We start from the raw sequence: 132,425 nt of genomic DNA, 5'->3' as shown, positions 1-132,425 counted from the left end.
GGTACAAGGGAAGAACTGCACCTTGGGATCTCTCATCATGATGTTGATGCCTCAACTTGAGCTTCAAGGATTGAAGACTGGAAAGTTGTGCTTCTTCATTGTCCTGTTTCTCTCATGCGTTTTTCATGTTCACTATGGGCAGAAGGGCAAGAATGGACCGTAGGAGATTGAAAAGAATCGGTTTCTCAAATCCACAAAATGGTCATCATCTCTTCCAAAGCATAGTAAAGAAGACATTTTTTGAGAGAGCGAGAGAGTGAGAATGGGGAAGGGGCAAAGGGAGAGGGAGAGAGAGAATCTTAAGCAGGCTCCAGGCCCAGTGCGGACCTGGACACGGGGATCGATCTCACGCCCCTGAGATCACGACCTGAGCCAAAATCAAGAGTCGGTCGCTTAACCAACTGAGCTTCCCAGGTGCCCCACCCCCAATAGTAAGAGGAGTCTTAAGTGATGAAATATTTTGACGTACGATGAAAGACCCAGATGGGTCCAGCCCATGCAGTATTTTTTCAGGGCTGGGAGGTAGCGGTGGTCAGGTGGTAGCATTTAGTTTCTGTGTAGAGATGTGACACAGTTTATGCTCAGAACATATACAATTATAAACAAAAGAGTGCTCCATTTTTGGAGTGAGCTGTGATCTTTGCCACCTTCCCTTTAGTGGTCTCTACAGGCAAGGCTTAATTTTGCTTGTCTGTGTGGGGTTCTGTCAGTTAAAGTTTCCAATGGCACGAGGTCCATGAATAAACTGCTTTTGGTATTTCAGTTTGATAGTTGCAATATCTTCATTAATAAATTATGTGCAGGCCTCTTTTGGGAGATAACATGATTTTCATCATGATGGTCGTGTTTCTAATCAGACTGCAAAATCATTTCTACTCTGCAATTGCCATAATACAAATGCATCTTTTTTTTTTTTTTTTTTTTAAAGATTTTATTTATTTATTTGAGAGAGAGAGAATGAGAGAGAGCACATGAGAGGGGGGAGGGTCAGAGGGAGAAACAGACTCCCCGCTGAGCAGGGAGCCCGATGCGGGACTCGATCCAGGGACTCCAGGATCATGACCTGAGCTGAAGGCAGTCGCTTAACCAACTGAGCCACCCAGGTGCCCCTACAAATGCATCTTATTAGTGCCTCTGTACAGGCTTTTCTGACAGGTACTAACTTTCAAAGCCACTAAAAATTTAATATATATGCACCCTTGTTGGTAACCTTGAGACTTACAGAGTTAATTTAAAATTTCTTTGAAAAATTTTGTTCACCTTCAGGATTTTAATTTCCCCAGCCAAGTAACACCACCAAAATATTAGGTGTGTGCTGAATAGACTAGCACAAATTAAAATAACAGCAAATTTGGATTCTCTTCACAGATATGTGAGTATTTACTGTGTCACATATAGAGTGTAATCTGATTCGGTTCCATATGTTGCACTGAGCATTTGGGGGTGGGGTGGGACAAATCCGTGGCTTTCCACATCTGTTCTGTATTAAGAAGGCAAATACAAAAATTACAATCGCTGAGTAAATACCACTACTTATTGCCTTCTGTAAGAAATTACTTGCTATTATTTTTTCAACAAGTAAAATGACAAGTATTTCAAGATTGGTGTTTATTCAGACTGTAAGCTTTAATATTTAAAAAATATAAGCATTCAAGAAGATGGTAAAAATGAGATAGAGCAGAGATTTCTAATACTGTTCCGGAAATCCAACTGATAGAATTTTTTAATATGGTTCCCAGCTGTATTAATAAGAAAAAATGATATAGTCAGACCTTTCTTTAGTTATCTCTTCGGGTGATAATATCTAACGGTGGCTAGAGCTTTATAGAAAACACCTGTATTGTATTACCTCATGTAATCCTTGAAAGTCTGTGAAGTAAGGATTATTTCCATTTTACAAATGCAGAAATCAAGGCCTTAGAGTTTTGTAAGTAGCAGAGCTGGGCCTCAGACTCTCTTATTTTTATTTCCCAAGTTATATGTTTTCCACTATTGCAAATGCTGATAAAAAGATCAATGCATCCTGACATTGTAAAAAAGCATAGGGTCAGGCATGGAGTAGGCTACTAATGTTTTTTCTTAAACTGAGGTCTCCCGACTGCATGCCAGAAATCATATATAATATAGTTCCAATTCTGATCCCAAGTACTGTCGTTTTTGCTTTTCAGTTTTCCTTGCCTACAAAATTAAAGTTTCAATGGAATGATTCTTATAGAGGATGAGCAGGTAAATGAACAATTAAAGTGATTCTTTTGGTATTAATAGTTTGGTTTGTTTTGGCATTAATAGTTTAGAGATACGTGATTCTCAGTAGAAAAAAAATGGTATTTTCCCTCTAAGTTTCCATTTTCCCTTGAATTTGGAGAGAAGTGTGGAGTTAATAGTATTTAACAAGGTCAGGAAGAAAGTTGAAATTCAAAGTTGATTGTTGACTGGTTACCACAAATAAAACCAGATTGGCTACTTCCCACTGGAAAGTCTTGTTTCTCATTCTCAGATCTTCCTACCACCAGCGTCTTCCACAGCCAAGAAAGAAAACCTAATTCTTCCTGTTTTTCTTTCATTAAACATTTTTATTATGACAGGGATTCAACAGTTGAAAGACAACTAAAGCTGGTTTTTTTGGGGGGGTGGATAAAGTGCAACTGTTATTTGTTGTTTCTACTTTGAATGGCGGGTGTTGAGAACACGAGGAGCTATAAAGAAGGAAAAGACATGCTCAGGGAAGCTTGTCCAGTCCAAAAGGAAAGGATATGTGGACTGTGGAGGCTAAATCATAAATGAAAGCAAATGTAGAAAAGAACTTCCCACTAATCTCAAGCTGTGGAGGGGAATGACAGCTCTTGGTAGCATAGCGGTGCTGGGGCTGCCCTTCCAAACAGCACCCCTCCGCACACACTTAACATCATGAAATGGGATTGAATGGGCTTGTAGTGTTAGGTCTTAGGAAAATTTGGGGCATCAGCAAGGGTAGGTTGGGGTGACACATGAAGCTTAGGATAGCTCTGAGATGGTAAATAGTCTGTGAAACAGAGAACAAAGTATTTCTTGTCTATACTGGATGGCAAATAAATCTAATAACGTTGATGTGGTTCACTCTAATTTTATTTCTACATTATTTTGGTGACTCTGGTGTTGGGGGAATCAGGGCTTCTCTGAGATAGGATCCCTATATAGTATTAAGAAGAGAATTTGAGGTAAATACTTATGACTTAACTGGACAAAAGAATAGATGGATATAAACAAAATCTCTACTGCAGAACTCTTTCCCTGTGACTTATAATTCAAGTATATATCACAGCTTTAAAAAGAAGCATGGAGCTCAGAAATATTATACCCACAGAGATTGCATTGTTCTGTCTGTGCACATTTATCTCTTTCCTCTTGTTCATTCTCCCCTATTCTGCTTCTCGAATTGCTCTGCTCATTAAATGAAATACAGGCCTGTAGGAAGTATATGCAGAATTGCTAGAAAATCAAGCATGAAATAAACAGAAAAGATTGACATTCTTTAAGCCCATTGATCAATATCCATGAAGCTCATCTGAATTTCTTTCAAGTTACTAGTTCAGGCAGTCTTTAGCTTCTCTTATATACCCAATACCAATGGTCTGAAACTAGAGGTGCCAGCACTCCTTCCTTAGAAACATTCGATCATTCAAAATGGCCCCCTTATCACACCTTGAAAAGAGCTTTGAAGTTAGGGCACCTGGATCCAAATTCTTGCTTTGCAACTTACTGGCTATTTAGCCTGCTCTCCAAGTTCTAAGATCAGGTGAGTGGAGCTGGGCAGAGCCTGTTGAGCAGTGCCTGGAGGATGGTAAGTGTTTAATAAATATCAGAATTATTCCACATTTTACTCTTGAATTCTCTCTGTAAGGTCCACAGTTCTCAAACAGGGCTCTACTGAGTGCTTAACCAGCTGAGAAGAAAAAGTGGCTTCCAAGAGATCTTACACCCTGCCCTGCTCTCGCTCCACCATCTTTAAGATGCCAAACTCAAAAAATTCCCTTCATTCATTCGCAAATTGAAGAATGAAATCCTCTTTCTTTTCTTCTTCTTCCTAAGCAGATGTGCTTAGACAGTAGCATGGTCAGGAGACAAGATGAACACTCATTCAATTAAGAAAGATATGATTCTGGAAAAACCACATAATACTCAATTCTACAAATACTTCTATAACTGATAAATATTTGTTTTCTTCCAAATATGATTTATTTTGGAAATAAAAAAACCAAGATGCTTCTCTAATCACTTTTAAATACAGAGGATGGTAAACTAATGGGAAGCTTAACATCTTTATGTTGGTTATCTCTATGGAGATGCCAACTTCCAGATTGATTCACTTAATCTTCCAGCTTTGGAAGTTGGTTTTTATGCTTTACTGTTATTCATTGTAAATAATAGATTATTTCACATAGAGGAACAAAACAAGTAAACCAATGTTTTTCTTAATGTTATTGGTAAAATCTTGGTCCCCAAGAACGGTTATTGTTCATTGTTTAGGTGAGCAAGAAGACATCTCTTGCAAAGATATGTGTTCTCAATGTGAGCTGAATTTTGTCAGAGGAGCTTCTTGGTGTTTTTCATTTCCTAGAGAGTTCCAGAAGTACTAAAATTATATCGAGACGAAGTGTTTATGTTTCAAAAGAGCAGGTTCTGCATTCCAGGCTACACACTGAGGGTTCTCAAAACAGAGGTGGCTTTAACTGAAATTTGGGAAATAAGGATAACTCCTAAGGACTTGGACCAGTACATATTGGAAAAATAGAAGAGAACCTATCAGCCAGCTGAAAAAGGAAACAACCTGATTCCGGGGATTGGCACGCCTTTCTGTACAGGGTTGCATGGTAAATACTTAAGGCTTTGTGGGCCATAGAGCCTCTGCTGCAAGCTCTGCCCTTGAGGCTTACCAGCAGGCGTTGACAAGACATACATGAATGAACATGGCGGTGTTCCAATAAAACTTTATTTACAAAAACAGGAGGTAGGCTGGATTTGGTCTTTGGGCTGTAGTTTGCCTACTTTGTGGGTCATCTAATCAAATGTTCACTAACTAGTTTGAAAGATTTTATCATTTTTTAGACTTAATGAAATAGTTTTGGTGGCATAGAGAATTAACTACTGAGAAAGGTTAGGCTTGTGCTTAAATAGGACTTTGCCTAGCATTTTGCCATTAGAGCATGAATCTATCGGGTAGAACATTGTTCTCTTCAGGAATAAAATGCAAGGGCTTGGGAAATATATCAAATATATCAATTACATAACTACGGCTGAAAGAGGCCTTAGAAGTTGCAGGAGAATACGTGGTACCTGGCCTAGGGAATAAGGGAGTGAAAGAAGCCAGGAAAGGGAGATGTAAGTTGCCCCCTTTAAGCAATTATTCACAGGACTCATTTGACCACCCAGTAATATTTTGTTGTTTTCCTGCAAAGGCGCATTCTTTAGGACGATCCAGCAGGGAAAATCCATACATAATACAAGATGGTAGAACCTACAAAAGAAATAAGAACAAAAGTAATTCTTTTAAAAGTCCCTCAAACTGCTGGTCTCATTTCTCTCTCACCTCCCCTCCCATTCATTCTAGTTTGGTGTATTGAAATGTGTTCCGACTGCTAATTATCCCCTCTTTTTAAAGCTGGCATGCCTATAGTAATGAAAAACTATAAATATGGTTTGTAGTTGTCATTTTAAAAAATGTTATTTACTCTTTGCTGTTTCCTTAACATTTCCATTTAAGTTGCTAAAAATAAAAAAAGAAAGAAAGAAAGGAAAGGAAAGGAAAGGAAAGGAAAAAGAAAAAAAAAAAGATACTAGGAAGTGTTGCCCATGCATTAAAAACTCTGTTGTGTATTTAACCCATTCACCATAAGCTTGATTTACAACTGCTTTCCCTGCCTGATGAATCCCACATGCCCCATAATTTAAACATCTTAATGTGCCTCTCACTGGAGTCCCTTTTTATTTGAACGTAAATTGATTCTGAAACTGCTCCCAGTCAGAAGTTTGTGTTTGAAACACTGTAGCTTAGAGTCGAATATGGTCATACTAAGGTTCAATCTGCAAGGTATAGGAATGAGGTTCAATTGCCGGCATAATTAACCTACCTCGGGTTAATTTAACCATAAAATATACACTCCAGCTGACTGTTGAACCTGCCATAAATAAATAAATGACAGAGATCCTGAGCCATTCAACAAATGGACTGCTGTTTGTTCGTATAAATACAAAAGAACCTTGAATTCCTTTCTGGATTTGTGCAGTTTATTCTTTCTTTCTTTTTTTTTTTTTTTTTTTGAGGACTTTTAGGGATTTTCAGTGGAAGGCAGACATGATTCTTGTAGCATTCTAGACCTGAGAGCAAGCCCACTAATTCTTATCTAGTCCAGGTAAAACCCAAATATAATCTATGTAAGACAGTGGCTTATCTATCATCTATCTCATTCAAAAAGAGTATTCTGGAAGACATTTAATGATCTCCTTTTGTAGATAATTCTGGAATTTAATAATAATTCCTGCTATTGGCAAGTTCCACCACAGGTTTTAGCACAAGAAAATGTCAAATTACATGAAATATTTAGTGACAATTATAAATGTTATACTTTTTTAAAAGTACTTGTTCAATACCTTACATTTACATAGCCAGATCTGTAAGTATTTTGGACTTAGACTGGATATTCTCTTAATAAGTCTTAGTAACATTTCAAGTCCCACTGTTCTCCTTCAAGCTCAGGAAGGAATGTGTTCGCTTCAAATATGCCTGGGTTCAGCTGTTAGCCGTCTTTGGAGACAAACCACAGACCCTTGACCTGATCCCCTTCTCAGAGCCATAGCCTGGAGAGTGGGAAAACGTCTTGTGTGATGAGGCCACCAACTAAACAACAACAACAACAACAACAAAACACGGATAAATGAGGCAGTGGGCGCACAAATGTATCCAAAGATAGGCTTGAGCCTAGAAAATGTCTGGAGTTCCACCGAGAAGGCTAATACCTGGCCCTAGTCTAGTGTCAAACAGTCAGAAGCCGTGTTGAAGCAGAGATCTGCCTCCAAAACACAGAGGATGGTGATTTTGACCCAGGGAACCAACCTCTTGGACAACTGCTTTTTTTTTTGTCTCAGGAAATTAGGTTGTGGTCTTAAAAATTCCTGAGGCTTGGAGCAGATAGAAGGGACATAACAATTGTTTTCTCTGCACCAGGAATTGTGCTATACTGTAAACTTCTTCTTTCCTTAGAAAGGGAAGGAAAACAAGCCTGCTTTAATAACATGCAAACTTAAGTTGTAAAAGAGCTCTTTACATTGATCTGGCGTTGTTTATCTTAAAGGACACTTGGACACTTCCTCATTCAAGGGCAAGTTTTTACTGAGTGCTACTGTGGCAGACGCTGCGTTCTTGCATGGTGCCTGCCCTGCTTACAGTGTGATGCGGGAAGCAGACAAGGCAAGTGACATACTGTGAGAAGTGCTAAGAAGGATAAATAAGATGCAATGATATTGGGGGTGGAGGTAGAGAGGGAGGTGGCAGGGAGCAGGTGACTACCTGCTGAACAAGGGGAGTCATCGAAGTAGAATCTCCGTGAAGCTGATGAGACTAAGCTTTGGTGTCCTTCACTTGTCCTGGCCTCTTCCAAGTTCCTGAGGCATCCCATGATCATGTGTTTTGTGATGTTTGCAAATTTAAGATTTTAAAAAATTATTTTTCCATAAAAAAGATTCCCCCAAATTGTGTAAATTTTAGGGCTCAAAAAGTCTGAGTTCAGGCTTGGTGGTTGGGGAAGATTTCTCTGTGGAAGAAATATTTTAATTGATTCCAACAGGATAAGAAGGACCCTGCCATGATTGATGTGGGGATAGTGGTCCAGGTAGGTTGCAGGACCATTTGAAAATTCTGAAGCTGGAAATTGTCTTGCCAGCTGGAGGACCTGTGGAAGGAGTAGAATGGGGAATGGAGAGAGGTGGGAGATAAGGGTGGAGATGTTAGCAGGGGCAAACATGGAGGGCCATATTATGTAGTTTGGTTTATGTCAATGTGATATGTAAAACCACTAGCATGTTTGAAGCAGGAGAATAACATTATCAGATTTATGTTTTTTAAAAAGATGATTCAGGGGCACCTGGGTGGCTAAGTCGGTTAAACTCCAACTCTTGGTTTCAGCTCAGGTCATGATCTCAGGGTCGTGAGATCGAGCCCTGTGTGGGGCTCTGTGCATAGCACAGAGTCTGCTTGAGATTCTTTCTCCTCCTCTCCCCCTGCCCCTGCTATCCTTCTGCTCCTTCCCCTGCTCGCACACATGCTCTCGCTCTGTCTAAAATAAATAAATAAACAAATAAATTCTTTTTTTTTTTAAGATTTTATTTATTTATTTGAGAGAGAGAGAATGAGAGACAGAGAGCATGAGAGGGAGGAGGGTCAGAGGGAGAAGCAGACCCTGCAGGGAGCCTGATGCGGGACTCGATCCCAGGACTCCAGGATCATGACCTGAGCCGAAGGCAGTCTCTTATCCAACTGAGCCACCCAGGCGCCCCAACAAACAAATAAAATCTTCAAAGATGACTCAGATTTTATAAGAACGTTTGATGTGAGGTTGGAGACATGCTTAGAGAAAGGAGGCTGTTGCAATATTCCAGGTGAAAGATATGGTGGTTTGGATTAGGGTGGTTATGGAGGGAAGTAGACAGGCTTAAGATACACATCAGATTTTGGAGTCATAGGACTACCTGATGGGTTGGACGTACAGAGCTGGAAAGAGACAAGAGTGAAAGGTGACAATCCACGAGCGGATTCTGACTTGAGCCACTGGGTGGATGGTAGTGTTACTTACTAGGATGAGGAGGGCCTAGGAAGAGGGAAAAATTGGGTGGATGGGTCGTGGGGAAATAAGAGTTCTGATTTGGTTGCATTAAGTTTGAGATACTTATTACTCAACAGGAAGATACTGAATAGGTGGTAAGATACATAGTCTGGAACTTAGAAGAAAGCTATAGGTACAAATTTAGGCGTCACCAACATATATATGATAAATAGCATATTTCCAAACTATGTAAGTTTCCTATTTCTGCTCTTTTTAGCGGTTTTTCATTCCATAATTTAATTAAATGAGGCAGGACAGTTTCTAAACAAGATTAAGTAGAAATGCTCAGTTGAAGAGTTACTTTATGTGGAACTACAGGATTCTTATAAAAAGATGGAGTCTGGAGTACAGCTAGAAGGTTGCAATAATCACAAGAAGTTGTATTAGGAATATCTCGAAAGGCATTTATTATTATTATAATGGGTATGGATTTGTAAGTGTAAATATGTCAATGTTGACATCTCTTTGAAGGTGATATACAAGCAGGATTATGGAGTTAGACGTGATTTGGCGTTATTTAATCCCACTCGAGTGTGCAGGAATGAATTGGGTATGTGAAATATGTACACCGTCTTAATAAATCAGACTTTAACTTTGTTATCAGAGTAAGTTTACATTTCTTAGTGGCCTGTGAGAAACAATTATGTGACTACCAGTGAATCATTCCGATCAATGAACAGACCAGGCTTTTAAAGCACACGTGGATTGTGGCCAACATTGTGTTTGCCTGGGGATTAGGACCTTGACTTTGGGAGGTTTCAGTTAGGCGATGTTTTCCCAGAGTTAAATACACATTTTTGCAAATAAGCAAGGAATAGGAATATTGGCCAATCTGGCTGAGAAGTTCCAAATGTCAAGTATAATTAAACACAACGTGAGGGTTTAGGATCCTGACAAAACCATATTTGTACATGGTGTCAGTAACATTAGAGACAATTTCAAAGAGCTGTGAGACAGAGATACTGTACTAGAAGGGCAAAGTAATTAGTTAGGCTGGTCTTTAAAAATTCTTACCTTTTCCTTATGGAATATAGATTAGTATACATAATCAGTACTTGCAAATGCAATGAAAGTTGTGTTATTCTTAAATAATTTCATTCTTTCATTTGTTCAGCTTTCAAAAAATACACAGGTATTGAGGTAACTTTGGAATTCAGGAAGGAGATTATTAGGCTACAAAGTAAGATTTGTAGGGATGACCTCTGTTAACTATGAAATGTGAAGAATGCCAGAGTCAACTCAACATTCGACTCCATAAGAAATTTTCCACGAGCGGATTCTGTATGAATGAGTTTCTATCTTATTACAGACCCCTTTCTTGAGATTCTTCTCTGTTTTTGATGAGAGTTGGGGACCTAGAAGTTTTTGTATCATATCTTTGTAGGATTTCTGTCCTCTACTACCCTCATACATTTAATTCCTGAAATACTTATTTTGAAGCTTAGGAGTATTTGAATGAAAATCTAGTCTAGAAAAAATATAGGCGTGAGGAAGGTAGCAGAAAGGAATAAGCACAAGAGACAAGCCGACACGAGTGCTTTCAAGGAGAAAATCATACTTTTTCGGTTGCTTGACATTAGAGTGTTAAACCCTAAAGAAGGACACATTAATGATAAGATAAAAACATTTTAGAGAAAAGTAGGCTAAGAGGCAAAGACTGTGCTAGGATTATAATGGAACAATTGAAGAGACCTTGCTGATAGCGCTGGAAAGAAGAGCAATGCAGTTGCAAATTCTGCTCCTTGTAAACTTTTTGGTAGGTAAAGGAAACAGGGCAGGTCGAACAGTCACCCTAAGCTGTTTGCTTGTGAAATCTGCCTCCAACGCAAACTTTCTGGAGTCATCAGCTAATAGCGATGTCCAAAGTCAAACCTAAATCGTTAAGAAGTGTTAACACGTGGGAGGTGCACGGTGCCGAGCGTGACCTCCACAAAGTGACCCCTCCCTCCTTCCGGCGGGGACACGCCAAGGGGCTGCTCAACAGACCCATCCATGCCGCTGTGGCGCATCTCCCGGCCCAGCTCCTGGAGACGTCCCGGTGACCTCTGAGCTCGAGCAGGCGACTCGGGGAACTGGTGCCGTTAGACGGCTCCAGGGAAGGACTGTGCCAGTGGGACGCGGAGCTTCTGCGCGGGCACTGCCCCTGGATCCTTCTTACAGAGCCAGAGTTCCCCCCCCTCCGCCCCCCCCAGGAGCTCCTCACACTCTGCCTTCCGAGCCCCATCAGCTTACCTGTGCATCGCTGTTCACACGGACCGGATTATCTCTTACCAGTTACATTTGAACGACCATGAGCCGCTAAACAAGGCGGTGTGCTGAGGCCACCCAAATACCAGTGTTGACTGCATCACCGCTAAAATACCCTTATTCCATACTTAACTTTGTTTGCCTGCCTTTGGTTAAAAAAAGATCACTTTTGAAGGAGAAGAAAACCTTGAATGAATATGAGGTCTTTATTATATTGTTGCCAAGCATGGCTTTTGTTAAAGCTTGAAGAGTTGAGAAAATGGATAACTTTTCATCAGCTACTAATGGAAAAAAAAATAGCTTACACATGTGACTTTCCCGACGATTAACTTAAATTTGGGAAAACTGGCTAGACTCTCCCCATCGTGTTCTGCAGTAAGTCCACGAGACAAATGCGTCGCAGCTAAGTTTGCCCTTGTTTTGTATACTGAGAAAATGAGTTGCGTGTGCAGTTTGGGTGACCCTGCCTCCGACAGCCTGGAGCTCCTTTGGCATGCTAGTTGAATTGTCGACAATAAACACAGGAAAGGAGGCCCTTTAAGCTACCATTTACACAAAAACTTCACTTAAAGGCTGCCCGCTGTTTCCTCCAACTACGCATGAAAAGCAATTAAGCAAAGTCTTGTATAACTGTAGTCGGCTAAATGAAGGCTAAGCTGTACGCTGGAACTAACAAAAGACACACAAAATGCTTACAAATCTTCTCAGAACCAAACTGTGTGCAGCGGTGCTTGTAAGAATGTGTGGCCCAATTAATGGCAAAACACTTAACTAAAAGTTAAATTGCCCCGTTGCCTTTTGCCCTATAAATTGGTGTCTAGCCTTAAGCACGAGAACCCTAGCTGCATGCTTATTTTACCAAGGCGGAAACACAATGAACCAAGATATGAACCAGTCTAATAACTTCACCAGTCCTGGGCCAACGATTAATGCTAAGAATTTTCACTGAATGAATACATACCTCTTTGTTATTTCTAATTGTGGCGGTGCAAAGGTTACTAAGTTCCCACATGGGATGGTACAAAAGACACTGTACCAACACAGCAACTCTATTCCACGCCGTGGAAGGAAGGGACTGCAGGCCTGGAAGCGGAGTTAAAAAAATAAAATAGAAAAAAGGTGGCATTTGCAGGCAAGTGGTTGTGACACTAAGTTACCAGTTTTTAAATCTGTGTGAAGTTATTCTCTTGTTACTAATAGCTTACGATTTTGACATATAGTGTACCACTAAAAATGACTCATAAATTTTTTAAGCTCCCAATGACATCTCAGCTTGAAGTATTATTAAAATCATCCCTGGGATAAAATACCTATAAGATTCTTTTAGCCCTAAAGCCATTCTCTGGTGGTATAGTGTGTGTAAAAGTGTGTGATGTCCACTTTAATCCGGGAGAGGCCCCCCCAAAAATGGGCCCATAGAATCTGGAGGCATATTTAAAGCCATTGGTCAACATTTTGTTAAAAGTAAGATTTTGAAAATAAAGTAAAAGCTCAAAGGCTGCTAATATAAAATAGTTCACCTTACAATATTGTTCCACATGAAAACAGACATTGTAAGCCTACATTTTAAAATGGAAAGTAAAAATTAATGGTGGAAATATATACAAACTTTAAAAATCCTGATTTATCAAAGTTTTAAAATTAACATTAGAGCAGGCACGAGTTTGTGGGAAGTATATATGAATGTGTATGTGTGTGTGTTCATATATGTATATGGCTATTGGAAGTGAAAATATTTTCATCAGCTGATTCCAATTGGCCCTTAATTATGTTTTTAAGTTAGGGTATGACATACTGTAGTAATTTAATTGTTAAGGATTATTTTTGTTATTTCAAGTGTGGACAGTAAGTGCCTTTACTGTAGACAGCAACATCCTTTGTTCTGTCAAGTAAAAAGCAGCTGTAATAAGACTGGGTTCTTTGCTTCTCTCTCTATTTTTAGTGAATCAAGGATATGTCCTAGAAAATATTTCCTCTGATCATTTTTCCCCCTTTTCCTGACAGTGCCCAATGGAAACTAATCATCTTTAGAAAATTAAAGTCTATATCATACAACATGTTGATTCAAAATCTGTGGATTATGAGGCTAGCATGGATTTGACATTTCTAATAACAAAACTATTGCAACTAAGGGTGCAGAATGGATAAACATGATACTAATAATGCTGCATCACACTCACACTCACTCGTGGAACTTTACCTAAGTTCACTTAGGTAAAATACAGTGACTCTCAGGAAGAGGTTGTAAACCTAAGAGGTAGGAAAAGTTTTTCTTTCTCTTTTGGCTCCTCTCATTTTTCTTTCATTCTTGTTTATAAGAATCTTGTGGCAAGAATTACTGGTATTCAAAACATCTACTCTGACATGACTGTCCTTGCTTATCGATTTGAAGCAGTGCAAAACCTGAGGGGATCAAATGAGTTTCCAATTTCCATAGGCATTTAGAAATGCCTGTGATATATCCCACATGATCAGGATTGTTTTGCATTCTTGGAACAAAGCTTGTTGGGTTCCTGGGTTCTCCTTGAGCCTCAGTGAAGGCTTTGCAATTCCTGTGTGTGCTTTTGAAAATATTCGGATACCAAAGGAAAAGTTAGCAAAGAAGAGAAAGTTAGTCGTCACAAGACGTTGCCCCTAAATGTTTGCAGTCAATTAAAGCCACGTTCAAGGTTAGGCTGGCGTTCCTCCAGCTGTGGTGTTCCCTGTAAAATAAAATATTGCCAGGTGTGGTCAATTATTTGATTTCCCTCTGAAACTCGAGAAACATGTAATCACTGTTAATATGGTAAAAATTGATCAAGTGTGACATGCCATATAGCTCACTGATTGCAATAGCCTTGTAGGTACCAACTCTGAGAGCAGTACCCACTGATTAGTTTCTAGATCTCTAGAGCTGAAGCAAGAGTTGGATTAACCTTTAGATTTCAAATTTAGCTTTAGTCACATGATGGAGAATTGGTTAAAAGACCTATGGCTTATCTACCTGAGAGAACAGAATCAACTATTAAATGTTTTTTCGTGTTTAATAATGTAAGAAATGTTTATGATAATCTGAATGAATAAAGCAGGACTCAAAGTTGTATATATAATGATTACAGTTGCATAAAAAAAATCTGGGGTTAAAAAAGTCTAGAACATCAAAACAGCTTTTTTTCTGGTTTCCCTTTCTACTGGGAAAAACATTTTGATTCAAAAAGTACAATTGGCAGTCTGCATATGATTTGGGGGAAATGCAGAGGCAAAAATAAAGGAACAAATAAAGCACTAAAAGCACCAAAATTGTAAAGAACCCAAACAAACAAAAAAAACCCAAAAACAAAAAAGTGAAAAATAGAGGAATCTGAGGGCCCAGACATACAGTTTCACCACTTGTGCCGAGAAGTTAAGTCCCATACTTCGTGTGCTTTGGTGATAAATTCTTGGAGGTCTTAATATGCTGATTATCTTTGGAGGAGGTAATAATGATGAGGTCGTATAATTCTGTATAATTATACATAGAGGCTGTATAAGAGGGTGAGTTCAGGAGCTAGTCGTAAATTCAGCATCAAGTCTGCCAGATTTCAGCCTTCTCACCTACAGTGGGGGACCAGTAGGGTTACCTACCCCGAAGGACTACTAGTCAACCAAGTAAGATGATGCACAGAAAACATTTAACGTGCTGCCTGGTCACTAGTAAAAGTTCAGTAAGTGTTACCTATTTTTATGAGTTTCAAAATGTCCTCATTTGTATTTTTCAACTTATAAACTATAATCTGTAGGTTTTTTTCTTAGAAGATTTTATTTATTTATGAGAGAGAGAACACGAGCAGGGGGGAGGGGTAGAGGGAGAAACAGGCTCCCCACTGAGCAGGAGCCCAACGTGGGGCTCGATCCCAGGACCTCAGGATCACAACCTGAGTCGAAGGCAGACGCTTAACTGACTAAGCCAGCCAGACGCCCTGCAGGTTTTTTGGTTTTTTTTTGGGGGGGGGCGGGGACACAATATGTAATCAGCATTAAAAAATATTTTCATGGGCACAAAATACTTTTAAATCTCTCTGATGAATGGGACACCTGGGTGGATCAGTCGGTTAAGCGCTGACTCTTGATTTCAGCTCAGGTCATCATCTCAGGGTCGTGGGATCAAGCCCCACGTTGGGCTCCGTGCTCAGCATGGAGTCTGCTGGTTCCTCTCCCTCTACTCCTCCCCCTGTTCGCGAGCTCTCTCTCTAAAATAAATAAATAAAATCTTAAAAAATCTCTCTAATGGAGATTCAAGGGTATTGTCTTTTGCTGCCTCTCTGGGTCTAAGCAATCCTGTCCTTTGTTAACTTGACTAGTTTACACACATCTTTCGGGATTCACTCCAGCATTGCCTTCTCTGTGTTCTACTTTTGGCCCTTAAATTCTACCAAAATTTATAAAATCACTTTTTGTATTCAACAATCATGTAATTTTGGAGCAGAAAAAGTCCAGTTTTAACTTTGGCTCAATATAGCCGACTAATCAGCAGACGAGTGAGACAATGGCCGAGGACTAGAGCCGAAGTTCATGTTTCATCTTCTGGGGGTCACAGTGTCATCTAACTTGAGAAAGGCTCTTGAAAGCCCCTCCCTTTTATTTTATGGTATTATGTTTTATTTACTGAGGTGGAATTGACATGCAATATCAGAGGAGTTTCAGGTGTTCTGCATAAAGATACACTGAGAAGTGATCATTACAAGAAGTCTAGTGACCATCTGTCACCTTATGAAGTTAATTCAGTGTTGTTGACTATATTTTCCAGGCTCTACATGACCTGTTTATTCTATAATTAGAAGCGTGTATTCCTTAATCCCTTTCACTTGTACTCCCCCACCCCCTGTGGGAACCACCAATCTGCTGCTGTATCTCTGAGTCTGAAGCCCATCATATTTTAAATTCCAATTTTGACTATTTTGTAGCTCCTTAGAGTTATGATTTTATTAGTAATAATGACTCAAAAGGGGAGTAGGGAGCACAAAGTGTTTGAGTTTCCTGTGTGCATTGGTCCATTTAAAGAAAACAAATGAAACATCTCCCTCACAGTTCACAGGCCCTTTGGTCATGCCTCAGAAGAGTGGCTAGGGCAAACTGGCCAGCTGTGGTAGCTTTTACCTGTCTAAGGAAGGTCCCCACCTTGGTGCTACCTCAACCAAGAGGGCTCCTCACGAAGGTTATATCTCTGGGTCAAGTCAAGGACTGGAACCGACCACCACCATGGCCTAGAAACTTTCTCTCCCTTTGATGACTGGGCTAGGTGCAGTGGCCATGCTCCTCATCTGGTCTCTCTACTACCACAGGGTGTGTTTTATTTCCTACCCCTGGGCCTTTGGTCAAGTCCTCCCGGGTCCTCTGACAGGTGTCACTCACCAGCAAACTCAGGAGGGTTTGGAATCACTGTGTGCAAATGTGTCTACTTCTTGCCCGACTGCTTTCAGGCTCTGCACATCAATAGTTTGTGGGGTAGGTTCAAGGTGAGCACTCCAGGACATGTCTAAAAACACTGAGAACTTAGTGTACTCTTAAAGGCATATAATAATATGCGTCTGACATGGACCAGTGTTCAAATTGCCTCTATGGTGTTTCCTTCCACTTTTGTTTTCCCTGAGTTTTGCAGATAACTTCAAAAACGAGATTCAAGATTTTATGGAATTCTCAGCAGGTAGTTTTCGCAATGAGTATCCATTCCCAGCACTGTTAAGAATATCACAAACAAAGGAACAGATGTGTTTTCACTACTTCTGACTACATGCTTTATGATTACCTAAGTTAAAAGTTAAAAGAAAACCCCCAAATCAAATCAGCGGATGGTAATGGAGGCAGAGTAAGTCAGAAAAGGCATGAATGTTGCAGTACCCTGGCAAAACAGTAAAATTGCCTAGAAACTCTGGGCCCCATCAGAGCCCAACTGAAACTGATTTCTAGGGGTAGGTCCCAGGAGTCTCTACATCGTAAATGTTCCCCAGGTGATTCTGATATAAAGGAGGGCTCAGTGAGAACCACGTGGCAGTGCTTACTATTATTTGTGATAGAGATTTGTGTGATTGTGTTATTTTATCTAAACATAAACTTTACTGGTGAACCCCCAAAGCAGTGTCTCATTTCCATTGGGAACATTGCAACTGGTGTTTTTTCCATTGTCTATTTTGGTCCTTATGAAAAGAAAGTGGAAAATGGCCTGATGAGGTGGCATAATGCTTAAATCCACACCCGCTCTCTAACTTTTCTCCCCACAGGGTTCAGTCTACAAAATCTCCAACACTTGCTGCTATTAATAAAAACTGAATAAAATGATGCCTTTGTCTGAAGACATTAGCAGAATTGCAGTCATGTTCCAAAGTACTGGGGGCTGAGAGGAGGGTGTGAGGAGGCCAGTTGCCCAGGGCGCAAACCTAAAGGGCTGCTCTATTTGTTAAGGGGAAAGGCACCCAGCCAGCCAGCCATGAACCACAAGGGCTCCGTCGCCAACCTAGGTGTCCATGCTGCTTGAACAGTTCTGCTTGCTTTAAGCAGTTCTACCACATGTGCTCAGGGATTCTAAAGACCATTTATATATTTTATTGAAACAAGTTTTAAAAAGCTGGACAAGCAGTATTGCTCTCTGCTCATGTTAACAACTATTTTAGAGTTAAGGTTATAAAGATTAAACATTAGGAAACTAGCACCATATCCTCCCTCCCCACAACACCCCAACTCCCAAACCCTCCACAATAGAGGAGGTGAGTGTCCCAAGCACAGGTGGGCTTCCCCTGGGTAGTTGTCAGAGTTGATACAGGGCTGGGACAAGATACATCAGGGCCGAGAGGTTCTGGGCAGTGGGGCGTGCAGAAGAGGCATGTGATTTGGTCAATGGAGACGGAGCATGGATGCTGGTAGAGTGGCCCACGGTACCCACCACAAAACTCTTAATTGCTCATGACAGGAATCTACACATGAAATAAAAACCAGCCACACAATCCCAATAAACCATTTGTTTCAAAGTTCTATCTAGATTTACTAACTCTGCAAATTCAACAGACCAAGGTAGGCTTCGCCTTTGTTTATAGTGCCCATTTTCACTACAGGAAGGATTAATGAGCAATATAAAATGACCCAAAAGCAAAATTGGAACATGGGCTCTGGTTATCAATTAACAGGTTCACTGATTTCTGAATTAGTGAAAGTGGGTGCTGTTGGGATGGGAAAGAAGTGGAATTTGAAATTTACTTTAGAAGAATCACATGGAATTCATTATACCTTGGTATCACAGTTAATTTTTTAGCCACAAATAATAGCAAATACTTTTGGCACCCCACGGTTAGTAGGAAACCAACCAGTTTAGCAGTCAGAAAACCTGAGATCTAGTCTGAATTTTGTTGATTTTTCTAGTCTTCTTACAGAATGATGTTCTTTAAGGGCAGTCCTGACAAAGTATCCTATGAAACAGAGGTGAAGAATCTGATGTTATGTCCTAGTTAGGCACCTAGTTTTTCAAGCATGAGCTAAATTTGTCCTCCTTGCCTGTCTTCAACTCAGATTCAAATTAGAGAAAACTCAGATTTGTTGTTTCCTTGGGTTAGGGGGTGAGGCCAAAATAAGGTTTAAGAGAGCACAAAGAAATCAGTAGAGCCTTGTCCTCCAGGTAGGAATGTACAGGACAAATGTTATGACAGTTCAATTTTGGTAAACAAGAAATTTGGCTACGTTAACACAACACTGCAGTAGAGTTTAGTAACTTCAGTTTCTTTGTCTTTTCTGGAGGTGGAGGGGAGTTTATATCCCTCAAAGGACATTGACTAAAATAGATGAGACTTAGACTGGAATCTTTTTTTTATAACAAACAGCAGACTTTCTTTCTTTGTTTCTTCTGTCGCCCTCTATTGGTTCTGATACTGGAAGAGCAAAACAACAAAAAAACCTCTTGAGATTCAGCCATTTATTTTATGTGAAAATTAAATACATTTGTTCCTTATTCTTGGTCCTATTTCTACCTTACCTTCAAAGGTAACGTGTCTTATAGCTACAGTAGAAAGTTTTTTCTAAAAAATTAAAATTCTAATGGAACAAGTACAAACTCTAACTGGGTTATTAAGGATTTAATCAAGAATTTAAAATCTGATATTAATATTAGCTATTTCATGTAATTGCATTATTAAACCAATAAGAAAATGAGAATTTATTATTAAATAATTAAAAATCATCCTTTACAGGTCATTTGTGGCTTATCAGTGACATTCTGCAGTCCTACTGAAACTTAATTTTCATTGGATTATTAATATAAAATTTATCCTTCCACTAGTTCCTGGTCCCACCTCCCATCTTCTCGCAGAGCTTTCTCATTCTATTTTGCTTTCTCTTTCCTGTGTCTTAAAAATTTCCCTATGGGTTATTTTATTATTATTATTGTTATTAATTTTTTTTGGAGAGGGAGAGTGAGAATGTGAGGGGTGGGGGAGGGGCAGAGGGGGGGAGAGAGAGAGAGAGAGAGAATCCCAAGCAGGTTCCACACTGAGCCCTGAGCTTGATCTCGATCTCATGACCCTGAAATCATGACCTGAGCCAAAATCAAGAGTCTGACGTGTGACTGAGCCACCCAGGTGCCCCCCCATGGGTTATTTTTGCCTCCACACATAAATATACTTACTTGTCTTGCTTTCTCTGTTCTTTTTTCCCTTCCGGTCTCCATTTCTCTCTTCTCCATAGCTCCCCTTCCTGTCCTCCTCCTCCTTCCTTCTCCTCCCACAACCTCTCCCTTTCATTCACTCATTGGAGAAGTACTACTGAGGGTGGGGGTGCCAACGATGTGTCTAACACTGTGGTGAGTTCTGGAAAACAGGAATGTACTGGAAAGACTGGGATGTGCCCTCATGGGGACTAATATTTGGCAAAGAAGACAAACGTGTGATAAACAAGTAATGGAGTAGCCTCGCCTTCACTTCTTACCTCAAATCTATTGCAACTGGGCTTGATGCTCCAGCCCAGGCTGTCAATGACCTCTCAGTTCCAAAAGCAATGAACCCTTTTTGTTCTACTTAAACCTTTAATTTCTTATCAGAGCTTATCACATTATTCTTCTGGAAACTTCTTTCTCATTTGCTTTGTGTCCCCATTCTTCACTGGCTTTCTCATTCTTTCTTGTCCCCTAGGCCTTTATGGTAACTTTTCCTATGCTCATTAATGAAATGGCTGACATTTCATAGTGCTCTATGATTAGTCCTTTAATAATTTTTCTTCTCTGATTTCCTGAGGCAAACCTATTGTCATGCATTCTGTTGCAACCGATGCACTGGGAACTACATAGTCAATCATCTCTCTTTCCCAAGGATGAGTTCCATCTATTTAACTGCTTGGTAGCAGCCTATCTCAAACGCAACAGGTTCTAAGTTGAACTCATTGTCTTTAAAACTGTGCTTCCTGTCTTATTTTAGAGAATCCCCATACAATCACCTAAACTAGGTGGTAGTAAAGAGCAGCAAGATTTTCAAGAACTGGCTTTTTTTTTTTTTTTAAAGATTTTATTTATTATTTATTTATTTATTTGACAGAGAGAGAGCGAGAGCAGGAACACGAGCAGGGGTTGTGGGAGAGGGAGAAGCAGGCTCCCCACTGAGCAGGGAGCCCGATGTGGGGCTCAATCCCAGGACTCTGGGACCATGACCCGAGCTGAAGGCAGACACTTAACGACTGAGCCACCCAGGCGCCCCAAGAACTGGCTTTTATATGTAAGATTCAGACTGAGATTTAAATGACAAGGAGGAGTCAATTACATAACTACCTGGGAGACAACGTATTCTAGGCAGAGGAAGCAAAGGCCCAGAGGTAGAGAATGATTCTGAGGAGTTCACAGGACAGAAAAAAGACCAGTGTGACTGGAGGGTAGTGTGAAAAAGGAAGGCTAGTATCAGATGAGCTTGGGAAATTGGCAGAGATTACATCAAAGTTGTAGGTCACCGAAAAGGTTTAATTTTATTCTACATAAAATAGGATGCCATTGAGGGATTCTTCAGCCAGAGAATCACATTTGATTATACTTTATAAAGATAACTTCTACCACTCAATAAATAACAAATTGTGAGAAAGTAAGAGTACAAACATGGTGTTCAGCTAGGAGGCTCTTCAGGAACACAGGCAAGAGATGCTGAATGTTGGAAGGAGTAGTACCAGGGGAGCTGGAAGGAGGAGAAGGCAGGATATATTTTGGAAGTAGCATCAGTAAGACTTGCTGACAAATTAGGTAATAGAAGGTGAGGTGAAGAAAGACATCAAAGATTACTCCTAGGTTTTTGGTATGAGCAGCTGTGGAGCTATTTTACCAAGATGCAAAGAACATGGGAGGAAGTGGAATTTTGAAGAGGGGGAAGCAGATAGAAAGTTTTGTTTTGATTATGTAAAGTATGAAATACCTTTAAGATCTCCAAAAGGAAATGTCAAGTAGGCAGTTGGATGAATGAATCTGGAGCCTGGCGCAGAGATGTCAGAGCTGAGACTTAAATGTGGGAGCCATTGATAAATAGATGGTATTTGAAGTCATGGGAATGAATATGATCATCCAACAAGTGAATGTAGGCAGAGCAGAGGACAGGAGGGCTGAGGATGGAGTCCTGGATTACACTAATATTTAGAGGTCAGGTAGGACAGAAGTGGGCGGACTAGTCACAGTGAGGAAGCAGAGACCAGGAGAATGTAGTGTCCCTGAAGCCCAGAGAAGAGTTGGCTTTACTAGAGAGTCATCAGTGCTACTGAGAGGTTAAGCAAATGGAGGGCAGAAAAGGAATCCTAGGATAGTTTGTCAATGACCTTGACAAGAGCAGTTTTGGATTAAAAGTAGTCCTGTCTTTGAAAGTGAGTGCTTCAAATTTTCCTGATATACTTTACTTGTATTATTCTTTAAGTTTACAAATGGCTGTATTAACACTGCTATAGTCCTTTATAATAGTTAATAACAGTCACTGTTAATGAAAGCTTCTTAGAATAGTGTGTGCAAAAGCATAGATATCTAGAAAATGGTATGACCTTTTAGAAGCTGGGATTAGTTGAATATGGCTGGAGTTTACAGTATGTGGGGGGGGAGAGAGTGAAAGTGAAGTTGGGACAGGTAGACAGGACAGATTAAAAACAGTAATGTTTTATAGTTTTGTAGTTTTTTGGAGTTTTGTCATTTTCCTCATATAGATCTTAACATATTTTGTTAGATTTATACCCAAGTATTTCATCTTTGGGGGTGTTAATATAAATGATATTGTGCTTTATTTCAAAGTCCCCTTGTTCATTGCTGGTATATAGAAAAGTGATTGACTTTTGAACAGTAACCTTGTATTCTGCAACCTTGTTATAATTTCTTCTATGAATTTTCTATAAGGAGGTTTGATTTGTCGATTCTTTAGGATTTTTCTACACAGATGGTCATGTCATCTGCAAATGAAGGCAGTTTTATTTCTCCCTTCCCAATCTGTATGCCTTAATTTCATTTTCTCATTGCATTACCAAGACTTCCATTACAATGTTGGAAAGCAGTGGTGAGAGGGGAAATCTTTGCCTTGTTCCTGATCTTAGTAGAAAAGCTTACAGTTTCTCACCATTAAGTATAATGTTATCCATAAGTTTTTTGTTTAATTTTTAAAAATGAAGTTGAGGAGGTTTCCCTCTATTCCTAGCTTACCAAGGGTTTTTATCATGGATGGGTGATAGTTTGTTTAAAATGTTTTTTTCTGGGGCGCTGGGTGGCTCAGTCAGTTAAGCCTCCTACTCTTGATTTCGGCTCAGTTCATGACCTCAGGGTCCTGAGATTGAACCCTGTGTCTGGCTCTGCTCTGGACGGAATCTGTTTGAGATTCTCTCTCTCCCTCTTCCTCTGCCCCCAAACCCCTACCCCGGTGTGCACATGTACGCTCTCTCTCTCAAATAAATAAAAAATCTTAAAAATTTTTTTTTCTGCATCTGTAGATAAGGTCCTGTGATTTTTCTTTTTTCACCTATTGATGTGATGGATCACATTTACTTCTTTAACTTTTAATGTTCACCCTTAACGTGATTTTTGAATGTTGAACCTACCTGGGATAAATCACACTTAGTTACGGTGTATAATTCTTTCTTATATGTTGTTGGATTTCATTTATTAATATTTTGTTGAGGATTTTTACATCTACATTCATGAGAAATACTGGTCTGTAATTTTCTTATAATGTCTTTGGTTTTATGGTATTATGGTAATGCTGGCCTCATAGAATGGGTTAGAAAGCATTTTCTCTGCTTCTATCTTCTGAAAGAGATTGTAGAGAATCGGCATAATTTTTCCTTATGCGTTTAGCAGAATTCACCAGTGAACCTATCTGGGCCTGGTGCTTTCTGTTTTGTAAGGTTTTCAATTATTTCTTGAATAGATACAGGCAAAGTCAGCTTGTTTATTTCCTCTTGTGTGAGTTTTGGTGGATTGTGTCTTTCAAGGAATGGTCCACTTCTAGGCTAACAAATTTGGGGGCATAGAGTTGTTGATAGCATTCTTTTATTATCCTTTTAATCTCCATAGGATCCTAGTGATGTCCCCTCTTTTATTTCTGATATTAATTTGTGTTTTCTTTTTATCTTAGCCAGGCCTAGAAGTTTATCAACTTTATTAGTTTTTTAAAAAATGGCTTTTGGGTTTTTAAATTTTCTTTAGTTCCTGTGTTCAATGATTTCTGCTTGAATTATTTCTTCTGCTTACTTTGGAATTAATTTTCTCTTCTTTTTGTAGTTTTCTAAGGCAGAAGCTTAGAGGATTGATTTTTAGATCTTCTTTTCTAATGTATACATTCAATGCTATAAAGTTCCAAGTATGGCTTTTGCTGCATCACACACATCTTATTAAGTTGGGTTTGCATTTTCATTTAGTTCAAAATATTTAAAAATTTCTCTTGAGATTCCTTCTTCCAACCATGTGTTGTTTAGAAGTGTGTTGTTTAATTTTCATATATTTCAGGACTTTTCAGTTATCTTTGTTACTGATTTCTAGTTTAATTCCACTGTGGTATGAGAGCAGACATTGTGTGATTTCTATTGTTTTAAATTTGTTAAGGTATGTATTATGGCCTACAATATGTTCTATCTTGGTGAATGTTCCATGTCAACTTGAAGAATGTGTATTCTGCTATTTGATGAAATAGTCTGTGTTTATTATCTTCAGTTGATTGATGTTGCGTTCAGCTATTTTTTATTTTTCTCCCTGCTGGTTCTGTCCATTTCCAATAGGGAGATATTAAAGTCTCCAACTATAATAATAAACTCACCTTGCCATTCTATCAGTTTTTGCCACATGTATTTTGATGCTTTGTTGTTAGGCACATACGTGTGAAAAATTATTACATTTTCTTAGAGAACTGACCTCTTTGTCATTATGTAATGCCCTCTTTATCCCTGGTAACTTTCCTTGCTCTGAAGTCTGCTCTGTCTGAAATTAATATAGCTACTCCTGCTTTCTTTTGGTGTTAGCATGGTATATTTTTCTTCATCCCTTTACTTTTAATCTATATAGAACTTTAAAGTGCATTTCTTGTGTGCTTGGCTGCCTGCCAGTAGAGCATGTGACTCTTGATCTCAGGGTTGTAAGTTTGAGCCCCATGTTGGGTGAAGAGATTACTTAAAAATAAAATCTTTGAAGTGGGTTTCTTGTAAGTCAAATCACTATGCTGTACATATTAAATTTCTACAGTGCAATATAGCAATTATATTCCAATAAAACAAAGAAAAAAACCCCAAAGATAACAAGTGTTGAGGATAAGGAGAAAAGGGAACCCTTGTACAGTGTTGGTCAGAATGTAAATTCTGGGGTGCCTGGGTAGCTCAGTGGGTTAAGCAGTTGACTTGAATTTGGCTGAGGACATGATCTTGGGGTTATGGGGTCAAGCCCTGAGTTAGGCTCCACACACAGCATGGAGTCTGCTTGTCCCTCTCCCTCTGCTCCTCCTCCCCCCAACCCCCATCATGCACTTGCTCTGAGATAAATAAATAAATAGAATGTAAATTGGTACAGCCGCTGTGGAAAAACTGTGTGGAGGTTTCTACAAAAATTAAAAATAAAACTACCTTATGACCCAGCAGTCCCATATATGGGTATATATCCAAAGGAACAAAAATCACTATCTCAAAGAGGGGGGTAAATAATAAAGTGAATTTCTTGTATACAACCTATAGAATATTTAATTATTGCTATAACTTTGTCTTTAACAAATTTAAGTCTTATTTGGTATTAAAGCATGTAGTAGGTGCTTAATAAGTATTTGAGTTAATGAATGGTATTTAATTGTCATTGACATTTTTGAATGTCATTTTTAATGAGTGTCATTACTGAATGAGAATTATTAATGAATGACAAATGTCATTTAAAAATACTGTTTTTTTTTGTTGCTAACTAAAAAAATTAGTATTGTGGTTTATGTTAATAAAAAGGAATCCTTACATGAAATACATGTCAAAATATAGTTGATTCATTATTTGTGGATTCATATTTATGAATTTGCCTACTCACTAAAATGTATTTGGAACCCTAACATCAATACTCATGATGGTTCCATGGTCATTCCAGACATGTGCAGAGCAGCATAAAATTTCAGTGGCCTGATGCACACATTTACAGCTTTGGTTGAGCAATGTGGCTCTCTGCCTTCTACTCTTAGTTCTCATACCATAAAGAAGTATTCTTATGGTCTACTTAGTGCCATGTTTTTCACATTGGGTGCTTTGTTATTTTGCTATTTTAAAATGGCCTCCAAACATAGTGTTAAGGTGCTGCCTAGTGTTTCTAAGTACAAGGAGGCTGTCATGTACCTTATAGAGAAAACACTCATAAAGTAAGGCTATATATTCACCAGTTGTCAAAAATGTGACCAGAGTCTTACAGGAACCTAATTCTATATTCCCCTAGAAACAGTGGTTCAGTATTTGCTAATACAATGTTTGTGATGAATTTGTAGAAAAAAGAAAAAACTACACAGAAAAGTGAGAATTGACTGTATTAACTGAGGAAGTGATGAAATGACTAGGGGTTGCTTAAAATAATTCAAGAAGTGCAGGAAATTGTGTTGGGGCATAGATGAAACACACAGGCAATGGACACATGAGGGCTCATTAGACTATTTTCTCTCTTTTGGTATATGTTTGGCATTTTCAATGATAAAAAGTTATCTTTAGGGGCGCCTGGGTGGCTCAGTCATTAAGCGTCTGCCTTCAGGTCAGGTCATGATCCCGGGGTCCTGGGATCGAGCCCCATATCGGGCTCCCTGCTCCGGGGAAGCCTGCTTCTCCCTCTCCCACTCCCCCTGCTTGTGTTTCCTCTCTCGCTGTGTCTCTGTCAAATAAATAAATAAAATCTTAAAAAAAAAGTTATCTTTAAATCCTATTATAAGTATTTGAAGACTTGAATTACAAATATTTTCATGAACGTTTGATACTTCCAATCAATTTCAGTACTTGACTCAAAATTTTCATAATTCTTTTAATCTTCTGTTTCCTCCAGCTCTACCCCTTTCTACTGTTGTAAGGGAAAATGAAAGGAAGTTAGAATACAATCTGAGGGCTTTGAAAATAGTTTAATTAAATTGCACAGACCCAGAACAATTATGTCTTGTGGGGTTCTGTCTGGCTCTCTAGAATAGCCAACACATTAAACAAGTAAGGTGCTGCCAGGGCTTTTATTTACATAGCTCTCTCACCTACCTCAAGGACTCCGTGACATCCTGTGCTCTTTTGCTTTTCTGAGAATAAAGATTCTCTAAGGGAGCCCTCCTAGCAAGTATTAACCCTTACACACTGGGTCCAGCAGTGATTGACTGAGAGAGTTTGTTTCCCTTAAACTACAGAACATTTTCTTCTTAGTTTCGTGTTGATCTTGACCCTAAAGTATAGAGGACAATCTCCGGACCGCCCTTGATAGATGAAGAATTTATAAACTGACCTGTGAGGTTGGCTCACAGAGAGGGAGGGATAGGCCACCAGGTCTGTTTATTTGTTTGTCTTAATAATTAAGAAAAAAAAAACCCAGAAATGAAAGAAACAGGAAAGAAATACAGGGGGGAAAAAACATAATTGTACCTTGTGCTTTCCTAATGTTTCTTGCCTGTGGGGCTCAAAATATTCTCTAAACATTAACTCAGACATCAGTAGCTCCAAGGTACAGACAGGGCAAACATTATTACCTTCCTCTGAAAGACGAGGTTAAACAGGGCAGGGAATTGACAGAGCCAAGATTAGGACTCAGAATTTGAATGCTGTTCAGCAACCAGCTAAGTTAACTCCAGGACCCCTACTCTCCCTTCACTGGGTGGTTCTTCGTTCCTCTCCTGAGTTATAATTCCACCCCTCACCACAGGCCTCTTGTGATCTCTCTTCTCTTCTCAGTGAGGCCTTCCCCAACCACCCTATCGAAGTAGTATTCCTCCATTCCTCATGGCCTCATCACTCTCTCCCCTTCTCTAGCTTTATGATTTCTTTTTGCCCTTATCATCTGGCACCTGTTTACTTCTGGTTTCCCTTCATTAGCATGCTCCATGAGGGAATATGCATTGGTCTATCTCCAATGCCTGCTGACCCCAAAGTAGGGGCTGAGTAAATATTTATTAACTCCCTTCTTTTAGTAAAACCTGCTTTTAGTTAAAATCCAATAGTTACCTCAAGGTGCTTGAGACGGCTTAATATAAGACATCTTCCGGGGCTTGCTTTCATTGTAATAGGAGAAAGCTTGCTGTGAGTTACCCAAAGGAACAAGCTCTAATTTGTAGCAACTAATAGTTTCAAGAAAGTATTTTTGCACAGAAAGGGATCCTTTTGATGATTTCTGAGCTAAGCCCAAGGCTCGCCTTCCCAAGAGCTATCATCAGAGACAGAATGAGAGAAAAAAAGTGGATGAGAAATAGACTTTGCATAATGCACATCAGTAGTGCTGAGAAATCAGAGGGAGGCTCCTTTTAGAGCCCAGACCCTCACTAATCATGGATAAAGCAGAGAAATCCCTTTCCTACTGACCTGTCTGCTGATGAAGAGTTTCATGCAGTTTCCTAGTGCCAGTCTTTGAACAGTTAGGTGATATAAAGGGTGAGCCTTTTCTTACAGAAACTCATCAGGACAAATTGTAATTAGGAGCAAATCAGAACATGCATACTTCTAGTAGCTTCTGAAAGGTGCAAGTACCAGGGTAAAGTCTATTTAGATAATAATCCATATTATGGTTGTTGTGTAAGTTTACTATTTATTTTTAGAGAGTGTGGGCACATACACGTGTGAGTGGCAGGGGGGAGGGGCATAGGGAGAGGTAGAGAGAGAGAATCTTAAGCAGACTCCACACCCAGTCAGAGCCCAACATGGGGCTGTATATCATGAGCCTGAGATCACGACCTGAGCTGAAATCAAGAGTTGGATGCTTAGGGCACCTGGGTGGCTCTGTCAGTTAAGCGTCTGCCTTCAGTTCAGGTCATGATCCCAGGGTCCTGGGATCGGGTCCCCAGTCAGGCTCCCTGCTCAGCAGGGCATCTGCTTCTTCCTCTGCCCTTCCCCCCTGCTTGTGCTCTCACTCTCAAAAATAAATAAATAAAATCTTTGGAAAAGAAAAAAGAGTTGGATGCTTAACCAGTTGAGCCACCCAGGTATTCCTGTGTAAGTTTACTTTTAAAAAGTTAATATTTTCACATTGATAACTTCTAATTGATTCTTAATTGCTGCATATATTTTGGCATTTTTTTGTGTTCATTTGCTTTTGTTTACACCCAGTTTTGTTCAAGGAAGCATTTAAGAAAGCTTACATACAATAAAAATTAAAAATTGGTGAAAGGAAATCAATATAAAGGAAAAGTGAATAGGATATGTGAGACAAGAATAATAATGCCTAAATATTGCCCATGAGCTGAATGGGGGGTACTTTTCTGAGCACTTTGCATATGTGAATTCACTTAATCCTGACAACAACCCCACAAGATTGGTACTATTATTCTCTCCATTTTACAGATGAAGTAACCGAGGCACTGAGAAGTGATGGAGACTATAAGTAATAAGTGGTAGAGCTCTGGAGCTCAAACTTGGGCATTCTGGCTCCATAATGCTTTACTGATTTAACAATGAAGCTGCAAATAGGATAATGCACAAAGTAGAAATTGTAAGATCCTGCAGTCATGCTAGAGACCGACCACAAATTTACCTCTAAGATTTTTGGCAGACAAAATCGAGAAGGAAAAACGATCAGTTACATGATTCACAGTGTTTAGGAGATAAAAACAAGTTAGTTGCTCAAGAGCAGCATAATTATTTCTGGTTGGGAGACCAGGAAGAAAATTCTCTTATAAATTCTCACAAAGAAGTCACTATGTAATGAAGTGGACACTATTCTCCAGTAAGGCTGTCAGATTTTCATAGGGCTGTTTCTTACAACATCCTTCACTGTGTCATAATGTATAACTAACGCCAAAGCCAAATTCAGTAAAAAGCAATTCTACAGGGGTGTGGGTTTCAGAAGATGTGGTCAGGTTTGTGGATCTCTGCTGGTCTGGCTTAATTTAGGAAAACATTTTAGGCTATTTAGGGGGAAGAATGGACTGTAGATTCCACAGGCCACTGTCCATAATTATTATTTCTCTCAGTTGAGCTTTTGTAAAATTTTGAGTGGTAGCGAGTTTGAGGTTATTTCCTGACCAGCACCGGGAGTGCAGCTCTTCTATGCTGCTGGTTAAGTCTGGAGCTGTGGCAGCCAACTTAATCGGGCGAGGGAAAGATGTTTTTGTAAAAGCTGAGGAAATGCAAGGATAGGGTTTGAATAAAGGGCCACCCAGTTTGCACAGGACCACATTCAAAGGAATAGAATCTGGGGCTGTGACCACCCCCAAAATACATGGAGCCAAAGTGACTTTGTGGAGATCCAAAAGTTCCTCCTAGAGAATTTCAATCTAGAATTCTTAAAAATATTTTTTTTATTCAAGAATAATTGACATAAATATTGGATTAGTTTTAGGTGTACAACCTAGTGATTTGACACTTACATACCTTACACAGTGGTCACCACAGTAAATCTAGTTACCGTTTGTCATCACATTACAATAATTGTTATATTATTGACTGTATTGCTCACTATATTCCCTTGCTGTGTATTATATCCCCAAGTCTTATTTATTTCATAACTGGAAGATTACATCTCCTAATCCCTTTCACTTATTTTCTCCCTCCGCCACCCCCCTCTCCTCTGGCAACCATCACTTTGTTCTCTGTATCTATGAGTCTGTTTCTGTTTTGTCTTTTTCTGTTTTTCAGACTCTATGTGTAAGTGAAATAGTATGGTATTTGTCTTTCTCTATCTGACTTAACTCACTTAGCATAATACCCTCTAGGTCCATCCATGTTGTCAAAATGACAAATCTCACTCTCTTTTATGGCTGAGTAATATTCTATCATATGTATACACCACATCTTCTTTATCAGTTCATCTGTTGGTGGGCATTTAGGTTGCTTCCATATCTTGGCTATTGTCAATAATGTTGCAACGAACATGGGGGTGCATATACATTTTTGAATTAGTGTTTCCATTTTCTTTGGATAAATACCTAGAAGTAGAATCGCTGGGTCATATGGTAGTTCTTTTTTCCATTTTTAGAGGAACCTCCACACTGTTTTCCACAGTGGCTGCACCAGTTTACATTCCCATCAACAGTGCATGAGGGTTTCCCATTCTCCATGTCCTTGTCAACACTTGTTATTTCTTATCTTTTTGATACTAGCCATTCTGACAGGTATGAGGTGATAACTCATTGTCGTTTTGATTTGCATTCGCCTGATGATTAGTGATGTTGAACACCTTTTCATGTGTCTATTGGCCATCTGTACATCTTTGAAAAAATGTCTGTTGAGTTCCTCTGCCATTTTTTTAGTTAAATTTTTTTTCAATGCTGAGTTTTGGAGTTCTTTATATATTTTGGATGTTAACCCTTCATCAGATATATCATTTGCAGGGGCAGCGCCTGGGTGGCTCAGTCGTTAAGTGTCTGCCTTCGGCTCAGGTCATGATCCCAGAGTCCTGGGATCGAGCCCCGCATTGGGCTCCGTGCTCCACGGGAAGCCTGCTTCTCCCTCTCCCACTCCCCCTGCTTGCGTTCCCTCTCTCTCTCTCTGTCAAATAAATAAATAAAATCTTAAAAAAAAAAAAGATATACCATTTGCAAATATCTTTTCCCATTCAGTAAGTTGCTCTTTGATTTTTTTTTTTTTAAAAGACTTATTTATTTTAGAGAGCGAGAAAGAGAGCGTGTGCATGTGAGCTGGGTGGGAGGGGCAGAGGAAGAGGGAGAGAGAATCCTCAAGCAGACTCCTGGCTGAGTATGGAGCCTGACACGGGGCTCGATCCCAGGACCCTGAGATCATGACCTGAGCCGAAGGCAGATGCTTAACGACTGAGCCACCCTGGTGCCCCTGCCCTTTGATTTTATTGATGGTTTCCTAAAAATTTTTAGTTTAGTGTGGTTTTATTTGCTTAATCTTTAAAAAAATATCACCAAGACCAATGTCAAAGAGCTTACTGCCTCTGTTTTCTTCCAGGAATTTTATGGTTGCAGATAGTAAAGTCTTTAATCCATTTTGAGTTTATTTTTGTGTATGGTGTAAAAAAGTGGTCCAGTTTCATTCTTTTGCATGTTGCTATCCAGCGTTTCCAACACTATGTATTAAAGAGTCTGTCTTTTACCCATTGTATATTCTTGCCTCTTTTGTTGTAGATTAATTGACCATACACATGGATTTATTTCTGGGTTCTCTATTTTTTTCCCATTGATTTATGTGTCTATTTTTGAGCCAGTACCATACTGGTTTTATTATGGTAGCTTTGTAGTATAGTTTGAAATCTGGGAGTATGCTACCTTTAGCTTTGTTCTTTCTCAAGATTGCTTTGGCTCTTCAGGGTCTTTTGTGGTTCCATACAAATTTTAGGATTACTTGTTCTAGTATTGTGAAATATGCCATTGGTATTTTGTTAGGGATTGCAATGAATTTGTAGATTGCTTTGGGTAGTACAGACAGGTTAACAATATTAATTCTAATATATGACAAGGTATTTCATTTATTTGTGTCTTTTCATCAGTCTCACATAGTTTCCATAGTACAGGTCTTTCACTTTCTTGGTTAAATTTATTTCTAGGTATATTTACTCTTTTTGATGCAATTGTAAATGGGATTATTTTCTGAATTTCTCTTGATAGTTTGTTATTAGTATATAGAAATCTGTTCTATACATTGATTTTATATCCTGCAACTTTACAACAATTTTACTGAATTCACCTAATAGTTTCGGGTGGAGGCTTTAGAGTTTCTTATATACAGTATGTTATCTGTGAATGGTGACGCTTTTACTTTTCCAATTTGGATTTTTTTTTGCTATTTCTTGCTTAATTGATATGTCTAGGACTTACAGTACTATGTTCAATAAAAATGGTAAGAATGGGCATCCTTGTCTTATTCCTGATCTTAGAGGAAAAGCTTTCAGCTTTTCACTGTTGAGTGTGTTATCTGTGGGTTTGTCACTCATGGCCTTTACTATGTTGAGGTACATTCTATACTCACTTTGTTGAGAGTTTATCATGAATGGATGTTGTACTTTGTCAAATGCTTTTTGTATGTCTACTGAGATGATCATGTAATTTATATCCTTTGTTTTATTAATGTGGTGTATCACATTAATTGAATTCCACATATTAAACCATCCTTTTATCCCTGGAATAAATCCCATTTGATCATGGTTTATGATTTTTTTTCATGTATTGTTGAGGATTTTTACATCTATGTTAATTAAGTATACTGGACTCTAATTTCCTTTTTTTGTTGGGTTTTTGTCTAGTTTAGGTATCAGGGTAATTCTGGCCTCATAGAATGAATTCAGAAGCATTTGTTCTTCATGTGAAGTAGTTTGATATGGGTAGGTATTAACTATTCTTTAAATGTTTGGTAGAACTGGCCTGTGAAGCCATCTGGTGCTGGAGCCATCTGGTCCTGGACTTCTGTTTCTTGGAAGTATTTTGATTACTGATTCAATTTCATTACTAGTGATTGGTCTGTTTACTTTTTCTATTTCTACTAGATTCATTCTTGGAAGATTGTATGTTTCTAGTAATTTATCCATTTCTTCAAGATTGTTCAATTTGTTGGCATGTAATTGTTTGTAGTAGTCTTTTATGATACTTTGTATTTCTGTGGTTTCATTTGTAACTTCCCCTCCTCAATAGTTGAGTTTATTTATTTGGGGACTTTTTTTTCCCTTGGTGAGTCTTGCTAAAGATTTATCAATTTTATCTTTTGAAAGAATGAGCTTTAATTTCATTGATCTCTATTTCATTTATTTCTACTCTGATCTTTATTATTTTCTTATACTAACTTTGCCCTTTGTTCTTCTTTTCCTATTTCCTTCAGGTGTAAGTTTAGATTGAGATTTTTCTTCCCTTTTGAGGTGGGCCTCTATAGCTAGAAACTTCCCTCTTAGAACTGCTTTTACTGCATCCCATAGATTTTGGAGGATTGTGTTTTCATTTTCATTTGTCTCAAGGTACTTTATTTGTTTCTTCTTTGATTTCTTCATTGACCCAATCGTTGTTTAGTAACATGTTGTTTAGTCTGCATGTGTTCATCTTTTTATTTTCCGGCTTTCTTTTTATAAACTGATTCCTAGTTTCATACTGTTGTGGTTAGAAAATATGCTTGATATGATTTCAATCTTATTAAATTAGTTAATACTTGTTTTGTGCCCTAACATGTGATTTATCCTGGAGAATGTTTCATGTGCACTTGAGAAGAATGTGTATTCTGCTGTTTTCATATGGAATGTTCTATATATATCTTTTAAGTCCATCGGTCTAATGTGTCAATAAGGCCAATGCTTTCTTATTCATTTTCTGCCTGGATAATTTATCCATTGATGTAAGTGGGGTGTTAAAGTCCCCTGTTATTGTATTACTGTCAGTTTCTCCCTTTGCATCTGTTAATATTTGCTTTATGTATTTAGGTGCTCCTATGTTGGGTACATAAATATTTATAAGTTTTATCTTCTTGCTGATCCCTTTATCATTGTGTAATTCTCTTCTTGGTCTCTTGTTATAGTCTTTGTTTTAAAGTCTATTTTGTATGATATAAGCATTACTACCCCAGCTTTCTTTTTGAGTCTATTTTTATGGAGTATCTTTTTCCATCCCTCCACTTTCAGTCTATGTGTATCTTTAGATAAAAGGGGAGTCTCTTGCAGGCAATATAGATGGACCTTTTCTTTTAAAAAAAGATTTATTTATTTGAGAGAGTGCGTGTGGAAGTGGGGGAGGTGCAGAGGGAGAGAAATATCAAGCAGACTACCCACTGAGCATGGAGCCCAACATGTAGCTCATTCCCACAACCCATGAGATTGCGATCTGAGCCAAAATCAAGAGTCAGATGCTCAACCAACTGAGGCACCCAGGCGTCCCATTGTCCACTTTTTAAAATCCATCTCAGCCATTCTCTATATTTTCTTTTGAGAGTTTTGTCCATATACATTTAAGTAATTATTGATAGGTATGTATTTATTGTCATTTTGTTAACTGTATCCTAACTTGGGTAGTTTTTCTCTTTTCTTTTGCTCTCTTCCCTTGTAATTTAATGACTTTCTTTAGTGTTATGTTGGATTCTTTACTTTTTGTTTTTTTTGTGTGTATCTACTACAGGTTTTTGGTTATGGTTACTGTGAAGTTCATATATAATAGCTTACATATATATAAGTGTATTTTAAGTTGGTGGCTATCTAGTTTGGAAGCATTTTAAAAGCACTTTTTTTAACCCTCCTACTACCCTTATAAGGGACATCCATTACTTTTTCAGTATGTTTGCCTTTACTAATGAGATTTTTTTCTTTCATATATTTTCTTATTTTTAGTTGTGATATTTTCTTTCCATTCAAAGAAGTCCCTTTAACATTTTTTGTAAGGCTGGTGATAAACTCGTTTAGCTTTTGCTTGTCTGAGAAACTCTTTATCTCTCCTTTAATTCTTAATAATGACCTCACCAGGTATTATATTCTTAGTTGTAAATTTTTCCTTTCAGCACTTTAAATATATCATGCCACTCTCTTCTGGTCTGCAAAATTTCTCCTGAAAAATCAGCTTATAGTCATATGGGGAAATCTCTTATATGTAACAAATTGCTTTGCTCTTGCAACTTTCAAAATTCTCTATCTCTAATGTTTGACATTTAAATTATAATGTGTCTTGGTTTGGATCTCTTTGGGTGCATCTTGTTTTGGACTTGCTGTGCTTCTTAGAGCTGGAAATTTTTTTTCTTCCCCAGATTAGGGAACTTTTCAGCTATTATTTCTTGAAACAAATTTTCTGCCCCTTTCTCTCGCTTCTCTTTCTGAGATCCTTATAATGTTAATGTAAGTATGCTTGATGTTGTCCCAGAGGTCCCTTATATTAACGTTATTTTAAAAAATTCTTTTTTCTTTTTGCTGTTCTATTTAGGTGATTTCCATTACCCTGTCTCCCAGATTGCTAATCCATTCTTCTATATTATTTAATTCATTGTGTATTCCCTCCAGTGTATTTTTCATTCCTGTTGCTATATTCTTCAGCTCTTGCTGGTACTTTGTTACATTTCCCATCTCTTTGTTAAAGTTCTTTTTCATCCATTCTTCTCCTGAGTTCAGTAAACCTCTTTATGACCATTTCTTTGAATTGCTACCTGTACCTTCCTGTTGTGGCTGGGTGTGAGTGCTGTGGGCATGGTGGTGGTTGGGCTGGCCCCAGCCTGGCTGGCTGCAGGCCCAGCCAGGACTCTTGTGGCATCCTGGTGGGTGGCATTATTGTCCTGCTGGCTGTGAGGGCCAGCCAAGGCACAGGGTTATGTGGACCTTTTAGCAGAGCAGACCCCATAGTGTTAGCCTAAGAGGAGGATTCCAAAATGGTGTTCTTCAGTGCTGGGATCAGGCAGAATGAGAAACAAAAATGGCTGCCACCAGGGTCTCAGTCCCATGGAGAAGCCCAGCTGCCTCCTTCTCCAGCCGGCATTCAAGATTATTGAGTTTCCTTCATCTATGGTCTATGAGCTTTTCAACCTGGTGTTTTTGCACTGGTTTCTGGCTTGTGCACATCCTTTAAGAGTGGGTTTTCCTTTTCCTACAATTCTATAGTTTTCCTGTAACCCTGTTAGTTTTCAAAGCCAGGTGTTTTGGGACTCATTTCCCCTGTAAGGATCTATTGGTTGGAATGCCTGACATCGAGCTCAAATCTCTTGCTCCACAGGAAAATGTCCTTTCCGGACTGTGGAATGCTGCATGTAGGGTGTGATTTTTTTCCTTAGTGAGACTATATCTGTGGCTCTTCTATCTTGGTGCCGTCCCTTGTAGAAGCTCTGCTCTTTGAGTTTCTAGGTCCCCTTCAGAGGGAACTATTCCATATGTAGTTGTAAATTTGTTGTGTCTGTGGGAGAAGGTGAGCTCAGGATCTTCCTATGACACCATCCTGAATGGGAATCCCTCAATCTGGAATTCTTAAAGCAGATGCAATCAAATATTTGCCATGGTGATAAAAAATCTCAACAAAGGACTCTGCCAAAAACTTTTCTAATCTGGGGAAAGAAACAGACCTCCAGATCTTGGAGGCACAGAGAACTCCCATGAAAATCAACAAAAGCAGGCTAACACCCAGACATAAAATTAAACTTGCTAACTATAGCAATAAAGAAAAAAATCCCCAAAGTAGCAAGACAAAAGAAGTCCCTAATTTATAAGGGAATACCCATAAGGCTAGCTGTGGATCTGTCCCAGAAACTTGGCAAGCCAGAAGGGGGTGGCATGATATATTCAATGTGCTGAATGGGAAAAGTCTGCAGCCAAGAATACTCTATCAAGCAAGGCTATCATTCAGAAAAGGAGTGACAAAGAATTTCCCCAGACAAACAAAAACTAAAGGAATTTGTGACCACTAAACCAGCCCTGCAAGAAATATTAAAGGGGGTGGTGTCTTTGAGTGGAAAAGAAGGTCAAAAAGTGACAAAGACAAGAAAGGAACAGAGAAAAATCTCCAGAAACAATGACAAAACAAGTAATAAAATGGCACTAAATACATATCTATGAATAAATACTCTGAATGTAAATGGACTAAATGCTCTACCCAAAAGACATAAGGTGTCAGAATGGATTTAAAAAAACAAGACCCATCTATATGTTGCCTACAAGAGACTCATGTTAGATCAAAAGGCACTTCCAGATTGAGAGTGAGGGGATGGAGAACCATTTACCATGCAAATGGACATCAAAAGAAAGCTGGAGTAGCCATACTTATATCAGACAGACTAGATTTTTAAACCAAAGACTGTAACGAGATGGAGAAGGGCACTATACCTTAATAAAGGGGACTATCCAACAAGAAGATCTAACAATTGTAAATATTTATGCCCCTAACATGGGAGCAGCTTTTGCTTATTATATAAACCAATTATATAAACCAATTAATAACAAACATAAAGGAACTCATTGATAACACAAAAATAGTAGGGGGCTTTAACACCCCACTTAAAGTAATGGACAGATCATCTAAGCAGAAAATCCAAAGGAAAAAATGGCTTTGAATGACACACTGGACCAGATGGACTTAACAGATATATTCAGAATATTTCATCCTAAGGCAGCAGAATATAGATTCTTTTCAATTACACATAGAACATTCTGCAGAACAGATCACACACTAGGTCACAAATCAGGCCTCAACAAGTACAAAAAGATTGAGATCATACCATGTGTATTTTTCTGACCACAACACTATGAAACTTGAAGTCAACCACAAGAAAAAATTTGGAAAGACCACAAATACATGGAGGTTAAATAACATGCTGCTAAAAAATGAATGGGTCAACCAGGAAATCAAAGAAAAAATAAAAAAATACATAGGAACAAATGAAAATGAAAACACAATGGTCCAAAACCTTTGAGATGCAGCAAAAGCAGTCTTAAGAGGGAAGTGTATAGCAATATAGGCCTACCTCAAAAAACAAGAAAAATCTCAAGAAAACAACCTAACCTTATACCTAAACAAGCTAGAAAAAGAACAAAGCCTAAAGTCAGCAGAAGAAGGGAAATAAAGATTAAAGCAGAAATAAATGACATAGAAACAAAGAAACCCCAGTAGAACATATCAATGAAAGCAGGAGCTAGTTCTTTGAAAAAATTAATAAAATTGATAAACCCCTAGCCAGACTTACAAAAAGAAAAGAGAAAGGATCCAAATCACAAATGAGAGAGAAAAAATAACAACTAACACTACAGAAATACAATTATAACAGAATATTATGAAAAGGTATATGCCAACAAATTGTACAACTTGGAAGAAATGGATAAATTCCTAGAAACATAAACTACCAAAACTGAAATAAAAAAATAGAAGATTGAACAGACCAATAACCAGCAAAAAAATTGAATCAGTAATCAAAAATTTCCCAACAAACAAAAGTCCAGGGCCAGATGGCATCATAGGTGAATTCTAGCAAACATTTAAAGAAGAGTTAATACTCACTGTTCTCCAACTATTCCAAAAAATAGAAGTGGAAGGAAAATTTCCACATTCATTCTATGAGGCCAGCATTACCCTGATACCAAAACCAGACATATACTCCACTAAAAAAGAGAACTACAGGTCATTATCTCTGATGAACATGGATGGAAAAAAAAATCTCAAAACACTAGCAAATCAAATCCAACAGTACATTAAAAGAATCATTCACCATGATGCAGTGGGATTTATTCCTGGGCTGTAAGGGGGGTTTAATATTTGCAAAATCAATCAATGTGATATACCACATTAATAAAAGAAAGGGTAAGAATCACATCCTTTTTTTGAAATAAAGAGTTATTTGTTTGAGAGAGAGAGAGAGAAAGAAAGAGAGACAGAAAGCATGAGCAGGGGGTGGGGCAGAGGGAGAGGGAGAAGCAGGCTCCCCACTGAGCAGTGAGCCCAATGCAGGCTCAATTCCAGGACCCTGGGATCATGACTTGAACTGAAGGCAGATGCTTAACCAGCTGAGCCACCCAGGTATCCCCATATGATCCTTTCAATATTTGCAGTAAAAGTACTTGACAAAGTACAACATCCATTCATGATAAAAATCCTAAACAAAGTAGGGCTAGAGGGAACATATCTCAACATCATAAAGGCCATATATGAAAAACGCACAGCTAATATCATCCTTGATGGGGAAAAACTGAGAGCTTTTCCTCTGCAGTCAGGAACAAGACAGGGATGTCCCATCTCACTGCTACTATTTAACACAGTACTGGAAGTCCTAGCCTCAGCAATCAGACAACAAATAGAGATAAAAAGCATCCAAATCAGCAAGGAAGAAGTATCACTTTCACTATTCGCAGATGACATGATACTTTATGTTGAAAACCCAAAAGACCCCACCAAAAAATTGCTAGAACTGATACACAAATTCAGTGAAGTCACAGGATACAAAATCAATGTACAGAAATCTGTTGCATTTCTATACATCAATAATGAAGCAGCAGAAGAAAAAAGCAAAGAATTGATAACATTTATAGTTGTACCCAAAACCCTAAGATACCTAGGAATAAACCTAACCAAAGATGTCAAAGATCTGTACTCTGCTAACTATAAAACACTGATGAAAGAAATGACATAAGGAAATGGAAAAACATCCATGCTCATGGATCGGAAGAACAAATATTGTTAAAATGTCTATGCTACCCAAAGCAATCTACGCATTTAATGCAATCCCTATCAAAATACCACCAGCATTTTTCACAGAGCTAGAATAAACCATACTAAAATTTGGATGGAACCACAAAAGGCCCCCGAATAACCAAAGCAATCTTGAAAAAGAGAAGCAAACCTGGAGGCATCGTGATTCCAGACTTCAAGTTATATTACAAGGCTGTGGTCATCAAGACAGTATGGTACTGGCACAAAATCAGACACATAGATCAATGGAGCAGGATAGAAAACCCAGAAATGAACCCACAACTATATGGTCAATTAATACTCAAGAAAGCAGGAAAGAATATGCAATGGGAAAAAGTCTTTTCAACGAATGGTGCTGGGAAAAATGGACAGCAACATGCAAAAGAAAGAAACTGGGCCCCTTTATTACACCATACACTAAAATAAAAATGGATGAAAGACCTAAATCCAAAACAGGAAACCATCAAAATCCTAGAGAACACAGCCAGTAACCTCTTTGACATCAGCTGTAGCAACTTCTTACTAGATATGTCTATGGAGGCAAGGGAAACAAAAGCAAAAATGAACTATTGGGACTTCATCAAGATAAAAAGCTTCTGCATAGCAAAGGAAATAATCAACAAAAGTAAGACAACCTACAGAGCAGGAGAAGATATTTGCAAATGACATCTCTGATAAAGGATTAGTATCCAAAATCTGTAAAGTACTTATCAAACTCAGCACCCAAAAAACCAAATAATCTGGTTAAAAAAATGGGCAGAAGATAGGAATAGACATTTTTCCAAAGAAGACCTACAGATGGCTAACACGCATGAAAAGATGCTCAACATCACTCATCATCAGGGAAATACAAATCAAAACTACACCGAGATATCACCTCACACCTGTCAGAATGGCTAAAATTAACAAGACAGGAAACAGGTGTTGGTGAGGATCCAGATAAAGGAGAACTCTCTTGCACTGTTGGTGGGAATACAAACTGGTGCAGGCACTCTGGAAAACAGTATGGAGGTTCCTCAAAAAGTTAAGAATAGAACTACCCTATGACCTAGCAATTGTACTACTAGGTATTTGCCCAAAGGATACAAAAATAGTAATTTGAAGGGACACGTGCCTCCTGATGTTTATAGCAGTATTATCAACAATAGCCAAATTGTGGAAAGAAGCCAAATGTCCAACGATGGATGAATGGATAAAAAAGAAGTGGTATATATACATACAATGGACTATTATTCAGCCATAAAAAAGACAATGACTATTATGCTAAGCAAAATAAGTCAGTGAGAGTAAGAAAAATACCATATGACTTCTTATGTGGATTTCAAGAAACAAAACAAATGAACATGGTGGGGGGTGGGAAGAGAGGCAAACCAAGAAACAGACTTCTAACTATAGAGAACAAACTGATGGTTACTGGAGGGGAGGTGGGTGGGGGGATGGGCTAAATGGGTGATGGGGATGAAGGAGGGCACTGGTTGTGATGAGCATCTGGTGGTGTATGGAAGTGTTGCATCACTAAACTGTACACCTGAAACTAATATTACACTGTAGGTTAACTGGAATTTAAATAAAAGCTTAACTAAAAAAATGTATAGCTAAAAGTAAATAACAATCCAATAAGATAACAGGATTGCAAATCCAGAAATTTTCAATGCATGAATCTTCTTCATATAGAAATTTAATAAATTTATAAAATAAAAAAAATAAAAACAAGACCAAAGTAATAACTATATAAGTATTTTAAAAATAAAATTATATAAAGAAGCTTAACCAGAAAAACAGAAATCCTTTCCCCCAGTCCTTTCCTCTCCTGTCTCACTTACCAGGCATGGCCATTTCATTTTTTTTGTTGTTTTTACATTTTCCTCAGATGCATCAATCTTTCATATTTTGCTACATTTTATCATTTTTCTCCCTTTATGTACATATATAGAGATTGAAAAAGATAGACATGAATTTTTGAACTATTTGAGTGTAGTTTGCATACATCCCCTTAAATACTTCAGTGTGTGTATTCTAAATGCAAGTTGAATATCCTTTTACATCATCACAGTACATGTATCCAATTCACTGGTTCGATATTTTAATTTATCGTTTATATTCCAGTTTCATCAATTGTTCCAACAATGTCCCTTAGAGCATTTGGTCTCTTAGTGCAAGATTAAGTTTAGGGTCAAGGATAACTTGAACACTACTCCTACATTTATGAGTTCACATTCTACTGTAAGTAAGAGCCAGCTAGATCGATCTCTCCCTCCCTCTCCCCATCTCCTCCTCCTCCTTTACTTCTCCTTCTCCTCCTCCCCCTCTCCTCCTCCTTTTCTCCGTCTCCTTCTTTCCCTCCCTCCCTCCCTCCCTCCCTCTCTTGTGTGCATGTCCTCCCTCCCTCCCTGGCCTTTCTATCATTAGTTTTGACTCATGGATTTCTAATGTATTCAGTGAATTATAATTCATTACTGTTCTTATATCAATGTCCCATATTTGGACAGAGTGTGACCCTTCATGATACCTTATGTGTCCTTATGAGAGAGGTCTTCATCGTTTTTTGAGAATGTCCTTACTTTCTGTCACAGAAAGGTGTTCTAAGCTCACCTTGTACTTTTCCTATTGCAGCCCTGAAATTAATCATTTTTCTAAGTGGGGAATGATATTTAAAAACTAAGACCTGAACATTATGTGTGTTTATTTTCACTGGAGTATAATTGCTTGTAGGCCTTTTAAACAGATAGAGCTAGGAAACCTATTTCTCTATCATTTATTAGTAAACTGGAAAAGTTTAACAATTCACTGGTGGGGGAGAGACAGGGAGGTGTGGAAAGCCCTGATCTTTAGTATTTGCCAATTTCCAAGGTGTAAGCATTCCCACTGGGGATGGTTTCAAGCTGCCATTATGAAATCCCTGAATGTGTCTCTGGAAAGAAATGTACAATTGGCTCTCATAAGTCAGTAGGCGTGAACTCCAGTACATGGCCCTAGCTAACGAGGCTAATCTATCCATCTGCCTATCTATCCCCATCTACCTAATTTCAATCCAACCCCATAGGGTTTTTTCTTGACTTCACTCATTCCATATTTTAACTTCCCTTCTTCCATAGTGAGAATCCTGTCTCTCAACAACATTAACATGGTAGTTCATTTGCTCATTCCTACAAAATACAAAGAATTGTTTAAGAATGGCTACATCCATATCACTACCCAAAACAAACCAATTAAAAATAGTTCAAGATTTATTTGCATTTGCCTAGACTGCAGGCATATAGTTGAATCAATTTTTAAAAGTTCCTAGGATTTGTCCTCCCTTCTCCTTCAGCTTGGTTATGTAGTTTATTTGAAATATAGTTGGATTCATTTATATTTGTTTACATTATTTTGGGGGGTTTTCATTTCATCTTTGACAATTCTATTTTTTGAATACGTAGAATATTAACATGATTCCAAAAGTACAGAAATGTGTACTTTCAGAAGTTTTCTTCTCTCCTCTATCCCTTCTACCCCGTTCTACCATACCCCATGTAAGTCTCCAATTTCATTAATTTCTCAGTTATCATTCTTGTGTTTCTTTTTGCAAAAATAAATAAACATGTATATTCTTATTTCCTTGTCTTTCTTAGACAAAGGTACCATACTACAGATATTCTTTTGAACTTTGCATTGTTCTCTTTTTAACATATCCTAGAAATCACTCCCATATCAGTTTATACAGATCTTCCTCTTAAAAAAAAAAAAAACTTAAATGATTTTCCCAGCTACCTACTGCTCTATTGAGTATAAACTATAGCTTATAAACTATAGTTTATAAAATCAGTCTGTGATATGTGAGCATTTAGGTTGTTTATAGTATTTTGAAATTACAAATAATGTTGCAGTGAAAAACTTTGTGCATATGTATTTTCATATTGTTGAGGTGTATCTTCAGTGTAGATTTTCTAGAAGGGTTGCCGGGCAGAAGATAAATGCAGAAGTAGTTTTGGTATATGTTGTGACAACCTTTTTTAGTTCTTCCTCAGGGATTTAGCATGCTTATAGTGCTTTAAAATACATTAATTTAGGGGCACCTGGGTGGCTCAGATAGTTAAGCGTCTGCCTTTGGCTCAGGTCATGATCCCAGGGTCCTGGGATCGAGCCCCGCATCGGGTTCCCCGCTCGGCGGGAGACCTGCTTCTCCCTCTCCCTCTCCCACTCTCCCTGCTTGTGTTCCCTCTCTTGCTGTGTCTCTCTCTGTCAAATAAATAAAATCTTTAAAAAAAAATAATAAAATACATTAATTTAGACATTGGCATTTGATTTCCCATCATGATAGGTGAGGATTTAGCACACTTAACACCTTTTCTCTTCCTCCTCTTTTCTCCTGCAATCTTACCACTGCTCTCTAGAGTTGGCAACTGGGAGTGGCTGGGGTAAAAGGAATGTTAGCTTCCATAATTTCCCCTAGACCCCGCCCCCCCGCCCTGCCCTGAAATAAACACAAATAGTATACTTGCAATTCATTGCAGTTTTAAGACAGATCACCTAGCGTGATTTCAGTAGATGGCCCTCCAGTGTCCTAAAGCTGCTGCTGTCGCTGGCTCAGCTTCTCCACTGGTCAAGGAAGTACCTTCAAACACCTGTTTTTGCTTTCTGCTGTAGCAATGTCACAAACTGGAGACCCAGGCTGGATCTGCATTGTTTGACCTTTATAATATTTTTCAAAGTTTTAAAGTACTTGACAACATTTGAAACATTTTTTTTAATGTCTTGAGTTGTTTTATTCATAGTTGCCAAAAAAAAACTGGAAATAGCCCACATGTATTTCAGTTGGTAAATGGATAAACAAATCCATTTACTTGCTTTTCATGAAATACTACTCAACAATAAAAAGGAAAGAACTACTGATGATACACACCAATAGGAATGACTCTCAAATGCATTATTCTCAGTGAAAAAAGCTAGACTCAAAAGGTTACACTTATAATTCCATTTATATGATGTTGAGTATTATATGTATCATACACCAAAACTATATAGGGGTAAGTAAATAGATAAGTGGTTGCCAGGAGCTAGGGCTTGGGGATGGGATACCTATAAGGGGCATCAGGGAATATTGGCAGATGATGAAATGGTTCTGTATTTTGATTGTGGTGGAGGTTATATGGCAGCATGTATTTATCAAAACTCATAGAACTGTATATCAAAAATAATAAATTTTGCTATATTTAAGATATACTACAATTTTAAAATTTAAAAGGAATAAAAAGTAATTTAAATGATAAGGTAATTCAATAAAGAAAAAGACGTGTATGACAAAAATTGCGAAGGTGACACCTAGTGCCAGAAATTGAGAGACTTCACCAAGGCACCAAGGTCCATTTTTCATAAGAATCCAGATTCTGGCCTTACTTGGTAAATTGGAATCTCTGGGTCTCTGTTTCTTCATGACCACAATATTTTGGAGCTGAGAAACTGCTGCCCCATTTAGATAGGGCAGGTGCTAACTGCCCTCATTTATTTTGCATATTTGGCTACCTGACTTTGCAATCCCTGAACTACAAAGTCTCTTCTCTCTCTGAAAGATAAGGATATTAGTGCTCGTACCCTTCTCTTTATCTGGGTCAGTGTATATTTTATATTGTTAAGCTGAAAATCAATGACCGTATTTGTATTTTTATGAGAAATCTGTTTTATAAAGAACATAGCCCACTGAAAAGCCAAGTTGTTGATTGGTCACTCAAAGAGTCTGAATGCATTCTTCAGTTCTATACTCCACATTTGTTTCCTATGTACTCAAGTTTTTCTCAAGCCCAGAGATATAGATGTGCCCCAACACTTCCTCCTTCCTCCTAAGAGACTTCTTTCCCAGGTCTTCTCTTTGTAGTTCCAATCTGACCTGGATCATTTTTAGTCTTCTTGCTTAGCTGTTGTCTTGTGATTTTGCTTCATTGCTCTGTTGGGTTGGAGCCATTGTTTCCTGGATTTTATGTATTTTTTGTTTATGTCTTCATTTAGTGGAGGTATACTGTCCACTAACCACCTAAGAAAAAATATCTTCATTGTCTGCCTGCTATTTGTGCCTGGGAGGTGTGTGTAGAATTTTAGAATTTTATTTTTTCCTCAGAACTTGGAAGGCTTCCTTCCACAGTCTTCCAACATATCCAGAGTTCTTATTACAGTCTGAATCTTGTTCTCCTGTAACTGTGTGTGTGTGTGTGTGTGTGTGTGTGTGTGTGTGTGTTCAGAAAGTTTTAGGATCTTCTGTTTGGTTCTAAAATTTGACAATTTCACTTTGAGTAAAAGTGAAAGTGCTTACAATGATCCACAAAGCCCTCTATGATCTGGCTTCTTATTCTGTTTCTCCTCAACCTCTATCACTCTCCCTCTAGGTTACTCCTCCACTCTGGCCATAGTAGCCTCTACTGTTCCTTGAACTTGTCAAGCATGCATTGGAGCCTCTGCTCTAGCTATCCTCACTATGAATATGTTCTACCAGCAGATATCCTTGTAGGTATGTTTTTCACCTCCATCAACGTCATCTTCTCCAAGAGACCTACCCTGCCTACCCTATTTAATACTGCAACTCTCCTGCTGTTGCCACCGCTCTCTTGATTCCTCCTATCCTAATCTGCTTTTTCCTTTACTCTATAACCTATCTCTTTCTAACATACTGTAACGTTTACTTATGTTAGGAGTTTATTTTCTATCTTTCCCTGCTAGAATCAAATCCTCATGAGGTCAAGAACTCTAATTTACTACCTTAAATGCATAGAACAAAGCCTAGTACCTTTTAAGTGCTCAATGAATTTTTGTTGAACAATAGGGGTTTGTGTTGAACTCATGTGGCTAGATCATATGATTTCTATTCAGGCAGGCCAAAGGGAAGATGACAAAAAGGATCACAGTGTTCCCTTAGTGGAAGAGTTGAACATAACATCTACTCATTTTGAAATTACAGGCATGCAATTTATCAAGAAAGAAACTGGGATGCATTTTAAATGGACCTCTATAAGCCAACAGGTCTATAATTTGTGGGATGCAATGAGTTGTTCTTTAAAAAAATGAGATAGATTGAGACAATAAATCCATTGGATGGGACTTCTTTGAATATTAACTTGAAGGACCAAATAGGAAACTACCAATCAATTCTACCAGGGTTGGTAACAGCTCTAATGAAAAGTTTTTTGGGAAAAAAGATTGAATAGGTCCTTTCCATTATTTTTGGACTTCAAAATGTTATCCTGTTCCACACTCCCGAACTCCCTTACAAAGATAACCAAGCACACTAGTGTAATTTTAGTTAGTTCAGTAAAAAATATACTTCAGTTGGTGCATGTAATTCTAAAGAAAACTATGAAAGATTACAGCAGAATTTAAAGAACAATTTTTCATTGATGATTTATATACATTTGTGAAGATTGCTTATAAATGGACTTCTACATCTATTTTTCTTTTATTCATTTATTCTCCAAATAAATATTGAATGCTGAGCCCATGTGATCAAAAGTGAACAAGATACACTCCTGGGGCAGGGAAATAGACAAACAGGCCTAAACTTACAAGGTAAATGAATCCAATTTTCTGACTCTTTAGAATATCATTTAAGAGTTTAATTTAAAATTCAGATCTTTAACACTTTGCAAGTGCAAAATATAATTTAAAACCACTTTTAAACATTCACTGTTGAAATGCACTTTTGGCTTTTAAAGATCTCTTTTATTCCCATGTTGCAATTAATTAAAATGTGATATTAAAAATTCTAACTAGAAATCTTATTGCATATTATAATTAAATTCCTGTTTTTAAATTGTCCTATATGTATTACACTGGAGTGTCTTGAAACACTGTGTACAGTTTGTATGTCTGTATGCTAATTTATCAAGCAGAAAAGAAATGAGAGGAAGAGCAAAATATAGTTGACTCTTGAACAATGTGGATTTGAATTGCATGGGTCCACTTACATGTGAGTTTTTTTTTTTTCAGTAAATAAAGTACAGCACTGTAAATATATTTTCCTTTTGATTTTCTTAATAACATTTTCTTTTCTCTAGCTTACTTTATTGTAAGAATACAGTATATTAATACACATAATAGACAAAATCTGTTAACTGACTGTTTATCTAATTAACAGTAGGCTATTAGTAATTAAGTTTTGGGGGGAGCCAAAAGTTATTCATAGATTTTTCTGACTGTGGGGTGGGGGTGGTTGGTGTCTGTAGGCCCCTTCATTGTTTAAGAGTCAACTGTAGACATTATTGGTTCCAGGTTTTCCTTGTCAAGAAAAATTTCATTGAGGAGGCCAGCTTGAAGAATGTCTTGAATACAAGACATGGAATTAAAGCAGGTTTGGCCAGTATTCTGCTAACAGGTATGGACATATGGACAAATCTGTTTTCCCCAGCTTAGTATCAGGATACATATTAGCTTCTAGCTGGGCTGAACATTCAGGATGTGCATGTGTTTTTAAAATTTCACTGGATTGCAACCCATTTGATACTAACTTGGTCAAAATAGTATTGAAAAATATTGTGTATAAATGGCCACCTGAACATATTTCTCCCTAAAATTCTATCTCTGGAGGCTGAGTGAGGAGTTTTTATGTTAAGGCTTATTCACACCATGGCATGCCAGCTTTTGTTGCGAAAAAGTTATGATTCAGAAGGACTGAAAACTAGGCTCTGGAGTTTCTTTAATTGGAGAATTACTGCTTGGATTCGGTTTTTATGGCTTGATCCTATAATGGATGAATTGGCCTACTTCTGAGAGAATACATTTCATGTAGTGTAGATCTGTGTGTGGGTATTTATCCACTGGATTTATACAGTGTATATTTTATCCCAAAGAATGCTAAAAATATTTACTTGTTTAAATACTAGAATAATGAACAAAGGTAGAAAGAGGAGGAGAGAAATATGGTTACTTGGAAAAAGTAAGATAGAAAATAAGCAAAGGCAATGTCAAAAAACAAATCATATTAGCAGGCAGTGTAACTGATATATTAAGCAACTAAGGTTATTTGATATTTGGTGCTGGAAAGTGTGATTATTACTGTCTTAATTTAAGAAAAGGGAAAATTGTTTCATTAAATAATGGTTTTACTTTTGGCATTTTATATAGCAGATTTAAGTACATAGAAATATTGCTCAGTTGTATAAGTCCAAAATATTTACTTTGCAAACTTCTCATATTTCACATGCAGAAAGTTACACAAACTAAGTAAATAAGCTACCAAGTATTTAGCACCCTAAGTATTTCAGTGGCTCTTGAAGGTTATAAGTACAAAACAAATTTCTTTTGCTCTTGAAAACCTAGCAATCTACTTTGGAAGACAACGTATAGGAAATTGGAGACCAATACAGGGCTGAATAAAAGCTAATCCTTTCTTATAAACAAAGTTATGTGGTAGTGAGATATTTTTAGAAATTCAGAAATTGATAGGGAATAAAGACATCAGTAAAGGCTTCACAAAGGAAGACGGAGTTTGGATTTAAAGGATGAGGTGAAGGATGAAAAAGGCATCCAAGTGGGACAATACTATGAAGAAGGTGTGAAAATATAAATGAGGCAACTTCCCATAAAATATATTGATATGGAAAAAGTAATAATTAAAAAACTGTAAATGTGCAAATCAAAACTACAGGGTATCACCTCACACTCATTAAGATAGCTACTATGAAACAGAAAATAGCAAGAGTAGGTGAGGATTTACAGAAATTGGAATGCTTGTGGTGGGAATGTAAAATCATGCAGCTACTGTGGAAAACCTTATGGGATTCCTCAAAAAACTAAAAACAGAATTACCATATGATCCAGCAATTCCAACTCTAGGTATATATCCAAAAAAATTGAAATCAGGGTGTCAGAGATATTTGTACAGCCATGTTTATAGCAGCATTATTGACAATAGCCAAAAGGTAGAAGCAATCCGAGTGTCCCTTAATGGATAAAAGGAAAAACAAAATGAGGTATATACACACAATTGAATATTACTTAGCCTTAAAAAGGAAGAAAACTCTGACACATGCTGCAATATGGATGAACCTTGAGGACATCATGTTAAGTAAAATGAGCTAGTCACAAAAACACAAATCCTGTATTATTCCATTTATATGAGACACCTAATGTAGCAAGTTTATAGACACAGAAAGTAACATGGTGGTTGTCAGGGGCTTGGGGCAGGGGAAAATGGGGAGTTGTTATTTAATGGGTATAGAGTTTTGGTTTTGCAAGATGATAAAGTTCTGGAGATTGGTTACACAACCATGTGAATATACTTGACACTACTGATATGTACACTTAAGAATAATCAAGATAGTAAATTTTATGTTATGTGTATTTAGTCACTGTTTTAAAAAACTAAAAGGAATCAAGAGTTCTAAGGAAGACACCTTATAAACTTGAAACCTCCCTCCCTCCTTCCAAGTTAAAACCTAGATACACTTGATATTCTTGCAGAGAATCCAGAGATACTTCTCTAAGTCTGAAATAGTTGACTGTAGTTCTCATCTCTGTGTACAGTGAGAAAAATAATCACTAACTGTAAGAGATCATAAAGCCCCAGAACTTGAAAGCCTTTCAAGACTTCTAAATAGTCTACCACATCTTCTTTATCCATTCTTCTGTTGATGGACATCTTGGCTCTTTCCATAGTTTGGCTATTGTGGACATTGCTGCTATAAACATTGGGGTGCATGTACCCCTTCGGATCACTACATTTGTATCTTTGGGGTAAATACACAGTAGTGCAATTGCTGGGTTGTATGGTAGCTCTATCTTCAACTTTTTGAGGAACCTCCATATTGTTTTCCAGAGTGGCTGCACCAGCTTGCATTCCCAACAACCGTGTAGGAGGGTTCCCCTCTCTCCGCAACCTTGTCAACATTTGTGGTTTCAGCCATCAAAAGGAATGAAATCTGGCCATTTGCAACGACATGGATGGAACTGGAGGGTATTATGCTGAGCGAAATAAGTCAGTCAGAGAAAGACATGTATCATATGACCTAACTCATATGAGGAATTCTTAATCTCAGGAAACAAACTGAGGGTTGCTGGAGTGGTGGGGGGTGGGAGGGATGGGGTGGCTGGGTGATAGACATTGGGGAGGATATATGCTATGGTGAGCACTGTGAATTGTGTAAGACTGTTGAATCACAGACCTGTACCTCTGAAACAAATAATACATTATATGTTAAAAAAAAAAAGAAGAAGAAGATAGCAGGAAGGGAAAAATGAAGGGGGGGAAATTGGAGGGGGAGATGAACCATGAGAGACTATGGACTCTGAGAAACAAACTGAGGGTTCTAGTGGGGAGGGGGGTGGGGGATGGGTTAGCCTGGTGATGGGTATTAAAGAAGGCAGATACTGAATGGAGCATTGGGTGTTATACACAAACAATGAATCATGGAACGCTACATCAAAAACTAATGATGTAATGTATGGTGATTAACATAACATATAAAAAAAATAAAACAATTCATAAGTTTAAAAATAAATAAATAAATAAATAAATAGTCTACCATTCATTGTCCCAGGAAGGAAGTTACCTGGCTTTCCCCTGAGATAAACAGAAGTCCCTGGTGCCTGGGGGCAGCTTGCTGATTTTTGTTCTCCTCTAAAACTAAAGAACACAGATAAGACCAATACTTATGGGAGGACTTATTACTACTATTCATTGCTAACATTTCTCATTCTGAGACAATATTTCAAGTCTCTATCCTTACTTTCTAGGTATTTTTCAACTTTTAATACTTCTTAGTTATCCATTCTTATTTTTAGTTTTCTTTCTTCTCAAATAGTTACTCTTTAAAAAATGTGTTACTTATTTCTGAGATTATATTGAAATTGCATATCTTAGTTTTCTACTAATCATTACTTCAATTTAGAGGCATCTAATTTCCAAAACATTGTTTGCCTATTAAATATATGACTACATCTTTATTCCTATACCTATTTTGACTAAATTAATTTTTTTTCCAGTTGAAGTTGTAACTGCTCATGACTAAGCATGTAAGCCTTCAGTAGTGGTCTTACATAGAAAGGCCTAGGCCTAGTCTATGGCTTTGCTAGCACATTTTTGTCCTGACTCATGGACTGTTCAGTAGTAGTAGTTTACAAGTTTTTCTGAACTTCTTGAACAGCAGAACTTGTACACTATTCAGAAGTCAAACACCATGTAAATTGTAGATAAAGTATGCCTACACTATTTCCTTCCACAATTTCTAGAGCCCTTAAGAAGCAGAGACCCCAGCAACTAGTGGGTGATGGGATCCCTTGCTGAAGCTTGACTTAATATGAAAAGTGGTGGTAACACCCATAACTATGAATCATCCCCTCTAGTGTTCATGTGACCAGTGGGGATGTGACTGATTTAAAAGTAGGATTCCCAGTTGTAGAAATACTGAGGGGTTAGGCTAAGGCTGGTGCTTAGGTGAATATATTCTCTAGCTGGTCACAGCGAATATTTTTTCAATGAATAAGAGATTTTTTTTTTAGATAATTCTCTTTTGACTTGAACTTAACTATGTGCATTGGCTACCATCCCAGTTTATATTTTGTATTGCAAAATGAGACAGGTGATCATTATTAAATAACCACTATTACTAATTCCTCCAAACCACTGATCCCTGTTGCAGAGTGACTACTCATTCTGACCCTTTCATTCCTGACTATTTCCATTGGAGTTCTCATCTCCTGATTTGAGTGGCACTTTCTCTTCATTGTCTCTAAAAATAATTATTCATAGACTTGTGAAATCTGAAAACAATATTACAGCAAACATTTAGGTGTTTGAATCCTTCTCAATTTTCTCCTCATAACAAAGAAATTTCTTCCTTGATAGCTATTAAACTTACTAGGACTGAGTTTGTGCTTCCAACTTGGGACACTGTAGCTTACCTAAGATTGTTTCTGGGCCCAGTGCGTATAGGTGCATCTGTACCTCATGGTGGGGTATGAAAGAAATCTTGAGAGTTGCTCCTCGGTTTCCTGGAGGACTGAATTCAGGTATCAAGAGGAATGATAGGCTCTACTCAATAACACAGTGAGAGGGTAAGGAAGACGGTGCACTCCAAGGACTATGGAAGCACATTTGAAGCCAGAAGAAAGTCTGTTCTCTGCCTTAGAACACAGAAGGAAGGAGTTAAAGGGGCAAGGGGGTGTATATTCCAGACTAGAATCTAATTGAGTCCATTTCACTCATTAATTACCCAACTATATACTGTAGAATCTATAGTGTCTTAGATATACCATGTTTCTTTTTTTTGTCAAATTTTTATTTTTTAAAATTTATTTTTTATTATTAACATAAAATGTATTATTTGTTTCAGGAGTACAGGTCTGTGATTCATCAGTCTTACACAATACACAGTGTTCACCACAACACATACCCTCCCCAATGTCCATCACCCAGCCACCTCATTCCCCCCACCCCCCTCTGCTCCAGCAATCCTCAGTTTGTTTCCTGAGATTAAGAGACTCTTTCGGTTTTTCTCCCTCTCTGGTTTGTCTTCTGATATACCTAATGTTTCTTAACTGAGCAATATTGTTCAAATGAATCATCTGAGATGATGTACAATGCACAAAACTCTCTTAAAGAGCTATTTTAAAGGAAAGTCCCATTTCTTAGGAATACAAGTTTTTAAATAAGAGCAGTACTTCACTAGTAACACTGAACTGATGAGTTGTAGAGATAATCCAGGACAGGAAACCGTGATTTAGGTCAGGAAAAGGTACCCCTAGAAGGAGCAACCACTGATGGTTGACTCTTTGAAGTTGTGGTATATCTATCAAGGACAAGGGCTAGGTGCTGCCAGCCAAAGGAATGTCCTTTGGGAACAGGAGGAAAGGTGGTTTTAGGAAGATGGTGTACCTGCCCTATCAGGCAGATTCAGTTAGATCTCCCTTGCAGAAAATGGTGAACCTCTGTGTATAGTGAGGCTTCAGTTCTGTTAGTCTGGGCTGACCAGACAATCTCTAGTTAATTCTGTTTGAGAATTCAGTCTTATGACCTGAGTAGGAAACAGGATCATAATTTTCAGGCATTCTGATAGTTTGAGCCAATTACATAGGCTCTAAATAGTGAAGTGGCTCTCAGGCTCCAAGTTGGGAGGGAGTAATGAAAGGAAAATGAATTGCACTTACTCTCTTCCAAAGTAGTCCTACTTAGTGCCAACCAATTCCATTTTTATCCTGTAATTTTCCTACCTCTCCTAATACACTGATTTATCTGGCAAACAGATGATTATAAATTTGTCATTTGGAGTTCGGCATGAAATTTCAATAATATTTTAGTTATAAAGACAACACTTTGCCTTTTGAAAAACTAAACTTAGTTATTAAATTTTATTATGGAAATTTTCAAATGGAGAAAATAGAATTGTATAACCAACCTCTATTTATCCATTATTCAGCTCCAGTAAGATACAGTCAATCTCGTTTCATTTAACAACCACCTCCAGCCCCTGGATTATTATATTTTCCCTCCTCTACCCCACCTTCCCCCAACATCCTGGTCAGGGATTATTTTAAAGCAAATTCCAGACATTGCTATTTTGTAAATATTATTAGCACACCTGAACACCATTATTCCCCCTCCCCAAATAATACGTGGTTAATATCAAATATCAGTCCATGTTCTAAATATGCTCAAATATTCAATAAATTTTTTGCAGGGTCTGTTTCTTCAAGTCAAAATCCACATAAAGTCCACACATTGCTTTTGGCTGATATGACTTTAGAACGTCTCTCTTTAATTTTTTTTTTTATTTAAAGATTTTATTTATTTATTTGATAGAGAGATCCACAGCAAGTGAGGGAACACAAGCAGGGGGAGTGGGAGAGGGAGAAGCAGGATTCCCGCTGAGCAGAGAGCCCGATGTGGGGTTCAATCCCAGGACCCTGGGATCATGACCTGAGCTGAAGGCAGACGCTTAACGACTGAGCCACCCAGGCGCCCCTAATTTTTCTTTTAATCTGTAAGTTACCCTTTCCTCTTCTTTATTCTTGCCATATTTTTTCATTAAGAAACCATGTCATTTGTCCTACAAAATCCTCACATTCTTGATTTTTGTTGCTTGCATATGTATGTTTGTCTTAAAAAACACATTATCTCATTTTATCTACAGGACTGCCTGATGAAGTAGATGGAAGAGATGTTTTTGCCATTTAGTATATGAGTTGATCAGGATACAGAGAGATGAAGTAATGGACATTGCTGCTATGAACATTGGGGTGCAGCTACCCCTTCGAATCACTATGTTTGTATCCTTTGGATAAATACCTAGTAGTGCAATTGCTGGGTCATAGGGTAGCTCTATTTTTAACTTTTGGAGGAATCTCCATACTGTTTTTCAGAGTGGCTGTACCAATTTGCATTCCCACCAATAGCGTAAGAGGGTTCCCCTTTCTCCACATCCAGGCTAACACCTGTTGTTTCCTGACTTGTTAATTTTAGCCATTCTGACTTGTGTGAGGTGGTATCTCATTGTGGTTTTGATTTATATTTCCCTGGTGCCAAGTGATGTGGAGCATTTTTTTATGTGTCTGTTGGTATTTGGATGTCTTCTTTGGAGAAATGTCTGTTCATGTCTTCTGCCCATTTCCTGACCAGATTATAATAGTTTTTGAGTGTTGAGATTGATAAATTCTTTATAGATTTTGGATACTAGCCCTTTATCTGGTAAGACATTTGCAAATATCTTTTCCCATTCTGTAGGTTGTCTTTTAGTTTTGTCGACTGTTTCTTTTGCTGTGCAAAAGCTTTTTGTCTTAATGAAGTCCCAATTGTTCATTTTTGCTTTTGTTTCCCTTGCCTTTGGAGACATGTCTAGCAAGAAGTTGCTGCGGCAGAGGTCACAGAGGTTGCTGCCTGTGTTCTCCTTTAGGATTTTGATGGATTCCTGTCTCACATGTAGGTCTTTCATCCATTTTGAGTTTATCTTTGTGTATGGTGTAAAAAAATGGTCCAGTTTCATTCTTCTTCATGTGGCTGTTCAATTTTCCCGACACCATTTGTTGAAGAGACTGTCTTTTTTCCATTGGACATTCTTTCCTGCTTTGTTGAAGATTAGTTGACCATAGAGGTAAGGGTACATTTCTGGGTTCTCTATTCTGTTCCACTGATCTATGTGTCTGTTTTTGTGCCAGTACCATACTGTCTTGATGATTACAGCTTTGTAATACACCTTAAGTCCAGAATTGTGATGCCACCAGCTTTGGTTTTCTTTTTCAACATTCCTTTGACTATTCAGGGTCTTTTCTGGTTCCATACAAATTTTAGGATTATTTGTTCTAGCTCTGTGAAAAAAATTTGATGGTATTTTGATAGGGATTGCATTGAATGTATAGATAGCTTTGGGTAGCATAGACATTTTAACAATATTTGTTCTTCCAATCCATGAGCATGGAATGTTTTTCCATTTCTTTGTGTCTACCTCAATTTCCTTCATAAGTGTTCTATAGTATTCAGAGTATAGATCCTTTACCTCTTTGGTTAGGTTTACTCTTAGGTATCTTATGGTTTTTGGTGCCATTGTAAATGGGATTTCTCTTTCTTCTGTCTTGTGGTTAGTGTATAGCAATGCAACTGACTTCTGTGCATTGATTTTATATCCTGCCATGTTGCTGAATTCCTGTATGAGTTCTACCAATTTTTGGGTGGAGTGTTTTGGGTTTCAACATAGAGTATCATGTTATCCGTGAAGAATGAAAGTTTGACTTCTTTGCTGATTTTGATGCCTTTTATTTCTTTTTGTTGTCTGATTGTTGAGGCTAGGACCTCCAGTACTATGTTGAACGATAGTGGTGAGAGTGGACATCCCTATCATGTTTCTGACTTTAGGGGAGAGGCTCTCAGTTTTTCCCCATCAAGGATGATATTCACTGTGAGTTTTTCACATACGGCTTTTATGATATTAAGGTATCTTCCCTCTATCCCTACACTGTGAAGAGTTTTAATCAAGAAAGGATGCTGTACTTTGTCAAATGCTTTTTCTGCATCTATTGAGAGGATCATATGGTTCTTGTCCTTTCTTTTATTAATGTGGTGTATCACATTGATCGATTTGCAGATGTTGAACCACACTTGCAGCCTAAGAATAAATCCCACTCGGTCATGGTGAATAATCCTTTTAATGTACTGTTGGATCCTATTGGCTAGTATCTTGGTGAGAATTTTGCCATCCATGTTCATCAGGGATATTGGTCTGTAATTCTCCTTTTTTGGTGGGGTCTTTGTCTGGTTTTGGGAACAAGGTAATGCTGGCCTCATAGAATGAGTTTGGAAGTTTTCCTTGCATTTCTATTTTTTGAAACAGCTTCAGAATAATAGGTATTAATTCTTTAAATGTTTGGTAGAATTCCACTGGGAAGCCATCTGGTCCTGGACTCTTGTTTGTTGGGAGATTGATTACTGCTTCAATTCCCTTGCTGGTTATGGGTCTGTACAGGTTTTTCTATTTCTTCCTGTTTCAGTTTTGGTAGTCTACATGTTTCTAGAAATGCATCCATTTCTTTCAGATTGCCTAATTTGCTGGCATCTAGTTGCTTGTAATATGTTCTTATAATTGTTTGTATTTCTTCAGTGTTGGTTGTGATCCCTTCTCTTTCATTTATGATTTTATTTATTTGGGTCCTTTCTCTTTTCTTTTTGATAAGTCTGGCCAGGGGTTTATCAATCTCATTAATTCTTTCAAAGAACGAGCTCCTGGTTTTGTTGATCTGTTCTACTTTTCTTTTGGTTTCTATTTCATTGATTTCTGTTCTAATCTTTATTTCTCTTCTCCTGCTGGATTTAGGCTTTATTTGCTCTTCTGCTCTTCTTTCTCCAGCTCCTTTAAGTGTAAGGTTGTACATTTGAGACTTTTCTTGAGAAAGGCCTGTATTGCTATATATTTCCCTCTTAGGACTGCCTTTGCTGCATCCAAAGGTTCTGACTTGTTATGTTTTCAGTTCTATTTGTTTCCATGAATTTTTTAAATTCTTCTTTAATTTCCTGGTTGACCCATTCATTCTTTAATAGGATGCTCTTTAACCTCCATATATTTGTGTTCCTTTCAAATTTTCCCGTGTGATTGAGTTCAAGTTTTAAAACATTGTGGTCTAAAAATATGCAGGGAAAACCCCAGTCTTTTGGTACCAGTTGAGACCTGATTTGTGGCCCAGTATGTGATCCATTCTGGAGAATGTTCCATGTGCACTCAAGAAGAATGTGTATTCTGTTGCTTTAGGATGAAATGCTCTTAATATATCAGTGAAGTCCACCTGGTCCAGTGTGTCATTCAAAGCTCTTGTTTCCTTGTTGATCTTCTGCTTAGATGATCTGTCCATTGCTGTGAGTGAGGTGTTAAAGTCCCCTACTATTATTGTATTATTATCAATGTGTTTCTTTAATTTTGTTATTAATTGGTTTATATAATTGGCTGCTCCCATGTTAGGGGCACAAATATTTGCAATTGTTAGATCTTCTTGTTGGATAGACCCTTTTATTAGGATATAATGTCCTTCTTCATCTCTTATTACAGTCTTTGGTTTAAAATGTAGTTTGTCTGATATAAGGATTGTTACCCCAGTTTTCTTTTGATGTCTATTAGCATGATAAATGGCTCCCCCCACCCCCACTTTCATTCTGGCGGTGTCTTTGGGTCTAATGAGTCTCTTGCAGATAGCAAGGGTTCTGTTTTTTTTATCCAATCTGATACCCTGTGTCTTTTGATTGGAGTACTTAGTCCATTTACATTCAGAGTAATTATTGAAAGATATTAATTTAATGCCATTGTATTACCTGTAAAGTCACTGTTTCTGTATACTGTCTCTGTTCCTTTCTGATCTTTGTTACTTTTGGGCTCTCTCTTCTCAAAGAATCCCCTTTAATATTTCTTGCAGGGCTGGTTTAGTGATCACCAATTCTTTTAGTTTCTGTTTGTCCTGGAACCTTTTTATTTCTCCTTCTATTCTGAATGACAGCCTTGCTGGATAAAGTATTCTTGGCTACATATTTTTCTCATTTAGCACATTGAATATATCATGCAAGTCCTTTGTAGCCTGCCAGATTTCTGTGGACAGGTCTGCTGTCAGCCTTATGTTTCTACCCTTGTAGGTTAAGGACCTCTTATCCTGAGCTGCTTTCAGGATTTTCTCTTTATCTCTGAGATTTGCAAGTTTCACTATTATATGTCAAGGTGTTGACCTATTTTTATTGATTTTGAGGGGTTTCTCTGAACCTCCTGGACTTGAATGCCTGTTTCCTTTCCCAGATTAGGGAAGTTCTCCACTACAGTTTGTTCAAATATACCTTCTGCCCCCGCCCTTACTCTGGGACCCCTATTATTCTAATATTATTTCACTTTATGGTATCGCTGATTTCTCAGATCCTCCCTTTGTGATCCAGTAGTTGTTTTTCTTTTTCTCAGCTTCCTTATTTTCCATCATTTTGTCTTCTATATCACTGATTCTCTCTTCTGCCTCATTTACCCTAGTAGTTAAAGCCTCCATTTTTGACTGCATCTCAATAATAGCCTTTTTTATTTCAGTCTGATTTGATTTTATTTCTTTTATTTCTACAGTAATGGATTCTCTAGTGTCTCCTATGCTTTTTCCAAGCCCAGCTAGTATCTTTATAATCGTTGTTTTGAATTCTAGTCCCAACATCTTATATCCATAATGATTAAATCCCTGGCAGTGAGTACTGCCTCCTGCTCTTTCTTTTGGGATGAGTTTCTCAGTCTCGTCATTATGTCCAGAAAAGAATAGATGAAAGAGAGAGAAAATACAAAAATAGCAACAACACCAGAAATATACAAACAAAACAAATCAGAAGAAAACAGAAACAAAAACAAAAACAAAAAGAGAGAGAGAAAAAAAAAACAAGAAGTAAAACAGAACACAACAATAAACTAGATCCTGGGTGTATTTTGGTCTATTAGAAGAAACTAGATCCTAAAATAAGAAAGAAAAACTTATATATATATATTATATATATATATATAATATATATATACATATACAAAATAAAATTGAATACAATGAAAGGAAGCAAAAAATGTAAATATATATATATCATAAATGTAAAAGTAAAAATTAAAAAAGACTTAAAAGTAGAATTGATAAAATAAGAAAATAGCTGAAAAGGAAAAAAAAAAAAAACATGAAAGACTAAAGAATAATAAAAAAAAAACAATGAATGCTGTAAACTCCCCAAGAGCTGAAGTTTTGCAGTTCTCTATGATCAGTAAACTTGGTATTAGCCAGATGTTCCTGCTGGTTTTCTGGGGGAGGGGCCTGTTGTGCTGATTCTCTGGTGCTTAGCCTTGGGTGGAATTGTACCCCCCACCCCTTGCCAGGGGGCCAGGCTCAGTGTAAGCTGCTCCAGATTGCACTATGTGGCACTGTTTTGCTCCCTGAAAGATTTCAGCACTGATGGGGAGGATGAAAATGGTGATGCCCCAATCTCTAGCCCTGGAGCTGATAGTTTGTGTCCCCTACTCTTCAGTATGCCCTCATAGAAAAGTAATCACTCTTGTCTCCCTGGTTTCTGTCTGCACTCTGTGTTCACCCAGCCTATGACCAAGCATTTTTATCTCAGGCATGTGACCCCATTTTGAGTCTCCAAACTTTACAGACTCCTGTGGTGTGGACCCACGCTGTTCCTCCCATGGGAGGGAGGGGGCTCTCATCATGCTTCTGCCTTTTGCTGGGTCCCTGCTTGGAGGGTGGTTGCCATACTGTGCAGCTGTTTGGGGTTTATAGCAACACCAAGCAGGAAGCTGACACCTAGACAGGCTGTTTGCAGCCGCCTTTCCTGCTCTGGTGTTTGGGAACTCTGCCATACTCAGACACCCTCAATCTTTTTGTGACCCCAGGGATCCTAAGACCACGCTGTCTCACCTGGGATTCTGCCTGGCTTCACCACCTGAGCACTTTTCGGGCAGGGACATCCCTCACCAGAGCCAACTTCTAAAGTTCCAATTTTTTACGTTGCTGCTTATATCACTTTCCAGTAGCTGGCTTATGGAGGCTACCTTCCCTCACAGTTTATCTTCCAATAGATCACCTTAGATTCACTTCTCCTCACCTCCTACCTTGCAAAGTGGTCACTTTTCTATTTGTAGCATTGTAGCAATTCTTTTCTCAGATCTCGGGTTGATTTCACAGGTGTTGAGAATGATTTTGATAACTATTTAACTGAATTCCAGGGACCAGACGAAATTGGTGTCCCCTACTCCTCTGCCATCTTAACTCCCCCTGCTAAGACTTTCTTGAATTTATCCTTTCATATCATTCACTCATTTGATTATTTCTTTGTCTCATTTGCTATACTAGATTATAAATTTTGGGATTCAAAATCCAGTGTTAGTTTATTTGCAATTTCTTACATTACAGTCAAATGTATGTGATTGATATTCAGGATCTTTATAGTGCGAAACAAAGGCAAATGAGGCTGTGTAAATTCTCATTCACTACTGAGGTAGAAACAGCATTTTCTAGGAGTAATGAAATATCTTCTATGTCTCTGCTTATTTTTCACTGCCATCTACTGGTGCCTGATGTTTTTAACTAAAATCCTTTAAGGAAATTTATCGTAAGGACTTCTACAGAGAAAAAAAATTATGAAGTCATAAAAATTATTAGAGAAAGTCCCTTTTGAAGGAATAACTGCTTTCTTGATAGGTAAAACTACCTTAAATATACTATAAAAATCACCAACTTCTAAAAAGAAAGTTTCCATTATATCTGTTACAATATCCTCTAAGCATCATAATGGCTGATAAACTTACAGACCATCACCTACAACTTTTAAGGCATAAAATAATTTTAATTTCTAGCCAACAATTCTTATCACAATTGAATTACTGGCAAACTAATATTAAACAAATTTAACAATATAGTACAATACCTCTGGTTGTTAATTAGAGTATACACTTTATATGTGTGTGTTAGGTTCTGAAAACAGAGGAGGACATAAGAAAGCCATGGCTTATCCTCATGGAAGAAAATTGTAAATTATGGAGGAGAGGAGGTGGAAGACATTTCTTATCATTTAGATTTTTCTAGGTTTATACAAAACACATCAACAAAATAAATTCAAAATTTACTTAATCTCTATAGTAAAATAGGTATTTTTTACATTTTGAATTTATTATAGTTAATACAGATTGAATTAACTTCCCAAGGCCTTAATAAGATTTAGACTTTTTGATATATCTTATTACTGAGTCTGTGTTCTTTTGTGACTATTTCAGAGAGAATAAATTGCTGAGGTATTTTTAAAAATTACAATATGGTTGACACGGTAATATCCTCAGGTTTTTTAGTAAACTATATGAGATGTTGCTGTTCCAAACCTGGACATTTTATTATATAAATACACATATCACTTTTATAAATCATTAAAAAAATTTTCACCCCTATAACAAAATATCAAGTAAAGGATTTTTAAAACATAGAACTTAGGAAAGCAAGGTTAGAGACTAGTTACCATTAAGTCTAAGTTTACTCAAAGACAAAGCAAAGATGGTACAGACTTTACCTTCATAATTTTCATGGTAACTAGAGAAAGAGTAGATGTTTTGTAAATTAACTAGTTGTTTTAACATATGTAGGATGAATTGTCTTATTTTCTTGTATTATTGCCTTTCAGTTGGTGACGGCCCCTGATACATCCATATCCACATATACATATATGGCATAAATATAATACATATTTAGTGTCAGAGCCAAATACTTTACTTAATGGACTGCAACAGATACTTGACTGCATAGGTGGGGCTCTTTGTTGGTTAAATGGCCTCAGAACCATGTTTTATTAGCCAGAGTTTTATCATTTTATCATTTATTACTCAAAGAATTTGAGTTTACTAAATTTCTGATTTTATATTTTCGAAAAAACCAACACATTCATTTTTTTAAAAAGAGATATAATGACATATAACATTGTATTAGTTTTAAGTGTACATTATAGTGATTTGATGTATGTATATTGTGAAATGATCACCATAAGTCTAATTAATACCCATCACCATACATAGTTGTATTTTTTCTTGTAATGAGAACTTTTAAGATTTACTCTCAGCAACTTTCAAATACGCAATACAGTATTATTAACTATAGTCACCATGCTGTATATCATAACACCAGGGCTTATTTACCTTATAACTGGAAGTTTGTATCTTTTGACTACCTCCACACATTTCACTCCCCTCCCCACCATACCCCGCTTCTGGCAACTACCAATCTGTTCTATGTATCTATGAATTTTTCTTTTTTTCTCCTAATTGAATAAATTTGACATATAACATTGCATAAATTTAAGGTATACAAATGTGTTACTTTGATACATTTATATATTGAAATATGATTGCCATTATATTATTTATCACATTATAGGACAGTATTATTGTCTATATTTACTATGCTTTAGATCTCTATAGTTTATTTACTACTTGTTACAAGTTTGTACCTTTAAACAACATGTCTTACTCACCCATCCGCCATCCCCTGGTAACCACCATTTTATTCTGCCTTTTTACAGGTTTGACCTTTTTAGATTCCACTTAGAAGTGATAATCATACATTACTTGTCTTTCTCTGACTTATCTCACTTAGCATAATGTGCTCAAAGTCCATCCATGTTATTGCAAATGGCAGGATATCCTTCTTTCTCATGGCTGAGTGATAATCCATTGTGTACATATACATCTTTTTTTTCATTTATCTGTTAATAGGCATTTAGATTGTTCCCATATCTTGACTATTGTGAATAATGATGCAGTAACATGGGAGTGCATTTATCTTTCTGAAATCCTCATTTCCATTGGGTATATACCCAGAAGTGGGATTGCTAGATCATATGGTAGATCTATTTGTAATTTTTTGGAGAATCCCCATATTGTTTCCCATAGTGGTCAGACCAATTTACATTCTTTTTTATTTTTTTATTTTTATTTTTTAAAAAATTTTTTTGAAGATTTTATTTATTTGACAGAGAGAGACACAGTGAGAGAGGGAACACAAGCAGGGGGAGTGGGAGAGCGAGAAGCAGGCTTCCCGTGGAGCAGGGAACCCGATGCGGGGCTCGATCCCAGGATGCTGGGATCATGACCTGAGCCGAAGGCAGATGCTTAACGACTGAGCCACCCAGGCGCCCCCTTTACATTCTTTTTTAAAAAAGATTTATTTATTTTCATTTGAGAGAGGGAAAGGGAGAGGAATGAGGAGCAGAGGGAGAAGGAGAGAGAATTCTCAAGCAGGCTCCATGTTAAGCACAGAGCTTTGAGGTGGGGCTCAATCCCAGGACCTTGAGATCATGACCTGACCTGAGCTGAAATCAAGAGTCAGCTGCTTAACAGACTGAGCCACTCAGGTGCCCCCCAATTTACATTCTTTATTTTTTTAAAGATTTTATTAGAGAGAGAGAGAGTGAGAGAGAGCTAGCACACAAGTTGGAGGGAGAGGGTGACGCAGGCTCTCCAGCCGAGCAAGGAGCCTGATGTGGGACTTGACCCCAGGACCCTGGGATCATGACCTGATCTGAAGGCAGACGCTTAACTTACTGAGCACCCAGGCACCCCAATTTACATTCTTAAAACAATGTATAAGAGTTCCCTATTAACCATGTCTTCACCAGCACCTGTTGTACTTTGTCTTGATGACAGTCATTCAAACATATTGATATCTCATTGTGGTTTTAATCTGCATTTCCTTGGTCATTAGGGATGTTGAACATCTTTCCATGTGCCTGTTGCCCATTTTGATTCTAGGAATTTATCCATTTCTTCCAGGTTGTCCAGTTTGTTGGCATTTAGTTTTTCATAATGCTCGCTTATTGTTTGTATTTCTGTGGTGTTCTCTCCTCTCTCATTCATGATTTTATTTATTTGGGCTTTTTCTTTTTTTTTTCCTTGATAAGTCTGGCTAGAGGTTTTTCAATTTTACTGATCCCCCCCCCCCACCCTCCACCCGAGAACTAGCTCCTGGTTTCATTGATCTGTTCTATTGGTTTTTTAGTTTCTATAGCATTTATTTCTGCTCTGTTCTTTATTTTCTGCTCTGTTGTTCTTTTTCTAGCTTCTTTAGGCATTAGGGTTAGGTTGTTTGAGATTTTTCTTGCTTTTCAAGGTAGACCTATATTGCCTTAAAATTTCCCCTTAGAACTGCTTCTGCTGTCTTAAAGGTTTTGAACCATTGTTTTCATTTTTATTTGTTTCCATGTACTTTTTTATTTCTTCTTTGATTTCCTGGTTGACACATTATTTTGTAGCACTTTATTTAACCTCCATGTGTTTGTGATCTTTCCAGATTTTTTTCTTGTGGTAGTGTTATGGTCAGAAAAGATGCATGGTAGGACTTTGATCTTTCCGAATTTGTTGAGGCTTGTTTTTGAGGGCCAATATGTGATCTATTCTGGAGGATGTTCCATGTGCACTTGAAAATAATGTGTATTCTGCTGTTTTAAGATGGATTTTTTTTTTTTTTTTTTTTTAAGGTAGGCTCCACGTCCAGCATGGAGCCCAATGAGGGGCTTGCACTCACAACCCTGAGATCAAGACCTGAGCTGAAATCAAGAGTCAGATGCTTAACCAACTAAGCCACCCAGTCACCCAAAGGACAGAATGTTCTGAATATATGTTAGATCCATCTGGTCCAGTGTGCCATTCAAAGCCATTGTTTCCTTATTGATTTTTCTGTTTAGATGGATCTGGCAATTGATGTAAGAGGGGTGTTAAAGTCTCCTACTAGTGTATTATTATTGATTAGTTCCTTTATGTTTGTTATTAACTGTTTGATATATTTGGGTGCTCCCTTGTTGGGTGCATAAATATTTACAATTGTTATGTCTTCTTGTTGGATTGTCCCCTTTATTATTATATAATGTCCTTCTTTGTTCTAAAGTCTATTTTGTCTAAGTATTGCTACTCTGGCTTTCTTCTGACATCCATTTGCATGATACGTATTTCTCCATCCCCTCACTTTTAATCTGCAGGTGCCTTTAGGTCTAAAATGAGTCTCTTGTAGGCAGCATACAGATGGATTTTGTTTTTTTCTTTTAAATCCATTCTGTCACTGTATGTCTTTTGATTATAGCATTTAGTCCATTTATATTCAAAGTAATTATTGATAGATCTGTATTTATTGCCATTTTACTTGTTTTGTGGTTGTTTCTGAAGATTTTCTCTGATCCGTTCTTGTCTATTATGGTTTGCTGGTTTTCTTTACTAATATGTTTGGATTTCTTTCTCTTTATTCTTTGCATACTTAATGGTTTTTGATATATACTTACCATAGGTTTATATATAACCTCTTCTGCATAGAGCAGTCTGTATTAAGTTGATGGTTGTTTAAATTTGAACCCATTCTTTACTCTTCTCCTCCCCATGGTTTAGGTATATGGTGTCATATTTTACATCCTTTTGAGTTCCTTGACTGATTTTTTACAGAAATATTTTTACTCTTTTGTGTTTCCTACCTTCATGCTGTGATTTTTGGTCTGCTCTTTCCACTCAAAGAGTTCCCTTTAATATTCCAGGGCTGGTTTAGTGGTCACGAACTCCTTTTTGTTTGGGAATCTCTTTCCTTCTCCTTCTATTCCTAACAATAGCCTTGATGGATAAAGTATTCTTGGCTGCAGGTTTTCCTCAATCAGCACTTTGAATATAACATGCCACTCCCTTCTGGCTTGCAAAGTTTCTGCTGAAAAATCTGGTGATAGCCTTATGGGGTTTCCTTTGTATGTAACTGTCTTCCTTTGTCTTGCTGACTTCAATATTTTTATCACTATATTTTGCCATTTTAATTACAATATGTCTTGGTGTGGATCTACTTTTGTTGATTTTGTTGGGGGTTCTCTGTGCCTCTTGGATCTGGATATCTGTTTCCTTCCCCAGATTAGGGAAGTTATCAGCTATTATTTCTTCAAATAAATTATCTGCCCCCTTTTCTCTTCTTCTGAATTCCTACAACACTACATTTGATGGAGTCACTGAGTTCCCTCTGTATATTCTTGTTTTGCATAATTTTTCTCTCTTTGGTTCAGCTTAATTACTTTCCATTACTTTGTTTTCTAGGTCATTAATTCATTCTTCTGCTTCTTCTAGCCTGTTCTTTCCACTAAACATGTGTCTCATTTTGTTTATTGAGCCCTTTATCTCTGCTCTATTATTCCTTATCTCTGTGTTAATGGTCTCACTGATGTTCTCCACTCTTTTACCAAATCTGGGTATTATCTTTATGATCATTGCTTTAAATTTTCCATCAGGTACATTACTTACATCTGTTTCATTTAGATCTCCAGCCTGTTCTTTCATTTGGGAAGAATTCCTCTGTGTTCTCATTTTGTCTAAGTCTCTGTGCCTGTTTATCTGTGTAATGTAAGTCAGCCATGTCTCCTGTTCTTGAGGACAATGGCTTTATGAATAGGTCCTGTAGTGCCATGCAGTGTAGTGTCCTTTGTTCTCCAGGGCCTGCTGCTTTGGGGATTATCTCCAGTGTATGCTCTATGTGCCTTGCTGTTGTTCCCCGGCCACTTTATCCTTCAGGTCAGTCGTCTGCAGAGGCTCTCTTTGCCTGTCACAGGTAGTGTTTGGTCCTTGGCCTGAATGTGGTGCATTTTAACTAGGTGTGCTCTTGTCTGTTCATGAAACAAGACCTGTCACCACCACTACTCGATCCAAGGCCTCAGAAAACTTCTGGTTCAGAAATTGTGGTGTTGGCAGGGGTTTGGGCCATTCTTCTGGGGGAGGCCCCCCCCATGCTGGGACTCAGGTAAGCATGACTGGGAAGGTGACAGGTCATGGTGTAAGTTAGGTAGTGAGTGTGGGTGCTGTGCTGGTTCCCACAGATGGCCCTGTGCTTATGCTGAGGGGATGGGTGAAGGAAATGGCTTTGCCAGTTCCTTTGCTCCTAGAGAGATCTCTCTGTGAATACTGCCTCTCTGGGATGTGCTTCAAGATGAACACTAACCTCACTGTGTGCCCTTTGTGCTCTTCATTAGCTGTTTCCACATTGTGTGTCCATGGGCTGTTTGTCCTTCCTTTTTTCCAAGAGTAGCCCCAATGTCCTCCAAGATCTCCCAGAGCCAAGCATGCTAACCTTTATAATCAAGGTTTTAAATCCCGCTGGTTTTAAGAACTCATGAAATTCGGATCTTCTCACTTTCCAAGCCAATTACTATGGGGATTCACTTTCCCTGTGTGCTAGTGCGTCTCCTGCCCTTCTCCAGGACTATGGCTCCCTCTCCATTGCAGCAGCCACAATCTGTCTCTCTCCCAAGCTGTGTCTCTGCACTTCCAACCTTCTTTGATGTGGCCTCTTTTCTACCTTTAGTTGTGGAGTTTGTTCTGCCAGTCTTCAGATCGATTTCTAGGGTATTTAGGATGATTCAATAGTGATCTAGTTGTATTCGTGGGACACAGCAAGCCTAGGGTCCTCCTACTCTGCTCCCATCTTCCCCTCTCCTCAGAGCTTTCCTTTTTCTTAATGTAGATTTTTGATCACTATAAACTTATATTGGAACTGCTTTTGCTGCATCCCATAGGATTTGCTATGTTGTATTTTCATTTGTTTCAAGGCATTTTTGTTTGACCCACTGATAGTTTGATAGCATGTTTATCTCCATACATATATAATTTTTCTAGTTTTCTTCTTGTAATTTTTAATTTTATACCATTATGGTCAGAAAAGATACTTGAAATATGAAATATCATATTTACTAAAACTTGTTTTGGGCCTAACATATGACCTGACCTGGAAAATGTTCCATTTGAGAATGTCTACTCTGCTTTTGGGTGGTAAATGTCTATTCATCTGGTCTAACTTGTAGTTTAAGTCCAATGTTTTCTGTCTTGATTTTTCTGTCTGATCTATCCATTGATGAAAGTGGGTGGGGACTGTTATACCCTACTATTATTTTATTGCTGTCTATTTCTACCTTTAACTCTTTAACATTTGCTCTATTTATTTAGGTGCTCCTAATTTGGGTGCATAAACATTTACAAGTGTTACATCTTGCTTGACCCCTTTATCATTATATAATGACCTTGTCATTTATTACCGTCTGTGTTTTAAAGTATATTTTGTCAGATAAGTATAGCTTTATCAACTTTTGGGTTCCGCTTGTAACAGCTTCCTTCTCTTCATTCTTGAGCTTATGTGTGTCCTTAAAACGGTAGTGTTTCTAGTAGGCAGCATATAGTTGGGTCTTGTTTTTTTCAATCCATCCAGCTATTCTGTGTTTTGATTGGAGAATTCAATTCATTTACATTTAATTATTGATAGGCAAGGCCTTACTAATATTGTTTCATAATTGTTCTCTGGCTGTTTTATAGTTCTCTTGTTCATTTCTTCCTCTCTTGCAGTCTTCCTTTGTGAGTTGATAATTTTCTGTAGTGATTCACTTTAATTCTATTTTTTTTTTTTAAGATTTTATTTATTTGAGAGAGAGCACAAGCAGAGGGTGGAGAGCAGAGGGACAGGGAGAAGCAGACTCTCTGCTGAGCAGAGAGCCTGATGCGGGGCTTGATCCTAGGATCCTGAGATCACAACCCGAGCTGAAGGCAGATGCTGAACTGAGCCACCCAGGCGCCCCAACTCTCTTTAGCTTTTGTGCATCTATTTTAAGTTTTGCTGTGTGGTTACCATGAATCTTACATAGAACATCTTTAAATCCATCAGTTGATTTATGCTAATAATTTAACTTTCCTATAAAAACTTTACTGCTTTACTCTCCTTTTGTGTATCTGATGTGACATTTAAATCTTTAGTATAGATTTATAAATGATGGACCCACCAGCATCACATTAGAGTATTCAGAATCTAGGTATATATTTACTTTGGCCAGTGAGATTGATACTTTCATATGTTTTGTATTTACTAATTAATGCCCTTTCATTTCAGCTTGAAGAAGTCCCTTTAACATCCCTTGTAAGGCTTGTCTAGTGGTGATAAATTCCTTCAGCTTTTGCTTATCTCTCGAATTCTGAAGGACAATTTTGCTGTGTATTCTTGGTTGGCATTCGTGAGTTCCCTCGTTGTTGTGGCATTGCACTGGGGGATGGGGTGTATGAGGAGAGTGTGTCATAGCTTCTTCTGCCCACACGAATGTGGGTGTTTCTCTCATTAACCTGATGGATAGGAGTCACTTGGCTAGTGTCTGGATTTCTTTTAGAGGGAATTGTTTTGTACACAGGTGTGGATTCAGTGTGTCCATGGGAGGAGCTGAGTTCAGGAGCCTCTTTTCTCACCATCTTCTACTGGAATCAATTCCTTTTTTTTAATTTGAGGATGTAAAATATTAAAATGTTTAGAATAGCAGTTATTTAATAAAGAGTTCTCTATCAGTAGTTAATATAGAACACTTTTTTGTGCACATTAGCACAGATCTTTTTGAATAGGTTTTTGACCTCTTTTTTAACAGGACAGCAGGTACTAAGGAATGCATTCAAGTGACCAGTGTAACCAAGTGATCAAGATATCATATTGGCTAGTCTGGCATTAGCCTGCAGCCATAATTTGGGTTAGTCACTTCTCACAAAATAGATCCAACTGCTAACAAGGGGATTGGGTGACAGTATAAGAACCTAAGTGCAAATTTAGTGTTAAATATAAAAAAGACTCAAGTGGTTAATCACTAATACTTTGGTGTATGATCAGTAATACATTTCTACTTAGCCTGGTGGCTAACCTAAATTTTCATTACTCTTACTGACAATAAGCTATTCACCAGAGGAATTTAGGTGTATTTGAAAGTTGTAGTTTATGTGTAAAGTAGCATACTACTAGAAAGATTATTTTCTTCTCATCCTCAGAATCAATTATAGGAATCATTACAGGAAATTTAAAATATATTTTGTTAACCTTGTACTATTTAACAACAGTCACGGTGGACTGAATATGTCTAATTTAAGACATTTATCTGAGTTTGGTAGACCTATGGCCTAATTATACAAAAAAATCTGTCTTAAAAGGGCTGAAAAATATTACCTCATTAAAACTTTTCATATTCTAAGTATCTTTGTAAATGTGTCCCATAGGAAACAACACAGCAATTCTGATAACTGTACTTAAAACTCCTGCTTTGAACACTGTTAGAAAACAAAGCATAAATTTAAAGAAAACTTTTACAATATAAAAATAATTTCATTTTCCTTTATCTTAATCATATACCTTAAGTAAAAAAGATATAAAAAATCTGAAATAAAATTTGGGAAAATGGAATAGGTAAGCATCATTAATATCAGAAACACAAACTCCAAATTGTTTTATATAGCCACATATTTAAATATCTAATTTTCAAATACAGTTGCCTGATAGAATACTCTCTAGTCTGCTAGAAATGGTGCTCTGTTACCCAAGGGCAGTTGCACACAAAAATGGTGTTGCTGAGAGAAATGGCACGTTTTACCTGGCACTCTTCAGAGGTGCTCTACTGCACTTACATGGCTGTTAAAACCTTTAATTCTGCCAGCTGTTCTTGAGATACTCAATGACACTGTTATTTTTGCAGAAAATAGCCTCCAGTTGGATACTGTAGGATAAATATTTAATAGAACTCCCAGTAGCCCTGGTTTTAGAGCCAATTCCATAGGCACATACTTAGACCAAGTTACAGGATACATAATGTTTACTTTTTTTTTTTTTTTACTGCCTAAAATGTTTCTCAGTAAGTTTGGAATTGTATTTATAGGTAGTAGTACAGGTACCTATAAACCTATTTATGGGTTCAGTGTCAGACCTGTGAATTACAGACACTTGGGAGACAGGAACCCAACCCTTGGATTCCTTCTACATATGCTTCAGTGTCCAGCAGAGTGGTATTTGCATAATTGGTACATTAATTCAATAAACAGTTACCAAGACTTCTTTAGGTCTTCCATTTTGGGATTATTGTGGAAAGCCAATTTTGAGATTTCTAGGCAGTGAAAATTTAACACATGAAAGGCACTTGCCATTACTAATCATATTTCAAAAAGGTGGTATTAAAGTTAGAAGTGGCAATTGGTCTGTAACTGCCCACATAAGTGAACTGGAATCCAAGGGTAGTAGGACTGAAAGGATTCAACTGAAGCAAAATGGGAGAATATGAATTAAGGTTAGACTTGAAAATAAAATTTGTCTTTGTAGATATTGCAGTGATAAAATAATTATCTTTATGAGGAAATATTGGGAAGGACATAAAGTTACATTAAAAAAATAAAACTCTTCTAATATAATAAAGCATAATCCTAATAAGTTTTTGGGATAACTTTTCAATTTGCTGACCTCTTTTGATCAACTGGAGTTTTTACCATTCCATATACTCTGAATTGTAACTAAACAACAAACAACAAACAAGTTGACATGTTTTGTTTAGATGCAAGGAAAATTTTGGATTCTTTTAGTCCGAACAACTGAGAAATGAAAAGATCCCATCCTTAGATTTATATACTTGATTTTCTTACAAAAATAAGTTCAGTTATGCCAATATTTGTCTGAAAATGGTAGCATTCAACAGCAAACTAATAAATGGAATAACTGCAGTGTCAATATGAGCTACAGTGAAACAAAACTGCAAAGTTACTTTTCCGATTTGAATAATGAAGAAATCAGACTAGTGAAAAACCACAGCTATGGGGGGTGGAGGGAGGGGAGAAGGCAAATGTAAATAAAGGATCTGTATCAAAACAAAGTCCAGAAGGCAAAACCATAAATATTAGAGCAATACTTCAAAAGTCAATTACTATCACAGGGTAAAACTTTTAAGAAAGCAATTCAGAAAATAAATGAACACATATGTTTAAAATACAGAACTCTAAATACCTGATATATTTGGGATACTCTATAGTGCCCAGTTAATAGCTACAAATGTTGTTTTCCTCAGGTATTTCTAGATGCTGTAGAAATCTACTGGGTTTATTTATTGTTACAAAAATTTTTCTCAATTGTGAAAAATTAAAATCAGTTCAACCTTTACAAAGGAAAGAAAATGAAAAATCGCTTCACTATAATACAGCATGAAAATACGGTATGTTTGCCACAACTTGAGTGTGTTTTTTAAATGAAACAGAATCCATTTCATCCAATATTTAGAACAGGTGACTAAAACCAAGTTATTTCTTTTTCAGGCCAGCCACAAAACTTTAAGGAATAGAGTCCAGTTTTGTACAACTTAGACATGTATGTACATAATAGAGCAGGCTCATGTTTGAGCCAGCCAGTCTTAACATAATTTCCAGGGGTCAGTAATCTATGGCCCAGGAACTGAATGTGGCTTGTGGCCTGTTTGTGTATGGCCCTGAGCTAAGAATGGTTTTTGCATTTTTTAAAGGGTTGTAAACAAAACAAAAACAGAATATGTGACAACTGTATATGGTCTATAAAACCTAAAATCTTTATGATCTGGCCTTTTACAGAAAAAGCTTGCAGACCTTTCATTTATACCAGTGTTGTACAGAATTCAGACAGTGCAATTACAAGTCCAAGATAATGTTCATTTATTCCCACCAAGAACGTAGTAACATCCTAAAAAGATGTCTTCTGATGTCATTTGTTAGAATTCCTTTTCTCCATCTTCAACCATCATTAAAGTTCATCCTACAATAATGTAAAAGTGATTGAAAGAAAAAGTATGAATTTTTATTAAAATGTTAATTAGTTTACAGTATTTTACCTTTTAAAAAATAATTAATGGATCACCGTATGAAATATACCTTGCCTAACTGTAACAATGGAAAGGAAAAGGCTATCTCTTAGTTCTTACCTGTCCATGCAGATACTACTAATTGCACTTAAATAGTCACACTGGTATGTTTTTAAACTTAATTTCAATTAACGATATTCTGGTTCATGACTAATAACATTTTCTACTTCAAATGTTTAACTTGAGGTAAGAGACACACTAAAACCTCTTGAAGAAGCTAACATAGTCAAAACATCAGAAAAATATTTTTGTAAACCCAAGAAAATAAAGATTTATAACTCTCACTACAGGATGTAAGGATTCTATATTGGAGTCTGCAGTTCTAATATGGTTCTATAAAGCCAGACAGCTCTAGCCCTTTCCAGAAACTGTGTTCTTTTTTGGCCTTCTTTCACCTTATAGGGAAAGAATCCAAAAAACCTCATGCGTGATTTTATTAAATTCCACTCAGAAAGCACTCCAGTACTCTTTGGTCTGTTTGTAAGTATGTCCTAGAATGACAATGATTTAAAAAGGGGGGAAAAACAGTTCTTTCACAGAATAGCAAATGGGTTGCACTGCCTCTTGAGAAATAAAAATTCAAGGAGGGGCAAAGATGAATATGGTTCCAATACATCCTGACTCTACCAGAAGAAAATTTGCTATACAAAATATTTTATGAGGCTTCAGTATATTTATTCCCAACAAGTCAATGCTTTATTTATACTTGAACAAAATTTAAATAATTTATGGCCATAGTTTACTATTTTGAGTTAAATGGTTTTACTTGCCCAAATTTCTAAGCTTATCAGTGTATACAGGCTACACTCTGATTGTCCTGTTTTCCAAATTAAGAAACTTCAACTTTACTATTTTTTGAAGCTTCCATTGTACCTGTTTATTGATAGATACAATGTACAGTAAGAATAGATAATGTTTGCCAAAGTCAGCTCTAGATTTAGTCCTTACCTTATCCCTCTTTCCATGATTTTGGAGATTTTTCAATTTTTCATATATTAAGGTAGCAATCTCTTTTGCATCTCTGGCATCTATTTGCTCTCCCCAAATACTTCTCTAAAATTAAAAACAATCCTTTTATAATCTTTAGGTATCTAATCAAAACATGACATTTCCATATAAGAAATTTGATTAAGTATTCCTTAAAAGTTCTGAATGTTTGAAACTCAAATTTCTTCAAGGAAATAGCAAAAGCAGTGAACTCATAATTTACTTAAATACAATACTGTTATGGGAACATGTGAAACAATTCCTTGGAAAAAATGTATTGCTAACTCCAGTTGCCTTAAAATGACTAAACTGTAAAGAAAAGGACCCAAATTATTCTAATCTAATACAAACCATAGGCACAGTTAAAACCTTGATCAACAACAACACTGGAAAGTAATATATGTCTCCTGGTTCTCATCTGCTCACAGCAGGAAGGTGGTTGAAAAGCAGGGAAGGGGGCAGGTCAATGTATCAGGCTTGTTTATCTTGGATCTGGAGTCATTTATTTCCTTCTTCCTGGTGGGAACTCCACACTATATGTTAGGATCTTGTTTTTGTGTGTTACTGCCCACCTGATTTGTACTGCTGTTTACCACAATCATTGTTCTGCTTTGGTTTTCAAATCTGGCCTGGTCTTCCACCCCGTCTCTTGGTTTGGGCAGGGATATTTGGAGTCCTAATGTGTTCTGGGCTTCTCTAAACACATGGTAACATCATCTTTTCAAACAGCTCCTTCTATGGCCTGATTAATTCTGTGACTGCTCATTATATTGATACTTCCCTAACATCATTCTGAGTGAAGACCCCTATCTACGTCACCCATTTCTCAGCTGTTCTGAGAATCAAAGTAGAGTCAATGATTCCAAAGGAATGAAGATTCAGGTACTGGTAAAGCTCCTTTTACTCTCATTGAGTTCTGCTTACCCCAGGCTGTTCTTAAGACAGAATTAACCTCTTTGACAAATCAAAATCCTTCACTGAAAAATCTAGATGACAATACTAGACTTCTGAAATTCATCATCCAATTTCATTATTTAACTCCAAAATATAATTTCTAATAAATAACATGAGATCTTAAGCTGAAGTTCTTTCTCAAAAAGTATAAAAATATTTGAAATGACTTATTTCAAATGTTTTACCAGAAAACATGAATACATGGCGAATCCTTATTTAATTACAGTTCTATTGTCAAAAATGTCATGCTTTTACTCAGGAAGATAGCAAAAGTCATGAGTACTTTCAGTTAGCAATTATATTGGTTGAAAGATATATGCATATAAATGACCATAGGGGTTATCATCTGAATTTTAAGACCCATCAGTAGATGTCTAGTTTTCTTTTGGGGGGGAAAAAAAAACATAGTGGCCTAGAGAAGGGAGTTATAACCAAACCAAGGAACCCTATCTTTTATTTTGTAGTCTAAATCACTAATAAATATTTCTCGAGATAAATGTTCTGGTACTGGTCTATTTCAAAAATATTGTGATAGTATTCTTTTAATTTTTTTCCTTTCCCGGAAAAAATAATTATAAAGGTAATATAAGCTATTTTTCTAAAAGTAGGAAATACAGAACTTCATAGAAAATAATTACCTTAAATTCTCCACTCACAGAAAACTACTACTAGTATGTCTCTTCAGTAGTTTCTGTAATTCAGGAGTATAAAAATTTTAAGGCAGTGGATCATATAAACTCTGAGACAGAAAAACCTTTTAAAATCACTTGATGTATATTACTGAAGCTTCTTTTCACATATACAAATAAAAATGACAAAGGGAGAAAAAGCTAATAAAAACATTCAGACTAATAAACCTTTTCAACTTGGTCTGCTAAAGGAAAGGCACATATAGGAAGGCCTTGTACGTACCTTTGCTCTTTCGTAGGGAAAAAATTTAACAGTTGGATAGGCTCTGATACCAGCTTTCTGGCATGTTTGAGCATAAGCCTGACAGTCTACTTTTCCAGCTTTCACTTTTCCTTTAATCATCTGAAAAGAGAGAAATATGGTTTGCCATTCTCTGTGGCATAGACTATATTGGCAACCACAAAGCAACATGATAGAAATATTTTCAAATCTTTGTAATTTTAAAGACTTAAACTTTCATCCTTTCCATCCTAATAAGACTGCTTCCAACTTTTTATTGGCTCTTTAAACACCTATTTACGCAGAACCACCTCTCCAGAGCAAATAAACTCTTCATCTTATCAAGAAAAACTCCTTCCTGGTACCCACACCTTGTCCGTCACACCACAAACACCTCAGATTCTGTCCTCACCCGCCTTCTTCCTTTCTCTGGCTCACAGGCTGAGGTAGCAACCATTCTTCGTTTTGTGGAAGGCTGACAGCTACACCTATAGCCTCCAGTCCCTCTCTATCAGACCTTGGACTTGCTCTTCAGGCTATGATCTTTTTCATACTGAATAACTTTCTGCTATATTCAAGATACGGTTGCATTACAAAATAAGCTAAATACAAAGGGAGCAAAAACATTTTGTTAGAATTACTAGAGAAAAAGGAAGCATAAGAGGAGAAGATCTAGTAAGTGGAAAATGAATGACCTTTTATTTGAAGGACAATCCAAGAACTAAAATAATCTTTTACGACTCCGGGGAGCTCTGAAATCCCTTTGCTAAAGAAATCTCGATGGCTTGGGATTTTAGGTTTTGTTTTAGGCTGGTGAAACTGGAGCTTTCTCATTCTAGTGAGTGTTTTATAGCCCATGGCAAAGCTCCTCGAAGCAAGGAAGCTAACAATCTGGATTAACTAATGAGCAGGATGGTGGTGACAGAAACAACAAAAACTCAGACTGCATTCAGCTTATGCATTCAGTTAAGTTTTATAAGCATTTACTGAGTTGGACAAGACCTGTAAAACTTGCCCTCAAGAAGCTCAGTCTTATGGAGGAGACCGGTAACTAAATAAGTATTTAACATCCATCGTGTAAGTACACCAATGGAGTACAAGATATCAAAGTGAACTGAATGAGAAGGACAGTGAACACAGAAGTGCCAACTGAAGCTGGGTTTTGTAGGATAAGGAGAAAAAGATCCAGATGCCCAAGGTAAGGAAAAGGCATTTTAGAGAGAGGGAACAGCACGTATTTGTTCAACAAATCTGAAGTACTTTGTTTTGCCTGAACTGTAAGGTGTGGGGTGGGACAGAGAGAAAGCTGAAGAGGTATGAAGGGTCCCATCGCAGACCTGCAACCAAGGATGCAAGTCCAGAAACTTGTTCACAGGAAGCCTGAGAAAGGAGTATTTCAGAAAGATGATCAGGGCATAACTGAAACATGAGACTAGTTCAAAGGCACACATGTCTAGATGAGATGATGAGGGCTTGAACAGAGAGGCTAGCAGAGCAGATGGAGAGGAGATGACAGATTGGAAAGGCATGTAGGAGACAGAACTGATAGGACTGCCGCTTGCCAGGCCATCAGATGAGTAAAGGAAAGAAAAAGGGAACAAGCAGAAGAAGTGAGGTGTCTGGCTGTTCCGGTTAGGTAGATGAGTCCTCAATCAAGATAGAGATTTCAGCTAACAGCATTAATAAAGAAGGAAGAAATGTGCGAAGATTATAGTCATAGAAATGAAATGGAGTTTTTTTTTAAAAGATTATTTATTTATTTATTTGACAGAGAGAGACACAGCGAGAGAGGGAACACACAAGCAGGGGGAGTCGGAGAGGGAGAAGCAAGCTTCACATATTTTTTTTTTAAGATTTTAAATTTATTTGATAGAGAGAAACACAGCGAGAGAGGGAACACAAGCAGGGGGGAGTGGGAGAGGGAGAAGCAGGCTTCCCCGGAGCAGGGAGCCCGATGTGGGGCTCGATCCCAGGACCCCGGGATCATGACCTGAGCCGAAGGCAGACGCTTAACGACTGAGCCACCCAGGCGCCCCAATGAAATGGAGTTTTAAAAAATTCACAGAAAACTTTTAAGAGAATTGTATTTAAAATATAATTAGATATAATCATTTTATCTAATTTTTAAATAACTTATTTATTTTTTTAAAGATTTTATTTATTTCTTTGACAGAGAGAGAGAGTACAAGCTGGGGGGTGGCAGGCAGAGGGAGAGGGAGAAGCAGGCTTCCCACTGAGCAGAGAACCGGACATGGGGCTCAATCCTAGGACCCTGGAATCATGACCTGAGCCAAAGGCAGACGCTCAATCGACTGAGCCACCCAGGCGCCCTAAATAACTGTTATTTTATCTAATTATTAAAACATGCATACAACTTATCTAAGTAGACAGACAAGACTTACCCTAGCCAAGAGCTCAAACTCTGGAGCAAAATTTTGACAAGGTCCACACCAAGGAGCATAGAAATCAACCACCCAATGATTTTTCCCTTGTATAACTTTTTCATTGAAAGTCTGAGGCGTTAGATCTATGGATGCTTGAGGTAAAAATCTGTGGCAAGGGATCAAAATTACTTTTCATTATATGAAACCAAAGCAAACATCTAAAATATAATATTGCAGAAGTTTCTAAGTTAAAAATGACTTCCAAGTTATCTTGGTAAATTGTAATTCTTTACTAAGTAATGTAAAATGCTACAGCCTGTAACTACAGACATAAGAGGAAGGTAAATAGCACTGAATCTATTTTATACAATGATGCATATTTTGATTACTCACCCTAGACCCCAAATTCTCAGGGAATAAGCATCTCTATTCCAACCATTGTAACTACTGAAAGAAGAAAAAAATATTTAAGTTGTAAGTACTATTTTCTATTATTGGGTATGTTCAGAAAACCATCTCTCTACAGCAATTGAAAAGTTTAACTTATTGACTACATACCATTTCCCTTCTCAGATACACCTAGCTATAAATGCTGCTTACATGACTTCCCAAATATATTTTTCTCTAGTCTCGATGTTTTTTTTTTGTGCTCAAGACAGCCGTGAATGTCTAGCTGCCCGCTGGACATCTCCTATAGACGCATGGGAATGGTAACACTCCAAATGCCTAAGACTTCAGTTTCAGAATCTTTACTCTGGTCATTATGTCCGTCAAATTCCTAAGTACTTTTTAAGATGCATTTCAAAAGCCACCTCATAAATGCAGCCTTTCATGATTTCCTCTTACAGCTGTAATCCTTTCCTCCTATGCAATCCATGGCTCAGTTTTACCTTTTAAATAATATTCCTTATATTCTACCTTGCACTTGAGTTTACTACCTCAAATGCTGTGTGGTGTTATAGAAACAGGATGGGCACTGACACAGACTGGGGCTGAATCCTCAATTACAAACCTTAGCAGCTGTGTGACTTAAGGTCTGTTAATCAGTTTATGTATCTGTATAGGAGGAAGGGCAATAATTCTTATTTCTCAGGGTATATGTGAGGACTAGTGGGAATAACATGAGCAAAGGATCTAGTATAGTACCTGAAACCAAATACTGACTTACTAAATGTTAGTACTTCCTCTGTTTCTCTTCTTCTATACTAGCGTGCCAGCTTCATGAATACTGGGATCATTCAATTCTTTTTTCATCTTCAGAGGTTCTCATTAGCACACGATCTTAAAACATGGTGGGCTCCCAAAAAATATTTGTTGGGTTAACTTTTATTTAGTTAACTTTTTAAGACAAGCTTATTTATTTATTTAAGTAATCTCCACACCCAACGTGGGGCTCAAACTCATGACCCTAAGATCAAGAGTCACATGCTCTTCTGACTGAACCAGCCAGGAACCCCTAAGATAACTTTTAAATTTTAACTGTTTAAATAAATGGTTACAATAAATGTCTTTAAATTTTAGGCAACACTTACTGATACTGATAAGCTTTATTTGATTTTGGGGGGAAAAATCTTATCTCAGGGTATCTCCGAACATTTTCTTGGGCACAAAAAGAATGATACTGTTGGCAGTCTATACTGCCCACATTGATCAGTCCAGTTAATGTCTATAAAAGAGAAAAAGAGGAGATAAATAGATCAAAGTGATTAGAATAAAATTACCTCCATAACTATTTATATTTACAATAGAAAATTTATTACTGTGAGATGCTTATTATTTATCAGTCATTTTCACCAAATTAAGGGTTTCAAACATAATAGAACACTTACAGTAATGAACTGCAATTGTAGTTGGAGTTAAGACCTTACTACAATTATTACAGATTCAACAACAGATTTCATTCATGTTCTATGTGGGGGGAAAATTAGGTATCTCTAAAATTTAGTGTCAGAAACAAGGAACTAATGAAGGTCTCTGCAATGGTATTTCAAAGTTATTTTTCAAATAGAGACCTACATTGCAGCACATTGAATCATGCCCAAATTTTAAAATTTTACTGAAAGGGACACAAAATTGCATTATCTTAAATGTTAAGATACTAGAAATCACTTTTAACTCTTTGGTTTGTTCACTTTTTCTTAGAAATATAAAACAGTGATTTCATTTTCCATTCTCTAAGTAACTTTTTTCCAATCTTTCATGATTTATAACACTGTCTATTTATATAGAAAATAAAGGGATTTTTGGGTCAACTTGGGCAGAAATTTGGTCAGATACGTACCAAGCAAGTGACACAGGAAAAAAAAAAAAAGGTAGATTATACCATTCACCCAACCAGACAGAAACAGAGTTGAAATCTAACTGGTATAATGAGAACTGTTGTAAGTGACAATCTAGAAGGTGGGTTCATCTCAGTTTCAAAATAGTTCTGCTAAATACACATTCATGCTACATTTTAAGATTTAAAATAAACTACTATACCCGGGCCATTCTTTTCCATTCTGGCATTAGGACTTGACATGGATGACACCACGGAGAATAGAAATCAACCATCCACACTTCATCATGTTTTCTCTGTTTAACTAGTTCATTGAAAGTGGTGGGTGTCAGGGAGATCACTGAAGGATTCATAAGATCCTAAAGAGAATATAACGTTCATTATAACAGATATAAAAAGGTGTTCCTATATTCTTGGCAAATTGTTGTCACTTAGAAAAGTTCCTATTTCTGAATAATCAAAAGATACTTATGGATGTTTAAAAGATAATCTGTAGTGAATTATTTTAAAAAGGAAGAAATTATTCCTTGTTAATTTGGGCTTTGCCCATCAACCTTCTTAAATCAAGGTATATTTTTTTCTTATTTCTATGTATCGTTAAAATCATCTTAGGTAGGGAACAGAGGCAACTTTATTTAAGGTGACAGTAAATGGGACAAAAAGTTCTAAGAGGTGTCCAGATGTCTACACAGGCCATATAGTTCTGTTCCAGAATCAATGATTGGTTTGGAAATGATCCTTTAATTATTAATGGAAAGCCTATTATTCTATTTTCCTGAGAGTCTGATTGGAGATACTGCTCAACCTCCCTAAAAGCTCACTTGCTCCAAATGCTGCTTTAATAAAGCTTCAATCTACCATGATCGGGTAATACTAACAAAAATGTTAGCTTCACTGGGGAAATAATAATAAACAAAACAACACAAAACCAAAAACCATTTAAAAATAATTTACCTCTGTAATTTACAATACTATAAATTAATTTTAAATACCTCTATGAATTCCAAGATCTGTTCAGCAGAGTGATGTCCTTCATATTCATGAACATTGGACTGGTTGAAAACCACTGTTGTTGGATAAGCCTGAATGTTATACTGTTAGGAATGAGAATACAAATTAAAGATTTTATGCATTTTACTTTATTGGTTTCAAATTTATAACCAGCTTGCTTTTAAGTAACAACAATAACACTTAAAAAACCCATTGCTAAACTGCTGGTGACTGAAAAATTTTAGCCTAGCCAAATTTGGCAAAGAAAATGGATTCACAGTTGCACTGATAAATGACCTTTTTTTATAGGTAGTCCATTAGCCATAAAATGCATGGGCAGTGAAACACTGAGAAGTGTGCATAGCCACAATATGGCGAATTATGAGCGTGGGCCCTTCTGACTCTGCGAAAACAAGATGGATAAGGCTGTAAAGAGCAGGCTAATCTCTGGCTTGAGTCTTTTTGAAACCACAATAATGCTCCAATTTGTCCAGCAGTAGAAGAAAAAGGAAACAAAGTAGCAAGGATAAAGAAATAAATTAATAATGTGTACACAACCATATTTTAACTTAAGGAATTATGACTCATGTCCTAAGAATATGGTCCCTTTTCATTCTTCATTCAAGATACCGTTTATGGTACAAATACTGTAATTTCCTCCTCAGAATTAACATGAACATTGGCCCAGGAAGCATTTCTTTGAAGTTTTAATTTTTATTTTTCTAAAAGTTAGTATATCTATGTGAATTTACTGTAGCTGATCTTTGCATCCTTAAAGTTGACAAGCACTCAGCAGCAAATTAGAATCTTTGATTGGGATTCAAAAATAATTTTTGTAAAAACAATGGAAATCTTTATCAAACTTTTGTAAAATGAGTGTAAATCCAAATAACTCATTAGGTATGACTGTTGTTTTGTTAATCTACTTATTAGTGTTTAGCATGTGTTGGGCATCTTTTTTAGCACTTACACATGTAGTTTCTTTTCCTAAAGATTTTATTTATTTGAGAGAGAGGGAGAGAGAATCTGAAGCAGATTCCATGCCAAGCGCAGAGCCTGACATGGGGCTCAATCCCATGACCGCGAGATCACAACCTGCGCTGAAACCAAGAATCTGACGCTTAATCCACTGAGCCACCCAGGCGCCCCTTAAACATGTAGTTTCTAATCTGTTCTCTACAACAACTCTATTCAGAAGCTAAAATTACCATGTCAACTTTACAGATGAGAAAACAAGGTATTGAGAGGCTATGTGACTTGGTCAAGGTCCACCAATTAGTGAGTAATGACTCCTGGCCTCTATTCCAGGTGAAGTGGACACCACAGTTTTAAATCCTTATATTTTACTCAATTATCTAAAGGATATTTAATAGTTTAGATTAAAAAGTAGAAAAACTAGAAGAATTCAAATTAAGATAATCACTGTTTCACATTGTTTGTATCTTGCTTAGTTTCAATGTCACATACAAGACATTCAAAACCAAAGATTATATATGTTTTTAGTTAAATGAAATTTCAAACAGAACGAAGAGAGAAATCATCTAACAGATACCCACATATCCCTTCTTGATATTTAAGGAAGTTTAACTTCTTTGTCACACTGGGAGATTGCTTAAGTTCTTTTTCTTGATCCCATTTCCTTTCCTCCCTGAAAGTAGGTGCAATTAATATCCTCAAATAAGTATATATCTAATCCACTAATGTTTTTATACTTTTGTGACATGCATATGTATCCCTGGGCAGTAGAGTGAAATGTTGGGAGCATTAAAAAATTTTCTGTTATTCTATCATACTCTGTAAGCTATTCTGCAACCTGCTTTTGTCATCTTACAATGTATTTTTGAGACTTACCTGTGCTGGTAAAGACAGATCTAATTTTAAATGCTCTATGGTATTCCATTATGTGACTGGATAATCTATCCACATACTTGCTATTGTCAGATTTCTAAATTTTTGTTCATTTGATGATGGATTAATTTGATGGACTGTTGTAATTTGTACTTTCTTGATGGCTAGCTAGTGAAGTGCAAGATTTTTTATGTTTGTTGGATTTCTTTTTCTAAAAAAAATGTTTCAACTTGCTCATTTTATCTATATAAAAAAACTGACCTGTAGTCAAATATTCTGGCAGTAAGGTTTTCTGTCAGTTACATGTGCTGTAAATAGTCTGTTGTCTTAACTTCATAGTGTCTTTTTCTTTGGCAATAGTTTTATCATTTAATATAGTCAAAATCATTCACATTAATTTTTACCTTGTGTGTGTGGACTGAGTAATTCTTCCTCACACAGATGCCATAAAGATTTCACTCTACATTTATTTGTTTTTAAAACCTATCATTTTCTTTTTCTTCTCCCCCATTTTTCTTTTTCTTTTTAAAAATGTTTGCTTTTATAAAATATTTAAAATACACACGAAAGCAGACAGCAATAAACTTGGATGTACTCTTGTAGCTACAATAATCATCCACTCATGGGCACACTTACTTCATTTATACTCCCTCCCAACTCTACTCCTACACCAAGATTATTTTAAAGCAAATTCCAGATGATTTATCATTTCACCTACATTTCAGTACATTTAAAATATAAGGATTTTCCCCCAAGTGTAACTACACTGTCATTTTTACACCTAAAAGTGAACAATTCCTGATAATTATCAGATACCCTGTCAGTGTTCAAATTTCCCCAATTATTGCTTGCTCACTTTTTTGCAGTTGGCTTGGCATCCAAACGAGACCTAAACATTGCAATGATACGTCTTTTGAGTCTCTTTCATCTCTTTTCCCACCTTTCAGTGTATCTGAATACCAGTAAATTAGGTATTTGTCCTGTAAGATCCTCTATATACTGGGACTTGCAGATTTCATGCCCATGGTGTCACTTAACATGTTCCTCTGATTCCCTACATACGGACAGATCTCAAGGTGTGATATCTGATTCAGGTTTCAGAGACTTGTTCCAAGAATATTTTATAGGTGGTATTATATACTTTCATGACAAGATATATAATTCCTAGTTATTCCTGGAACTGAAGAATGAATATTTTATGAATTAACCTAAGAAAATATTTTTATGTAAACAAAGGTTGAAAAAAACTTGTTCATTTTTAAAATTTCCATCTACTAACTATACTTGGAAGACAATTATGAGGAAAACCTGAGACTCAAACTACAGACTGCCAAAAGGTAATATTGAGTCAAAAATTATAAAGATTTTAAATAATGGAAAAATCATGTATTTTATCAAGCAAACAAAATATTTTCCCCAGTTTGATAAGACCATGTTTATATTCAACTATTTATGTTGTCTATTCATGGTTTAATTCAATCATAATTTTATATCATTTTTTGAAATATTTGTTGAAATTATTTCATTAAATAATTTACTACTCTAAACATAGATGTACATCTGAAATAGAGACCTTTGTCAGTGTAACTTAAGAACTATTTTACAGAAGTATTAATTAGAACAAGTATTTTATACATACCATGTTACAGAGTCCCTCGTGAACTGTACAATCTAGTGTACCAAACTTAAGCTGACCGTAAAGATGTTTTGATGCTTTTCGTAACTCTGGCAATAAAGCTCGACACGGTGGGCACCACTATGAAAGAAAAAATATTCACAAGCACTGAGCTAAATGAAACAAAAAAACCCCACATTTCTGCAACAAGCAATATATACTAAGTAAGATAAACCATACTTAGGGACAAATCTTATGCGCGCGCGTGTGTGTCTATTTAATTCTTGGAGGGGCAAGTACATCCCCGCTCTCCTGGAAGCAATATGTGATAGGGGCCAAAACTCAGTAACACAATTTTGGTACTCATGGTTCAAGACTATCTAGAAAATGTCTTTTTGCTATGATAAGAGAAAATGTGACAACAGTGAAATTTGACAGATAAAAATTACTTACTGGGGCAAAAAAATCAACAAGCCATGGTTCCTTGTCATTGGCAGGAAAATTTTGAGGTCCAAGTGTGGTAACATGAGAATTAACACTTTCTTTGGCAAAGGCAAGTATATCATATAGAATCTTCTTTCCTTTGAAATTGAATAAAAGAAAAATTAAAATCCACATTCTGCCTTTCTATCCATAGAAACATTTCAAAGTTTTTATACTTCAGATATTAAAGAAATGAAGACAAACTTATTGAACACACTGATTTCGGTGAGGGTCTAGTGTTCTGTATACTATAGATAAATAGGTTTGCTCTGCCAGGAGCACCTTTCTTTGCAATGCTCCTTCATCCTTAGAGGCAGAGTAACCACTTTTTTTGCAGTATTTGTGTTCTTTATGCTTACCTGAACTACTACTGTGGCCCAACTACTAAATCTATTTCTTCAAACTCAACTTCCCTTATGAATTCAAAACCTGTATTACCAACCGCCCAGTGAAAATACTCACATGGATGTCATACAAACATTTCAAATATATTAAAATTGAAGTTGAGCTATTTCCCCCCGAACTTGCTCCTTTTCTCACCTTCCCTATCTTGGCAATGGCATAGTCACTCACTAGGTGGATGAACATAGTGAGAACTTAAAGAATTAAGGAATAAAGAAATAAAATATCTAAAAAATGAGTCAGAGCCAAAGAACACAATAACTGACACTAAAAACACACTAGAGGGAATCAACAGCAGATTAGAAGCAGCATAACGGACCAGATGGATCTGGAAGCCAGAGTTGAGGAAATCCCCCAGGCAGAACAGCAAAAAGAAAAGAGAATAAAAAATGAGCATAGGTTAGGTTAAAGGGCCTCTAGGACAGCATCAAGTGTCCTAATATTGACATTACAGAAGGTTCAGAAGGAGAAGAAAGAGAATAAAAGGCAGAAAACTTGGAGGAAATCAGAGCTGAAAACCTTCCCTAATGGGGGAAGGAAGCAGACCCACAGATTTAGGAAGCACAGAGAAGACCAAACAAGAACTCAAGTAAATTCACACCCAGACACATTTTTAAAATGTCTGAACTAAAGAGAAAAGAGAAAATCTGAAAAAGCAGCAAGAGCCGTGCCAACTAGTTAAACACAAGGGCACCCCCATATGATTATAAGCTGGTTTTTCAGCAGAAACATAGCAGGCCAGAAGAGGGTGGCAGGATATATTCAAAGTGCTGAAAGGAAAAATTCTACAACCAAGAATATCCCACCCGACACAGTTCTCATTCAGAATTGAAGGAGAGATGGTTTCCCAGGCAAACAAAAGTTAAAGGAGTTCATCACCACTAAACCAGCCTTAAATGTTATAGAGACTTCTTCAAGCAGAAAAGGCCATAGTTAGAAGAAAGTTATGAAAGAAAAAAAAAAAATCACTGGTAATGGCAAACATTGGTAAACATGTAGATAATGTAGTGGATCCACCACTTATAAGGCTAGTATGAAGGTTAAAGAGAAAAGTAGTAAAATCTGTATCTACAATAATTAGTTATGGGATACACAAAAAGATGTAAAATAGGATGCCAAAAAAAGTCAGCAGGAGAGTAAAACACCGTGCTTTTAAGATGCATTCAAACCTAAGTGACACTCAACTAAAAAGACTACTATATACCTGGTTGTTATATATGAGCCTAATGGTAACCAAAAACCTATAACAGACGCACAAAAAATAAAGAGAAAGAAATCCAAATATAACACTAAACAAAGTCGTCAAATCACAAGAGAAGAAAGGAACAGAGAGGAACTACAAAACCAGAAAATAATGAAGAAAATGGCAATACATACCTATCATCAGTAAGTACTTTTAAGTGTAAATGGATCAAATGCTCCAAACAAAAGACAGAGGGTAGCTGAAAGGATAACAAAAGCAAACAAAACCAAACCCCCTCTATAGGCTACCTATATCACTTCAGATGTAAGGACATACACAGACAAAGTGAAGGGATGATAAAAGATATTCCATGCAAATGGAAACAAAAAGAAAAATAGACTAGCAATACTTAGACAAAACAGACTTTACAACAAAGACTGTAATAAGAGACAAAGAAGGACATTACATAATGATAAAGGGATCAATTCAACAAGAGGAAATAATTATAAAAATCTATAAATATCGGGGCGCCTGGGTGGCTCAGTCGTTAAGCGTCTGCCTTCGGCTCAGGTCATGATCCCAGGGTCCTGGGATCGAGCCCCGCATCGGGCTCCCTGCTCCGCGGGAAGCCTGCTTCTCTCCCTCTCCCACTCCCCCTGCTTGTGTTCCCTCTCTCGCTGTGTTTCTCTCTGTCAAATAAATAAATAAAATCTTTAAAAAAAAAAAAAAATCTATAAATATCAACATAGGAACACCTAATATGTAGAGCAAGTATTAACTGACATAATGGGAGAAAGTGACAGTAATACAATAACACCTCACATACATCAATGGACGACAGCTCATCCAGACAGAAAATCAACGAAACAGTAACCTTCAAGAACATATTAGACCAGTTTGACTTAATAGATATATACAGTACATTCTTTTCAAAAACAGAATACATGTTCTTTTCAGGGGCACATGGAACACTCTCCAAGATAATCATGTTAGGCCACAAAACAAGTCTCAATAAATTTAAGAAGACTGAAATCATACCAAGCATTTTTTTCTGACCCAATAGTATAAAACTAGAAACTAAAACAAAACTGGAAAAAAACACAAACACATCAAAGCTAAACATGTTCCTAACAATCAATGAGTTGATGAAGAAATGAAAGAAGAAAACAAAAAAAATACCTTATGACAAATAAAAATCAAACACAATGTTCCAAAATCTATGGGACCCACCAAAAGCAGTTTTAAGAGGCAAGTTTAGGGGCACCTGGGTGGCTCAGTGGGTTAAGTGTCTGCCTTCAGCTCAGGTCATCACCCCAACTGAGCTCAGCATCTGGCTCCCTGCTCAGCGGGCAGTCTGCTTCTCCCTCTGCCTCTGCCCCCACTCGTGTTCTCTCTCTCGCTCCCTCACTCTCTCAAATAAATAAATAAATAAAATCTTTAAAAAAAAATAAGAGGCAAGTTTATAGAGATACAGGCCTACCTCAGGAAACAAATCTCAATCTAACCTTACATCTTAAAGGAACTAGAAAAAGAAGAAATAAAGTCCCAAGTTAATAGAAGGAAAAAATAAAAATCAGAGCAGAAATGAATGACTCTCTACTCAAAAACTAATAGAACAAATCAACTCAGTAAAGTAACAGGATACAAAATTAATATACCAAAATCTGTGTTCTTTTTTTTTTGAGGGCAGGGAGGGACAGAGGGAAAGGGAGAGGGAGAATCTTAAGCAGGCTCCACACCCAGCGTTGAGCATGATGTGGGGCTCAATCTCACAACCCTGAGATCATGACCTGAGCTGAAATCAAAAGTCAGATGCTTAACCGACTGAGCCACCCAGGCGCCCCAAGAGCTGGACACTTAACCGACTGAGCCACCCAGGTTCCTCAGTCTGTGCTATTTCTATAATATCAAACTATCAGAGAAATTATGAAAACAATCCCATTTAGAATTGCATCAAAAAGGATAAAATACTTAGGAATAAATGTAACCAAGGAGATAAAAGACCTGTACTCCAAAAATTACAAGACATTGTTGAAGAAACTGAAGAGGACACAAATAAATAGAAAGATATACAGTCTTCATAGATTGGAAGGATTAATGTTATTAAAATGTCTATATGATCTCTAAAAATCTACATATTCAATGCGATCCCTATGAAAACATCAATGGCATTTTTTTTTTTTACAGAGTTAGAACAAATTATCTTAAAATTTGTATGGAACCACAAAAGACCATGAAGAATCAAAGCAACCATGAAAAAAGAGAACAAAGCCAGAGGTATTGTGCTCCCTGATTTCAAGATACACTATAAAGCTATAATAATCAAAACACATAGTATTGGCACAAAAACAGACACACAGATCAATGGAACAGAATAGAGAGCCAGAATAGAGAGAAATAAACCCATACTTATATGGTCAATCTGTGACAAAGGAGGTAAGAACATACAATGGGGAAAAGACAGTCTCTTCAATAAATGGTACTGGGAAAACTAGAGCTACATGCAAAAGAATGAAACCGGACCACTTTCTTGTACCATATACAAAAATCAATTCAAAATATATTACAGACCTAAATATAAGACCTGAAACCATGACTCCTAAAAGAAAACACAGGCAGAAAACTCTTGGACATCTGTCTTACCGATATCTAAAAAACAAAATGAATGAAGAAGCAAAACAAAATAGAACAGACTCATAAATACAGAGAACAAACTGGTGATTGCCAGAGGAGAGGGAGGTGGGAGGAAGGGTGAAACAGTTAAGGGGATTAAGAGGTACAAACTTCCAGTTACAAATAAGTCACAGGGGTGTAAAGTAGAGCACAGGGAACAGAGTTACTAATAATGTAACAACTTGATATGATGACAGATGGTAACTAAACATCATGGTGATCATGGTGATCTGTATATATACACTGATCAGATCATTCTGATCTGATCAATGTATATATAAAAGGGAATTATTATATAACATACCTGAAACTAATACTGTATTCCAATTATACTTCAATGAAAAAAATTTAAAAATACTTAAAGAAATCAGGAAAGTCAAGGCAGAAAAGTGACGTGAGACTGTCAATTTTACCAAAGGATAACAGAGTAAATGAAGGAGATGATGAACTGGAAATAAAGCAGCAAACACAGAGGGGAGGGTAATCGGAATTATTTCAGAGATAAAAAAGAACTCCATTATTAAAACGTGGTCATTTTTAGCACTTTCAGGAGACAGTACAGTTTAGTGCTGCTATAATCTTAGGCTTTGGAGTCAGACCTGTTTGGATACAAAAATCTACCTTGACTAGTTACTAGTTGTTGATCATAGGCAAATAATTATCCTGAGCCACTGTTTTCTCCCTTGGTGGGCTGTTGTGAAGATAAAAACAGAAAGGGAAATGTAGTGAAGCCTTTAGAAAAACATCTGAATTGTAGAAAGTACTAAATAAACAGGAGTTACTGTTAGGTTCATCTTGCCAAGACTTTGCTCACATAATTCCTTCAGCTTAGCCTCACTTCTTGCTTTTCTCTATTCGCTTTGAGAAACTGAGCATTCAAATGTTACCTCAATTCAAATATCATCTCTGGATCTAAACTACACATAAGTCTCTTTATTTGATCTTATAATTTATACATACTGGCCATTACAATGTTTTTCACATTGTCTTATGATCTCCTTCTATCAACCCCACCAGATGATATTTAAAAAAATTTTTTTAAAGATTTTATTTATTTATTCATGAGAGACAGAGAGAGAGGCAGAGGGAGAAGCAGACTCCCCGCTGAGCAGGGAGCCCAATGAGGGACTTGATCCCAGGATCCCGGGATCACGACCCGAGCTGAAGGCAGACACTTAACCAACTGAGCCACCCAGGCGCCCTGATATTTTAAATGTCTCGAGAGAACTTTGCATTCCTAAGCACATAACATCAGTCAATATCTGTTACTCACTCAGCTGTGTTTATAGTTAGTAGTTTGTGTGTTTCTTTTGCTACATTTGACCTTTTTCAGGACAGGGACTATGAGGTATCCCAAATCCTCATAATTGCAACTGTACTTACATGAATGCAGAGCTAAAGTCCCATCACAAGCTGAAATGTAAAAATGTAATTATAAATTCAAGAGAGATAAAAGTAGCCATAGAAATATTTAATAGTCTAGGGGCGCCTGGGTGGCTCAGTCGTTAAGCGTCTGCCTTCGGCTCAGGTCATGATCCCAGGGTCCTGGGATCGAGCCCCACATCGGGCTAACCTGCTAGGCGGGAAGCCTGCTTCTCCCTCTCCCACTCCCCCTGCTTGTGTTCCCTCTCTCACTGTGTCTCTCTCTGTCAAATAAATAAATAAAATCTTAAAAAAAAATATTTAATAGTCTAGTGGGGGAAAAATCTGGAAAATGCCCATGGCTGAGATGCTACTTTGGTACACTGGAAATGGAAACTATAGGTGTTGCTTACTTTTATTAATAAGACCCCTAAATTTTGCACTAACCTGACATGTCACTAGCATTCTTGCTGAAACACTAATCAAAACCGCAGAAAAAAGTCATTTTAAAAAGAAAAGAGAATAAAATAACTAAATATAATTCAAAAAATCTTTCTCCAAAAGAAACCTATTTACTAATAAAAGCAAAGTTATTTACAGTAAGTATATTTATATAAAACAAAGTAAAAAGAACCACAAAAGACCCCAAATAGCCAAAGTGATCTTAAAAAAGAAGAACAAATCTAGGTATCATGCTCCCTGACTTCAAGATACAGGACAAAGCTATAGTAAACACGACAGCATGGTATGGCATAAAAACAGACACTTCAGTCAATGGGACAGAATAGAGACCCCAGAAATAAACCCATGCTTACATGGTCTAATTAATCTTTGACAAAGGAGGCAAGATTATACAATGGGGAAAAGAGAGTCTCCTCAGTAAATGGCGCTAGGAAAACTGGTCAGCTACATGCGGAAGAATGAAATTCAACCACTTTCTTACACCATACACAAAAATAAACTCAAAAGGTATCAAAGATCTAAAGGTGAAACCTGAAACCAAAGAAGTCCTATAAGAAAATATAGGCAGTAATCTCTGACATTGGCCTTAGTAACAATTTTTCTAGACCTGTCTTCTCAGGCAAGGGAAACAAAAGCAAAAATAAACTATCAGGACTACACCAAAATAAAAAAATTTTGCACAGTGAAGGAAACAATCAACAAAAAGAAATGGCAACCTACTGAATGGGAGAAGTGATTTTCAAATGATACATTTTTTTTTTTTAAACTTTATATATAGGGATAGAGAGAGTGCATGCGAGATGGGGGGTTAGGGGCTGAGGGAGAGGGAAAGAGTATCTTTTTTTTTTTTAGATTTATTTTACTTATTTATTTTTAAAATTTTTATTTATTTGTCAGAGAGAGAGAGAGTGAGCACACAAGCAGGGGAAAGGGGCAGGCAGAGGGAGAAACAGGCTCCCTGCCAAGCAAGGAACTTGATCCCAGGACCCTGGGATCATGACCTGAGCCGAAGGCAGAGGCTTAATCAACTGAGCCACACAGGCGCCCCAGATTTATTTATTTTAGAGAGAGAGAGAGTGCGTGAGCGCTGAGCAAGCAGGGGGAGGGGCAGAGGGAGAAAATCTTCAAGCAGACTCCCCGCTGAGCATGGAGCCCAACGAGGGACTCAATCTCACAACCTATGAGATCATGACCTAAGCCAAAACCAGGAGTCAGACGCCCAACTGAGCCACCTAGGTGCCCCGAGAGGGAGAGAGAATTTTAAGCAGGCTCCATGCTCAGCGCAGAGCCCAACCCGGGGCTGGATCTCACGACCCTGAGATCATGACCTGAGTTGAAATTAAGAGTCGGACACTTAAGTTACTGAGACACCCAGGTGCCCCTCAAATGATACATCTAATATCATCAGGGAAAAGCAAATCGAAACCACAATGAGATATCACCTTATACCTATCAGAACACCTAATAACAAAAAGACAAATAGCCAGAGTTGGCAACGATGTAGAAAAAAAGAACCCTCATGTACTGTTGATGGGAATATAAATTGGTGTAGCCACTGTGGAAAACAGTAGAGAGGTTCTCCAAAAAATTAAAAATGCCATACAATCCAGTAATTCCACTATTGAGTATTTACCCAAAGAAAACAAAAACACTAATTTAAAAAGATATATGCACCCCGTGTTTATTGCAGCATAATTTACAACAGCCAAGATATGGAAGCAACACAAGTGTCCACTGATAGAGGGATAAAGAAGATGTGCGTATGTACACAGACATACACATACACACAAATGGAGTATTGTTACTCAGCCATGAAACAGAATAAGATCTTGCCATTTGTGACAATATGGATGGACCTAGAATATATGATGCTAAGTGAAATAAGTCTGAGAAGACAAATATCATACGATTTCACTTATATGTGGAATCTAAAAAACAAAACAAAGTAGAAACAGACTCATAAATACAGAGAACTGGTGGTTACTTAGGGGAAAGCGAGGGCAGGATGGGCAAAATGGGTGAAATGGCATGGGAGTTACAGGCTTCCAGCTATGGAATGAATAAGTCATGGAGATGAAAGGTACAGCATAGGAATATAGTCAATGGTACTGTGATCGATGCTAACTACACCTGTATGAGCACAGCATAACATACAAAGTTGTGGAATCACTACTTTACACCTGAAACTAATATAACAGTGTCAACTACATGTCAATTAAAGAATTTAAAAAAACAAGGTAAAAAGTACATTTAAAAAACTGCTATTTGAAAATAAATATATATTTTTATCATTTTCTCCCTTCTTACCATGATGGATTTCATATTCTTTGGTTCCTTGTCCTTTAAATACTGCTAGACATGGCTGAAACACATACAGATTACTACAGATGTCTGGTGCAGAGGAACAGTCAAACTTACCAACCTAAAGTAGAAAATTCAAACTGATGAAAACAAAATCATATGCATTCATTTTTTTAAATATTCATAAAGGAATGACATTGCTCTAACAGTTTCTAAACAGAAGTTAACTGGCCATGAAAATAAAAGATAGAAATAATTAATTTACATTTAACACTGAAACTCAATTTTAGTTAAGGAAAAAAAAAAAAAAAGCCTTTTAGAAAGTTCAAAAACCTGAGAAAATTTTCCAGAAAATAGGAAGTTGTTTAAGAAATCCACTCTTTGGGGCGCCTGGGTGGCTCAGGCAGTTAAGCGTCTGCCTTCAGCTCAGGTCATGATTCCAAGGTCTTGGGATCAAGCCCCTCATTGGGCTCCCTGCTCCACAGGGGGCCTGCTGCTCCCCCTGCTGTGCTTTCTCTCAAATAAGTAAATAAAATCTTTAAAAAAAGTTCAAGAAATCCACTCTTCTAAAAATATAGGGAATATTTATATAAGCTTGGAATGGGGGAGAGAGAAAACGTTTTCAGACCCTAAAAGCAGAAATAATAAAACAAAGCCTGACAATTTCATACACTGTAAGGGAAACAGCATAAAGAATACTAAGAGGGAAATAATAAACCAAGAAAAAATATCTGAGGATTTCAGAGGATCCACTAAGAAATAAAAGATAAATATCCTATCAGAAGAGAGAAAATGGGCCAGAGACAGAAAATAGAGAAAAATCATGATTTGTTAATAATCACAAAAAAACTTTTTCAACCCCACTAGGAAGCAAATAAGTGAAAATGAATATTATTAACATATCACTTTTAGCTTATTAGAATGGTTATTAAAAAAATGGTAATACCATGGCTGGCACAGGTGTGGAGAAATGGTTACTGACATGTTGTAAGAATATAAAATGATATAAACATTCTGGAGGACACTGGTAATGAGGACAATTTAAGAAAAAACAACCTTGGTTAAAAAAATTCTTCATATTGCATTTTTAGAGTATGTATTCTTGATACAAAAAATAATGCAAATGATGTTAGTAAAAGAGGATTTGTTAAACAACTATGGTGTAACCATATAGTGAAATACTACCTAGACTTTAGGGAGGATGATATCTCTAGGATGATAATATCTATATCCTATGTGTTTAGTAATGTATTTAACATATTTATATATATGTATATATTTACCATCATCTCTGAAGACCAGGTAGTGCTTCATATACATATATATACATCTACATATATACATATTCATATACACAACACACATATATATACACACATACACAAACTAGCATATAAGAAAATATATGATATTGTCAAATGGATAATTCTACACAAGAGAATACAGCAGATCCCCCCTTATCAGTGGTTTCACTTTCCACAGTTTTGGTTCCCACTGGTCCACCTGTAGTCCAGAAGTATATGATTCTCTTTCTCGGGCACTCTCAGGTCAGTAGTAGTTAAACACCACGTCACAGTGCCTACGTCATTCAGCTCACTTCATCTCATCATGCAGGCATTTTACCATCTCATATCAATTTACAAGGGTGAGTACGGTGCAGTATAGTAAGAGACCATTCTCACATAACTTTCATTATAGTATATTATTGCAATTATCCATTTTATTATTATTGTTAATCTTTTACTGGACCTAATTTATGAATTAAACTCTATTATGGATATGTATGTATAGGAAAAAAACAAGTATATATAGAGTTTGGTACTATCTGTGGTTTCAGGCATCCACTGGGGGCCTTAGAACATTTCCCCTGCAGAAAAAAGGGACTACTGTATAGTGAATCCATTTTTTGGGGTTTTTCTTTTTGTTTTTAAAGACTGATTTATTTTAGGGGGAGAGAGAGAGAGACAGAGAGAGGGCGAGAGCAAGAGTGGGGAGAGGGGCAGAGAGAGAGGGCAAGAGCAACTCAGACTTCACACTAAGGGCAGAGCCAGATGTGGGGCTCAATCTCATGACCCTGAGATCAAGACCTGAGCCGAAACCAAGAGTCGGACACTTAACCGATTGCGCCACCCAGGCGCCCCTATAGTGAATCCATTTTTATTAAAAAATTCATAAATAAAGTTACAGGTATGTCTGTTATAATGGCCATTACAATATGCATTTATGTACACACATATCCCTATGCCCACATACTAAAACATATGCAGAAAAAGTTTGAAAAATTACACAGTAAATTTATAGTAGGGCTATTAACAGTGGTGAAAATATTAAGTATTTTAATTCGTTTTTGTGCTTATTTATATATCCTAATTTTTAAACTACGAGTACAAATTATTTACATAAATAAGAATTTTAAAAAGGGAAAGATATTTTTCTATGGTATGTCATTCCAGAAAACTGTCTGATACAGATGTATCAGATGGCAGCTACTAAAGAGAAATGAAAGTTAACTGTTTTCAGATATCACTGTAGATTTTTAATAGAAAAACAAAATCACAACAAAAAAACAAAAGCACTTAGGGGTTTCTTAACCTAGAACTTCAAATAAGCATTTTTATGTTACCTAAAATATAATTTTATATATTAAATTAATAAGAAAGCACACTAGCAGAAGGCTAGGCAGAATGCATTTTTCTTACTTGAATATGTTCATTTTTAAGTAGAGTTTTTAGTTTCTTCAACTCAGGATCATTGGAATTTTCATGTTTTCCAAAATTAAAAAATATGAGCCACCGATGATGAGCCAACCGATCCTTAGAAGTGATAAAAATAATGTCAGAATCAAGAAATTCTAAGGGTTCTATTCTTTATTTCTTTGACCTAAAGTTAATTTTAGCCACCATACTCATTACTTCAAAATACTGCCTAAAATTCAGACCCATTTATGCTTATATTTTGTATTTCTTTGGAATAATGCTATGTAAATCAATCCTATATTAAAGGCTAAAAATCCCTAAATTATAAAATCTAAAAGCAGACAACTGTTCCAAAAAAGTACATAGTTTTAATGATATATAGCTAAAAAGCTGGGGGTAGAGAAGTAAGCTTTTTCAGGTTTAGCAGAGTTGGGTAGGGATACAGACTTAGCTCTGGGATCACTGAGTAGAAAAAAAAATGATTTTACTACAAACTGAGTATTTCTAAAGCTGCTTCTTAGTTCTCAGTGAACAATATAAATAGTTCTGTAAGCAAGAACATAAAATTCCACATCAGATCGAAAGCTGCTTTGTGATCAAATTCTTGGCTTTTTTGACACTCCCACTGAGGCCCCCATTCAGGACTGGTTATGTTGTCTTGAACTCCAGACCCACCCTAAAGTTGCAACTCCAGCAATTAGAGTTTAACCTAGAATAGCTAACATATATACATTAATATATAAAATCCTTTGAAACTGCTTTCTAGTGATGAATAAAACAAATGCTGATTTTAAAATGTTAAGACTTGAAATGTTACCAACATTTACTACCATTTATTATTATTAACAGAAATATTACCTCTAGTGTGTTTGCCGAAAGTAGTTCAAAATCTGGAAGATTATGCATTATTTCCAAATATATTTCTTTAGCATCCAATGAATTAAGGAACTAAAATAAGAGAATCATATTGTAATCTTTTAATCAACATCCATTTATTTGTGTCTTTTTTCCATAGAACTCTCTTAAGAAAAAAAAAAACCACAAAAGTTAAAAACAGTTTTTGAGCTATTTATTCTAAATGTTTTTTAAAAAGTATATTTTGGCAGGGCACCTGGGTGGCTCAGTCAGTTAAGCGGCTGCCTTTAGCTCAGGTCATGGTCCCAGGGTCCTGGGATCGAGCCCCACATCAGGCTCCCTGCTCGGCAGGAACCCTGCTTCTCCCTCTCCCACTCCCCCTGCTTGTGTTCCCTCTCTTGCTGTGTCTCTCTCTGTCAGATAAATTAAAAAAAAAAAAAAAAATATATATATATATAAAAAAGTATATTTTGGCAATTAATAAAAAATTGTGTAACAGGGCTGTTTCTTAAAAATATTGATGTAAAATTAAAATTCCATTATCTGGAATTTTCTTTTAATTGTGGTGTGCATTCTATAATAATCCTCACAATAACCTGGAGTAACCTCTGAATTATTGGGGAAAAAACTGTATTATGTTCAGAGCAACTTTAATGCTCATCATGTTTTGCAGGATGCCAATGCTTTACAAACTTTTAAAAGAATTATTAATTAAAACACTAGACTATTTGATGATCCAAGACACTGCATACCCTAACCAATAACTAGTAGGAATTCAGAACTTATAACTGGAAAATTGGAATACTCTTTATTATAGAGGTTTTCAGAAATAGAGTCCAAAAACCTAAGCACCTAGGGGTTTGGCAGAGTTAAACATCCTGATAAAGACCTTATCTTAAAGGTTGAAAACACAAAAGTGAAAAAGGCACATCTCCTTTCTAACAAATTTCCTTTATTTCTGTCCATATTTTATCTTTAGCATGTATTTCTCACTCTCCCTGCTCATGTAATTCTCAAAGAAGCAGCTGTTAACAACAAAGAATAAAGTAATGGTCACATCAGGAAAATGTATTTGGGGGTTGACAAAACAGAGTTTAATTATGAACCACCTCTGCCTGATCATTCAGTATTACCTGAAAGGCCTGAAACTCCATTAAAAACTTATAGCAACTTCCATGGTATGCAGAGCTTAACTGCCCAACATGAGAATAACCATATGGAGAGAAACAATGGGTATAACGTAAGAATAGAAAACGGTTTTTCTTAAGTTTCTATTAAAACTTGTTTTTGTTCTTTTTTCTTAAATCTATAGCATATTGTTAAAGATCTATATGAAATATTTTCTGTTACCAAAGGGCTTAAAAGGCCCAAAGTACTACATGCCATAGTACTACAGGTCATTGACATCAGTCACATTTATTAGAAAGATTTTATTAAATACTCCTGATTATTTACTCCAGTTCTAGTGGTAGAACCTAAGGCCCAAAGTACTACATGCCATAGTACTACAGGTCATTGACATCAGTCACATTTATTAGAAAGATTTTATTATATACTCCTGATTATTCCACTAGAACCTCATTATAAACCTGTTTGTCATAGAGTAAAAGTAAGTAAGAGTAGTTACACTTACAAAGGATACTGTCTAACCTCTGAATTTCTTCCTTCCTCCCTCCCTTCCTCTTAAAGTTATTCATTATACACAGAAGATGTCCCCTATAAAATGTACATGTAAATCACTTTTAAAAGGTGTAATGTGGTGAACATTTCTCAATTATAGAACACACTAAATCAGCTGGGACAATAACTCTCTGCCTCAAAATAACCTAATTATAGCACCCAGAGTTTTCTTTATACCTAATGCAAAATTACATACCTTTTTGGGGGACTACCTCCCAATGTGTTTGGGGAGACAGAGTTTTAACAATTTAATATAACTCCACTATATTACAGTCACTTCACAATGAATCAGTTTATTACAGATTAAAATTTTTTTCATTATCGATGGAATACAAAAAAAAAAATACTGGGTACTTTTTTTTTTTTTTTTGGGGGGCAGATAACCACAAAATTACCCTTGATAATATACTGGGTTTTAGAATAACATTAGGATATGAATGGTGTAAAATGCTGTTGTAAATAATACATCCCAAAACAATGGGGCCACACTGTAATGATTCATTATACTATGTGGACTTTTATCTACTTTTCTTCCCAATTACCCAGTACAATTCTGTCCACAGTAAGGGCTTGGTAAATAAATGTTTGCTGAATATACTGACTAGGAAAGAGGGAAGAGATGGATCTTCTCAAATGGATGTCAAGTATTACAACTGGAATTTACCTGGGAAAGAGAGCGTTTAAGGAAGACATAAACTACATATGACATACAAATAAATGAACTCACATTCCAACAAAACAAACCATTAAGCAGAAAAAACTGCCACTGGAATAAACAAGGCACGATTTGTCAACAGCGAAAATGGAACTGACTTTCAGAGATAACCAAGATGTTTATATTAGACCGTGCCTTTTCTCACCCAATTCAGTTTGAGGAGACCAACAGATGTCTTACTTTTCTAAAAACTTGAATGCTTTTAGAAGTGACAAGGACCATTTAATTCATCACTCCCTGTAATTACACTTCCAGTATTACTCATTTATGTCTCCTAAGATTGCATCTGAGTTTGCAGTTTTATATCAAAAAGCAGAAAGATCTCACTAAAATATGAGACTGTAGTACTGAAGACAAGAACTTCTATTAAGGGAATTGGCATGCTCATGAACTGTGGGACAATATAAACAGAAATTTTCTATAGGGGCAATCTGGCAAAGCAAACTGAAATTAAAACTGCCATGGCTATTTCATCTAAACAGGTAACTAAAGAAGTGCACAAAAATGAACAAACAACATTGTTCATTACAACATTTCTTATAATCATGAAAAAGTAGGTGAGTTAAATACCAAGGAGGACTGATTAAGTAACTAAGTATGTCACATTTAGTGAATGGATTGTTACTTAGGGATTGTTGATTTATCTATTTATGTGTATGTTTAGCTCTAGCAGATAGTATATAATATACATAGGCACTATATATAGTGTCCACTTATGTGCCAGATAATCTTCTAGGGATTTGAGATATAACAGTAAAAAAAATTCAAACTTAAAAATGTATTGTGGGAGAAAAATAAAAACACAAAGGTAATATATTAGTGTATATTATAAGGTGATAAATGCTCTAGTAGCAGTGGAAGTGGATTTTAGAAAGATTTTAATGACAGAACCACAGATTCTCCCAATGTAAGTTATAGAATATAAGAAAAAGAAGAGTCAACAATGACTCTAAGGTATTTGACCTGAATGATAAAGGATGGATTTTTTTATCAACTGAGATAAGAGAAAACTGTGGGCAGAGCAGATCTACAGGAGAATATCAGTGGTATAGTTACGGATATCTAAGTTTGAAAAAATCAGTTAATATCCCAGGGGAGATGTTGAATAGGCAGTAGAATATGTATGTCTGGAGTGGAGGTCAGAGGTCTGGGCCACAGACAGAAGTGGAGAGTTGTCAGCATGAAGTCATAATTGCACGTATATGTAAGTAGAGATCTGGAAGAGTATTTACCAAGATTTGATGGTGCTCATCTGTGGGTGATTTGGATTTAGAAGAATTTTGCATCTGTCTTTATACATTTCTATACCCATATATGAATTTCTATAATGAGTATGTGTTATCTTTGTCAACATCAAGAAAGCAGAATTAAAATACAGAAATAAAAACTAATGAAAGTTTGTCTTTTATTATTTTCTTTTGAGGTTTCCTAGGAACCTATTCCATATCCCATTATTTATCTTAGCTCCTTGATAACTAGCTTGAACCTCAGTCTCCTCATTCACAAAATTAGGGAGATGAACCATACAGTAGATTTCCAAACTGAGTTTATAACCAGAATCTAACAGGGTGGTTTAAAAAAACAAATACTGAGTCCCAGCCAAATGTACTAATGATCTACATTTTAACATTAGAAAATATACACATAAATGGAAACCAATGAAAATTCATATAACCTAAGAATGTTTCCCATACTTCTGGGTTGTAAAGGGTAATAGTTTCTACCATTATAAAATAATCCTTACAAGCAGATCTTACCATTAAACAGAAACCCAAAAATTAAATACTTGTTCTAAATAATGACATGTTTATTGTAAATGGATTCATTTCCTTGTTCACTGTTTATAAAATGATGTATTATGTTTGAATGTATGTATTCACATATATATAAAGAAATTAGTAACTCATACCAAAACACTGCTTTTCTCTTTGTTACTTAAGGTGGCTCCAGGAGGAAAATAGGCAGTAGTACTTGTTGTAATATCCAAACTTTTACAAAGGTTGTCCTGGGTGGCACAGTCCATCCATCCTACATTAACAAGACCATCCTATAGTGGAAAGAAACAAAAAACAGGTCATGTGTTGAGTAAAAGAGAAAGTTAAAGGAATTTAGCTTTATTTAGAAACCCCCAACTTTTCTACTGTAAATTTAAAACGTTTTTTAAAAAGTTTACACAAAAAATAAATGATGCAGATAAAACTGGTCTAATAGATATAAAAATTCTACCTAATATATGCAGAAAACATATTTTTGAGCACACACAGATCTTTCACGATTTTCATAACTGATAAACTCCCAGGCAGCAAAGGGAGCTCCAATGAGTGTTAAAGTATCAACAACATACAGATTATATTCCCCAACCTTAGTATGATGAGAGCTAAATATACAACAAAATAACAACAAAACAAAAACAGTAAAAAATAAAGTTTGGAGGTGACACCAACACTAATATGTACCTCTTTGATTAAAGAAAAATTCATAATTATATTACAGGATATTTAAAAGTGAACAACAATGAAAGCACCATATGTCAAAATTCTAATTAGTTAGGAAGAAAAGTTTTATAGCTATGAATATATTTATCAAAAAAAAAAAAAACCTTACAAATAAGTGAGTTGTTTAAGGAACTACAAAGAAATATTTAGAATCAATTCTTAAATGTCTTTCTTAACATGGCCATATGGCTTTACAAAATAATTGATGCTTACCAACATGCCACTGAGCCTGAGTCGTGTCTGTGAAGTCAAACAATCTAGAGGAAAAAAAATTATGACATAACTTTAGCTTTATTAAGTCTGTACTTTCGTTTGCCTTCCCCCCCAAACTACCATGTTGACTCTAAGGCATCTAACTGGACTCCACTGGTAAATAGTGACACATACACTAGGTAGATACTGAGGCCAAAATCTCATTCCACACACGCAAACACACACGTACGCACGCATGCATGCACACATTTTCCCATTTTCTCGCTAGTTTCCCAGGATTTCTAGGTAAAGGGAATCTCTTTAGGATCTTCCTCTCAAATCTCTGCTCCTATCAACAATCCCCTTGATCCAAGAGATCTCATGATTTTGGAGAAATAAAATGTAATGGCTCTATCTGATAAAAGTATATAAAGAATCTTTAAATTTAAAATACAACACAGTCTTTTACTTAATTTTAATTCCAGGAGTTAACATACAGTGTTAGTTTCAGGTGTACAGTACAGGGATTCAATAATTCTATACATTATAGTGCTCATCATAGCAAGTGTACTCTTTAATCTCCATTACTTTTTTCACCCATCCCCCACCCACCACTCTGGTAACCATTAGTGTGTTCTCTATACTAAGAGTCTATTTCTTGGTTTGTCTCTTTTTTCCTATTTCTTAAATTCCATGTGTGAAATCATATGATATGTCTTTTTCTGACTGACTTATTTCACTCAGGATAATAGTTTTTAGATCCATCCATATTGTTGCCAATGGCAAGATTTCATTTTTTATGGCTGAATATTTCATTATATACATATATGCCACTTCTTTATCCATTCATCTATTGATGGACATTTGGGCTGCTTCCATATTTGGATATTATAAATAATGCTGCAATAAACACAGAGGGATATAGATCTTTTTGAACTAGTGTTTTCATATTCTTTGGGTAATTACCCAGTAGAGGAATTACTGGATTATATGGAATTCTATTTTCAACTTTTTGAGGAACCTCCATATTGCCACAGTGGCTACACCAGTTTGCATTCCCACCAACAGTGCATGAGGGTTCCTTTTTCTCCACATTCTCACCCACACTTGTTTCTTGTGTTTTTGATTTTAGTCATTCTGATAGGTGTGAGGTGTGAGATGCTCAACATAACTCATCATCTTTCATGTGTGTTGGCCATCTGTGTGTCTTCTTTGGTGAAATGTCTATTCATGTCTCCTCCCCATTTGCAAATTGGATTGTTTTTTGTGTGTGTTGAGTTGTGTAAGTTCTTTATATATTTCCCATTCCATACATTGCCTTTTAGTTTTGTTGTTTCCTTTGCTGTGCGGAAGATTTTTATTTTGATGTAGTCCCAATAGTACACTTTTGCTTTTGTTTTCCTTGCCTCAGGAGACATATCTAGAAAAATGCTGCTATGGCTGTTGTCAGAGAAATTACTGCCTGTGCTCTCTTCTAGGATTTTTATGGTTTCAGGTCTCACTTTTAGGTCCTTACTTCATTTTATTTTTGTGTATGGTGTGAGAAAGTGGTCCAGTTTCCCCAATACTATTTGTTGAAGGGACTTTTTCCCACTGCATATTCTTCCTCCTTTGTTGTAGATTAATTGACCATATAGGCATGGCTTTATTTTTGGGCTCTCTATCCTGTTCTATTGATCTGTGTGTCTATTTTTGTGCCAGTACCATACTGTTTTGATTACTACAGCTTTGTAGTATATCTTGAAATCTGGGATTGTAATACCTCCAGTTTTGTTCTTTTTCAAGGTTGCTTTGGCTATTTGGGGTTTTTGTGGTTCTGTACAAATTTTAGGATTATTTGTTCTATTTCTGTGAAAAATGCTATTGGTATTTTGATAGGGATTGTAGTAAATCTATAGATTGATTTGGATAGCATGGAGATTTTAACAGTATTTGTTCTTCCAATCCATGAGCATGGAACATCTTTCCATTTGTTTGTATCGTCTTGTTTCTTCATGTTTTATGGTTTTCAGAGTATAGGTCTTTCACCTCTTTGGTTAAGTTTATTCTTAAGTATTTCACTACTCTTGGTGTAATTCTAAATGGATTATTTTCTTAATTTCTCTTTCTGCTGCTTCATTATTAGGGTATAGACATGCAACAGGTTTCTGTATATTGATTTTGTATCCTGCAACTTTACTGAATTCATTTATCGGTGCTAGTAGTTTTTGGTAGAGTCTTCAGGGTTTTCTTGACTAAGTATCATGTCATTTGCAAAGAGTCAAAGTTTTACTTCTTTCTTACTGATCTGGATGCCTTTTGTTTCTTTTTCTTGTCTGACTGCTGTGGCTAGGACTTCTAGTACTATGTTGAATAAAAGTGGTGAAAGTGGACATTCTTGTCTTGGCCCTGATCTTAGGAGAAAAGCCCTTAGTTTGTCACCATTGAGTATGATGTTAGCTGTAGGTTAGTATACGGCCTTTATTATGTTGAGGTATGTTCCTTCTAAACCTACTTTGTTCATGAATGGATGTTGTACTTTGTCAAATGCTTTTTCTGCATCTACTGAAATCATATGGTTTTTATCTTTTCTTTGCTGATATAAAGTATTACATCGATTGATCTGCTAATGTTGAACCACCCTTGCATCCCAGAATTAAATCCCACTGGATCATGGTGAAATGATTTTTTTAATGTATTGTTGAAGATTTTTGCATCTATGCATCTATGTTCATCAGAGATATTGGCCTATACTTCTCTTTTTTTTTGTGGCGTCTTCTGGTTTTGGTATCAGGATAATGCTGTCCTCATAGAATGAATATGGAAGCTTTCCTTCCTAAAATACAATACAATCTTAAAATAACTTCTTCACCATTTTCATGAAAATCCTTAAATAGGAATGCTAGGATACAATGAGACAGATTTACAAGCAAGGGAACTGTAGTACCACAGAGCCTATAAAGAGAGGTAAAATCAATCTACCTGGGGTGAAAAGTAAAAGAATGTCAGAAAGTTAAAAAGTTTTTCTTAATGTGTGGGTGAACAGAAATATGTGCATTAGGCCAAAATGAAACAAAATCCCTCAATGATAGACTAATTTAAGGGTTATTTTTGCTTGAAGGCAATACCTTCCTAAGATGGGCCTTATGGGATAGGGTGAGTGGTTGATTTTAGCTGTAAGGCAATTCGTTCTCAATTCAGCAGCATGAAGTTGATAGGTAAAGTCCGGGTTAAAGACCCATGTTGGGATTAAACATATGAAAATGTGTTAATGAATTGGGGGTATTCTGTAATAAGGGGGCTGATTTTTAACCAATCTCATTGTTTGAACAGAGTTTAATAGTTTGTGGTTTGGTCCCATAGAGTATTGAATTTTCAAATTAATTTACTGGTGGAAAGGTTCCTAGAAATGGAAAACTGTCATCTTCAAATATCTTAAAAGGCAACATGTATACATTTTTGATATGTTAAGTATGAGACAAAGTCCATAATACCAAAAAAATTATTTTGGGAGGGTTACATCTGTCAGCAACTATTTTTGCAAACTGCCAAATACATCTGTGGTTACCTGAAGGTACTAATTATAATGAGAATAATTATGCTGAAAAACTTGTCCACCAAAGTCATAAATGAATTTTTAACAAATTAATAATTTTATAACTTATGTGTAAATTAATAAAAAATGTAAGTATTCATTAAATAAAAAATTGTAATTGAATATAAATTGTAGCATGAAGTACTGAATAATCAATTATAGTGGCATACTTAAGACTGACAGCTAGTCAAAGGGTACAAACTTCCTGTTATAAGATTAACAAGTTCTGGGAATGTGATGTACAGCATGGTGATAATAACCAATAATACTAGATCATACACTTGAAAACTGCTAAGAGAGTAGATTTTAAATGTTCTTACCATGAAAAAGAAAAGGTATTTATGACAGGATGGAGGTGTTAGCTGATGCTACGGTGGTAATCATTTTGCAATATGTAAGTGTATCAACAGGTTGTATACCCTGAAGTTACATAATGTTATTTCAATAAAAAAAATATCTCAATAAAAAAAAAAAGACTGGCACCTAAAAATTAAATATCTTGGTTTGTTCATCATAACAAAATAACAAAATTACCTCCTCCTTTGGAACAAAAAGTGATCAGCCAGCCAACACCAGCAGCAAAAGCAGTTTGTATGGAGTTAACAAAATTTCCTTAAAAGAAAATAAAGCAAATTTCTGATTATCTATTATTGGAATTCAGGAATTCATAAAAATCCGCCTGAAGTATATCAAATTCCTACATTGATTTTCCATTGTTTTCGTCATCTAAAATCTAAATTCATTATTTCATTAAGAAAGAAATTGGTGACGGGGCGCCTGGGTGGCTCAGATGGTTAAGCGTCTGCCTCGGCTCAGGTCATGATCCCAGGGTCCTGGGATCAAGCCCCGCATCGGGCTCCCTGCTCAGCGGGGAGCCTGCTTCTCCCTCTCCCTCTGCCTCTCTCCCTGCTCATGCTCTCTCTCTCTCTATCGTTGTATCTCAAATGAATAAATAAAATCTTTAAAGGAAAAAAAAAAGAAAGAAAGAAATTGGTGACTAAAATTGGTAACTAAGGCCCCTGTGATCTGAGCTTTGTCTACTCATTCAGTTAGCCATGTTTTTCCCCATACCACTGTACCCCGCTGCCCATCTTTTTGTTAGATTCATGGCGAAGTACTGCTAGTTTACCAAGTTCACAGTGATCTTTGAAGGCTTCCTCTTCATTTTCATGACAGATTGGGTCTGACTTCATTCAAGAAGTATTTTCTAATCCTTCCACTTTTCCCCATCTGAGTTCTTTTATATTCTTCACATTTCCCTAAGATTGCCTCTATCATAATAGTTACTACACTGCATTAATGGTTTACTAATGCCTTCCTTGCTAAAATAATGAGACCCTTGAAAGAGGGATTATATATTTTATTACTGCAGCCCTAACATTTAACACAGTTTCACAGACATAACTTATATTCAGTGAATGATGTGAACATCTTACTAGATGTGAATACTATCATTTCATGGGTATCAGAGTATAACCCACCTAAAGTCATTTGATCAATCAGAAGTCTAAGATTAGAGGAAAGAGTTTTTAAACTTAAAATTACACTAGATAGGCAGGAATTGACTGCCATACAGTACAGTTATGAAAGCAATAAAACACTTGGTTAACTAAACATTCAATTGCACTTTGAAAGCTGCCATTACACCTAGCATCACATTGTATTCATTTCCCACATCTTAACTGTTTTAGTTTCTATACAAATATGATTCATTTGTTATAAATACCAACTATTTACCAGAGGTCAGAAAAAATCACTAAATTCCCTTCTAAAAAGATACCTTAAAAATTTCAATATTATAACCAACATATTAACACTATTACTGAAAAAAAATTAAAATACCAAATTCAAAGTATCCTTGAAAATCAAACAAATGAAGAAAATAAAATTACCTGTCCATAATTCCGTCACAGTGCTTCTAACATGCTGCATGACGAAACTCACTAAACTTTCCTTTGATCTGTCACCATGATATTTCACTGCAGCCTATTATTTTTTTTTATAAAAAGAGAAACATCTTTTATTATTATTCTAAAAACTCAGTAAAAATAATACCAAATGCTTTTAATTTTACATTATTTTGAATACAATAAGATTTATCTCTCAATAGTATAGTGTATTTCCAAATGATATGAAGATCTCAATTGTACAGATTCCACAAAAGACATTTTAATAACACTATAATAGTTTTCTAGTTTCAGTTTTATCACTAGAAAAAAAAGGGGCTATCAGAACTTTATATTCAATGAGACAATGCAGGTAAAATATTTTGTGAACTATAAAATAAAATATGCATAATGGCTAAGACAGAAACCAATGGTAAACATTTAATTTTGAAATAAAGAAAGGTCAAAGTAATGGCATTTAAAGTATCTGACTAGGCTCTAGTCAGATGGCACCTAAAATCAGATTTAAAAATCAAAACAATCTACAAAATCACGTGTTGTGTTTTCTCTAGTATCTTCCTTGCCATAAAGTTCCAAATTTAAAAAATGCGAACTTTACCCCTTACCATTCCAGACCTAAAAATGAAGAGGCTGGGATAACTGTTGACTCCTTTCATTCGGCAAAGCATTCTATCATCACCACAGTTAACAGCACCAATTCGAAGTAATCCATCCACTTCTTTAGCAAAGTCTCTCCACTATGAGGAAAAAAGCACAGGTATTTCCCTGATAAGATAATTTTTCTTCCCTTGAACACTCTTCAAGCTATACATTCTTAAAGGAGAATGAAAGTATTTGATAATTGATAGTTATCATTACTATTAATAGGAAAAAATCCTAATACATTAAAAAAAATACTCAACAGATTAGAATAAAACTTTAACAATCAGAATGTAAAAAATACATACTGTGGGAGCTAAATCATGGCAGTGTGAACATCCTGGGGAGTAAAAGTTCACAAACCACAGTTCTCCAGAATTAACAGCAGCATCTAAAGCAGATAAAACCGAAACAACTTAGAATTATTTACTAAAGGTTTGTGCATATTTTAGTTAAAATTCTGTTGTAGTCTTATATCTTTCATGCTACCTTTGTCATTTTCTGTACAGGTTTTTCTATAAAAAGAGAACATACTACAGTTGACCCTTGAACAACATGGGCTTGGTTTTTTTTTTTTTTTTTTTGATACAGTAATGTATTTTCTCTTCCTTATGATTTTAATAATTTTTCTCCAGTTTACTTTACTGTAAGAATAACAGTATATAACATATATACAAAATATGTGTTAATCAACTGTTACATTACTGCAAGGCTTCTAGTCAACAGAAGGCTATTAGTAGTTATATTTGGGAGAGTCAGAAGTTGTATTTGGATTTTCAACTGCGTGGGGGGGGGTCAGTGCCCCTAACCCTGCATTGTTCAAGGGTCAACTGTGTATCAACTGTCAAACTAACAATATCTTAAAAAAAATTCCTTTGGGCACATACTTGAATAAAGAGCAACCCTGAGCTGCAAGACACTCGTCACCATGAAGCTGTGAGAAGTGGCACAAGGAATCAGCAGCTAAACCTCATACAGGAGTTTGTGTGGATAAGAGAAATGAAGAAAAGAAACACTGAGAGAGATGGAAATTTAAGTTCATCTACTATCTGAGGCACAGGTTAAATACCTGGGTCAATCAGTTCTGACAGCTACTTCAAATTCTGAAAGAATGAAATAAGAGAACTACACAAGATAGTAAGGACTATGGAGATTATATTTAATCTTTGCCCTTAAATAAGTCATTTACCTTGGAAAACTCTATTATTAGAAAAACATTAGATCAAGGTTTTTAACAGTTTAAAACACAAATACATAGTTGCTAATATAATGATCTGAATACATGATATCCAGCCAATAACCTATTATGCATTATAATCTATAAAATGACTTGATGTACACTCTAAGAAGAGAACATAGGCAGTAATTTCTTTGACCCAGGCTGTGGCAACACTGTTTCAGATCTGTCTCCTAAGGCAAGGGAAACAAAAGCAAAAATAAACTATTGGGACTACATCAGAATAAAAAGCTTTTGCACAGCAAAGAAAACCATCAACAAAGAAAGCAACCTTTTAAATCGGAGGAGATATTTACAAATGATATCTGATAAGGGGTTAATATCCAAAATACATAAAAAGTTTATACAACCCAACACCAAAAAAACCCCACATAATCTGATTAAAAATGTGCAGGGGATCTGAATATTCTTCCAAAGAAGATATACAGATGGCCATTAGACATATGAAAAGATGCTTAACATCACTCATCAGCAGAGAAAAGCAAATCGTAACCACTATGAGATATCACTTTACATCTGTCAGAACAGCTAGAATCAAGAAGAAATAACAAGTGTTGGCAAGGATGTGAAGAAAAAGGAACACTTTGTGCACTGTGGGTAAGAATGTAAATTGTTATGGGGAGGTTCCTCAAAAAACTGAAAATAGAAATACCATATGATCCAATAATTTCACTGGGTATTTACCTAGAGAAAACAAAAACACTAATTTGAAAGATAACATGCACCTTTTTGTTCACTGCAGCATTATTTATAATAGCCAAGATATGGAAGCAGCCCAAGTGTCCATTGATAGATTAAAAGATTAAAAATGTGGTATATATACAATGGAATATTAGCCATAAAAAGGATGAGATTCTGCCATTTGTGACAATACAGATGGACCTACAAAGTATTATGCTAAGTGAAATAAATCAGAGAAAAACATCATATGATTTCACTTATATGTGAAATCTAAAAAACAGATGAATGAACAAACAAAAAGTAGAATCAGGCATATAAGTACAAAATGATGGTTCCCAGTGGGGAGGAATGTGTGTGGAAAGGGTAAATGGGAAGGGAAGTGGGAGTTACCAGCTCCCAGTTATGGAATAAATAAGTCATGGGAATAAAAGATAGAGTTACCGAGAATACAGTCTACGGTATTGTAACAGCACTGCATGGGGACAGATGGTAGCTGTACTTGTGACGAGCACAGCATTCCTACAGAGCTGTTGAATCACTATGCTGTACACCTGAAACTAATGTAACATTGTGTGTCAACTATACTCAAAAAAACAAAAAAAAATTTTTTTTAACTCTGTAGGGATGCACTCTAACATCCAAGACAAAAAAGTGAAGACAATTTGCTTTTGGTTGAAGTGTTTCTGTATAATTCCGTATCAAAATCAGTTAATAGGAATTTATAAATAAAAGTTTCATAAATTATGTAATTTATTGTAAGATATTAAACCAACATACTATTTTAAATATGTATAACTAATTCACGTTAAATAGAAACATGTACAAGACTCAATATCCACTTTCAATTACAAGACACACAGATCTGTGGAAAAAAGTTAATCTGTACATTACTGGTAAAGTGTATAATTTAGGATTTTATCAGCTGTTCCCTGGCAATGTTTAGGAAGTCTGACCAACAGATCACTCTAAGTGGCTGAAATAATTGCCACATTGACTTAGACCACTAACTGGTAATAATTTAGGTAAAATTTTAATGAATTTAGTGAAGACTCTTAACAGAAATGGGGTTATTTCATTAGCTATAAATAAGTAATGAGATGGGTTTTTACATATAAAAAGATAAAGCAATGATTAGACAAAATAGGACTGTTCATAAGTCTTAAATTAAGTATGATATACAACAAATCTGAATGGCATTTAAATTGACACAAAACTTCACAGTGAAAAAAATCTCTATTTGGTACTTTGTTTTCACAGAGCACTTCTAACGTATTTGCATAGTTCCCACTGCTGTTGAGTAAAATTAAAAATATTCTTTTTTTTTTAAAAGATTTTATTTATTTATTTGACAGAGAGAGACACAGTGAGAGGGAGTGGGAGAGGGAGAAGGAGGCCTCCAGTGGAGCAGGGAGCCCGACGCGGGGCTCGATCCCAGGACCCTGGGATCATGACCTGAGCCTAAGGCAGACGCCTTACGACTGAGCCACCCAGGCGCCCCAAATTAAAAATATTCTTAATGTTGTGTTATTGAAGCTCAATGTTTTTATAAAACCCAGCAATGCAGAATAAAACAAGTATATTTCAAAACGTAACTTTCAGCTTCTAAATTCTACAATTACAGTAATGTCCATTAACATCCACACAACTACGGCTAATAACTTGTTAGCCTAGAAAAATGTAAAAATAGGATGAGGTCAGTTAAGAGCATAAATTAGTAAGAGAAAACTAAATGTACAAGTATAGGGTATACAGTCAATAAGACAATTGATAAATAATGCTAATGCTAACGGGTTTATTTCATTTAAGAAAAAAAGAGCAGCACAAGCATGGGCTGTAAGATGAACCTGAGTTGAGCATATGTCCCATCTCTGGCACTGTGTCAGTCAGGAAGGTTATGCTATAGTACAGAAATGATTCCAATTATGTCATGGGCTGGCAAAAAAGGTTTATTTCTATCATCTATTACATGTCTATACTGAGTTGGCTGCAACTCTCCTCCGTATCACTTCACCACTCTCTATTTTCAACAATGCTATTTCTCCTGACAGAGCAAAATGGTGAACCAAATGTTGGCTCTTAAAGTTTTTGCCTAGAAGTGACATACACTACTTCTGTTCACATTTCACTGGCCAAAGCAAGTCATGAGATCAAGCCTGAGCTCTACAGAGTCGGATGTGTAATTCTCCATCACAGAGAAGCACCTCAAGGAGAAACAATCAACACGGACGAGTACAGTAAAATATACTACAAATATCTATTAGCTGAACTTAGGCATGTAATTTTTTTTCTGAAACACAGTTTGTAATTTGTGGAAAAAAACACTACTATCAATATTGATGTTTGTTGTGAAGATTAAATATGATAAATATTAATTGCCTGGAATGGGAACGGACACTCACAAACTATAGCAATGTTTTATTATTCTCTTCCACTTACCTACAAAACGTTCTTATAATATGACCACATATTATGTGACAACTTGGTTATAATAACTCAAAAGAGGCAGCACAGGACTTGCCGGCAGACAGCACGGTTGTGAAATCAACAACAGCTCCATGAAACTGCACATTAAAAAAAAATTCTGCCACAATTTTTGTCCCTCAGAATGAAGCCTTTTAAGAGGAGGTTTATTTATTCATTGATTCATTTCAGTTACTGAGAAATAATTCACTCCCTGATGTGAATATTATGGAAAAAAATTAGGAAATTTAGGATATTAGTTAAAGGAAGTTTGTGTCATTATTCGCAATGGTAGAATTTCATCTTTCTTAGCCCAAGGAAAAGGGTTTCAAAAAAAGTCTCAGTCAATGGGAAGCAATCCAGTATAGCCCATGTTCCTGAGAGTCCCCAAAACCTTACTAAGGATCCAGTTATTGCACACACTCCCGCAAACATGGCCCAGAATGTTCAGAAGTTCACCCTATGTGGGCTGTGCTTTGCATCATTTCAACACTGAATGGGAAGTTTTGTTAGATGCCCTTACGTCTTGTATTAACTAGATAAGTATGTCTGGTTCATAATAACAAGACCCTGAAATTAACAATAACTACTCTCCAAAGAAGAGTTTCCTGACAAAGTCTAATTGAACAAAATCCTAGATTGCATTTTGTTAGCAGATGATGGAGATTAAAAAAAAAGAAAAGAAAAAGAGGCAGAGGTGCTGTGGGCTCCTTTGTAATTTCTTGAGCTTGTCTTCAAAAGGATGCCTGTATTATGCAGGTACTATTCAGAATGACTAGTAAAAGTGAGAGATGTCCTCTGCTTTTGCAGATACCGTCTAGGATTTGCTTATAATGACCGGTATCATACTTTCCTGTGACATATAAAAAGACAGTATGCACACGTTTAATGTGAAGGATGAGAACATTAAGTGGAGTTTACTAATCACATTTTCTCTTCTGTACTATAAACTTTCTAGAGTTCACTCCTGATAAAAGTGAACTATGTAATTTGGACTAACTCTCCCACTACAACCCAAAAATTGGACAAAATATAAGACTTCCGTTGAAAGCATCAGACAATTACCAACACAGTGAAGAATTAGGGGGCCAAAGCACGGGAGGAGGTGGAAATCACAGAGCCAGTGTTTTCGAGAAAAGGTAGTTGATTGGCAAGAAACTGAGCAGAGCTTTCAATATATTCATGAGGCCAGAGGGACAAAAATGGAATACACCGCACATCTAAGAAAGGGTCCTCTAAACAAAGATGAACTGGAAAGTGACCAGTCCTCTCAAAGTCCAAAGCTCAGCTTTTGAATCATTTCAGTCTCTATTTGGATAAAACTGATCTGAGGTTGTTAGTGACCCCCGCCAGAAGAAAGCATAACTCCTCTTTGGAGAAGGAGAACATACATAACTTTAAAATATCTTTGTAATTATATGAATAATTAGTTATACAAAAAACAGGAGTAAGTAACCCAAACCAAGAGAAATAACTGGTAATAGAAAGAGACCCACAACCAAGTAGGCTAATGTGATATTTACACAATTGATTGATACTATCTCGCCTCAGCTTCTTCAATTAAAACATCAGGATCAGCTCGTTTCAGCCCAGTAACAGAGTATCGTCAGAGATCAGATGCCATGGTGGCAACTATGCGCTGAACCTATCAGTAGTAGTTTATTATTTCCGAAAAATTATCTCTAAGGTTTTGTGGCTGTATTTTTAACTACTCTTTGGGGTTGTACATGAACTACTAGCAGTTCTTAACTGTTCCATAGTGACACATCTGAGAAAGTATGAACCCATATGCAATATAACCATCAGGAAAATGCCTCCTTTTGGGTCAATTCATTAATTCGTCAGCTTGCAAGTTTTGTTCAGTTCCTCCAATTCTATCTCTGATTCCAGTTTTCTGCCCTACTGGTCCCAAAACACTCACTGGCAGACTAGCAGATGAGAGATAATAATAGCCATACAGGAAAGCTATAGGTTTATATAACTACATGCAGTGAAGTTATGATTCTGCCAGCTCGTGTATGAGTAGTAGTTCAAGTGTTCACTTGTTCAAGTGTTCATATATAAGACTACTGATAGAGTGATACACCGAATACTGACTTTGTAGGCCTAAGCTCACCAACAGGACATAGAAAATAAGAATAAATGCAATTCTTGGTCAGAAGAAACTGTTCAAAATCAAGTGACTAGAACACATCTTTGATAATGATAATATGTGAGAAACCTATATGCATTATTTTTTGCAGCTAGTATGCTATTTTTGTTTTCTAAATTAAATGAGATTGTAATAGAACAAAATAAAATTGAGATTTGAGGTAAAATATATTGATTTGAAATAGAAAAGAAAGAATAAACCTATTATACCTGTACAACCTTTGAAAGTATAAGAATCTAATCCAATAGTTAAAATTTTCTAAAATGCAATGGAAAATTATAATAGAACTGTTATTTTTATATCCACTTTCACATAAGTCAAAATAAATCTGCTTCCAAAATAACCACAGTTACCCGAAACTCTGAAATCCAAAAGCTCCAAAACTGGGAGTTTATGTGCAAGTTTGCAGCAAGCTCCCGTGGCATCCAAACCTGTCCTGAACTTATCTATTGGCTACATATTATTTTTACTTTCTTTCTTTCTTTTTTTTTTTTGGTGTACATACTTACACATTTCTCTGCAGAAATATTAATGTTTTAGAAAAAACTATACAGCCCCACGTTCTGCGAAGAACATTATTTAATCCATAGTGTATACTATGAAAATTAATAAAAGGAAACTTCACTAGAGTTGGAGGCTAGAATGAGGAGTCATACCTCTCAGCATCAATTACAGTAAGATTTGTCAATTACAAACCCCAACAGAATCATCATCAACAGAAAAGATGATCATTACAGACTGTAGATCAATTAGAAACTGTCATCACCCTGAACTCTTGCTTTCCTCCAATGGATTTTCATTCAGAACAACCCTTCCCAATTTCCTCCTTCTTCCCCATAAAATAACATTCCCCTCTGCTGTTTCTTGGACTTGCCTACGTCTTTGCCCTAGCTTGCAGGTCCCAAACTGTAATTCCCTGCTATTCTTGAATAAATCCATTCTTTTGCTGGTAAAATATTTTATTTTATTTTTTATTCTATTTTTTTCTTTTTGCTTTAGGAAAAAACCTCTAAGAAATGGGGTACCAGTCATCAAAATGCTTTGAGGGCATCTCCACCTCTAGGACCTCAGCCAGTTTTATGTTTAAAAACTATGGTCCTTCCTCATGCATATTTCTAACTAAATGGACCCATTTAACTAAATGTAATTTTAGAACTTCAGTGACTATTATGGTGAACTTTCGATCTCCCCAAACTTACTTTCCTCAAAACTGAACTGGACAGCCATGGCTCTACAGTTGTCGAAACTGAATGGGATGCCCATATTGCTTGGTATTTTGAAGCAACCAACCGTTACCAGGAACCTAAACTTGCCTCTGCAAAATACAATTTTTCACTAAATGAGGCAAACAATTAAAAAAAGACAAAAAGGCTTCCAAGGGCTCCTTTCCCCCTCCCTGATCTTGCCTCAGGACGCATGCAGCCCCTCACACTCAGGCCCCACCACCTCAACTGGCATCATCCTCCTTCCCTTCTGCACAAGCTCCACCTCCTCTATGCCCTTGGTTTCCTCATTTGAATTCTCTCATTTAACTTCTCTGTTCCTTAGAACCTCTCCCTGCTCCCACCTCTCCTGAACCTACTAAAACCTGCCCCTTTAGAGATTTCTGAGGATCCAAATAAACCCCAAATTTCTTAGGTTCCCTGGACTAAGGCTGAATTACAAGCCATAGTTAAAAGAGTTTCCTAAAGTGAGTGAGGACCCCCATAGGTCTGCTGAAGATTTTAGCAGAGTGATTCAAACATGCCAACCTGGTTTCTCCGATATTTATCAGTTAGTCTACATGCTTGTTCACAAGGGCCAGGCCAAACGCTGGATGAAATCAGCCCAGGGGGAATATCCTGAAAGGGATTCTGAGAAACAGACCCCTAACTTTTGGCAAGATGTTAGAACACTCGGCTGGAAACCTCCACTGAGCAATTATAGTAGCCTTTCCTAAGCCTGTTGACTGGAACAAAATTCAGGCTTGCACACAAAAGCCTGATGAGCCTGTTCATGATTATTACAATCAACTTCAAATTATCTTTAAAGAAAATTCTGATCTTGCTGTGCATGTTGAATCCACACAGGTAGCATTTAACTTTATGTTTATTAGCAGGCTGAACTGGGGTCTCTCTCTTAAAAGAACCAAGACAAAATGGGAAACCATGTCCACTCCAGATTAAATCTGGCAAACCAGCTTGCTCACACCCTAGATGAGTCACTTGAAAGACAAACCACTACAATTCTTAATTTTCAACTCCAGCAAATGAAAGCCCCTAAGCAAAACCAAAACCTCCTAGTTTCTGCTGTTGTTGCAAAGAGTCAGGACATTGAATAAAAGATTGTTACTCTCTTAAGTGCTTCAGATGTCTTCAGCCTTCTAGCCACCTTTCCAATGCCCTCCTAATTCCCAGTAATGGGGCTCCAAGGAACTACCAGGGGTCTTCCCAATCTTCCCACTTAATCAGCTTGGAGAAACCACTCTCCAGATTGGAAATGAATTTTTCCCTGTCCTTGACACCAGAGCTACAGTCTTGGTGCTCAACCTCACTGCTATAAAGTAAACTTGCCTCAGAGTACTAAAACAGTTCAAATAGTGGGGGTCTCTAATCAACTTCAACAGGTTCCTATCTCTGAACCTATTCCCTTTTGTCTAGGCCCTTTAAGAAATATGCACCTTTCTCTCCTTAGTTCTGCCACCCCATTCATTTACCAGGTCGAGATTTCTTAGAAAAATATGCCAGAATTCCTTTCTCCCAAAAGGGGAAATAATTTTACAAGTTGACAGTGATAATTAAAATAGCCAACCAGGTGAATTAAATGACCCTTTGACATCTTTCATTTGCTCTGACAGCAGCATAGCTGAGTCTGGGGATGATGATCATTTGTTCCTATTGGATCAGCTACCGTCCTCTTTTTGGGCAAGATCTTCAGCTGATATTGGCAGAATCCATGGTGCATCTCCCATCAAGATTCAAACAGATCCCTCAAAAGCTCTCCCCAGAATTAATGAATACCCTATAAATAAAGAAGCCCTTCAGGGCCTCATTATTCCCTGCACTAGTGCCCATAACATACTTATTTTACCTGTAAGAAAACCTAAATAACCGAGGATGGAGGTTTGCTCAGGACCACCAAGCAATAAATAACATTGTTACCACTTGGCACCCGGTTGTTCCTAACCCCCATATGCTACTGATCTCCATTCCCACAAAAGCAAATTTTTCACTATAACTGATCTATGCAGTACACGTTTAGTATTCTGGTTGATAAGGCCAGCCAATTTATTTTTGCTTTCACTCCCGAAGAACAGAAATACACCTGAACAGTAATGCTCTAGGGTATCACAGAGAGACCTTCTTACTTTTTCCAAACCTTAAATGCTGATTTGAATGATAAAAAGTTTTCTGCAGGCTCTACTTTGTTACAATAGATTATTTGCTTCTCTGCTGCCCTTCTCGAACCTCTTCATAGGAAGACAACATCTATGCCTTAAAACTTTTGGACTTAGAGGGATGTAAAGTCTCCAAAGAAAAATTGCAGTTTGCACAAATTCAGGTTCTATAACTGATCTCAGAACAAGGGCTACATTTGGATTCAGGTAGGCTTCATTGCATCCCGAACTCCTCCTCCCTCCCCCAAATCTAAAACTAATCTCTAATGACAAGGTTTTCTTGGACTGACCAGACACTGTTGAAATGGATTCCAAACTTCTTTATTCTAGCTCAACCTCTATATGCTTTACTAAAAAAGGACAAACCTGACCCTATTATTTGGAAAGAGTGGGTAGACACAGCTTTTGGTACTTTAAAGAAAAACCTAATAAAGCCCCTTGCTTTTAGACATCCAACTTCCCTTTTTCCTCTTTGTATGTGAGAGAAGGGAAGGCTTTGTCTGCATTTCCCAAACCTTTGCAACAGGGGGAAACCTCTTCTTCTGATTATGGCCTTTTGGAAATAGCCTCATCATGATCCTGTGATCAAATTAATTCTTTACTTGTTTTTTTCTGAAGGTTTAGAAGGTTCAGAATTCACAAGTCTTTCTTTCATCTGATGTATTATCCGACTCTGGAACTCTTTTTTTTTTTTTTTAAAGATTTTATTTATTTATTTGAGAGCGAGAGAGAGAACACGAGAGGGGGGTAGGGTCAGAGGGAGAAGCAGACTCCCCGCTGAGCAGGGAGCTCGATGTGGGACTCGATCCCGGGACTCCAGGATCATGACTGGAGCCGAAGGCAGTCGCTTAACCAACTGAGCCACCCAGGTGCCGCCCCCCCCCACCCCCCCCCCACTCTGGAACTCTTATCCAAATTCATGGTCTCTGAATTTGCAAACCTGACAGGCTGTAGTGTTAGATAACATTTGTTTCCAAAACAGTTCTTTTGACATAACAATACTGTTTAAATACATCTTTGAGGATTTGCTATTTTTTGCAACAAATACATTGGCTATTGCTTCATGTTTATACTTGCACTGTATCGTCCCAAATGCACTTGGTTAATTCAGTGTGCTCTTGCAGTATTCACTGCTTTGCTTTCATGGCCACTTTAAACAGGGACTTCCAAGAGGCATCCATAACTCTGGGTTTGTTTCTGTTGGGAGAATTTTCTCCCCTAAGTTGGAGTAAGTGCCAATAAATATTTTCAGTTAGTTACTTTCTGATCTAGGGTCTTGGTTTAGAACCATCATAAAATTTGGGAGTTAGGTTACTTCTGTTTTTGCATAATATATTTTAAGTTTTGTATTTTGTTGCCTGTCAAATTTTTGTAAAAATCACGTACCCAGTAAGGAGATGATCTCCAATGCTTACAATCTTGACAAATATGAACTATACATGAGAAGTGCCTCACCTTCCTTGTTATTCAAATGTGGCCCTAAGTGGTTTCTGGTATGTACTTTCCTCGAAGTAGGATGTGAGGACCAGAAAAGGTCCTTCCTGGCATTAAGGAACAAAATCATTAAATATGGAAAACCCGACTCTTGATCAGAGGTGCTTTCAGAAAAAGATCTTGACCAAAAGGCGGAAATGTGAAAATTAATAAAGGAAAACCTCATTAGACTGGGGAAGCTGAAAGGGGGAGCCATACCAATCAAAGTCAATTACAGGAAGAACTGTCAAATGAAGACCCTAACAGAAGAATCATCAACAGGAAAAAATGATCAATTACAGGCCCCAACAGGAAAAGATGTACATTGAATCCTCTATAAGAAACTCACTACCCCTGCAAATCAGCTAATGAGAAACTGTTATCTCTTTGAATTCTTGCCTTTCTCTAATGGACTCTCATTCAAAACAACCCCTCCCAACTTCCTTCTCCATAAAATAAAGTTCCTTTTATTTGCTGGACTTCCCGGTGGTTTTACGATAGCTTGCATGTCCTGAATTACAATATTCTGCTATTCCTGAATACACCCATTTTTGCTGGTAAAATAACTATTTTATTTTAAAAGTTAAAACTACTACATTACCATGTTAAAATCCAAAAAAATTTCTAAATTCCAAATACATCTGTCCTTAAGAGTTTTAGGTAAAAGAGTGGTCTTGGACTAGTTTTAGAAAATCATATGATCATGAACTTACCAAATTCTCTTCTATCCAATGTTATGATTTCAGGATCATCATCATAAATACCTAATTTAAAAGTAAAAATTATAAATTAACGGTTCACCATAAAAACAAATTACCATATAAGAATAGGTTACTCTTGTTTTACCATCAAAAATCAGATTACTGTACTAAATCTCAAAGCTGAAGAATGTTCAACAAACTAACAAAACCCGAGAGTAAATAATACCACTGGTGATGCATCTAAACAGTGATAAAAAACAAAAAATTCCGTTTCCTGAGAGGGACTGTCATAGTTGTGTATAGGAGTTCCTAATATTCCCATAATATCATCTCCACAGAAAACTTCTATTATTTGTTTATTTTGCACTAGTTATAGACTCACAGGAAGTTGTAAAAATAGCAGACTTCTATGTACCCTTCACTCAGCTTCCCCTAATGGGTAACTTATGTAGCTTTAATAAAATACCAAAACTAGGAAACTGACACTGATACGTTACTGTTAACTAGACTACAGACCTCACTTCCTTCTTAGATTATATGGTTTTTTAAATAAATCGTATCACTATTTTATTTTTTAACAGTCTTACAAGATTTACAAAAGTAGAGACCAACTTATTTAGTAAATATAAATTTTATAATTAAAACCAATGTGAGAAAATTTCTTGTTACTATATAAAATATCAAAATAATACTAGTGATAGATATAGACCAGGTGTTAGCAAACTTTTTCTGCAGAGGCCAGTTAAATAGGCCTTGTGGGACATACGGTTTCTGTCATAACTATTCAACTCTGCCCCTGAAGTGAAAGAAGCCAAAGACAATATGTAAATAAATGAGCCTAATTTTACTCTCGTAATTATCATGGTCTCATAATTCTATGATTAATAAATCTCTATTTACAAAAAGAGGTGGCAGGCCAGATTTAGCCTGTGAAACATACATTGCTGACACCTGATACATGCTATTGCCTGAAAATGCTATTTTGAAAAAAAAAAAAAAAAAGTCTTGAGAAACAAATACTCCAACATTAATTTAAAGTATTTTATGTGGTCACTACAAAAGCATACCTCAATTCTTAGCCTGCATTTCAGGGTAATTAAAAACGAAGAGAAATACTGGGTAAGTGAATACTCCCTCTTGCTTTGATACCTGTGTTTATTTTACCTCCCCCCCTTTTGAATTCTGCTCCAATGTTATATTAAAAAAAAAAAAAAGAGTCAAGGTGATACATATTAACTACATAAGCTTAGTAGTGAAACAAAATTAATTTTCTAAATTTACTCAAATAAAAAACAGTATTTCATACAGAGTATCGTATCATCTTACCAAAATCATAACGATAATAATTCCAGCTTTCATACTGGCCTCCTTCTTGATTATCTGCAAGTCCCTTTTCTCCATATTTGTCATACTTTTTCCGCAGATCTTCATCTTTGAGTACTTCATATGCTCTATTTATTTTTAAAAAATCACTATGTGCGTTTGGGTTATTCTATTAAAAATATTAGATATAACATTTGTTTTAGGTACACGATCAAGTCTCTTCAAAGCCTATATGAAGATTTAATCTTGAGATTTCTGGGAGAATAGATACCAAAGTAAGGTGGAGGAGTACGATAATGAAATGGGTTATCACGGGTTAAAATAAAGTATTTCTAAAGAACTATAATCTTCCAAAAAAAAAAAAAGGAATAAGGAAAGTAACACAGAAATGAGAACTGATGCCTCCAAAGGCTGACAGATATGGTCTTACAGTATGTCATTCCTTCTAAGAAATGCAACTGAGAAAAACTAACAAAACCTTAGAAACATTTAATTTTGTAAATATTATACTACCCCTAAAACAATTACAAAGAAATTTGTAGGTTATTTTTCCATTTGAGGCAAAACCAACATATTAACTAAAAACAACAATAACAAACCCCAAAACAAAAAACAAAAGGTATGTGCCCCAATCTATCAGATAATTAAATGAGACTGATATCAGAGTAAAATTCAAAACTGGATTAGAAATGTTCATTTGTTACTGTTTCACAGAACTGGTTTTTGAAGAATGCTTTCATCTAGATAATAATTAGCTATAAAAGGACTACCATCTCTCATATGGAAACTTAAAAAATCATATTCTGAAAATTTAAAGAAAAATATGAAAAATAAAAATTCTAAATAGAGTGCAGATCTCAGGAAAATAACCAATAAGAGTTCTACTGCTGAGCTTTATTCAATAAATAAATAACTCTATTTAAAAAATTCTACACAGAAAACACAAAATTTTAAACCATACCTTTCTTCTTGATGAGTCAAATCTCGTTAAAAAGTTACATAATTAAAAATACTGTAAGTATTAAAACATTTAGTTTTGAAAAATGACATTGAATATATAATCAAATATTTATGACTGGAATTAACTGGATTTGGCTGCTCTTAAGTTTTAATTTATAATAATTTCTGACTCTGGTCTGGGATTTGTACGTGGGAGAAAACAGTGAAAGTTGAAGCACGTTATTATTAGCTATTACTGCCATTTTTAGCAAGAACCTTCCAAGTTCTAAGGAAATAATTTTTCTGTTACAGTTATAAAGTAGTTGATCTTAACTTACTTTTCCTTTTTTAAGATTTTATTTATTTGTTAGAGAGACTGAGAGAGTGCACAAGCAGGCAGAACGGCAGCCAGAGGGAAGGAGCCCAATGCGGAACTCGATTCCAGGACCCTGGGATCTTGACGTGAGCCGAGGTCAGACGCTTAACTGACTGAGCCCACCCAGGTGTCCCTGATCTAACTTACTTTATTAAAAAAACTACTTAAACTACTCCACAACATTACTGTCGGCTTTGGAATTAACACCTGTAATGGAACTGTTGTAAATCAGTTTTCAAATTAAGAGGGAATTGAATTTTTGGTATCAACATTCCTTCACACTGTTCTCAACTAGACTATTCTGCTGATTCTTAGTACAAAAACTGAATTGTGATTTTTGCCATGTGATTTTTCGTAACCATTTTGAGCACTTATTTAAAATTTAAATATGTAGCAAAACTTTACTAAAATACATTAGAGATATTTAAAAAAATTGTACCTACCGGGTTTTTATCAGGATGTAGCTTCAATGCCAATTTCTTGAAAGCTTGTCTTATTTCTCTACTGCTTGCAGTTTTGGATACTCCAAGTAAACTGTAAAAATCCTGATCTGTGCCCACTAAAATGGCCATATACACTATTAGAAAACAGAGAATGACCCTTTTCAAGTCTCTGACATAGTCATTTTTATTTAACCAGACTCCCATTCTTTTTCTTATACAAGTTCTGATTTAAGTGAACATTAACATACACCGCTGGTTCCAGTTGATACAATATGCAAGTTTGAGAACTTCTGTTCACATTACTCCAAGAGTGAATCAAGCATCATGAAATTGTCTCCCAAAACGTCAATCTAAAGAGAGGAAACCAGGTGGTTAAAAATACATTTAAAAAAATAGCACTAACACTATTAAATAATATGGCCAGTAATACAGTCTCCATTCAATGGCAAATCACGGTGAGTGCCCAGGCTCTATTCTTTGGGGGCCCCTTCACTGCTTCCATACCCAATTTGTGAAACCACTCAAGACAGGAGATAAAAGGTAAAAGGTAGTAGGTAGTTGTAGCTAGCTGGAACACTTTAAAAACAAACAAATTCAACTATTTGCTCTGATCAGCACCAGAACACAAAGTTGGGAAAAAGCTGTTTCCTTCCCTTTCCTATCTAGTTTAAGAACTGCTCTTTTGTAATACCATTTCCTTTTTGACTTTTTTTTTTTTTTTTTTGCCACTTAAGGCTACACCGTTATCATTTTAATCAAGTTTTCACTTATAGGAAATATCCTTTGGAGGGACTAGAAGTATAGGGTCCTTTCAAAGGGTATTGTTCATATAACTCTTCCAAGAATGGCATGAATTTATATTGTTATAAGAGACAACATACTTGGTATGGCCGTTATTTTCTGAGTTTTCTCAATAGTTGCTTACACTATATATAGAGACTACTTTATATAAATAGCAGAATAATAACTACAAGTTAAGAGTGTAATTTTATTGCAAAGTTTACGTTTGAGATAAATGAAAATAGAAAAAAAGAGAAAAGGAGAAGGAATCAGTTATTTTGACATGCTCACCTGTATAGGGTGAATAATCTCCACTTCATCAGATCACAAAAGATCTCAAACTGCTTTGAAAAATCTAAACTTCCTAGCATTCTGTTTCTCTTTTCTTCATTTAATTCCAAATGTCTATTTCTAAATTTTTCTCCTTACCTGCGAATGGTCTTTGGCTCATCTCTAACTCCTCCTTTTCATGCAACTGAAACATACCTTTGTAAAGTATAGTGATGGAGAGTAACTAATATCTAGACTAGAAAACAAGACTAGAGAGAAATAGAGAACATATTCTTAAACACCACTTTGGGACAAGTGGTGTTCCCTGCCTAGCGGTCGTTCTCAGCGTGGGTGTGGCTGACTTGATCGCGCCGAGCTTCGGGTACAGGTGGAAGCTGCAGGTAAATCCAATACGAAAGCTTTCTGGCTGCCATCACTCCAGAATGGGATGCGGGAGAGGGGAAAGATGGGAGACCCTGCGTGAAAGAGACTATCAAGTGTTGTTGGTGCGTGAAGTCTCCGGCGGGACATGGGTGAGAGGAGCCTGAGGAACTGAGGCTTAAGTGAGAAATTGGGAGTTAGAAGCAGGGAACCGAGGTCGGAAGAAGGGTGACGATGTAGGTAATTGGAAAAAGATGGGGAGCGAGAACACAATAAACCGGCCGCAGGGGCGGAGGGGGGGGAAGGGAGACTGAGGTGCACAGGCATTTCTCTCTCCCTTCCTGGAGAGCCCCGGCCGCCGCCGGCTCCAGCAGAGCCCCGGGCCCCGGCCCATGCCCACCTCGGTGTAGCGGGGTCGCCTCTTGCAGCTACTCCCCCATCCTCAATTCCCGGCGGCGGACCCCACCCGACCGAACGCAAGCTGTGCGCGCGCGAACGAAGCACGCCGTCTCCGACCGCCGGGCCGCCGCGCTCGGGATGGGGGAGGTCGAGCCGCACCGGCAGCAACCACCGTAGCAGCTCCAGTCGGCTCCCCGCGCCCCGGTCCCCACGGCGAACCGGGGCGGGGCCTGGCGCGGGGCACTGTGGGAAAGGCGTGGAGGACGCGGCCTGGGAGGACCTGCGGCAGGCTCAGCGGACGCGGCGGGAGCAGGGTGGGGAGGGCGGTGTAGGTTTAGGTTGACGTGGCCGTCCGCGCGGAATCCGGCTCCGGCTCCGGCTCCGGCTCCAACCCCGAGCTCAGAAACCCGCTCAGCCCTACACGCCCGCGGCCCCGCACTAAAGCGGCTGGCGCACGCGGCGAGCTGGTCGTAGGACGATGGAGCCCGCCCCTTCCTGCTCCAGTTGCTATGGTGACGGGGAAACCCGGAGGGCAAGTTTAGGCGTTCAATTTCCGTGTGGCCCTGTTCTTAAAGGGAAGGCAGAGTTATGGAGCATTTTTCTGGTTGGTGGGTGGGTGTGGCAGAGAGGGGAAATTTTGTGGAAAAAGGGTAACTTGGCCAAAGTGACACTGATTACAGGCTGAAGAGGAAACTTGGGAGAAATAAGAATATTTGTGTGTGTGTGTGAGAACAAACATTTGAGCATTCTACAGTATTGTCTGGTTTCCTAGTCATCGAAGCTAGAAACTAGGGAGTTATCCATACTTCTCTCTCTCTCACCTTAAATTTAAATGATGTACAAAAACTGCATTTTTGATCTCCAGCAACATAGAACAGTTGAAGTAGCTACATTTGCAATCATCAAAAGAAAAAAAAAACATTGTGAAGATGCCTGCTTAAGACATTAACCCTAAAAAAAAAAAAAAGACATTAACCCTAATATGAAATAAGTTGTAATTGGTAACAATTTCATGGTAGTAAATCAAATGTAAGTTTATAAAAAACTGATGACTGTATGGAATCCATAGCTGAACTAATACATTGCAAGAAAGAGGAGAAAGGAGGTGAACAAAAGTAGAAATATTAGAAGAGCCTAATGTAATAGTAAATATGTGCCAGGAACTGGTCTAAGCACACATGTATTAATTCAGTCCTCCAAATAATCTTATAGTGACTATTATTATACCCATTTCACAGTTGAGGAAACTGAGGTGAATAATGTGATAGACCTGGGAGTCACACTTAAGCAGCCTGGCTCCAAAGACTGTGTATGAACCAACAAAATCTTTAGAGTAAGGTGGAAAGCAAAACAAAACTGGAGAATCAAGCAGGGACCAGATCACAGTGGGTTTTACGCAATGATGAAAACACAGACTTTATCTTTTTGGTGATGAAAAAGCTACTTAAAGCTTTTAAGTAAGGGACTGAGATTGTATTTGAAGCTATTGGAAAGTGAATCCAAAGGAAATCAGAAGAGAAAGGAAGAGAATTAAGGAGAATGCTAGAGAAAGTAAATTTGGTAGGAAATGGTGATTGGCTGGATATGGGAAATAAAGGAGAGGAAGGATCTAAGGTTACTTCTGGTTTAGGTAACTGAGTACATCCCCTGAATGAGAATCTCAGGGAAAAACAAAGTGTTCTCATTTGGATATATCTGTTTCAAAATTCCTACATTATGTCCAAAATAAATACATCTAGCCTAAAACTCATGGAAAGTGTCTAGACTGAAGAAAGAAAAAGGGAATTATCAACTAATCTTTGGTAGTTGGAGCCATGAGTATAAATAAGATCACCCAGAGAGAGTAGCAGAATAAAAGCTGTGAGCCAAGGATAAAATCTTGGGGAATTCTAATATCAGGAATGTTGCACAGCAAAGGAAACCATCAACAAAATGAAAAGACAACCTATGGAATAGGAGAATATATTTGCAGATCATATATCTAATAAAGGGTTAATATCCAAAATATATAGAGCTTATACAACTCAATAGCAAAAAACCCCCAAACAATTCAATTAAAAAATGGGCAGACGATCTGAATAGACACTTTTTCAGAGAAGACATACAGGTGGTCAACAAGCATATGAAAAGGTGCTCAGCGTCATTAATCATCAAGGAAATGCAAATCAAAACCACAATGGGATATCACTTCACACCAGTCAGATATTAGTCATAATATCAAAAAGACAAAAAAATAAGTGTTGGCAAGGATGTGGGGCAAAGGGAACCCTCATACTGTCGGTGGGAATGCAAACTGGTGCAGCCAGTATGGAAAACAGTATGGAGGTTCCTCAAAAAATTAAAAATAGAACTACCATATGATCCAGCAATTCTACTTCTGGGTGTTTATCCTAAGAAAGTGAAAACACTAATTAGAAAAGATATATGCACCTTCATGTTTATCACAGCATTATTCACAATAGCCAAGATGTGGAAACAACCTAACTGTTGAATGACAGATGAATAGCTGAAGAAAATGTGGCATATATGTAAAATGGAATATTATGCAGCCATAAAAAAGAATGAAATCTTGTCATTTGTGACAACATGGATGGGTTTTGAGGGCATTATGCTAAGTGAAAAAGGACATATAGAAAAAGACAAATACTGTATGATCTTATATACAGAATCTAAAACACACACACACACACACACACACACACACCACCACCAAACCTATAGAGGACAGATTGTTGGTTGCCAGAGACTGGAAGTGGGGGGTGGGTGAGATGGATGGTACAGTTTTCCAGTTATAAAATATATGAGTCCTAGGGATGTAATGTACAGCACGGTGACTATAGTTAATAATACTGTAATGCATATTTGAAAGTTACTAAGAGAGTAGATGCTGAAAGTTCTCATCACAAGAAAAAAATTCTGTAACTATGTATGGGACAGATGTTAATTAGAATTATTGTGGTGATCATTTCATAATATATACAAATATCAAATCATTATATTGTATATCTGAAACTAATATAATGTCAATTATACCTTAATAAAAATTTACAAATTAAAAAAAAAGAATGTTAGCTCTATGAAAACAGGAATTTTTGTTTGTTTGAATTACTGTTGTATCTCTAGTTGCTTCTGGCACATGGTGGGTACTAAATAAATATTTCTTAAGTGAAACAAATTAATTTGAGAGCTGGGCTGAAAAAGAAGAGCTCATAAAGGAGTCAAAAAAGAGATGATTGGCGATGTACAAAAAGAACTAAACGTCAAGGAAGTTATTAAGAGGGATTGGGTGAGACAGAATAGGAGAAGATATTTGCAAATGACATATCAGATAAAGGGCTAGTATCCAAAATCTATAAAGAACTTACCAAACTCAACACCCAAAGAACAAATAATCCAATCAAGAAATGGGCAGAAGACATGAACAGACATTTTTCCAAAGAAGACATCCAAATGGCCAACAGTCACATGAAGAAGTGCTCAACATTGCTCAGCATCAGGGAAATCCAAATCAAAACCTCAATGAGATACCACCTCACACCAGTCAGAATGGCTAAAATTAACAAGTCAGGAAATGACAGATGTTGGCAGGGATGTGGAGAGAGGGGAACCCTCCTACACTGTTGGTGGACACGCAAGGTGGGGCAGACACTCTGGAAAACAGTATGGAGGTTCCTCAAAAAGTTGAAAATAGAGCTACCCTATGACCCAGCAATTGCACTACTGGGTATTTACCCCAAAGATACAAATGTAGTGATCCGAAGGGGTACGTGCACCCCGATGTTTATAGCAGCAATGTCCACAATAGCCAAACTATGGAAAGAGCCAAGCTGTCCATCGACAGACGAATGGATAAAGAAGACATGGCATATGCAGCCATCGAAAGGAATGAAATCTTGCCATTTGCGACGACCTGGATGGAACTGGAGGGTATTATGCTGAGTGAAATAAGTCAATCAGAGAAAGACATGTATCATATGATCTCACTGATAGGAGGAATTCTTAATCTCAGGAAACAAACTGAGGGTTGCGGAGGGGTGGGGGGTGGGAAGGTTGGGGTGGCTGGGTGACAGACATTGGGGAGTGTTTGTGCTATGGTGAGCACTATGAATTGTGTAAGACTGTGAATCACAGACCTGTACCTCTGAAACAAATAATACATTATATGTTAAAAAAAAGAAGATAGTAGGAAGGGTAAAATGAAGGGGGTAAATCGGAGGGGGAGACGAACCATGAGAGACTATGGACTCTGAGAAACAAACTGAGGGTTCTAGAGGGGAGGGGGATGGGGGAAGGGTTAGCCTGGTGATGGGTATTAAAGAGGGCACGTATTGAATGGAGCACTGGGTGTTATACGCAAACAATGAATCATGGAACACTACATCAAAAACTAATGTTGTATGGTGATTAAAATAACATAATAAAATTTTTTTAAAAAGTGATTCAGGTGAGACACTAAAACTTGTTAATTGGGCCTGGCAGTTAGGTTATAACTACCACAGCAAGCACAGATTTGGTGGATGGTATGGGTGGAAGTCAAGTTGCAGTGGACTGAAGATCGAATGGGAATTGGGGAGATGGAAAGAGCAAGTATATAGGACTCATTTGAAAGTTTGGATGAGAAGAGAAGCAGGGAAATTGTACTACAACTTGAGGAGGATGTGGTTTCAAGAGATGAAATGTTTTAGGCCTGGAAATGCTTGAATATGTTTAAAAGCTGATTAGAAGCTGAGAGAGGGAGAGGGAGAAAGAGAGATGGAGGAGGAAGGGGAGGAGGAAGGGGAGGAAGAAGGGAAGGAGGGAGGGAGGGCGGGAGAGAATGGCTGCAGATAAAGGAGAGAGGGACAGAGTCAGAGACAGAGGTGGATGGATTAAACAGTTCATTTATTCAATAAATTGTTTATTGTCCACTGGGCTAGATCCCTGCCATATTATGGTGAGCAAAGACATCGCTCTGTCCTGAAGAAGCAGTATAATGGGGGGGGGGGGCACATCAATCAATTATAAAAACAAATCTATAATTATGAAGGGAAAATACTTCAGTGCTGTGAGAATGAATAATGGGGAATTGATCTAGTCCTGGGTGCAAAGGTTTTGAAAAGGTATTGCCAAAATATATATATTAAAATGAAAAAAAATTTAGTGAATATGAGCAAGGAATTAGGGAATGGTTTAGGCAGAGGTAATAGAAAATACATTGGCTTCATACTTCCAAAGCATATGGGTTGTTTGAGGAACAAAAAGAACATCAGAATGCAGTAATCCCAGGGGCGCCTGGGTGGCTCAGTTGGTTAAGTATCTGCCTTCAGCTCAGGTCATGATCCCAGGGTCCTGGGATTGAGCCCCACATCGAGCCCCACATTGGGCTCCTTGCTCAGTCTCCCTCTGCCTACCGCTCCCCTTGCTTGTACTCTCTCTCTCTGTTAAATAAATAAACCTTAAAAAAAAAAAAAAAGAAGAATGCAATAAGCCCAAAGGAAAGATTCAACAAGATGAGACTGGAAAAGTAGCCAGGGACAAGATCACGCCAAGTTTCATTTTAAGGGTTTTGGTCTTTTCTCTAAGAGCAATAGAAGTCACAGACAAGTTTTAAACAGTGGAATGTCATTATTATTATTATTATACGTTAAAAAATCTGTGAACAATCTCAAAGTTACAAAAAAGTTGAAAGTATAATTTAAGTAACTTTGTTTTTCTCAGCCTTTTGAGAGTAAATTGCTGACATGTTTTCCCATTATTCCCCAAAACTGTGGTGTGTATTTTTTACAAACAAGGACATTCTTCTATAATCCACAACACGATTAGCAAAATCAGAAAATTGCCATTGATACATTATTACCATGTAATCCTCATATCCCATTCAGGCTTTGCCAATTGTCCCAATAATGTCAGCAGGATCCAGTGTGTAACTACTTGTTTCATTAACTGTCATAACTCCTTAGAATCCTTCAGTCAGAAATAGTTCTTCAGTTTTCCCTTGACTTTCAAGACTGTGATACTTGTGAAGAATACAGGCCAGTTATTCTGTAGATGCCTCCCTTTTTAGGTTTGTCTGATGTTTTGTCATGATAGATTTAGGTTATGTATCTTTGTCAGAAATACGTATAATAGAAGTGACACTATGTTATTTTCATTGCATGTTAATCAGGTGGCCCCAAAGTTTGCTTTGTCTTATTATTGTGGTGTTAACTTAGATAGCTTAATTAAAGAGTGTGTGAGGCCTTTCTACTCTAAAGTTACTTTTTTTTTTTGGTAATTAAGAAATGCTTTGTGGAAGGTACTTCCTAACTCTATGAATGTCCTATTCCTCATCAAACTTTGAATTTATCCATTATGTTATTATGGATTCATGGATTCTTATTTTAAGGGGTTAAGATCCCTTACTATCATTTTTTGGATGCTTAAGTTGTTCTAGATTTGACCTTTTTCTAAATTTAA

General features: G+C 36.8%; 1 protein-coding gene across 4 annotated transcripts; it reads right to left on the bottom strand.

Moving 5' to 3' along the window:
- Positions 1–73,192: 73,192 nt before the first annotated feature.
- DNAJC10 (DnaJ heat shock protein family (Hsp40) member C10) lies at positions 73,193–126,449 on the bottom strand. 4 transcript variants are annotated; one of them, XM_036072853.2, is made up of 24 exons: positions 125,992–126,449; positions 124,409–124,510; positions 124,161–124,294; positions 122,406–122,571; positions 121,092–121,142; positions 109,308–109,390; positions 108,966–109,097; positions 108,346–108,439; positions 106,988–107,065; positions 102,901–102,944; positions 102,102–102,239; positions 97,801–97,890; positions 96,946–97,059; positions 94,253–94,367; positions 85,834–85,961; positions 85,405–85,521; positions 81,920–82,021; positions 81,131–81,286; positions 80,182–80,315; positions 79,043–79,096; positions 78,668–78,815; positions 76,269–76,388; positions 74,364–74,468; positions 73,193–73,309 (listed from the first exon to the last, which is right to left on the bottom strand). In XM_036072853.2, exons 3-24 carry the CDS (start codon positions 124,287–124,289, stop codon positions 73,298–73,300), a joined length of 2,310 nt encoding a protein of 769 aa, XP_035928746.1. In that variant the 5' UTR covers positions 124,290–124,294; positions 124,409–124,510; positions 125,992–126,449; the 3' UTR covers positions 73,193–73,297. The 4 variants fall into 4 exon arrangements, with proteins under 4 accessions (XP_035928746.1, XP_035928747.1, XP_035928741.1 ...); XM_036072854.2 differs by lacking the exon at positions 125,992–126,449 and adding an exon at positions 125,232–125,976; XM_036072848.2 differs by having other exon boundaries at positions 124,161–124,510.
- Between the last annotated feature and the right edge of the window lie 5,976 nt (positions 126,450–132,425).

This window comes from Halichoerus grypus, chromosome 4 (genome assembly GCF_964656455.1).
Source record: "Halichoerus grypus chromosome 4, mHalGry1.hap1.1, whole genome shotgun sequence".
NCBI classification, from domain to species: domain Eukaryota; kingdom Metazoa; phylum Chordata; class Mammalia; order Carnivora; family Phocidae; genus Halichoerus; species Halichoerus grypus.
Note: the sequence above shows the minus strand (reverse complement) of the source record. Positions and strands in the feature narration are given on the sequence as shown.

Coding starts and splice junctions, on each gene's coding strand:
- DNAJC10 (XM_036072848.2), bottom strand. CDS start 124,364: ATGGGAGTCTGGTTAAATAAAAATGACTATGTCAGAGACTTGAAAAGG. Junction 85,522..85,833: donor TTGTTGATTTTTTTGCCCCA/GTAAGTAATTTT, acceptor TTTCTTTCATAG/TGGTGCCCACCGTGTCGAGC. Junction 78,816..79,042: donor CTGAGAATTTGGGGTCTAGG/GTGAGTAATCAA, acceptor CCCTTGCCACAG/ATTTTTACCTCAAGCATCCA.